General features: G+C 42.4%; 2 protein-coding genes and 1 long non-coding RNA gene across 4 annotated transcripts; all 3 read left to right on the forward strand.

Annotated features, from left to right (window-relative positions):
- Nucleotides 1-3,482: 3,482 nt before the first annotated feature.
- On the forward strand, nucleotides 3,483-85,813 carry CACUL1 (CDK2 associated cullin domain 1). 2 transcript variants are annotated; one of them, XM_028121740.2, is made up of 9 exons: nucleotides 3,486-4,314; nucleotides 33,926-34,052; nucleotides 35,227-35,329; nucleotides 56,814-56,909; nucleotides 58,934-59,036; nucleotides 70,984-71,073; nucleotides 74,037-74,175; nucleotides 80,397-80,440; nucleotides 80,872-80,996. In XM_028121740.2, exons 1-9 carry the CDS (start codon nucleotides 3,948-3,950, stop codon nucleotides 80,910-80,912), a joined length of 1,110 nt encoding a protein of 369 aa, XP_027977541.1. In that variant the 5' UTR covers nucleotides 3,486-3,947; the 3' UTR covers nucleotides 80,913-80,996. The 2 variants fall into 2 exon arrangements, with proteins under 2 accessions (XP_087875916.1, XP_027977541.1); XM_088019790.1 differs by lacking the exon at nucleotides 74,037-74,175 and having other exon boundaries at nucleotides 3,483-4,314; nucleotides 80,872-85,813.
- A 19,341-nt stretch (nucleotides 85,814-105,154) lies between these two features.
- Nucleotides 105,155-113,559, forward strand: LOC114223102 (uncharacterized). The gene is made up of 3 exons (XR_003612068.2): nucleotides 105,155-105,387; nucleotides 110,284-110,446; nucleotides 113,463-113,559. It is a non-coding gene; the product is annotated as an uncharacterized LOC114223102 (long non-coding RNA).
- A 25,066-nt stretch (nucleotides 113,560-138,625) lies between these two features.
- PRLHR (prolactin releasing hormone receptor) lies at nucleotides 138,626-139,879 on the forward strand. The gene has a single exon (XM_028121716.1). It carries the CDS (start codon nucleotides 138,626-138,628, stop codon nucleotides 139,736-139,738), a length of 1,113 nt encoding a protein of 370 aa, XP_027977517.1. The 3' UTR covers nucleotides 139,739-139,879.
- Nucleotides 139,880-144,179: the final 4,300 nt, after the last annotated feature.

Consider the following 144,179-nt stretch of genomic DNA (forward strand, 5'->3'; position numbering starts at 1 on the left):
CATTGGTTTTTTGGCCCACTTGGCTAATCCAGGAAGCTCTCATCTCAGCTTTAATTACATCTGCAAAGACCCTGTTTCTTTTTTTTTTTTTTTGAATTAAGAATTACTTTATTAAGTACTTAGAATGCACTTAACTATATATACAGCAGTAAAACTACCACTCACATCAAGATATTGAACATTTTACAGATGAATGCCATGTTATTTACCACATAAAGCTTCTTAAATGCTACATCTTACAGTTTTATACTTTGTTATAGCTTAAATTCTGATAAAAATGTTGCTCCTTATTTCAATTTCTATGCTTTAGCAGTTTTCATTATCTTTAAACTCCTTTATCCTTTGTTTTACACAAATGTAAACCTCCAGGTTCAGAGACTGATTTTTGACCGAATTTGAATCTTTTTAACAGGGATATTTAGCCCGTTTATGAGCGTGATAATTCACCTGTTATCTCTGTTAGTCTATTTTATGCTAATTTTAATGTTTCCTTACTGTTTTTGTTTTTTCACCATTTCCTCTCCTCTTTTATCTGTAACACTTATCTCAACGTCAAATTTACTTAGAATGAACTACTACATGAAGTGGTTACTACTGATTTTCCCTAGGCAAGATGTACATAAAACAAGGTTTTCATCTACCACCTCCCCAGTCAGGGATTTGGAAATTTTCTTCACATTGTCAGCATTAACATTATAAACAAACTTGTTACTTTTCCCCCCTCTATAATTAAAAATAAAGGACACAAAACTGTACCAATTTCCCATTTTATCAGATTAACACTTGGAATGCCTTTACTCTAGGTGTCCTGTCCACCACAGTAACAAAGCCCTTTTTATTTATTTAGCTGAAGAGCATGCATATCTTTATCTACATTACATACTAAAAACAGTACTTACTTGCTGTCTGCATTGAACATTTAGCACACCTTTTCGGTTTAAAACAAGACAAACTGAAATTTTAGACCCAACTCAAGAATTTATCTTTGCATTTAGTTTTATAACCCTACATATAACAATTTAATCTTTAATGATATTTAACTAGCTTTAAGGCTTACCCGCCATTTTTTTTCATACAATTGCCTCACTACTTGAGTTGTTTTTGTGCTCTGCAGTAACATCATTTAGCAAATTTTTCAAGAATGGTATTTGGCTGATAAACTTTCTTAACCCCTGCATATCTAGGAATGTCTTCCAGTTGCTTTCATTTAGAAACGATAACTTGGCAGGATATATAACTCTTAGTTCAAAATCATTTTCCCTTAAAGCTGTACTTTCGGCATTTAGAGTTGCAAGAGAAAAATCGCGTCAGTCTGACTTTTACCCCTTTACAGGTAACCTTCTTTCTCTGAATACTTGTAGAATTTTTTTCTTTATTCTTCCAGTTTAAAAACGTCACTGGGCTAGGTCTAGGTGTTGCTTTCTTTTCGTTGTTTTACTGATACTCTATGAACTTTTTCTATTTGCAGATTTAGTTCATTTTTCGAATCTGGAGTATTTTCTTCAATTAGGTCCTTATTGTTTCAGCTTCATTTGCTTTCCCGTTTCAGGTATTCCTATTATGTGTAGATTGTACCTCCTGGATCGATCCTGTAGATTTCTCTTCTTCTCTTTTATTTTTCCTTTTTTTCTGCATGTTTCTCTTGTTTTGCATTTACTTCGGTAATTCGATTTTGTGACCGATCAGGCTTGCACATTTCTGTTATCTCTCTCTCTCTCTCTCCTTTCCAAGCGCTCGGACACTAGCCTCTTTATCAACGAGCATAGATCTTTAAGCTCCTGTGTTATATGATGCTCAAACCTTACTCTCTCTTTGGTTTCCACTGCTATATCCGTTTCAAGAGGCAGCATTTTCTCGACTGTAAGCTGTTTCTTCTGAACTCAGGTATTACGACCTTTTGAACAACTCTTCTTGGCAATGGGACCAAAAGTAAAGATTAAAGGAAGCCTTCTGAAGCCCCTTACAAAAAAGAAAACCAACGTCCAAAATGGTTCTCGTCACATCAGCATTGCACACCTCACGTCCCGCAAAGATCCTGTTTCTAAAATAAAGTAAGATTCACAGGTTCCAGGGATTAGGACACAGATATATCTTTTTGGGGGCTACTATTCAACCCACTGCAATCTATGAGAGAGAGATGTGAAAATCACCTGCCATGACGGTAGATTTCTCTTCCTTCTTGTACTTTCATGAACTTTTGCTTCATATATTTTGTGACCATGTTATTAGAGATATAGCTATGATTTGTATCCTCCTTGTGTATCGAATATTTTATTATGTAGAAACCTCTTTATCTCCAGTCACAGCCACCCACCCACCTATATAAAAGTCTATTGATGATAAACTCTGAGTTGTTGTTTGTCTATAAAAGATTGTAATTTGTTTTGCTTTTCCATCCTCTTTTTTTTCTGGGCACAGAATTCTCAGGTTACATTTTTTCCACCCGTAGCATTTTACTCAATTATCTTTCACTGAAAAAAATATTCCAAAAATTTCCCAGGGCCAGAGAATTAGTATAGTAGGCCCATGTAATTAAAAACATGCACTGCTTCAAAAAATATGTGCCACTAATATGTGGGAGCACTGTCTAGAACTAATCATTGTTAAGTGACGAGTGAACAGTCGCATTAAGTATAGCACAGAATACACTGGGAAAACATATGTAGAAAAGCCCAAATAAACGTGGACATTGAAATACATCCGAGATGATTTTTCAGCAGCTGAAGTGATTCTTCACATTAATTACACATCTGTGGAAATAAAGATTCATTATCTGCTAGAGTAAATAATAACAGGTTTTTCTAGTCAACTTTATCACCAGTGGGTAGAATGAGCTATAAACACAATAAACAATAACATTTGTTCTCCTGTAATATACTATTGCTATAATGTGAGAATGCAGGGAAATTAAAGAAATTATAGTTACATAACCTCTCCCCTTTCCCTTCAGGACTCTCACACATAATCCCAAATTTGTAGTCAGGTTTGTTGAACACTGTGTGAAGCTTGGCATTTAAAAATTTAAAATTCCTGGCCTCAGTGTATAGAGGTTAAGGAACTTGGAAAAAAAAAGTCCATGAATAGCTCAAGCGCATTTTTTTTTAAAGCCGCCTTGCTATGTTTCGGTTTTTATTCTTGGTTTCGAAAGTTTCGGTAGTATGGGCTGAGACGCCCACTAGCAGACCCGTCAAGGGCCACCCAGGGCAGTCCCACCCTTTTATAATGTGCGAACCCAGGCCTCTTGCGGCCTCTTAGCTCCGTGTCAGCCAAAGGCCCGGGCCGCGAGCCCCTGTGCGGTACGAAGACCCAGTAAATCCGGCGGGCGTACGAAAACCACCACAGAAACGGGAGCCTGTACCACAGCGAACGCCAGAGGATCTGGGGCGCATCTTCAGGAGCGGGCCAGATTCCGGTCGCCCTGGTAACCAGACACAGAACGCGCGTGCGCAAACCCCCTTGTCACGTGGGGCCGGACCGGGGGCGGGATCGACGTCTGCTCCTCCGAACCCGGAGCCCCTCCTGTCTCAGCTCGGGGCCAGCTGAGGCGAGCCAAACCTTTGCCCTTTTGCGTGAGGTGACTCACCGCTCCTGCCCCTTTTTGCTTTGCTTTCTCTTGGCTCGTTCCTCGCACCACGTGCCCTCCTGGCCGCTCCCCCAGCTACCCTTTCCAACCGCCTGTTGGAAGTTGCTGTAAAATGTCGTGAGGGGCGCTGCCGCTTTACGGCTGCCTCTCCCAGGCTAGAGCCCGGGAGCGCCCACCGCCGTCAGCCCTGTTTCCCAGAGTCGGCCCGGCGGAGACGGAGAGACCCGGCGCGCTGCTCCCCTCCCCGCCGCGCCCGTGCCGGCCCCCGGCGATGTGAGCTCGAGGAGGCTGCGGTGCCCCCTGGCCCGGGGTTGAGACGGGCGGCAGGTGCCTGTGAGGCGGGCGGGTGCTGGGGGCCTGCAGGATGGAGGAAAGCATGGAAGAGGAGGAGTGGGGCAGCTACGTGGCGATGATGGACGACCAGAACCACAACAACTGGGAGGCCGCGGTGGACGGCTTCCGGCAGCCCCAGCCACCGCCGCCGCCCCCCTCGTCGATCCAAGCCCCTGCGCGAGAGCCGCCGGGGGGGCAGCTGCTGGCGGTGCCCGCCGCCTCGGTGGACAGGAAAGGCCCCAAGGAGGGGCTCTCGATGGGGCCGCCACCACCGCCAGAGGCCAATGGGGTGATCATGATGTTGAAGAGCTGCGACACGGCCGCCGCTGTGGCCAAGGCGGCCCCCGCCCCCACCCCCAGCTCCACCATCAACATCAACACCTCCACCTCCAAGTTCTGTGAGTCCAGCCTCTCCCCAGCAGCCTTGGCTTTTCTCCTCCCCACCCGGACGCCGAATCCACCCTTCTCGGCCAGCCCCGCTTCCTTTGTTTCAGGCCTGGGTCTCTCCTCCCCTCCCCTCCTCCCTTCCCCCCCTCTTTTGGTGTCTGCGGCCAGCGCCGGAGCGGCCCTGGCTTCTTGTGTTACCTGGCCTAGAGAAGCAGCCTGGTGTGCACACAGCCCCAAGTTCTCCTGCAAATGCGATCTTTATCACAGCTGGCTATCTCGCAACATTAAGAAGCTCTTCTCCGTTCCCCCTTCAAAGTTTCGCCCTCAAACGTGAGGGGAAAATAAGGCCTTCTGAGTTTCGTTAGGGAGAACCTTTTTTTTTTTTTTTTTTTTTTTTTGTAACCCGATTGAACTGTGGCAGTTGTGTTCTTGTGCTTTTAGCTAGTCTGCGTGAAACAACTCGGGAATTAGAAAGTTGACCAATATCTACATCTCGTTCTTTCCCTTCCTCAGTGTACACCTTCTGCGTCCTGATAGGGAAATGTAGGAGTTGTTTCTTGGGTCACACCAGTGCGGTGGGAGCGACGTCTGTTTTGAAGCTAGTAACATATACAATTACTTTTCAAAGCCTACACTCATGAGAATAAGCCATTTGGCATGTGTCCAAGTCCAAGGTTATGTTGAATGTTGAACTTTATGTTAGTGATCTGCCTTGCCTTAATGTTCAATTGCGAGCAGAAAGATTGAAGACCAAGATCTGTTTTGTAATCCCAAACTGCCCCTAACCAGGAGGTATGCTTCTATAGCTACGGGAAAAAAGTGCTTTTGCTTTGAGTGGGTTTTTTTGGAGGTGGTGGTAGTGGTGAAAAGTGACCATGGCAGCCAGATTTTACTCTCCTATTAATAACTGCAGGATTTGAATAGCATCTGGTAAAGCAACTGGAGATTTCATTTCTGGTTACTAATTTTATCAAGCGGTACCAGTAATTGTCCAATTAGCTGTGCAGAGAAAATATCTGCCTTGATTCAGATATACAATTACAGCTTTACACTTTCATTTTTTTGGTGGGTACAAGCACATAATCTAATTTATTTGCCTTCAAGGTAAAGCTTTGGTCAAGGACTTTCATGTGTAGGTATGGTTGGTAAGAATTGGATATGGTTGTTTTTTTATCATGCATATGTGAGAATAATATAGTTTGTCTATTGAAGTCTATATATAGTGAAACCAAGCCTTGGACAGAGTGGCCAGGTGACTTATCTAAATGCTGACAGAAGCTTGTTTAGTGCTTACATGGTTCATTTGAAGAGTTCAGAAAACACCATCAAATTAAGAGCAGAAACCAATGAAATTAGGAACAAAAGATTTGCTGAACCAAAAGATTGTTCTTTGAAGATTAATAAGCTAGACCTCTGATAAGATTGATCAAGAAAAAAAGATGCAAATATAATTAAGGGAAAAATGGAAAATAACTACAAGCATGAGAATTTTTTTGTTTTTTATTTTTTTTAAGATCTTATTTATTTATTTGACAGAGAGACACAGCGAGAGAGGGAACACAAGCAGGGGGAGTGGGAGAGGGAGAAGCAGGCTTCCCACGGAGCAGGGAGCCTGATGTGGGGCTCGGTCCCAGGACCCTGGGATCATGACCTGAGCCGAAGGCAGATGCTTAATGACTGAACCACTCAGGCGCCCCAAGCGTGAGAATTTTAAAAAAGAATTTTATGAACTATAGGTTAATAAATATGAGAGCCTAGATGAAAAGTATAAATTCTTAGAAAAATACAAGCTGAAAGTTGGTGTCAGAAGAAATGGATGGCTTGAATTAATATTTAACAAACTGACATGGTAAAGACCTCCACTTCCAAAAACTGGGCTGAGATCAGTGAGCTGCATTGAACTTTAACAATTCCTTTTTACAAGTTGTTCTGGGAAATAGGGAAATAAAAAGATGCCTAGCTCAATTTATAAAGTTAGTGTTAGTGAAATCTTGATTTTAAACCTAGATAAGGACGATATGAGAAAATTATAGATGTTTCAGTTATTAGCATAGATAGGAAAATCCTACTTCATGTCTGTGTAAAAGAAATCATGATCCGTGGAGTTTAAGAATGTAGATATGATTCAACATCTATTTACTATTAAGGTAATTTATCACATTAGTAGACTAAAGGAGAAAAATCATGATTATCTTGATACCATAAAAACATTCGATAAGATTCAACAACTATATATGATAAAAACTCTTAGCAAGCTTGGAATATGAGGTAACTAGATTGAGGTCATTACCAAAAACCTCTAGCAAATAATAATACTTAATGGAGAAATTTTAGATACATTCATTTAAAGATCAGTTACAAGGATGCCCTCTATCACTATTGTTGTTTAACACGGTAAGAAAAGTCCTGGCTAACACTACAAAGGGGAAGAATAAATATAAGGATATGAAGGGAAGCATAAAAACTCATTATTTGCCGATATTATCACTTACCTAGAAGAACCATTAGAATCCAGAGAAACTATTAGAACTAGTAAGAGTTTAGCAGGGTTACTGGATTGAAGATCAAACTACAAAAATTAGTGGCATTTACTACACTAGCAATAACCAACTAGGAAAGGTAATCAAAAGTAAATATTGTAATAAATAAAAACATCAAAACTGTAAAGTCTCTAGGAATTAACACAAGAGTACATAAGAACTTTAAGAAGAAAACTTTAAAACTTTAATAAGGAACTAGAAGAGGATCTAAATAAGGAAAAACTTTCCATGTTCTTGGGATATGTTTTATTATGAGGGTCATTTTTCTCCATTTTGATCTATAAATTCGATTAAATTGCCATCAAGATTCCAGTTGGTTTGTCTGACAAACTGAGTAACCTAAATCTAAAATTCATATGGCAGATGGGATAAAGTTTGTGAATAGCTAAAGCAATCTTTAATATTTGTTTTGGTGGAGCTTGCCTCATCAGAAATTAAGATAACTGTTTCAAGGCTGTAGTAATAAGAACTGTAGTGTCAGTGCATGAACAGAAAAATAGACTTGGGGAACAAATTGCCCATATGTGTTCAGGAACTTAAGGGTGGCATCATAAGTCACTGGAGAAAGGAGTCACATTAGGAAGAGTGGCTCACTATATGGAGAAAAAGCAAACCTTACGCTTTAGAAAGGATGGGTTATGGATAAATTAAAAAAACCTAAATGTGAGAGAAATTATAAAATTAATGGAAGACATTGTTGAAAAAGCTCTTTCCTTAAGGGACAAGGAAGCTTCAAAAATTTATAAAGGTAAAAGATAATGACTTCGATTATATAAAAACTAAAGATTTTCATTCAGTGAAAGACAAAGAATGAGAGAAGGTATTTGCAGTGCCCAGATTGATAAGGGATTAATATGTAGACTAGACAAGGAACTACATATCAATAAAAAGAGGGCAGCAACCTCTGTGGAAAAATAGTCAAAGGATATTAATAAGTAGGTTAAAGAATAGTAAATCTTAACATGCATAGGAAAAGGTATTTAGAATTATTAAATAATCAGAGACAGGCAAATTAAAATTAAAAGAGTAATAGTGTCTTTTCCCACCTGTTAGGTTGGCAAAAAGTAGAAAGCTGGATGGCACCAAGTGTGGGTGGGGATACACTTGCGGGTTGAACTAACAATGTAGTGGACCTGTGAGGTGTTGAGATGCCCACAGTCTGTGGACCAAATAATGAAAGATAGCTGGAGTATTGATGAAGCCCTGAGCTATGACAGTCAAAGTGTATTTCTGGACTGTAAGATGAAAACAGCTTCCAGTGGTCTCTTTTTGGAATAGGTAAAAAGAAAGCATTTGTCAGCTTGATGGATGCATACGAGGTGCCAGGGATTGTGTTGATTTGTCCCAGTAGAGACTGTATCTGGAACAGCTACAATTGGCGTCACCACTTCATTTGGTTTACTGTAATCCACAGTCATTCTCGAAGATCCAAGTCCTCTGCACTGGCTGGTGAAACAGAATGTCGTAACAATCCCTGTCCCACCATCTTTTAAGTCTTTTAAGTTGGTATTGTCCTCCAGTTTCCACAGAGATGTGCTGTTGCTTTGGATTTATTATTTTGTTAGGAAGGAGCACATCTAGGGGATTTTACTTGGCCTTTTTTTTTTTAAACACTTGGCCCTTCTTATGCTGATAACCCGTACTCCATAGTTTAGGGAGCCTTTAACTGTGTTCAGGAACACAGGGTGGGTTCATGGATTCATTGGGTCCACTGTGAGATGGATTGGAGAACACTTCTTTCTTCATATGACATCACAGCTCTTGATCTGACTGGTTTACCACAGTGATCTTCTGGTCTTTAAAGTTAGCATGGGCTTAGAGCCAGTGTTGAGTAACCCCTAAAAAGCCCGAGTGATTCTGTTTCCCACATGCACTGTCTCCTTGATGAAAAGCTGCATGTTCTCTTGGAAAGGCTAGGAGGAAGACTTCAAGTATGCTCCTGATGCAATGTTGTAGGGTCCTGCTTCAGTGGAACCCATTGTCTCCTTTTTTTGCAGGGGCTCTGTGTCTTTGAACAAGCTCAGCCTGTGTATAGGTGACATGCCGTAATTCTTACATTGTGGCCACTTAAGTCAGGCCTCAGTTTGATAAACCTAGAGGTTTTTGTTTGTTTGTTTTCTTTTTTTTCTTCTCATCAAGTGTACTGCCCATCTGTTTTTCCTTAGGACACCATGGTTATCCACCACCAGAGATCCAAACCATTCTGATGACAGGTCTGGCCCTCTTGCCTATTAAAACCATACCTACTTTTTATCTGAGGATTAAGTGCTTCCACTTATCCTTTGTCACTCTGGGCATCCCACTATCCCACTGAAATCAGGGAGCCCCCTTTAAAGGCAATATTGGCCATCTTTAACCCAGAACTGCAAGGGACAGCCACCGCAGCAGTTTTCAAGGAAATCAGTACATCCTTCACCAATATATTTAATTCCTTGAGGAAGGGTCTTTCTTCTTGGAGAACATTTACGTGTGGGTGTGGGTGTGGGTGTGTGTGTGTTGGATGTGATAAAAACACTCAAACATTCCTCATAAGTCTGGATTGATTCATTCTACATACTAAGGAATATCTGGTGTTCCAACCACTTCTTCCCTCCCTCTTCCTCTTCATTCTCCTTCTCTTCTTCCTCTTTTCCCTTTTTGTCCATTTACTTCTTTCTCATACACCTTTTTCCCTTTCTCTTCCATTTATATTCAATAAATTGTACCCATTTGAGGCATAACATTTTATCTAGGATTTGAGCAAGCTAAAAGCTAGCCTGTTACTGTTACTACTGGATGCTGGCAGAAGCAGGAGACTCCTGGATCAGAGAAAGAAGTATGTTATTCATGGCACAGTAAATAGTGTGAAAGTCAGCATATTTGCATAGGTTTCCCTTTCCCCAAGTCTCCCAGAGGCAATACAGTATGGCCAAGATGGATGCTCCCTCCCTGGGTTTGTGTTGCAGCTGAAGAATGTTGAACTTGGGGAATCCACTGCTTTTCTAGAAAGCAGTAAGCGAGCTTGCTCTTTGTTCAGGGGAAAACATTACCTCGTCATTCAAGGTTACCAGCTATAGAATGGCTCAAGTTCAAGAGCAATCGGTCTGGGCCTTGCAATCTTAGCGCACTCAGCAAGACATGTAGGAGTGCAAGAAGCCCAAGGAAGACTGTCTCTCCACCAGTAACCACTAAAACAATCAATAGAACATTTTCACCACTAAAATACTTTTTATGCTTCTTTGCTTTCAGTACTCCTGCCCCTAGGCCCTCTGCTTTCTGTTACTAGGTTTTCTTATAAATGGTATCATATAATCTGTATTATTTTATGCTTGTCTTCTTCACCTTGTTTTTGAGATTCCTACATGTTCTTGCATGTTACTACTTTTTAGGGCTGAGTTCTGTTTTTGGGGGGGATACCACAAATTATTTGTTTGTATGTTGGTGATCAGTTGGGTTGTCTCCAATTTGGGTTATTATGAATAAAGCTGTTATGAACCATCATGTAGGTTTTGTGTAGACATAGGTTTTCATACAAATACCTGTAAGTGGAATTGCTTGGTCATATATTAGCTGTATGTTTAACTTTATGAGAAACTGTAACCTGTTTTTCAGAACGGTTGTATCATTGTACATTCCTGTTAGGAATGTGTAAAAGTTCCAGTGCTCCACATACTTACTGATATTTATACTGGGTACATTTTACATTCTTGGTATTGTAAGGTTTCTTTCTTTGTTTTAATTTTAGCCACTTTAGAGGGAGAGTAGTAATATCTCATTGTGGTTTTATTTTGCATTTCCCTTTTACACATGCCATTGGCTTTTTTCATGTGCTTATTTCCCTTTAATGTAATTTTGTGAGAATCTCTTTAAGTTTTTCTTGGGTTTTGTCTTATTGCAAGAATTCATCATTAATTTTAGATACATATTCTGTGAGATACTATGTATTGTGAATGTTATCTCTGTGACAGTGTCCTATGAAGAGCCGAAGTTTTAAGTTTTGATGAAGTCTGACATCAATTTTTCTTCTATGGTTTGTACTTTTTTTATCCTAAGAAATATCCTAAGAAATCCCTCGGTCAGGGAGATTTTTTTTTTTCCTGTATTTTATTTTAGAAATCTTAAGGTTTTAGCTTTTACGTTTTAGATCTAAGTTACAAGTTGATACCTGTGTGTAGTATAAGGATTGAAGTTCTTTTTTTTTCTTTTATATGGATATCCAGTTGTTTCAGCACCATTTACTGAAAAGATTATCCTTTCCTCACTGAGTTACTTTGGCAACTTTGTTGAAAAATAACTGACCATATAGGTAGTGGGTCTAAATTCCATTAATCTGTTCTTTGGTGTATCATATTTAGGATTGTTGAATCTTCTTAGTGAATTGGTTGGTTGATCATTATAGAATGTCTGTCTTTATCTTTGGTAATATTCCTTACTCTGAAGGATGCTTTTTTTTTTTTTGATAAGCCATTCCCATTGTTTTATTTTTTTTCAAGATTATTTGAACAATATATCTTTTCCTATTTTATTTTAACCTATCTGTGTATTTAAAGTGTATTTCTTGTATACAACATATGGTTTTATTTTGCTTTTTTAAGTCTAGTCTGACAACCTCTGCCTTTTTTTTTAAAAGATTTTATTTATTTTGAGAGAGAGTGCAAGCACATGCACAAGTTCGGGGAGGGGCAGAGGGAGAGAGCGGGAGACTCTCAAGCAGGCTCCATACTCAGTGTGGAGCCTGATGGGGAGTTTGATCCCATGACCCTGAGATCATGACCTGAGCTGAAATCAAGAGTTGGATGCTTACCCAACTGAGCTACCCAGGTGTCCCAACCTCTGCCTTTTAATTGGAACATTTAGACCATTTACATTTAATGTAATTAACAATGTGGTAGGGTTTAAATCTACCGTCTTCCGATTTGTTTTCTCTCTGTCCCCTCTGTTCTTTTGTTTTTCTTAAATTTCCTCTTTTCCTGTCTTCTTTTTCATTATTTTTTATGATCCACGTATGTCTTCGTTTTGGCTTATTACCATGCTTTTTTTTTTTTTGCCTTTTTTTAGTGCATATTTTAGTATTTACAATATGAAAATTAAGCATGTCACAACGTGCCTTCAAGTATTAGACCACTTCACATATAATTTAACAATCTTATTAGTATACTTCATTTCTCCCTCCTGTCCTTTATGCTGTGTTGCCATTGTCATAATTGTACTTCTACTTATAACACGCATCAAATATACAGTTATTAAGTTTGCCTAAAACATCCATTTATCTTTAAAAAAAATTTAGGTGAAATTCATGTAACATAAAATTCACCATTTTAAAGTGAACCATTCAGTGGCATCTAGTACATTCACAGTGTTCTGCAACCATCCTTTATCTGATTCCAAAGCATTTTCATCACCATAAAATAACATCTGGTACCTGTTAAGCAGTTATTCTCCATTCCTCCCTTCCCCAGCCTTTGGTATCCAGCAACTTGTTTTTTGTCTCTATGGATACACCTATTCTGGACATTTCATATGAATGGAATCATGTAATATATGAAATTTGTCTTAAATAATCAAAAACTGGAAAATAATTCTTTTTTGTTTACTCAGTTACTGTTTCTGTTATTCTTTATTCCTTTGTTTGGACCCAAGTTTCCACCTCTTATTTTTCTTCTGCCTTGAGAACTTACATTAATATTTCTTACAGGGCAGTCCTTTTGTCCTTGAATTCAGCTTTTGTTAGTCTGCAAAAGTATTTTACCTTCATTTTCTAAGGATATTTTTGCTGGATATAGAATTATAGATGGACAATCTTTGTTTTGTTTTTGTTTTTCAACACTTTAAAGATACCTTTCCATTGCCTTCTGGCCTGCCTGTTTCTTACAAAACATGTCCCTATGGTCTTATCTTTGTTCCTCTCTCTAACTTGTCCTTTTTTTCTGGCTGCTCTTAGGATTTTCATTTATGGCTTAAGTTTTCAGCAGTTTGATTGTTATGTTCCTTGGGGTAGGGTTTTCTTTTTGTTTATTCTTTTTATTGTACATTGAGCATCTTGGATTTGTAAGGTTTTAGAATTTATCAAATTTGGAACATCATCATTCATTATATAGTTAATTATAGTTAACATATTATATATTAATTATATATATAATTATATATATAATATAATTAATGCAATTATAATTAATTAATTATAATTACATTAATACATATTTACAATTATGTAATTATAACAATATTATAACTATATATAATTTTAAAAAATTTACCACTCACCTTAGTTACACATGTGTTAGACGACTTGTTATTGTACCCTAAATCACTAAGGTTCTGTTCATTATCTTTCTCAATTTTTTCCCCTCTCCCTGTGCCTTAGTTCAGATAGTTCCCATTGCTATGTCTTCCTTGGTATCTAATCTGCTCTCTTAATCTTGCTTTTATTTAACAGGAGTTCCAACTGTTTTTAATGTAGGCTGTCATTGAGTCCAGATTTCTGTCAGTTGACTGAGCAAACTGTTATAACCATATCTAGTTGCTTGAGGTGGTCCAGTAAATAATCTTTAGTAAGTGTATTCCTTTTGATAACTTAAGTCCTATCTAAAGTTGTTTCGTTCTTATTCAGTAACCCTAGAATCTGATCCCATGTGCCTTCTCTAGGTTTCTGTCAACATAAGGTGTTAAAGTCTTCGGAAGTCTTAAAGTCTTCCAAAGTCTATAGTGTTTTTTGGAATGTAAGCTGACTCCTGTTGGTTTAGATTTGGTACTTGTTCCCCTGGAGAATCTGATTTGGTTGGAGGTTTAGGGGCAGTGAGGGCTGCTTGCAAGTAAGGCATGAGGAGATCTGCATTCCCTTATAGGTTTCAGGAAATGTCATGACAGAGTCTTCACTTAGGTAAAGACTAGCCTCATGTTGTGGAGGAGGGGTACTTCTTAGGCAGGGAAGGCACAGTGACTTTTGTGAGGTCAGGGTTCCCAGATGATCAGACTCCACCAAGCTGGTCCCCATTTCAGGTCTCAAGGTCCTACTGTTCCACAGCCAGTATCCTTTCACTTAAAAGATTAGTCTAAGCTTTGAATTATTTTTGTATGGCAATTGCGTAGCTTGCAGGATCATTCTGTTTCTGACTTTTGGGCTATAACAACCCTGTGCCTGTAAGAACTAAGAGATTCTTTTATGACAGTCACAGACGCTCTTTGGTCTTTGTTCGTTGAGCTAATCTTTTTTTTTTTTTTTTAAAGATTTTTATTTATTTGTTTGACAGAGACAGTGAGAGAAGGAATACAAGCAGTGGGAGTGGTGGGAGAGGGAGAAGCAGGCTTCCCGCGGAGCAGGGAGCCTGAAATGGGGCTCGATCCCAGGACCCTGGGATCATGACCCGAGCTGAAGGCAGACGCTTAACGACTGAGCCACCCAGGCACCCCGAGCTAATCATTTTCTTAAAGTTTTCACCTGTTATCAGAATCAGACCTACGACTCCACAGTCTTTGTTTCTCATTTCCATCGTAACTGCCAGAACAGTCTGCCATGTTGTTTCCTTAAGAAGAACTTTATTCCGGGTATGTAGAACTCTCTGCTGCTGCCTACCATGTACTATTGCATTATGTTATCTGATGTTGGCACTGTCATCATCGCCTCTAAATCCAGCTAGATTGGAAAACCAAAGCCAGCTTCCTGGCTTTTGAGAATGTGTCCTGTCACTACTTCAGTACTTCATTGATTACAGTTCAGTGCAAGAAATCACTCCAGATAGCCAAAGCAAGAAGATAATTTAATACCGGAAATTAGGTCCTTTAAACATTGTTGAAAAGGTTGGAGGTGTAGAAGTCAGTGAGGCTGCTCCATTAAAGCTGAGGGAGGGCAGGCTCCCTCTGCTGCTGCGCCACCACCATCCTTACGTCATCAAAGCTGCCTCCCTCATCCCTGAAGTGGATCACCAGACACTGGAACTTGGAGTTTGGATGTCACAAACTCTCCTGTCTCTGGCTTTACTTGCCAGAATCACCAGCAGCAATAATACGTCCTCACTTTGACCTTGCAAATTTCACTCAAATGTGTCTTATTGGTGGAATCTAATTTGGGAAGTGTAATTATTTAGTTGAGCTTTCCATTCTACATTGGTTAGCTTTCTATGATAATAACTCCCAAATCTCAGGAGCTTATGGAACAACACAGGTTTATTCTTGTTCATGTTATATTCGTGGCTGACAATTGCCTGTGGCTTTTCACATGTCATCTCATTCTCAACAGCAGCTCTTTTCTGGGTCCTGTCACTCTTGGCAGAGACAAACAGAAGAGTGGACAGAAGCACTAAATGGCTTTTAAAGCTTTTGCTCAGATGTAACACATGTTACATCTGCTCATATTGTAAATATATTAAACAATAGAATGGTTCCCTGTCACAATGTGTTGGGGATGTAGGCAGGTGGGACTGGGGTATGATAATAAAAAGCAATGAGTGGATAGAGACAGGGAGGGTAAGGAGGGATCTTGCATTAACTGATACTGTGCCATGATCTCAGGAAAATTACTAACGCAGTACACCAAAAGTTTCTCTTCTTCAGAGGGACAAAAGCTTCACGGGATTTTAAATTGAATTCAGTGAAATTATTCTCTTTTTTTAATTAATGATTAAAAAATGTGTTAAAGTTGACTTTTGAATTAAATGAAAGTGTTTACTGATTTTGGTAAATCCTGCCCTTTACATCTGCCAGTTTCCAGATTGGCCGATCCTTTTACAAGTGTATCAGTTAATGCATTCAGGTCTTAAAATATGCACTGTTTGTAGCATCTGTGGTTGTTATTCGGTATCTTCTTGCCTTCCAGCTTAGTGGAGTTGTGCTGCAGTAAGTGGCACTATGATATTGATTGATAGGCTGAATTTCAGGGTCTCATTGGGAATCTTGTCTTGCCACTTTTTCATGTATTGTACAAGGTGACATTGGTGAAGCTATAAGAGAAAGCCATTGTAATGTTTCTGTAAGGCCCAGTCCCAAATCCCTAAAGGAAATGAATGCTTTTACTTCCTCTTTAAACTGTAACTCTGTGAGTTGTAGACCATATGTAATCACATGATAAACTGTTAAATCCATATAAAAATTGTGGATAGCCTTTTGTAACATGTTAGCAGGACAAACTGGCCTTCTGTTTTTCTTTCTACTTCTGTAGTCATTTGGCTATTAACCTCTATAGATAGAGTCATAGATCCGTAATTTGCAGTTGTGCTGACCAGACATCTGAATGGCATTTTATCCAACAAATAATTTATTTAGGGTCTTCTGTATGCCAGGGTAATATTTTAGCCTTTGGTGATGAGACAGAGTTTAGTGTGGGAGATGACAGATAATTGTGATGTTATGATTAAATGCTGTAGTAAAGCTATGTAAGTACATGGTAGAGGAAAAAGAGAATCTTTATGAAAATGAATAAAAGTTTGTCAGAAGAGGGGCCCCTGGGTGGCACAGTGGGTCGGCCTTAGGCTCTTGGTTTCAGCTCTGGTCGCAATTTCAGGGTAGTGGGATTGGGCCCCACGTCCAGCTCCCTGTGGAGTCTGCTGGGGTTTCTCTCTCCCTCTGCCCAACCCTGCACTCTCTCTTTCAAATAAATAAATCTTAAAAAAAATTTTTTTTTGGGGTGCCTGGGTGGCTCAGTCGTTAAGCGTCTGCCTTCAGCTCAGGTCATGGTCCCAGGGTCCTGGGATCGAGCCCCCCCACATCAGGTTCCCTGCTCAGCGGGGAGCCTGCTTCTTTCTCTGCCCTCCCGCTGCTTGTGTTCCCTCTCCCACTGTGTCTCTCTCTGTCAAATAAATAAAATCTGAAAAAAAAAAAAGTTTGTCAGGATTGAGGAAGTGGGATTGGGTTCAAAGAGACTTCCTTTGCAGAGGGGGCATTCTGTGCCTAAAACCCAGAGTTGACATTGTTGGAACACAGGGTGTGAGGACGGAGTGGTGCAAAGTAAACACAAATGGATAGAAAGGTGTCTGGTGAGGGACATGCCATGTTAGAGGTAGGATTTTCTTTTGTAGGAATAGGAGCTACTGAAGGGTATTAAGAGAGTCAACTTGGTAAAATTTGTCTTACTATGTTAATTTAGATTGGAAAGGAGAGTGAATGGAGGCCTAGAGACGAGTTTAGGGGGTTGTAATTGTAGTCCAGACAAGAGATGATGACCTGAACTAATAAATCATTGGAAGAGATCATGTTTCAGATTTTGGAAATATTTGGGGACTAGAGTCTACAAAATTTGGGGGTGAAGGAGGGAGGATACAGATCTGGGATGGTATAGGTAGGGCTGTGTGTGTGTGTGTGTGTGTGTGTGTTTATCTTTTTTAAGGTCTATGGAATAGTAACGTAGAGAGGTCTAGTGGGCAATTGGTGAACTCTGAGCTTTCTTATTCCCTGTGCCTTAGAATACTTATTGGAAATACTGAAACAAAAATTTCTTTTTGCTAGCTTTTTTTTTCTCTTTCTGAGGATTTGAAATTCACCAAACTCTTTGGCCTTAAAACAACACAAAACTTTGTTTTTGTTAAAATACAGGTTTATAATTCAAACTGTATGAAAAGATACATAATGAGAATCAGTGGTTCCCTCCTCTGCCCCTTCCCATTCCTGGACCTATAACCCAGAGTCAGTCACTTAGCATTCATTTAGCTGTTTCTTCTAGTATTTATCCACACACTTCAGTGTGTTAATGTTGTTATTGCTTGATTTATCACTTTTATATGATCTGCTGGCTTCAGGTTATTAATATGAGGTTTTAGTTCTCTTATACGTCTACCTACCTTTACCCCTTCAATTCTTTTAATACCACAATTTTTGGTTCAATTAATAAACCATCTTTACATTATGACTATGTAAATATTCACCTAAAGGCCAGGAGTGCACTCAGATTCCGTTTTCTTTCACATAGGTCTTTGTTATTAGTTGCTTTGTTTATACTTACATCATTTTTGTTGAGCGTATTTTTAAAACTTTCCAGTGGCTTCATCAGATCCACCATCTGTCACTGGTGTTTTAAAAATGCCCAATTAATCTGTATTTTCTTTTTGTCTGCTTGTTTATTCCTTAGGGCTACTGCACAGTTGCCTTGCAGGGGCTTCCCAAATAGTTGGAATGATTGTTACTCGATGTCTTCCTTTTTATTGTTTTTCCGTGTGTGTGTGTGTGTGTGTGTGTGTGTGTGTGTGTGTGTAGAAGGTATCTTCTAGTAGCTTCCTGAGAAAATATGTGTATATAATAAAGTTTCAGGTTTTCTCTGTCTAAAAATTCTGCCTTCACCCTTAATTGACAGTTTAGGTATAGAATTATTATTTTTAAAGATTTTATTTATTTATTTGAGAGAGAGAATGAGAGAGAAAGAGCATGAGAGGGGGGAGGGTCAGAGGGAGAAGCAGACTTCCTGCTGAGCAGGGAGCCCGATGCGCGGGACTCCAGGATTATGACTCAAGCCGAAGGCAGTCGCTTAACCAACTGAGCCACCCAGGTGCCCCTGGGTATAGAATTATTAACTGAAAACAACTTTTCCTTGGAATTTTTCAAGTGTTGCTTCATTGACTTTAAGCTTGCAGTATTATATTGGAGAATTCAGGTGCCATTTTAATTTTTGGTCTTTTATATGTGACCTTTTTTCCCTTGAAAAAATTTCTGGGATATTTTCTTATATTAATGTGTCAATATTTTTCTCCCTTTACATTTTTTTCTATTCCTTTTTTCTGGAATTATGGGTTGTCAGGTGTTGAATTTCCTGTTTGTTTTCTTTTTGCTATATCCTCTTAATGTTTGGGGAGAATTTCTTGATACTCTGTTGTGTTTTTTAACAGCTGCTATATTTTTGTTTTAAGAGCAGTTGGATTGCTTTTTCATGGCAGTGTCTTTAATTTTTATCTTAACCTCTTCAAGGGTAATAATTACAGGGTTTTTTTTCAAGTTTTTAAAATTCTCTTATCTTTTTATCTTTTCAGTTTTTTTTTTTTTTTAAAGATTTTATTTATTTACTTGACAGAGAGATAGCTAGAGCAGGAACACAAGCAGGGGGAGTGGGAGAGGGAGAAGCAGGCTTCCCGCCAAGCAGGGAGCCCGATGTGGGGCTCGATCCCAGGACCCTGAGATCATGACCTGAGCCAAAGGCAGACGCTTAACGACTGAGACACCCAGGCGCCCCTATTTTTCTGTTTTTGTTTTGATTTCTCATGTCCGAAACTTTCTACAAATCTTGGTGATCCATAGCTGTCTATATATAAAACTGAAACAGGCTAATTGTGGTACTTCTGTGTTTACAAGGGACCTTACCAAGTGTAAGTGTTGGCCTTCACTTTAGGCTAGTTAGATGCAGAGCTGCTGTTTTGTTGGGGAACTGTGAGATATTAGTATGGGAATGTCCTTTCTCTGGCTCTGTTCATTTTCTCTAGGGGAAGATCTTCCATCCCGGGAGAATGGTGGGGGTAGTAGCTAAATGGAACAGGAAGTAAAGTACATTTTTCCTGGTCCATGGCATTCTAGAATTTATGAGGAGCAGGATTAGATGTTTGAGTGTTCCTTATGTTGACTTTTGGCTTTTACTTAATCCATCAGCTCTGTGTTTCATACAGACATGCTTGTGCATGTGCCCCCTCTGCCCTTTTCATATATCTGTGTCTCAGAGTCCCAGGCTTGTATCTTTCAGTTTCTGCACAGATTAAAATCCCTTTTCTTTTTACTGTTTTGTCTACAGATTTGCAGCCAATCTTCACCTCTCCCCTCCCTGCCCCCCATTCTCTGCCTCTAACCCACACTCATGTATCCTGTCTTCAAGCCCTGAACTTCTGGATCCTGCAGGGCAAGATTAGCTCACTTATTGGTGCTTCCACCTCAGCACACACTGCCTTGTACTACTATTTCGAAGTTAAACTTTCCTGGTCTTAATGCCACGGAGAGATTGACTTGTAGGAAATCAACAACAGACTTTTAAAACTATGGCACACCTACACTTAGCATGATTTACACCTTTGTATTCAGTTGAGCAGATACTTTCTGTATGAATATTAGGAGATTTTGGATTAGCTGGAGTTAGAACTAGAATAGATGATAGCCCTTGCCCTTTTCATATGTACTATCATAACGTGTTCATTTTAGGAAGTGTGTTGCAATCTCAAGTGTGATGTTTTAGTTGTAGAATAATGTTGTGTGGTAGCTTTCCTAAACGTATATAGATTTCAATCTTGCTGTGGGCCACTGTAGCTGGTTTTCGGAGATACTAGTGATGAAGGATGTTTGTACCATTACGTTTGGTGAAATTGAGAAATGTGTGGATTTTTAAGCAGTAAAACAGTACTTAAATGTATTTCCTATACAACTTTTATAGTGTTTTGAGGAAAGAAACATGTTATTTGAAGTAAGACAAAGCAGGTTATATAGTTCCACACAGTATGTTACAAGCCTTTTGTGGACTAAAATGTTTTCCTTTTGGGGATGATAGGATAGATTGGGGTGGGAAGCACAGAATCCTTAAACAATGAGTTAATGAGGGCTTACGTGAAATAAAAATAAGATATTAGTGTTATCTAATTGTTTATGTGAATGTAACTTCATTTTTACATGGAATGATTTCTTAATGATCACAGTAGACATTTTATATTGGCCATACTATTTAATTGATTTTAATTGAATTAAACCACAAACTCTAAACTTCCTGAACAAGCAAATACCTGAAGCATGCAACTTTGAAAAGGTTTTTGCCTACTTCAGAAACAGTTGCTTCATTAGGACTTAACATTAGCCGCCCTCCTTTATTGGCAAATGGAAATACACCTGAGTAGTAGGGTTTTTTTTTCCCTCCTAATAAGGAAAAGGATATTTAAAGTATTTGGTAACCCTTTTATGTTATTTTTTTATTAACATATAATGTATTATTTGTTTCAGGGGTACAGGTCTGTGATTCTTCAGTCATACACAATTCACAGCACTTACCATAGCACATACCCTCTCCAGTGTCCATCACCTATCCACCCCATCCCTCCCACCCCCCTCCACTCCAGCAGCCCTCAGTTTGTTTCCTGAGATTAAGAGTCTCTTATGATTTGTCTCCCTCTCTGGCTTTGTCTTGTTTCATTTTTCCCTCCCTTCCCCTATGATCCTCTGTCTTGTGTCTAATTCCTCATATCAGTGAGACCATATGATTGTCTTTCTCTGATTGACTTATTTTGCTTAGCATAGTACCTTCTAGTTCCACCCACATAATGGCAAATGGCAAGATTTTGGTTTTTTTTTTTTTGATGGCTGCATAATATTCCATTGTATATATATACCACATCTTCTTTATCCATTCATCTGCTGATGGACATCTAGGCTCCTTCCATAGTTTGGCTATTGTGGACATTGCTGCTATAAACATTGGGGTGCACGTGCCCCTTCGGATCCCTACATTTGTATCTTTGGGGTAAAATACCCAGTAGTGCAATTGCTGGGTCATAGGGTAGCTCTATTTTCAACTTTTTGAGGAACCTCCATACTGTTTTCCAGAGTGGCTGCACCAGCTTGCATTCCCACCAACAGTGTAGGAGGGGTCCCCTTTCTCTGCATCCTCGCCAACATCCATTGTTTCCTGACTTGTTAATTTTAGCCATTCTGACTGGTGTGTGTTGGTATCTTATTGAAGTTTTGATTCGTATTTCCCTGATGCCAAGTGATGTCGAGCACTTTTTCATGTGTCTGTTGGCCATTTGGCTGTCTTTGCAGAAACGTCTGTTCATGTCTTCTGCCCATTTCTTTCTTTCTTTTTTTTTTTTAAAGATTTTATTTATTTATTTGACACAGAGAGAGAGGAAACACAAGCAGGAGGAGTGGAAGAGGGAGAAGCAGGCTCCCCGCCGAGCAGGGAGTCCGATGCAGGACTCGATCTCAGGACCCTGGGATCACAACCTGAGCCAAAGGCAGATGCTTAATGACTGAGCCACCCAGGTGCCCCTTCTGCCCGTTTCTTGATAGGATTATTTGTTCTTTGGGTGTTGAGTTTAATAAGTTATTTATAGATTTTGGATACTAGCCCTTTATCTGATAATGTCATTTGTAGGTATCTTCTCCCATTCTCTCAGTTGTCTTTTGGTTTTGTTGACTGTTTCCTTTGCTGTACAAAAGCTTTTTATTGTGATGAAGTCCCAATAGTTCATTTTTGCCCTTGCTTCCCTTGCCTTCGGCAATGTTGCTAGGAAGAAGGTGCTGCAGCTGAGGTGAAAGAGGTTGCTGCCTGTGTTCTCCTCAAGGATATTGATGGCTTCCTGTCTCACATTAGGTCTTTCATCCATTTTGAGTGTATTTTTTTGTGTGGTGTAAGGAAACGGTCGAGTTTCATTCTTCTGCATGTGGCTGTCCAATTTTCCCAACACCATTTGTTGAAGGGACTGTCTTTTTGCCATTGGACATTCTTTCCTGCTTTATCGAAGATTAGTTGACTGTAGAGTTGAGGGTCCATTTCTGGGCTCTCTATTCTGTTCCGCTGGTCTGTGTGTCTGTTTTTGTGCCAGTGCCATACTGTCTTGATTACAGCTTTGTTAAAGAGCATGAAGTCCGGAATTGTGCTGCCACCAGCTTTGCTTTTTCTTTTTCATCATTCCTCTGGCTATTCGGGGTCTTTTTGGTTCCATACAAATTTTAGGATTATTTGTTCCATTTCTTCAAAAAAAGTTGATGGTATTTTGATAGGGATTGCGTTAAATGTGTAGATTGCTCTAGGTAGCATTGACATCTTCACAATATTTGTTCTTCCAGTCCATGAGCATGGAAGATTTTTCCATTTCTTTGTGTCTTCCTCAGTTTCTTTCATGAGTATTCTATAGTTTTCTGAGTACAGATTCTTTGCCTCTTTGGTTACATTTAGTCCTAGGTATCTTATAGTTTTGGGTGCAATTGTAAATGGGAATGACTTCTTAATTTCTCTTTCTTCTGTCTTGGTGGTGGTGTATAGAAATGCAACTGATTTCTGTGCATTGATTTGATATCTTGCCACTTAACTGAATTCCTGTATGAGTTCTGGCAGTTTCGGGGTGGAGTCTTTTGGGTTTTCCACATAAAGTATCATATCATCTGCAAAGAATGAGAGTTTGACTTCTTTTCCGATTCGGATGCCTTTTATTTCTTTTTGTCGTCTGATTGCTGAGGCTAGGACTTCTAGCACTGTGTTGAATAGCAGTGGTGATAGTGGACATCCCTGCTTTGTTCTTGACTCCAGGGGAAAAGCTCTCAGTTTTTCCCCATTGAGAATGATATTTGCTGTGAGTTTTTCATACATGGCTTTATTATGATATTGAGGTATGTACCTTCTATCCTTACACTCTGAAGAGTTTGAATCAAGAAAGGTTGCTGTACTTTGTCAAATGCTTTTTCTGCATCTATTGAGAGTATCATATAGTTCTTGTTCTTTCTTTTATTAATGTATTGCATCACATTGATTTGCAGATGTTGAACCAACCTTGCAGCCCAGGAATAAATCCCACTTGGTCGTGGTGAATAATCCTTTGAATGTACTGTTGGATCCTCTTGGCTAGTATTTTGGTGAGAATTTTTGTGCCATGTTCGTCAGGAATATTGGTCTGTAATTCTCCTTTTTGATGGGGTCTTTGTTTGGTTTTGGGATCAAGGTAATGCTTGCCTCGTAAAACGAGTTTGGAAGTTTTCCTTCCATTTCTATTTTTTGGAACAGTTTCAGAAGAATATTCTTCTTTAAATGTTTGGTAGAATCCCCTGGGAAGCCATCTGGCCCTGGGCTCTTGTTTGTTGGGAGATTTTTGATTACTACTTCAATTTCCTTAGTGGTTATAGGTCTGTTCAGGTTTCCTGTTTCTTCCTGGTTCCGTTTTGGTAGTTTATACATCTCTAGGAATGTATCCATTTCCTCCAGATTGTCTAATTTGCTGGCATATAGTTGCTCATAATATGTTCTTATAATTGTTTGTGCTTCTTTGGTGTTGGTTGTGATGTCTCCTTTTTTTTTTTAAGATTTTATTTATTCATTTCAGACACAGAGATAGAGAGATAGAGAGAGAGCATGAGCAGGGGGAGAGGCAGAGGGAGAGGGAGAGAGAGAACCAGGCTCCCCGCTGAGCCAGGAGCCCAATGTGGGGCTCGATCCCAGGACCCTGGGATCAGGACCTGAGCCGAAGGCAGATGCCGAACCATCTGAGCCACCCAGGCACCCCAGTGATGTCTCCTCTTTCATTCATGATTTTATTTCTTTGGGTCCTTTCTCTTTTCTTTTTGATAAGTCTGGCCAGGGGTTTATTAATCTTAATTCCTTCAAAGAACCAGCTCCTGGTTTCGTTGATCTGTTCTGCTGTTCTTTTGGTTTCTATTTCATTGATTTCTGCTCTGATCTTTATTATTTCTCTTCTCCTGCTGGGTTTAGGCTTTATTTGGTGGTCTTTCTCCAGCTCCTTTAGGTGTAGGGTTAGGTTGTGTATTTGAGGCCTTTCTTGTTTCTTGAGAAAGGCTTGTATTGCTATATACTTCCCTCTTAGGACCACCTTTCCTGCATCCCAAAGATTTTGAACAGTTGTGTTTTCGTTTTCATTTGTTTCCATCAATTTTTAAAATTCTTCTTTAATTTCCTGGTTGACCCATTCATTCTTTAGTAGGATGCTCTTTAGCCTCCATGTATTTGAGTTCTTTCCGACTTTCCTCTCGTGATTGAGTTCTAATTTCAAAGCATTGTGGTCTGAAAATATGCAGGGAATGATCCGAATCTTTTGGTACCGGTTGAGACCTGATTTGTGACCCAGGATGTGATCTATTCTGGAGAATGTTCCATGGGCACTAGAGAAGAATGTGTATTCTGTTGCTTTGGGATGGAATGTTCTGAATGTATCTGTGAGGCCCATCTGGTCCATTGTGTCATTTAAAGGCTTTATTTCCTTGTTGATCTTTTGCTTAGATGATCTGTCCATTTCGGTCAGGGGGGGTGTTAAAGTCCCCTACTATTATTGTATTATTGTCGATGTGTTTCTTTGCTTTTGTTATTAATTGGCTTATATAATTGGCTGCTCCCATGTTAGGGCCATAGATATTTAAAATTATTAGATCTTCTTCTTGGATAGACCCTTTAAGTATACAGTGTCCTTCCTTGTCTCTTATTACAGTCTTTGGTTTAAAATCTAATTTGTCTGATACAAGGATTGCCACCCCAGCTTTCTTTTGATGTCCATTAGCATGGTAAATGGTTTTCCACCCCCTCACTTTCAATCTGGAGGTGTCTTTGGGTCTAAAATGAGTTTCTTGCAGACAGCATATCGATGGGTCTTGCTTTTTTATCCAATCTGATACCCTTTGTCTTTTGATTGGGGGCATTTAGCCCATTTACACTCAGGGTAACTATTGGAAGATACGAATTCAGTGCCATTGTATTGCCTGTAAGGTGACTGTTACTGTATATTGTCTCTGTTCCTTCTGGTCTATGTTACTTTTAGGCTCTCTCTTTACTTAGAGGATCCCTTCCAGTATTTCTTGTAGGGTTGGTTTGGTGTTCGCAAATTCTTTTAGTTTTTGTTTGTCCTGGAAGTTTTTTTTTCTCTCCTTCTATTTTCAGTGACAGCCTAGCTGGATATAGTCTTCTTGGCTGCATATCTTTCTCATTTAGTGCTCTGAATATATCATGCCAGTCCTTTCTGGCCTGCCAGGTCTCTGTGGATAGGTCTGCTGCCAGTTTCATGTTTCTACCATTGTAGGTTACAAACCTCTTGTCCTGAGCTGCTTTCAGGATTTTCTCTTTGTCTCTGAGACTTGTAAGTTTTACTATTAGATGTTGGGGTGTTGACCTATTTTTATTGATTTTGGGAGGGCTTCTCTGTGCCTCCTGGATTTTGATGCCTGTTTCCTTCCTCAAATTAGGGAAGTTATCCAGTATAATTTGCTTCAGTATACCTTCTGCCCCTTTCTCTTTTTCTTCTTCTTCTGGGATCCCAATTATTCTAATATTGTTTTGTCTTATGGTATCACTTACCTCTTGAATTCTCCTCCTGTAGTTTATCTCTGTTTCTCAGCTTCCTTATTCTCCATCATTTGGTCTTCTGTATCACTAATTCTCTCTTCTGCCTCATTTATCTTGCAGTTAAAGCCTCCATTTTTGATTGCACCTCATTAATAGCCTTTTTGATTTCGACTTGGTTAGATTTTAGTTCTTTTATTTCTCCAGAAAGGGATTCTCTAGTATCTTCTATGCTTTTTTCAAGCCCAGCTAGTATCTTTATCATCGTCATTCTGAACTCTGGTTCTGACATCTTACTAATGTCTGCATTGATTAGGTCCCTGGCAGTTGGTAGTGCCGTTTGTTCTTGTTTTTGAGGTGACTTTTTCCATTTTGTCATTTTGTCCAGAGAACAGATGAATGAGAGAACAAATGCTAGAAGGGTAACAACGACCCCAGAAAAATATACACTAAACAAATCAGAAGAGACCTGAAACTGGGTGGAAAAGGGGTGGGGGGGGAAAAGGAAGAGAATATGATCAGGCTGGTGAGTAGAACGGAGCCACACACAAGATTTTGGGTGTATTTTGGTCTGTTAGAAGAAACTGCCTCCCAAAATTTTAAAGAAAGAAAAACATATATATACAAAAATAAGGATAAATACAATGAAGGGATGGAGTATGATTGTAAAGTTAAAAATTAGAAAAGATTTAAAAAAAGGAATTGACAAGTAAGAAGTTGGTTGAAAAAGGAAAGAAGAAAAATTCAAAAAAAAGATAAAGAAAATTAAAAAAAATTAACTTTGAAAGACTAAAGAATCATGGGAGAAAAGCCATGAATTCTATGTCTTGTAAAGCCATGAATTCTATGTCTTGTATTCCCCTAGCGCTGGAGTTTTGCCGTTCTCATTGGTTGGTAAACTTGGTCTTGGCTGGCTGTTCGTGCTGATCTTCTTCTGGGGCAGGGGCCTGTTGCCGTGGTTCTCCAATGTCTTTGCCTGAGGCGGAATTGCCCCGCCCTTGCCAGGGGCAGGGCTAAGTAATCTGCTCGGGTTTGCTCTCCGTAGCTTTTGTTCCCTGAAAGCTTTCCCTACAGCTTTGGAGGATGAGAATGAAAATGGCGGCCTCCCGATCTCTGGCCCTGGGAGCTGAGAACTCGGGGCCCCGCTCCTCAGTGTGCCCCCAGAGAAAAGCTGTCAGTCACTCCTGTCTCCCCGGTCTCCGGCTGCACTCTGGGCTCACCTGGCCTGTGACCGAGCGTTTCTGTCTCTGGCACACGACCCCTTTGGAGCCTTTAAACCCAGCAGGTTCCTGCTGTGCGCTCCCGCACCCCTCCTCCCAAGGGAAGAAGGGGAGTCTCCCCGGATCTGTTGCTTGTTGGGTCCGTGCTGGAAGAGCAGTGGCCCGACTGTGCCACAGATCACGGTTTATGGCAACCCCTAGCAGAGAGCCCACTCCTCGGCTCCGTCCCTGCAGCCGGCTTCCCCAATCCGATACCCGGGAGCTCTGCTGCACTCAGGCACCCGCGGTCTTTGTGACCCCGAGGGTCCTGCCGACCACACTGTCCCAACAAGGGTTCCACGCCCCGCTTAGCCATTGGAGCGACGTCCCTCAGCGGAGCCGACTTCTAAAAGTTCTGATTTTGTGCTCCGCGGCTCTATCACTTGACGGTATTGGCTGATGGAGGCTCCCTCCCCCGCTGTCTATCTTCCCGAATATCGACTGGGGTTCACTTCTCCACACGTCCTATCTTCCAGAAAGTGGTCGCTTTTCTGTTCATAGAATTGCTGCTATTCTTTTCTTCGATCTCCAGTTCAGTTTGTAGGTGTTTGGAGTGGTTTGATAACTATCTAGCTGAATTTCTGGGACCAGATGAAATTTAGGTCTCCTACTCCTCGCCATCTTGCTCTTCCTCCTTACTATTTTTTTTTTAATTGCAAGTTTTCTTAGGAACAACTAAGTATTACTATCATTTGTCAGTATCAAGTTATTTTCCTTTTGAGAGAAATAAGTAATTGGTCTTTTTTAGTTAATACCCCATTTATTTATCAGAATATACTACCTTGTTCTGATTTTGATTCTCCTGTTTTACTCTATTCCTTTTTTTCATTCCCAGAGGCTTCCCCTCATTCCCCAGACTCTGTTCTTGGCCTTCAGCTTCTTTCCGTTATTTGAAAGGGTTGTCATCCCCTTGTGCTGTAGAGAATAGAGCATTCTGCCAGGTCGTAATGTTTTGGAAAACACAAGTTTACTAGATTGTTACTGATGGATGGACACAGGGTGGCAACAAGAAGTCGTAATTTTTTTTCTGAGATCCCATATACTAGCCAGGGTTAAATAGAAAACCCAGAGCTTTTTGTCCTAGGCCATTCTTTCACCTTATCTAGTTGTAATTAATTATAGTTAATCTAAAAAGTCATTGTGTTTGAAACATAATTTGGCGCCTCTTAAATTTGGCTTAATCATTTAATTCATAATTGATTTTGCTGTATTCTTAAGGAGTCAATTCTGAATGAAGGCGGTATTGGTGGGGAGAAAGGGATGTGAAAGAGTAGAACTTTAAGGAGTCTTTGATACGAAAACAGTTCCTCATTTTTCCTTTAAAGTTTTTCTTTGATACATTTACACCTTTAATCGACTCTCCAAGTTGTTCAGAACAGACAAACCATGTGCTAGCAATCGAGAACAGAAACACACCTGTGATCCTGGCTGTCCTGTGCCTTTCAGACTAGAGCAGGTTTAAGAATCACCTGGAGGGCTTGGTAAACAGATTCCTGTATTGTGAATCACTCCCTGCTCCTCCCCAAGTTTCTGTTTTCAGTAGTTTTAGATTAGGGCCTGGGGTTTGGCATTTACAACAAGTTTCCAGGTGATGCCGATGCTGTTCTGGGTATCCTCATATTTGAGAACCACTGATAAAGGTAATGAGAGGTCTTTGCAGTAGACTAAGTATAAATTAGTAATACCTGATACGATTTCTGAATATATCTTCCTCTTATAAACAAAGAAATAACAAAGAAATTCAAAAGAAATAGTAGAGCTTTGCTGGTTTGCTTCAGCCTGTGTGAAATAAAATATGCTTTAAACTTTAATTCCAGAACGACTGATAAGTGGTATGCTGTCAGCTGTTTTTATAGTAAGCATTTATTTTGACTTTCATTAAATTAATTTACTTCACATATGTTATTGAGTACTTATCATGTGCTAGGCACTCTTTGGAGTTGGGGCTCTAGTAGTAAATTTCTCCTCCAGGGGGCTTATGTGTAGTTTGAGGGAGATCAGTAATAAATGTCAAGTTTTGATAAATTACTTGAATAAAAAAGTATGAGAGTTGAACATATTTACTCCTACCTGGTATAAATTATATGTTTCTAATAGTTTCTTATTTATTAGTAACCTGCTAATATTTCTTGAACCTTAGATTTCAACTATTCCATGTGTTTCAGACTTTTTGTTTCACTTTATTTTAGTAAAGGTCAATTAAACAGCTTTCTCAGTAAGACTTAGACTGCATGAACTTGTTATCTTATGTGTTCCTAGCTTTAAGTCTTATGGCATGATGTTTTGAGGCCAACACTAGGGTTTTAACATTTTTTTGAACTTGACTGTCTCCAGAGAGCACTGCATCCTTCAGTTCTTTGTAGTGTTCATTGTTCTTTTTTATTTTTACACTAGGCCTGCTTTACTCGTCTGTGTTCCTGGCCTGGGCTTTGTTGGCTTTAGTTTGAAAAGAAGTGCATTATTTTCAAGCTGGAAAATCTAATCTAGATAAAATTTAGTATTTTTTTTTAAGATTTTATTTATTTCTTTGAGAGAGAGAGAACGAGCAGGCGGGGAGGGGCAGAGGGAGAGAGAGAGAGAAGCAGGCTCCCTGCTGAGCAGGGGAGCCCAAGCGGGACTTGATCACAGGACCCTGGGATCATGACCTGAGCCTAAAGGCAGACACCTAATGGACTGAGCCACCCAGGTACCCCCCAAATTTAGTAATTTAATAGTAATTTCATTTTTGTTTAGTTTCCATGCTTTGTGTTTCTTTTTGTCAGTCTGAACTTTTTTATGGACAAAGTTGAAAGTGATTGACTACATTTCTCTAACAAGAAGATCTAGTTTTAAAATTCAGGACTACACACCACACACATTCACACACATGCTTTGTATACATGTGTATATTTTTCAATCGGGTGGGTTGACATTAGCAAGGAAACACGAATACCTTGAAGTTTTTTGGATTGTTATTTTAAGTGTTGACTGCAGATTATGACTGCAGGTATGAAAAACCTTCCTAATCTTTGGCTAAGAGTATATACCGGTGTGTGTTCATTCTTCAGACTATCTGTGGTTCTTCTGATACTTGTCTGTATTCTCCTATTCTTTTGCTACTATGGTGAAGATTGGCTGGTTTCCTAGAAGGAAGTTATATTAGCTAGTATCTTAGTCCATTCAAGCCGTTATCACAATACCCGAGATTGAGTGGCTTATAAACAGCAGAAACTTATTTTTCACAGTTCTGGAGGCTGGGAAGTCCAAGATGAAGGTGCTGGCAAATTCAGAGTCTGGCAAGGACCTGCTTTCTGGTTCATAGTAGACTGTCTTCTTGCTGTGTCTTTACATGGCATAAGGGGCGAGGAAGCTCTCAGGGGGCATTAATTCCATTTGTGAGGATCTCACTCCCGTGACCTAATCACGTCCCAAAGGCCCCACCCAGTACCATCACATTGGAGGTTTAAGATTTCACCATATGAATTTTGGGGGAAGGGACACAAATATTCAGTCTACAACAGGTAGCATTTAAGGTCAACTGAATTGGCTACATGTTATTTCTCAAGCAAAATATATGTATAAATAGATTTTTATTTATATTTGGAAATGTAGAGTGGAAATAGATATGACTTTTTTTCATGTGGAAATAGGCTTTAAGATTTTCCGTGATCATGCCTTTTTCATTTTTGTTTTAAAGTCTCTTTTCAAAGATATTTAAAAGCAGAACATTAAAAACAAAACAAAAAATCCTGCCACATGAATTACCATCTCTGTAGTGGGAAGTCTCCGTTCTGTAGTTACAGCTGCAGGACTTTACATTTTAGATTCTTTTTCCTCCTTTGAATCTTTGTCTTGGTAATTTGCTGAGGTGTAAAGCCTGTGCTGGAGAAGTAGGAGCGCTCTCCAACTGCAGCAGAGGCAGAGTTCATTGAACGCAGCAGCAGTTGGGTGCCCATGGGATTATGTTAATTCTGGGCTTCTGTACTTGAAGGTTTCTTTCTGAGCATATCACTTACCTTCTTTAAACTTCAACTTTTGGTGTAGAGCAGGTATGTGATATGGTTTAGGTGATAGATTGATCGGAGATTCAGTAACCTAGAATCCCGTAGTGAGAAAGCGATGTTCTTTTTAGTTATTTCCAGTTTTCTTCTTCAGTTTTCTTTGAGTCCTTCAAAAAGCAGAAAGATGGTATTTTGGAGCTAGTGTGTAACACTTATCAACATTGGCCAATCTCCATTTTTCACAGGGAGAGCAAGCTCCAGCTTCAGGCAGTAGGACACGGCTAGAATTTAATAATAACACTGTATTTATTTCTGTATCACCTTTTGTTTAATGGAAAATGATACTGCTTTTCTATTTTGGATAGATTCCTTTCCCCCTCCCCTCCCTTTTTTAAAGCACAGATAGTTGTAAGCACAAGGGGGTGATTCTAGGATGCCCCTGCAGGGGAGTGGCGACGTGAGACAGAAAAGGTAAAGAAGCCAGTAAAGAAGTCACCACTGTGGACAACAGGAGTGTAAGCCCAGTGGGGAGCTCTGGTAGTCCGTGTAGCACATGCACCTCAGCCTTGTCTTACTCCAGAGTAAAAGGGAGATACTGGGATATTTATACTGAATTCTCGTTTACTTGAAGGCTCCTGGGGTTGTTAATTCTTCAGAACTTCCAAGCTGCCCCTCCTTCAGTCAGAGCAACTCTAACAGCCAGAGAGAACACTGAGGCAGATAATGGTTGGTGTTGACAGTGGCCTTTGTGGACAGAGTAAATGGATGGGGCACCAACAATTTCCACTGGACTTTGAAATATTCTGAGCTTCTCTTACATCCTCCTCAGCCTAGTAAACAGCAGCCCCATCCTCTGGTGCTCAGGCCCCAAACTTTGGAGTCATCCTTGACTCCATCCAAACCAAGTCATCCATGTCTCCCATCCAAACCATCAGCAAATCTGGTTGGCTCAACCTCTAAAATTTATTCTAAATCTGACCTCTTTCACCCCCACTACTGCCACCTTGTTCAACCCCCATCACCTCACAGCCTCCTGACTGCTCACTCCTAACGTAGCAGCTGGATGAGCCATAGAAAACCTAAGTCAGATCACATCACTTCACCCAAAACCCTCCAAATGTCCCCATCTTACTCAGAGTAAAGGAATGGCCCCTAAGGCCCTCTGTGATCTGGCCTCCTCCATCCTTTTGTGTGTGTGTGTCTTTGTACATGCGTATATAGTTCTGTGTTTTTAGCCTTATGTGTAAGTCAAAACATTTGTTTCTTCTCCATTCCTTTCAGTGCAGGAATTCATTTGTCAAGATTTTCATTCTATCTTTACTACTACATCCTGGTTTATTTTTTGGTTTTGTTTTGTTTTTTTAAATTTTCGTACAGTAAATGTACTTTTTTATGGTATATACTTATGTTGGTTTTGGACAAATGCCTGGGGTGCTGTATCCACTAGGACTGGTTCTACACAAGAGTTCATTTTCCCAAGCTACCCTTTGTAGACAGTCCTCCCCACTTTCCAGCCTCTGGTCTGTTTTCCTCTTTATAGTTTTGACTTTACTAGCATCATATAAGTGAGAATCTTCTAATATGTAGCCATTTTGGTCTGATTCTTTCAGTTGGCAAAATGCATTTAAGATTATTCCATGCTCTATGAATCAATAGTTCATTCCTCAGGTGCCCTTTAGAATAAATTTACGCAAGAAAGAGTGAATTGATTTAAAGAAAATACTGAACAACAATGACAGGGGTGGTCCATACATATGAGAAACATTCTGAACCTGAATTTAGAAATCAGTAATGTGATAGAAAGTTGTTAGATAAAGGCTTTTTTTATCTGGTACTTCTGGCAGTAATTAGCCATGTACTCTTGGGGAAGTCAGCTCTTTGTTCCCCAGTTTCTGGTAAAATACCTGATCTAGTAATTGTTGGCTCCGATCTCCTGAGATAGTGGTGGTTCATAAGACACAGAGTGTTGGGCACCTGGGTGGCTCAAGTAGATGAAGCCTCTGACTCTTGATTTTGGCTTGGATCATGATATTGGGGTTGTGGGATCAAGCCCCACTTCCGGCTCTGCTTGTCCCTCCCCTGCCTCTCAAATAAAAATAAAATCTTAAAAAAAAAAAAAGTATTTTAGGCTCTTTGGATAGCTCTTTTCTCCAGGACAGGCGGGTAGTCACTCTTTTCCCCATTAGCATTTCATTGTTGTAAAGCAGCTGTTGGCCTGGATTTCAGAGTTGTTAGGACCAGCTGTTATAAAAACTTTATGAACCTTTAGTGAAGGACTAAGAGCCAGACAGGAGCAATAAGGTAAGCCTCATTGTAAGTCTCCAGGTTGTTGACTTTTTCTGTTGGGCTTATCAAGTGTGAGCTAGGTAGAATCTGAGTCAGAGCTGTAGTCATGTCCAGGAAGTGCTAGTGGTGCCAAAGATTCCTGCAAGTTTCTAGCAACCTCTTTTGTTAAGGTAGCATTTGGACTTTAATCCCTGTAGTCCTACTGTTAGGTAGATTTTCTCAGGGGTGTCTCTAAAGGTTGATTGTTGGGGTTCTAATTCCCTAGAACTTTATTGTGGTTCATGGATAGGCCATCTTGTCACCTCATTGACAATGTATATCAGAGGGTGTGTGTTTGAGAATGTGCCACTGTTAATAGATAACTGGAAAAGGAAACCACTGATGCTTGTTTTGTTTTTATTTTTAAGGACAGACTCATCGTCATTCCTTTTTACATCATAATTAATGGCTGTTTTAAAATCCCTGACAAGATTGCTGTTTTGTTTTTTTGAAATGGGATAGTAATTGAGTTGTATTTAGGTGATAAGAGTGTCAAAAGAAATTAAAGTAAGTGAAAGGAATTTGAGAGCACAAAATTGCTATGATTTGTGTTTACTTTACATGTGATACGTAGTAATATTTATTTTACTTTCTACTTTTAGTAATGAATGTTATAACTATTGAAGATTATAAGAGCACATACTGGCCAAAATTGGATGGTGCCATAGATCAGCTTTTAACCCAGAGTCCTGGTGACTATATCCCCATATCCTATGAACAGATATACAGGTAAGTCAAGATATCATTTGCCTGGGTTTGAGAGGGTATATTAAGGTTCATGACACTTGAAATATGGCAGTATGTGTACACATGTAATATTATGTCAGGTGAGGATCTGTAGGTTATTTGTATATTCCACAGTTGGAGGTTGGAGGTCTGATTTATACTTTGTCCTTCAGAATCGGCTCTCAAGTCAAGGTAGAGTTAAGACCACCTCACTTAGACGTCTTCCCATCTTAGCCTGCCACCCCCCCCCCCATACATAATGAAGAAACTTTGGAGGTCAGTGAAAAAGACAAGAATGACAAGTATCTGGCACGGAAGTACATATTTTTTATCTCACACGGAGACCCTAGTTTAATCTGTTGATTTTTATTAACACACAATCCTAACTATCTGTGGTTATTTTGTTTCCCAGGTCCTGGTATATGGAAGCAGCAAATTAGTGAGGATCTGGGGTGGGACATGAGATCAGCCTAGTCACAAAGGAGGAGGTGACAATTGTGTTGTTCTACACAAGTGATGCACAAAGAGGTTACATTACAAACCTTTTTGTGAGTTAGAGTTATTGCTAATTATCACTCTCTCCCTTATTTTGACATTCGTTGAAGTGAAAGAATGAGAGAGAAGCTGGTTTGTAAGTAGTTATCGTAGTCAGATTTTCAGATTATCACCCAATAGTAGATTATCTAGTACTGACAAAATGTGTAATGGAGTACTCAGAAAGATTTACAGCTGGTAGTAGTATCTCTTTCATCTGAGCACTGATTGGGGCAACGTAAATTTCTATTTAAAAGTTATGATTGGTTGGGGTGCCTGGGCGGCTCAGTCAGTTGTGTCTGACTCTGAATTTCTGCTCAGATCATGATCTCAGGGTTGTGAGATCGAGCCCTGTGGTTGGGCTCCTTGCTCAGTGCAGAGTCTGCTTGAGATCCTCTCCCTCTGCTCCTCCCCTGTTCGAGTGTATGCATTCTCTCTCTCTCTCTGTCTCTCTCTCTCTCTCTCTCTCTCTCTGTCTCTCTCTCTCTCTCTCTCTCTCTCTGTCTCAGATAATAAAAAAAGGTGTGATTGGTCACTTTATTTAGGCCTGAATTAATCATTTGATGACTAGTGGCGTTCATCTTAGGTTGAATGAAGTGCTTCATTGTTAACTTGGTTTTTCTGTTTTGGTTTTTTTCCACAGTTGTGTGTATAAATGTGTCTGCCAGCAGCACTCAGAACAGATGTACAGTGATCTGATTAAGAAGATAACTAATCACCTAGAGCGAGTCTCAAAGGAGCTGCAGGTAAAGAACTGATCATATTGATCTTTGCTTCCTTGGGATTTTTGGAATTAGTATATGTAATATATATTTGGAGGCTTATTAATTTGATAATGGTATAAATTTACAAATATTTCCTAGATGAATATTGACCAAATTATCTAACCTTTAGAATAAATTGTTAGAAAATTAGATATAAATTGTGGAACTTTATAGATTAAATATATTTCAGACTTTAACTGATGCCATTTATTACTATGTTAGTGTTTCTTTTATTTAAAACTGTGTTATTTCTGCTAACTTCAGTATTTGATGACTTTTTTAATATAAATGTATGTATAAATTTTTTACTGTAACTTTTTTTGGTATTCTCTTTGAAGAGTGGTATTTGCCTGCTAGTTTCTGATATTTGCTAATATAAGAACAACTGAAGTCAGCATTTTGTTGATAAGCCCTCTAGAGATGAACATCATCCCAGCTGTAAAATCTGGGTGGGAGCAAGTTGTGGAAATAACTCTCTTGAAGGAAGCGCTTGGCCTCAGATCCCTGCCCCTCCCTGCCTTGGTGAAGTTTCCAGTGCTTGGAGGTCAGGGACTGTCTTTATGCCAGGGCCAGATGATATTTTGGTTCTGGTGTAGAAGTCACATGATGTGGAGAAAAGTCACCCAGCAGTAGATGAGCAGGTCCATACCACACTTAGGAAGTGCTCCAGCAATTCTGTAACATCCACAGTTTCTAGCAACTGCTGAGGCGTGCTTTGGCCTTGAATGTTGTTCCGCACTTACTCTGTGGTCTGGGGGATCTTGGTCTTGTTTATCCCACACAGATGTTGCACTAAAGTAGCTTTTTTTTTTAATTATAATGAGAGCTATGTTTATCATAGCCAAATATATACTTTTCCTGTTGTTAGAGTGTAAACTGTTTTCTTAATCTTTTTGCCACTAAATGTGAAATCTTTACTCATTTAACAAATATATTTAGTACCTAGAGATTGTATCTAGGCTGTAGATGAAACCCAAGATCCATGTATTCTAGCTTTGAGTTACTTGCTTACTAATTCTTGACTCTACCCTTGCTCTTATTTCTCACATCCAGTTTATTACCAAATCTTGTTTACTCCCTGTTTCTCTCTTAGCCCTTGTCTGCTTCTGTTCACTTGCCACTACCAGTCCAGCTACCATCCAGCCTTTCAGTGTTTTACTGAAATGCTCATCTTAGCTGGCTCTGCCTCTAGTCTTTGCACCTCTTGCTTATTCTTCATTTCTGTCAGAGTGGCTGTTTCTAAAGCACAAATCTGATTATCATTTTTCTGTTAGATTGAAGTTTAAACTTTTTAGTATGATTTAGGAAGCCTTTGTCTGATTAGGAATCATTGTCTGATTCCTTCTTATTTCTGTGGCCTGATACATTACGTCTCTTTCCTGCATACCGAACTTTTTCACTTCCTTGAACAGTTTATGTACTCTCTCACTTCTTGGCTTTTGCCATGTTAACTTGACTGCCTGGAGCATTCTTTGTTTTTCTCTGTCCTCTTATTTTTTGGTCAGTGTGAACATACCATTTTGGCTGCAGGTTGGACATCATTTGTTTTGGAAAACATTCACTGATACCTTGTTCTCCCAAGCCTGGGTTTGGGGCACGCCTCATCTGTGCTTCTAACACCCAGTATATTATTGTCGTTTATCTGCGTATTTCTTTTGTAGCTGTGTCTGTCCCTCCCTCTGTCCCCAGTATTATTTTCTGAAAGGACAGAGGAACATGTCTGCCTTCTTTGTTATTGTATTGTTAGTCTACTGAATGAAATGTATATCAAATGTTTACCAATAAATAATTTACTGCTTGTTTGAATAAAGTTTTTCTAGTGATCATGCTTTTTAACGTCAAGTGTTAGGTGTTTTGGGGAGTTCAGGGAGTACCAGGGCTTTCATTAGATCAGCAAAGAACTCAGTATCCTCAAAAAGAATTGTTTTATTAACACTAGTTTGCTATTACTGAAATAATACTAAATAATTTTCTGAAACAGAAAGCAAACCATTTCAGTTCAAATTATCAGGACAAAGTATATGACTTGCTTATTTATATCTATGAAATGTGAGTTGGAGATTTTATAATGTGTTACACTTGGGCTCTGACTTCACATGTAGATCATGAATTTGACCAATAGAACTGTGATTTGCTGAATTCGTTTGTCATATTGGAACTTTTGCTTAAGTGGATTTTTCTTTTTCTTTTTCTTTTTTTAAATATTTTTAAAAAATATTTTATTTATTTATTAGAGAGAGAGAATATAAGCAGGGGTAGGGGCAGAGGGAGAGGGAGAAGCAGATTCCCTCCTGAGTAGGGAGTCCAACCTGGGTCTCAATCCCAGGACCCTGAGATCATGACCTGAGCCAAAGGCAGATGCTTAACCAACTGAGCCACCCAGGTGCCCCTGGATTTTTCTTGTATTAGTTTTATTAAGCGCTGTAAGACCTCTTTTCATTCTTACAGTTAGACTGTTGTTATAAAATATTTTGCAAGTTGGAGGGCACTGTAATATGGTATTATCAAGCTCAATGTAATTGGTAGTTTTGGAAGGCCACTTGGCCACATTTTTGCCATGAGTTTGCTTGATCAACTGTCAGTAATATGAAGATAACTTGTTACTTGCCTAGCTGGGCTGTCCTGGGGTACCAGTACTTTGAAGTCACTGAGGTTCAGAGAGTAAGTTTCTGAGGTTTTGGAGAATGGTCCCTGTCAGTACTGTCTAGAGTTTCCTCATTCTTTATCATGAATGTCTGATTGTTCATTACACCTTACTTTATTAATACACCTTCATTTATTTAACTGTTTTTTGAGGAATTTTTACATTGCTTCCAGTCTTTGGCTGTTACTAACAGTGTTACAGCGTTGACTACATCCAACCATACTTCACAAAAGTTGTACCAAAGTTGCACTCCAACCAGTTACATATATATCAGTGAAATGTCTGTTTTCCCCCACCTTTGCTAATACAGCATAAGAGTAAATAATTTTTGCATTATATAGTAGGAATTTTTATTAAAAACTAAAATGTAAGAGTGCTATCTCTTTTGATGTTAGCAGTTTGGAAACCATCCTGATAAATGTAAAGGTAATATATGATGTAAAACCAGGGAATTTAGTTGATTTTTAGAATCAATACATGTTCTACTTGGAGTTCAGCAGTATGGCCTGAAAAAAAAAATCTTACTTTAGAATGATACCTTTTGTAAGATTATAAAGTCTAACCATTATTAAATGTCCTGGTGAAGTGGATAAAAACATGGGGACCTTGGTTTTGGTCTCAATTCTGCCACGCAGCTGCTGTGTGCCTTTTGATTAAACATGCTAATATAATCTTATAAATTTTCTCAACATTGAAATGAAGTGGCTTTACTGAAATATCTGGTTGCTTTAAGCAGAGTTCTAAGGTAACTTGTCTCCTACTTCCTGCTTGGCCAGTGCTTCTTCATTGTTTTCCCAGGCTTAAACTCATTAGTGTTCACCTGTGTGAAGTGTTCTGGAGTCTTCGTGCTCCCCTCAAAACAAAACGGACCATTGGAATTTCTTCTTCTGTGGACTCATAGCATCTTGGCAATAACAACCCTGTTAGCAGTGATTGTGTTGTATTATTTCTGCATCCATGTCTAGCCACCTGACAGGTCCTCCTTTGAGGGCAGGGACTCTGTCATGTGTGTCTTTTTATCCTTCATGTCTGGCCGAGTCACAACTCAGCAAATGATTGTTGAGTGAATGCTCAGCAACCAAAATTGACCTATACCATGGAAAGAGTAGCATAATTAGTTTCACATGATCACTAATCTTTATGTTCTCTAGACGTTTAGGCATTTTATTAATTTTTTTAGTGTTCAGTTAATTTGGTTTATTTATTTATTCAGTGTCACAAATATGTGGCATAATGTACTTTATAGAGACCTTAAGGGTGCTTTTCCTGTGGAACAGAACAGGATCCATGAGCCAGAAAAGTTGTATTTGGTTGGAATGTTTTGTTTGCTGCTTTGATTTTAGAAAGGAAATACTGTTAGCACGAGCTAAAACGAGAGTGGGATGAGTTGCATTTGGCAGATAATCAGAAATGTAGTGCTAGTGTTGATAAATCAATAAGCTGGACCTTTGGGGTGTGGGCCTTTGTCTTTCAAGGGCATCTTAAAATAGCTGCTGGTTTGTATGGTTTACATGTCGGAGTGATTTATTCATCTCCATCAAAAGGTATATCCTGATGGTGAGACTGAAGAGTATATGGAATAATGTTCCATATTCTCCAGTTATTGACTTAAAAACTAGAGAATACTATTTTCAGAGATTTAAAAAGATTTTAATTTGTTAAACCTAAATGTTCTTATGTAAGAGTATAATCTAACGTGCTACCTCTTAAAAAAATCATTTCTTTCTTTCATTTTAAAAGAAACAATGACTTCTCCATCACTTCAGTAACTTTACTTATTTTAAAAGGCTTTATTTATTTATTTGAGAGAGAGAGAGAGAGAGCACGAGCAGGGGGAGGGGCAGAGGGAGAAGCAGACTTCCCGCTGAGGAGGGAGCCTGATGACTCGAGCCGATCCTGATGGTGGGGCCCATCCCAGGACCCCGGGATCATGACCCGAGCCGAAAGTATACGTTTAACTGAGCCACCCAGGCGCCCCTCATTTTAGTAACTTTAAAAAGCTTTTTGTTATTAAGTTTATTAAGTCACTAAAATCACTTAACTAGCTAACCCCACTTAGTATTTTGCTTACTATTATATTACATTGCATGTAAATTTCTACTTTTCTGTATACTACTAGGTTGTGTGAACTGTAACAGTGTATTTTGCCTTAGTTTTTTTTAAACCATTCTCCCCTGCCCTTTGCGCTTAACTCCTCTCTTCTTTAAATGTGATAAATTCTCTATTAATATATTTTCCTTTTTCCATGTCTCCAGAGCCTCAGACATGAGTTTCCAGTCCTGATTTTTTTTAATATACCAATGACTGGAAATAGATGAGTGGTCTCCTAGTTTAGTGAATAATAATTCTTTTAGTTTTGGAAAATTCTGTTGAAACTTCTAGCAATCATCATACTTTGGTGAGGGCTCAGACCAGAGTCTCCAAATGTCTGTTGAACATTTCAACTTGGATTTCTTCTTGTGGATACCTCATATTTGTGTCTAACTCTGAATTCCTCTTCATCCAAATCATTTTCACTCTCAGACTTGAGATTTCATGTTCATCTTTGACTCTTTTCTCCCTTACCTCTTGTTCCCCGGTGATTGTCAAGGTTGATAGAACACTGTCGTTTCACTTGCCTCTCCCCTTTCCTTCTTCACGTCATTATTGGCACATGTCTGCAGTATTCTCCTAATTGGTTTGTTTTTCTCTATTATTTGTTTTTGGCTGAATAAACTTTTAAAAACACTAATTTGATGGGCATATTTTCTTGTTCAAAAACCTTAAAGACTCCCTACTGCCTTTCTCAGTCACAGTTGATTTTTTGGTTAGTATAAAAAACTGAGCTGGTTGATTTGTTGCAGGGGTTCCTAGGGGGCAACCTGATGTAGCCAGTGCTTTTCATCCAGGTGTGCAAGGGACTCTATTAGGTATAGCAGCAGATATGTGATTGATAAGACTAGGTAATGTGGACCAACCCTCCTACTGATAACGATTTAAAAAATAAACAAGGTTGCTAATAAAAAAGTAAAGAATTATAGGACCAAGATCTGAGAGAGGAAGGAAACCCAGAGAGGGGAGTCTAGCATTTGAGCCATTTTTCTGCTAGGGGCACCTGTTTATTCTGGAAGGGGAGGCTAATAGGCTGAGATATTTAATAGAGTTTTGATGGTCTTCTGGGGATAGGATGATAAAAATTGGGAATTTAGGGTCCATCACACCTGAGGGATCACATCCCAGGAGTAATAAGAATAATAACTTAAAGACTATTGTAGCCAGAGCCTGATTCCTGATGCACTAAGATGGTCTGGACTTACTGGTACCTCTAGTTGCTTACCAGAAGCAAAAGTAAATTCTCTCTGGAGAAAGATAACATTATCCTAGGCATCAAATTAGTTGTAGTTTTTCATAAACGGTATCTGAGGTGAGCATAAAAGTAAGAGAAATGGTAAAATACATTTTTAGACAAGAATTGAGAGAATCCATCACCAGTAGTCTCTCACCTTAGAGAAATAATGAAGAGTATTTTTCAGTGAAAAAGGAAATGTTCCTAGATGAAAACTGGAGAATCAGGTAGGAATGAAGAACAACAGAGAAGATAAGTATGCAAGTGTAGAATAATAATGATAATGTTTTATAGGGCATAAAATATATATAATCAAAACACATGACAATTGCATGTAAGGTGGATAGGAATCAATGGATTTAAAAATGTTCTAAGGCCCTTGCATTGTGTCAGAAGAGGTAAAAGTACTAATTTAGTTTATTAGATTGATATAACAAGGATGCAGTCTGTAATTCTAGGATAACCACTAAAAGAATGGTAAAAGAAAGTATAATAAACAGGATAATGGAGAATATGGAATAATTTTGAAAGTAAAGAAGTCAAAGGATTTTTAAAAAGGTACAGAGAACAGATGGGACACATAGAAAACTAATAGTAAGATAATAAATTTAAACTTCCGGGGCGCCTGGGTAGCTTAGTTGTTAAGCATCTGCCTTCGGCTCAGGTCATGATCCCAGGGTGCTGGGATCGAGCCCCGCATCGGGCTCCCTGCTCCATGGGAAGCCTGTTTCTCCCTTTTCCATGCACCCTGCTTGTGTTCCCTCTCTTGCTGTGTCTCTCTTTGTCAAACAAATAAGTAAAATCTTAAAAAAAAATAAAAAAAATAAATTTAAACTTCCATCTATCGTTATCTGAAATGTTGAAGACTAAGGGAAGTAAGCAGATTATTAAACTAAATGAAATTCTGCAACTTTACTAAATGCTGCTAATATGAGGCAGCATATTTAGCATACTTTTAGACAGAAGGATTGTAAATAAATGATGGAAAAAGATACACAAACATTAACCAGAAAGAAAGATGATCTATAACTACATTGATTTTGTAAAAAGTGGTAGAATCAGAGCAAGAGGTATTATTGGATATAAAGAAGACTTTTTATAATGAAAAGTTCCAGTTCCAGGAAGGTAACATTTCTAAATGTGTATGCACCCAATAATATAGCCACAAAAATTAACAGACCCAAAAAAACAAACAGACCAATCCACAATCATAATGAGAAGTTAACGCATCAATGACATTAGTAGCATTTATTTCAAGAAATTAGAAAAAGAATACAAAGGAAACCCAAAGAAAGAATTAGGTCACAGTCTTTGCTAGTGGACCTTTGGAACAATAGTATTCAGGGAACTGTGGTTCAAAGCAGAATAAGAAAGTGACCTGTTTGACTAAAGGTGAAATAGCCAAAGCCAGATGGAGGAATTAAGAGGAAGTGGCATTAAAAACAAATCGCCATGGGGGCTCTTGGGTGGCTCAGTCAGTTAAGCGTCTGCCTTTGGCTCAGGTCATGATCCCAGGGTCCTGGGATGGAGCCCTGCATCATGCCTCCTGCTCAGCTGGGAGTCTGCTTCTCCCTCTCCCTCTGCCCCCTGCTCATGCTGTCTCTCTTTGCTTTTTCTTTACCAAAGAAATAAATAAAATCTTTAAAAAAATTTAAAAAATGAATGCCATGAAGAATGGGTAGATGTTGGGACGCCTGGGTGGCTCAGTCGGTTAAGCGGCTGCCTTCAGCCCAGGTCATGATCCCAGGGTCCTGGGATCGAGTCCCGCATCGGGCTCCTTGCTCAGTAGGGAGCCTGCAGCTCCCCCTGCTTGTACTCTCACTCACTCTCTCTCGCCTATGCTCTCTCTCTCTCTAGCAAATAAATAAATAAAATCTTTAAAAAAAAAAAAAAGAATGGGTAGATGTTTGGGGAGAGGGCTATTTAGGCTCAGAGAACTTCATAAGCAAAGGCAGTTTTTGGAGAGGTTTGGGTAGCAAGGAGTGGTCTTATGAGGATAGAGTGTGGTATTTGAGGGAGATTGGGAGGAGATAAGGCTGAAAAAGGCAGATTGGAGCCAAATTGTAGAAGCCCTTAAATACCAGGAGTGGCATCTTAGAAAGATTGATGTGGAATACAAGAGAATACAAGATGGGTTAAAGTAAGAAAGAATGGGAGGTAGGGAAATAATGGTTGCGGTAGACCAGGTGAATTACAGGCCCATGGTTCTTTATCTGCAATTCCAAAATCCAAAAAAGGCTTTGCAAATGGATTTTTCTTTGTGTAAGTTTGGTGTCAAAACTCATGTGGTAGTAAAACTTGGTCTAAACTTGTGAGGAATTTGGGGGGGACATTCATACATTTCTTTTCCCAAAATATCAATGTGTTATGTATTTTCACCTAGAAATATCAATGTGTTGACATTCCCAATCTCTACTGGCTATTTTATATAATACATTGTGTAGCTATCAAGATACCTTCTAAATCTGAAAAGTTCTGAATTATGGCACACATTCGGCCCCAGGAATCTTGGACAGGAAATTGTGGAGGTGTGGGTAATGGGAAGAAAGAAGTATCTAGGACGCATTGCAGGGATCAGAGAAACAGTATAGCTAAAACCATGACCAGTTGGAAGAGAGGCAGGGTGAGAGGATTGAGAGATCGATTTGGTTTCCATAGAAATATTGGCAGTTGCTAGAGGGGACTTGAGGAATGGGGAAGGAGGCTGCTAGTGGTTTGAGAATGTTAAGGTCAGCAAACATTGAATGTCCGTGTGAGCACGTGTGCTAGATGCTTAGGCTGCAGAGATAATTAAAATGTAGGTTTATTCTTTAGTACTGCTTAGGGGAAAGGTGTAATGATCATTTTAATATACTGAATGTGATGAATAATAGGATAGAGATAAAAAATGAATCACAATTCTTGCTAATTTTCCCCCTTGTAAAGTGTCTCAAATTTATCCCATGCCATGTGCCTAGTTTAGATTCTCATTGGTACTTGGCTGAAAAATAGAGAAAGATTCTAGTTTGTGCCTTGACTGTACATCTTGCATCAGTCCATTGTGTTTTTTTCAGACTTAAGTCATCCATTTTCTTTTTTTTTTTTTCTAAGATTTGTTTATTTGATGGGGGAGGGGCAAAGGGAGAGGGAGAGAGAATCTCAAGCAGAGTTGCTGAGTGGGGGAGCCGCTCGATCCACAGAATGTGGGGCTCGATCCCATGACCCTGAGATCATGACCTGGGCTGAGCCACCCAGGTACCCCTCATAGCATTTGTTTTTGTAAACTTTGGCTCTCTATGTACCTAAAGAGCAAAGACCATACATACTCCTTAGCAAGGATTTCAGGGCTCTCCACACTGTGAACTCAGCAAGATAGTGTAACATTATTTTGCTATTAAAATTTAAATGGGCTGTGTGTTTTCATCTTTGTGTATTTTCTCATTTGGTTTCTTTTGCCACTGTAGTTGACCCATGAACAATGTGGGGGGTTGGGGCACCAACCTCCCAAGCAGTTGAAAATCTGAGTATAACTTTTCACTCCCCCAGAACTTAACTACTAATAGCCTGCTGTTGACTGGAAGCCTTACTGACAACATAAAGAGTCGATTAACACAGATTTGTATGTTATATGTGTTATATACTGTATTCTTATAATAAAGGATATGTTAAGAAAAATCATAAAGAAGAGAAAATATGTTTACAGTGCTGTACTGTATGAAAAAAATCCACGAATAAGTGGACCCATGTAGTTCAAACCCATGTTGTTTGAGGGCCTAGCTCCCCCTTTCTGCAGAGGGGGCATTCTCCTTGTCTGTTAGGGTTTGCTGAGCTTTTTTAACTTCAGTGTTCCAGGCAGGCTTCATGAATCACTTTCTCTACTTTGATTCTGGAGCACTGTATTTGTGTTGCTACTATCGTCCTTAGTTTAGCACTTTGGCATAGGTTTAGTTACCAAGGAGGATGCCATCTTTGTGGCATTGTGAGCTTCTAGAGGGCCAGAATCCTGATGTACTAGTGTTGGTTTCTTTTGGCCTATTGTAATTTTGAACTAGTTAAGTACTCATTAGATAAAGGTGCTGATCATAATGCTATTGACCAAATGTTTGCATTTCTCTTACTTTTCAATACATGGTAAGACTATACGTCTCTATCACATTGAAATTAGACTTAGGCTTTGGCCTGTGAATTGTGAATTCAAGTGAGGTATGTATGGTTACATGTGTACCGAAAGATCTGAAGCCCTTAAGATCAGTTGTCCAAATTTCCGTGTTTCCCTTTGCCTGCCAAGGGAATGGTGGTGGATGGTAGAGACTCTCTTATCCTGGGTCCCTGGGTAAGTATGTTTTTTTTTTTTTCTCAATTTTTAACCCATTAAAAAAATTTTTTTTGAGATACAATCACATACTCTAACATTCACCTTAAAGTGTACGAACTCATTGGTTTTTAGTGTAGTCACAAAGTTGTGCAGCCATCACTGCTAATTTCAGGACATTTTAGTTACCCCAGAAAAGAAAGCTAGTCATCATTGGCACTAGTGCCCTATCCTTCCCTTCTCTTAGCCACTGGCAACCACCAGTCTACTTTCTGTCTCTGGATTTGGGGCTATTCTTGACATTTCTTAGAAATGAAGTTAGACAATATGTGACCTTTGGTGTCTGGCTTAATTAATTTACAGTGTTTTCAAGGTCCATTCATGTTTGTATCATGATTAATACTTCATTTCTTTTTATGGCTGAATAACATTCCATTGTACTACATTTTATTTATCCAAACTTTGTTTAAGTCACTGAGATTTTAAGGGTTGTTTTTTGACTGATACAAAAAGTATTTGAATTGACAATATTTAGAATATCCTGTTTGGATCACCATTTGGATAATTGAGTTTAATGTATATAACATTCTTTACTCTTAAAATTTTCCTTAAGGGACACTTCCATATTTTGATTATTTTGTGTACAACTGAATCCAGAATCCATTAGAGCAGTCGTGAGGCACTTTTCCCCCATGTAATGTTGATAAATTATGTATAAACGCACTTTATCCTGTTGAGAGTATATTTTCACTTTTACTACATAAAAACTGTTTTGATGTTTTGATCTGCTAGCTTTATAGCCAGTAACCCATTAACAAGTGGGTTCCTTCCAGCAGTTTGTCAGTGATTTGGAACTTACACTGTACATTACATACACATACAGAGAGTGTTTAAACAGACTTGGTTCCCAGGCCAGGCCAGTAACATTAAATAAAGCATTAGGAAAACCACCAATAATATTAACCTGAGTTCAGGTCCTCAGGAGAGACCACAAACACAGAGGTGGAGAAGAAAAGTGTCGCAGTTTTTGTTCTCCCAATAGTGCTGAATTTGGGACAGTTTTAATGACTTATTTGTCAACTAACTAATTACATTTTAACCATTTATTTTAATAAGATTACAGTTTTGATATCTTTTGGGCTAAATACATCTTGGTTGAGGTAAATATAATTTGACTCTCAAACCTATTAGTAATAATGGAAATTAATAGAAATTAAACCATAATTAGTCAACATTACTTAACTTTGTTTCGCTCTTCACAGACACCAGATTACATATAAAAGCTTTACTACCAAATTGCTGACAAACTGAGCCAGAATCTCTTGGTTTTTAAAATCAGAGCAAGGTTTGCTTTGCTGTTTATGTTCTGTCCAGTGGGTGGCAGCATAACTCAACTGATTGTCTTGCATGTGATCTTTGGATATTTACATATTTTTTTTAAAGACTGTAATTTCTATATCTTTTGAACTACAGAGTGTGTTTTTAGAAAAACTTTCATTCCCCCAAATATGCTGTTCACCCCTTGCTGAATGAGGATGATTTTAGATTATAAGAAAATTGCCTGTTGTCCCCACGTGGATTTCAAGTAAAATAAATGTCATTGCCTACTGGTAGGTAGCTCTTCATGTGTGTATTCTACTGAATTTTTTTCTGAATAAGTTATTTGGAGATCTGTTTTTTAATCTAAACTAAAACTTAAAGCAGTTGTTATAGCAATGTTGTACTTGTCTCACAGAATTTGCCAATGAGACACTGGAACCCTCAGCAGACCATAATTTTAATAAGTTCACTATCATTTTTTCAAGATAGGGACTGTGTTTTCTTTGTGTGTGTGTGTGTGTGTGTGTGTTTTCTTTTTATATGTCCTCATAGGGCTTAACATAATGCCAGACCTAAAGAGAGATCCAATAAAACACTCACTAGTTGATAAAAAGCATATGCTTGAGATTACTAGAACCATCTACTTGTTGAGTTAAAACAGCATCTTGGAAATGGAATTTGTGATGAGCAAGAGAGTCAAATTACTTAAATAATGAGTAGTTACTTGCAATTGTTTGTCATCACAGTGTACAGAGTGCACTATGAGTTGTATTCTTTTTAAAATAAACTTTTTGTTTTGAGACAGTTTTGACTTAAATTGGAAAAGATAAGGAAAAAGGTTTCCTTTAAAAAATAAGCACATAGGAGTAAGTAATTTTTGCTAAGTGTTAAAAGAGGTGAGGTGTGTAGGAAAGTGAGAAGTCATCCTAGTCCATCTGACTTCTTTAGGTATTTTCTTTAGGTATTTTCCTCTATTAAGTAATCTGTGAACCTTTTGTAGCTGCTGTGTCACTTAGCTTAGTCATTGTTATATGGATAAGCTAAAGGAATCCAGGATCACAGAGGCTGGACTTTTATTTTTTTTTCAAGATTATTTATTTATTTATTTGACAGAGAGAGAGACACAGCGAGAGAGGGAACAGAAGCAGGGGGAGTGGGAGAGGGAGAAGCAGGCTTCCCGCCGAGCAGGGAGCCCGATGTGGGGCTCGATCCCAGGACCCTGGGATCGTGACCTGAGCCGAAGGCAGACGCTTAATGACTGAGCCAACCAGTGCCCCGAGGCTGGACTTTTAATTTAGTTTACTCTCAAAGAGCCAGTGCAAACTTCTATAAAGGAACTGGAGAGAAAGTGTGGACTGTCCTTGTGTTGAGACTCACAGGGATTCTGTACTATTAGTTTACACTTGGCCTTGAATGATTGGCCAAAGCCTCTATCGTTTTCTTACCAGCTTTTATGGCTGCCATCACCGATGGAGAAACTGTTTATGTGTCCCATCTTTCCTTAGAAGAACTGGTCACTTTTTATTTTTATTTTTTTTTAAAGATTTTATTTTTTTAAGTAATCTCTACCCCCGAATATGGATGGGGCTTGAACGCATGACCCCAAGACCAAGAATCACATGCTCTACCAGCTGAGCCAGACAGGAGCCCCAGAGCTGCTCACGCTTTAGAATTCATTTCACCTGGTTGGACAGGGCAGCTGTAAAACACAGACACCTGAGGTCTCTGATGAGCTTGGAAAATTAATGTAGTTTAGCTAGTTTTTTTTGTTATCAGGGTGGGACTGATGTTCTCTAGCAGCTTTCTCCATTTCAAGAAAGTGGATGTGGAACTTCACTCTTACATTTTAGTAACTTTATAAGCACTGAATTTGACAGCAGTCAAGAAACTTAAATTTAAAAGAAAAATTCATGTGGGGTCGTACCACTAATGTTAAAATGTTAGCTTATCACATTTTTAATACTATCAGTATAGTTTGCAGCTAAATTGTTGATGTTGTCCTGCAGTAAATCACGTTTTGGGTTGCATGGGTGATTACTGCTCAGCCCTCTCTTGAATCCTCTAGACTTCCTTCCCATAAAACTTTTCCTTTGAAGTGGTCTACGCTTGAGTTTTCTAAATGTTTAACAGCTCCTGGACTGGCTGTTACAAAAATTCCCCTGAAGTTCTCATTAAAAATAGACATTTCTCGAAAGTTTCTGAGTCAGGACTTTGGAGTGTGGCCAAGGAATCTGCATCATTAACAAGCCTTTCAGATGATTTGGAGAACAACATTCTTTGAGATTCACTGGCCTGTGGAAATGCACCATTGTTCCTGAACCTGGTCTCTCTTAAGCAAGGAGTGGTGTCATCTTATGTTTAAATATAAGATTGTTTTGTTGCTGGTGGCACTCAACGCATTTGCACCACTGAAGTCCTAATGTGGATTAGAGGGATCCATGCGGACCTGGATAATATACATAGTTAAGCATAGTTCAAGTATCTCATGAAGAAGGGCAGATGAAATAGACAATGGTGTGTCCAGATGGTCATTATGTTATAGAAATATATTTGACCTGGAAGATGATGATGATATATATCTGGGTGATAAAGCAGATTATAAAATAATATAATTCCATATTTGTTAAAACACACACACACACACACACACACAAGAACAGAAGGAAATGTTAATGGTAGTTATCTACCAATGTTGGTATTGGTTATTTTTCTATAATAGCATTTTTAATCTTAAAATTTCAATGAACATGTATTACTTCTATAAAGATACAGGTTGGTGGCCTTGTTATATTTTTTACTCTTCCTTCCCATCCTTTCTTCTTCCCTATTTCATTTTAACATGCAGAAGTCATTTCTTTATTTGAAGAAAATGTTTTTGTGAACATAAAAGCAAATATTCTTTATTTTTTTTAAGATTTTATTTATGGGGCGTCTGGGTGGCTCAGTCAGTTAAGTGCCTGCCTTTGGTTCAGGTCATGATCCTAGGATCCTGGGATGGAGCCCCGCGTTGGGCTCCCTGCTCAACGGGAAGCCTTCTCCCTCTCCCGCTCCCCCTGCTTGTGTTCCCTCTCTTGCTCTCTCTCTCTCTGTCAAATAAATAAAATCTCTAAAAAAATAAAAAAATACAAGATTTTATTAATTTATTTGACAGAGAGAGCACAAGCAGGGGGAGGGGCAGGGAGAGGGAGAAGCAGGCTCCCCGCTGAGCAGAGAGCCTGACTCCGGGAGCTGGATCATGACCTGAACCGAAGGCAGGCACTTAATTGACTGAGCCACCCAGCCGCCCCAAAAGCACATACTCTTAAAATTTGTTTGTGTTTCATTTTGGTGGGGTGGGGGGGGCAGAGGTGGAAGAGGAGGGATATTAAGTATGAAATTGTGAACTTGTTTGTGTTTTACATCTGTGGTGTCCATTTTGGTAGCCACTAACCACATGTAACTCTTCAAACGAAAATGAAATACATTTTAAGTGCTAAGAAGACCTACATGGCTAGTGGGTACCATACTGGATAGTGCAGATATAGGACTTTTCTGCCATCACAGAAAGTTCTGTTGGGCAGTACTGACCTAGATCATAGTATTTTCAAGTCTATTGGCTAGAAAATTATTTAAATAAATCATGTTGTTATAAAATTAAATATACATCTAATCAGAATAACTGACCAAACTTCCTTATCTAGCTTTCAAAAGTAAGGATAACAAACTTGTTTTCCTTCCCTTCTGTGAAGGCATGGTATGGTATATCAAATCTGACCCTTATGTCCTTGCTCTAAGGAATATATATAGGAACTAAATATATACATGTATAATGCTAGTGATATTAAGCAGGTTAGGTCTTCAAAATTAGGTGCCGAAATTACTTTGTTTCTATACAGCTATCCATGAGGTTATCATCTAGTTCTTTATTTCACTTAAAAAATTAAAAAAGCACTGTCTACAAAATACTATCTATAGGAAGTTATTAATTGCAACATTGTGGTAACAGAAGATTAGCAACAAGCTGTCAGTGTGGAGATTGGTTAAATAGTATGTTTAAACATTGTACTTAGGAACAGATTTCTTAAAATGTGGTTTGGCGGGGGTGGGGTGGGGGGGGTGTTCCTGAAATCCTTTCAGAGGGTCTGCAAAATAGAAACTTTCTAGTAATACTAAGATGTTATTTGCCCTTTTCTGTATGTTGATATTTGTTCTGATGGTTCACAAACAGTGGTGGGCAGACTGTTGATGCCTTTGCACAAATCTTCACTTCCACACATTTGCAGTAGAAAACAAAAACATTTCACTTAAGAATATCCTAGATGAAGCAGCAAAAATTTTTCTTTTGTTTCACAATTTTATTGTGACTTTGAATATACTTTAAAAAATATTCTGTGTGAAGAAATGGGAAGCTACATACATACCCCAAAGTACAGTGATTAAGAAAAAGCACTTGTATGGTTGTATGAGTTTTGAGCTAAACTAGCTGGGGTGTTTTTTTCCCTATAGAACACTGTTTTTATTTGAAAGAATGACTGACTGACAAACTATGGTTATTTAACTTGACTTTGGTATATGACATTTTCTCAAAAATGAAATGTGTCACTTCAAGGAAAGCAACTGACAGTATTGGTTGCCAATGATAAAATTCGAGCTTTGAAGTGAAAATTAGAATTTGGAAAGCCTGTAGCTACTACCGTGACCTCGATGGCTTCCCAGTACTTAAAAAGACTCTTCTGATGAAATAGGTGGTGATAGTACCAAATGTAATTTTTTCTTTTTGATGTATAGTGAAATGTGTCGACATGTGGAAGATGTATGTAACTCAGTATTTTACAAATGACCAATTTCTGATGTTATAAAATGTATTAAAAGATCCATTCAAAGTAGAAGATAGACCAATGGGTTTTAATGTAACAGAGTACAGAGAGTTCATTGGTAGTTTCAGATTTCCTGGTGCAACTAACCTTTAAGAAACTCATCAAGTTTCAAAGAAAAATATCCACAATTATCTGAAAAGGATATTAAAATATGCCTTCCTTTTCTGCCTATATATCTGTGTGAAGCTAGATTTTCTTCATTTACTTCAACTAAAACAACATACCACAACTGATTCCATACAGCAGCAGAATGAGAATCTAGCAGTCTTCTATTAAAGGCAGAAGCTAAGGAGACTTGCATAAATGTGGATACAATGCCATTTTTCTTAACCTCTTTTGGGAAAATAGTTATTTACATGTAACTAGTTTAGAATATTAAATATATAATTATTTTATCATTAAATGTTAAAATACAAACTTTATTATTGTCATTTTAGAATAAATTAATACATATTTTTAAAACCCAGTTTTGATTTCTAATATGGTAAATATTGATAAATATAACCCATATAATAAAAGCTTTTTGGAATCTTCAGTTATTTTTAAGAATGTAAAGAGGTCCTGAGACCAAAATGTTTGAGAACCACTAGAATAAAAGTTCCCAAGATATGTTGTTAGGAAAAGTACAGATTGGTGTTGGTTTTATGTTAGCATTTGTGGGGAAAAGGATATAAATGGGATACTTACTTTCATGTATGTATGTATGTATGTAAAATTCTTCTGGAAGGATATAAAGGAATTAAGTGTTGGTTCAGCGAGGAGGAAATAAAGGTAAACTGTTTACTTCCTTTTATTTATTTATTTTTTCTTTTCTTTTTTTTTTTAAGATTTTGTTTATTTATTTGACACAGAGAGAGACACAGCGAGAGAGAGAACACAAGCAGGGCGAGTGGGAGAGGGAGAAGCAGGCTTCCCACGGAGCAGGGAGCCGGATGCGGGGCTCGATCCCAGGACCCTGGGACCATGACCTGAGCTGAAGGCAGACGCTTAACGACTGAGCCCCCCAGGCGCCCCCCAGATGAATGCATTACTCATTAAAAAAAAAAAGAAGAAATTGAAGCATTCCTACCAGATATGTTACAAATTTCAGGGAATCTGGCTCTGTTACGAAAAGTTGGAGGAAGTTTGGAGCAATAGTTATTTTTCTGGCAGCTTGCTTTTTCTTTTTTCCCTTTTTTTCTTTTCTTTTCTTTCTAACTTGCTTGTTTTAGGGTAAAAAATTTCATTTAATGTCCAAGCCAAATACATTCATATTGTGAAATAATGTAAATCAAACAGGTAGCAGTTCCCCCAGTGGGGCCCAAAGTATACTGAACTTAAGTTTTAAGGAGGAACAATTTGTTATTTTTTTTTTTAATGGCAGTTATTTCTGGTTCCTTGTAAAGAGATTGGATTTATTTTAGAAGACTTATAATTTATAGTCCTGTCATTTAAAAGGTTTAATAAGTGCAGCATGAAATGTGGAACTAATGTTCTGACATTTGATTTAGTACAAAAAGTGCTTTTTAATACTCATAACTTTTGAGGCTTTGGAAATTCTTGAAGAGAATAAGGAATTCAATTTTATTTATTCTCTCTGCTATTAAGTGTGTCTTTTGATAAATGTTCATACTTTTAACTTTTGAATAGATAAAGTGTCTTTTTATGAAAAGGGAAAATTATTTTAATGCAAAAACTCTTCGGATTTTTTTTCTCATATAATACTTCTAAAATTTATTTCTTTGAATGCTGAAATATCATTTCCAGAGTTCTTTGCAGCAGTTTAGAAAGAGGTATTACATGTGATTCTGCCCATTATAGTTAAAAGTTTGCCCATAATGTAGAACCATTTTCCCCAATTTCTTTAGTTAACAGAGAATGCCTTTAATAATGTTAATAGGTTTTTCTGAAGTATTAGACAAATAGTTAATTCATAAGAGTTTATTTACCATCAGTACTCAGTAGTTGCATGTGCATTTATAACGTCTGACATTTTTCAAAGCACACACATATTATTTTCTTTGATTGTTGGCACATCTTGGAAGTAGCGCAATTAGTATTTTTCCTATTTTATAGTTATGGAAATTGAAATTCAGAGGGCTAAATGAATTGCCTAAATACAACCTTGTTAGATAATAAGAAAGCAGTTTAGATGGAAACAAGGCTAGGTTAGATTTAGATTTAAGCAAATTTAGTTTTAGGCAACACTGTCCTTGTTTATCTCTGCATGCTGTCTTCCAGGTTTTGTGGTGAGCTATGGAGGTATGAAGACAAGACACAGGTCTTTCCCTCCAGGGGCTTGAAGTTTAGCGGCAGAGGCCACCTAGTGGGAAAAGTGAAGAAGTGGAATGGTGCTCTATATGAGGGCAGAACGTCTCCGACAGGTTTCTTTTTTTTTTTTTTTAAGATTTTATTTATTAACACAGAGAGAGAGAGAGAGAGAGAGCACAAGCAGGGGGAGCAGCAGAGGGAGAGGGAGAAGCAGACTCCCTGCTGAGCAAGGAGCCCAAAGTGGGCTGAGCAAGGAGCCCAAAGTGGGGCTTGATCCCAGGACCCTGGGATCATGACCTGAGCCGAAGGCAATCGCTTAACCAACTGAGCCACCCAGGCGCCCCTGTTTCCACCAGTTTTGAGGAAGTGACACAAATCTTGAAGAGTGAATAGAAGTTAGCCAGGGTAGTGATAAAGGCATTCAGGAAGAAAAGATTCGAGGAGGTCTGAAGCAGCACACTGAAGAGTTAGTCGTGCTGTGGGAGTACTGTGCTGGGCTGCGTGTGAGAAGAATAGGATGTGAAAGCAGAGAGACTGCGTGCCCTAAAGTTTTCTAAGGTACAGCATGCTAAAAGAGGGATGCAGTGTAAATCGATGGAAGGACTCAGATTGACTAAGGTTTGATTCTTCGTTCTTGGGCTTAGTGTGGGACTGTAGATAAAGTGACTCCGAACCCTAGTGACCTCATATGTAAATGGCAGTAACATTCAGATTGCAGGTAATTAGGAAGACTAAGAGAAATAAATGTAAGGACCCAGTGTGTGCCAAATCTCTAAATATGCAATCATGGAAGATGAACTAGAAGTAAGGACAAGTTCACTACACATGTTCTAATATCTAAGTAGACCTGAAAAAAATAGAAATGAAATCTTATTTTAAAAATAGTATTGGAGGGGTGCCTGGGTGGCTCAGTTGTTAAGCGTCTGCCTTCGGCTCAGGTCATGATCCCAGGGTCCTGGGTTCGAGCCCTGCATCGGGCTCCCTGCTCAGCAGGAAGCCTGCTTCTCCCTCTCCCACTCTCCAAGCTTGTGTTCCCTCTCTCACTGTGTCTCTCTCTGTCAAATAAATAAAATCTTAAAAAAAAAAAAAAGAAAAAATATTGGAACATTTGGACATTTCTAAAACATCTTACCTGAAGTGGTTTTTTAATTTCATTGTTTAATATTTTGGAATCTTTCAGTGTGGCATTTCGCTATTTTCCTCGTTTGAAAGCAAGACTTTCTGTACCAGGGTATGGTTGTCCAGTAGTGAGACTGCCAGTGGTTCGACTCACTTTTGTTTGCATGACGATTTGTGCCATCCCCTCTCCCCAACTCTCTGGCCCTGGAATGAATTCTTACCTGGGAGACCTGGATGTATCCTCTTTTAACACTTAATTTTAGACAAGTGACTTGCCCATTTGTGCGTTTCTTCAGTATTAAAATGGTACCTAATTAATTTAGCTTTAGAGAATAAAACAGTGGATGGATATACTTTCATAAAGCATAGTGCCTTAGTCCGCTGGGGCTGCCATAACAAAATGCTACAGACTTTGGGTGGATTAAACAACAGAAATGTACTTCTCCCTGTTCTTGAGGCTGGGGAGTCTAAGATTAAGGCTGATTTGGTTTCTGATGAGAATTCTCTTCCTGGCTTGTAGATAGCTACGGGCTTGCTGTGTGCTCACGTGGCCTTTCCTCCAAGTGTGCTGGGGGGTGAGATAGGATAGAGGGAAAGAGACAGGAAGAGAGGGGAAGGGAGAGCGAGCTGCCTGGTGTCTTTTCTTATGGCACTAATCCTAAAGGATCAGGGCTCCACTCTTATTGACCTTATTTAGCCTAATTGCTTCCTTACCCCACATACGGCCACACTCGTTTGGGCTTCAGCATATGAATTTGGGAAGGGGGACACATAATTTAGCCCATAACATGCAGTAAAATTGAAAGTATTTCTTTTGCTGGCTTTATGACTTGGTATTTTGGTAACAATGAGTTAAAAGCCAGGCATGTATTACTCTCCAGAGCTGTAGATGTATATGGACCATTTAAGTCTCTGCTTTGTAGCTAATTGGTTAGCTATAGAAGTGGTTTACAGCCAAGTTGGTAGAGAAGTCAGAATATTACTGTGCCTAAGGTAATTATAAAAATTCAGCAACCATTCTAATAGTATGTTAAACCTGTACCATTTCCCTGAATTTTTTCTCTCTTTCTTCTTCTTCTAGGCTCAAATATAGTTTGGTTCCTATAGGAAATGTCCACATAGTTGAGTGACAGTTTTTAAACTCATTTATCTTAAGAAACACAACTTGTGAATGCAACTTTTTACTCATTAACTGAGCAAGCCTTTTTAGCTAACATGGTAAAATTACACAGTTTTTAAAGACAGCTAAACCAAACCTCCGTTTTGCATAGCAGATTTTGGAACAAAGATAGAAGTCTTAACTAACCTTCAGGATATGTCTTCTCCTTTTCTTTATTGTAAATTTCAATATGAATTTTGACTTGGGCGGTGCTTGGGTGGCTCAGTCGGTTAAGTTCTGCCTTCAGCTCAGGTCATGATCTCCGGGTCCTGGGATCAGACCCTGCATTGGGCTTCCTGCTCAGCGGGCAGTCTGCTTCTCCACCCCCCCCCCCGCCCCCGCCGTCGCGTGTTCTCTCTCTCTTTCTCTCAAATAAAAAAAGTCTTTGAAAGAATGAATTTTGACTTGGACTTCTAAGTCTGTTTGCATTTTAGATTGTGGTGGATGAAAAGTCTTTAACTTGGTTTCCAAGAACGATCACATTTAATGTTCTTTCTCACAGGCCAGCCCTCCAGATCTCTATATTGAAAGATTTAATATAGCTCTTGGACAGTATATGGGAGCATTGCAGAGCATTGTGCCTCTTTTCATATATATGGTAAGTAAGAGCTGTTTTCCCTTTCCAAATATCTCTGTTTATTGGTCTCAGTACAGATAGATGCAGTTAAGCATGTTCTGTTTATCTTTTGCTATGTATTATGTTAGAAATGGAAGTTAATCTATTTTAGTAATGTTTGATTGTGTTGACGTAGAATTGTTTACCCTTTTACTGTTTAAAAATTCCATAAATAACACTGCTGAATAGACAATTAGGCATTAATAATCAGTACTCAGCATTTATTTTATTTTTGCCATACAGAAGATACTGTGCTTGGAAAATAAAGATATATAAGAAAGATTTCTTGTCTTCAGAAAGTAGAGAGTTAAGCCATCTATCTAAAAACATGACATATGATAAATGCCAAGTAAGTCATGCCATAGAGAAAGTAGAATAATAAAATTTTCTTCCATTATGGTGATGTGATCTCTTTCATTTTGGAGAATTACACCATGAGTATAATTTGTAGTCTCTGGATTTTGTTGATTAGCCCCTTCTCTCTCCTAAATATATAAAATCATGGAATCTTAATGTTAGTATTCCTATTGAAGGCAGGGGCCGTTAGCAACCATTATCCCAATTCTTCTTTGTTTATTAGATTAGACAATGGGATGTTTGGGTTGATCATCCTACATTCTGTAGCATAAAGATTGCTATATGTGGAGTACTGATCTTCAAAATGATTTATTCTTTATAAAATATACTTCACTGAAAAAAAATACAAAACAGAACATTGAGAGGAATCTGTATTATCAGCAGAGGACTGTTAATTTGTGGGGAGATATTTACAGTAGAAAAACAAGTAGTCAAAGGTAATGACATGTCTGTACGTTTAGAGAGAAATCTCCAGATACATTAGGTGAAAAAGCAAAATGCAACACAGTATATGATATTTCTTCATAGCAAGTGTTTTTTTTTTTATTGGGGATAAAAAAGCATATCCAGATATATATATCCATATATATGCAAGGAGCATTTTAGAAAGAACATACAAATGTTTTCCCATTCGAATGGGGCCTTTGAGAATGCAACGGAGGGTCTGCTTTGGGAGACTGGTTTTTATTGCATGGTTTTGTTACCATGTGCATGTTTATAATTTTCATAATCTTCTGTTTAAGAATTAGAATCAGTGAGCAACTTGTTAACATTCCTGTTTTTATTTTCCACACCTATACATTGAGTTAACATTTAAACATGAACAAATTCAGTCTTGTTTGACTTGCCAGTCATTCTAATCATGATGCTTTTGGCTACAGAAAAACAGAACACCTGATTCAAAGTGACTTCAGTAAATAAGGAAAAGTATTAATCTCTTGTAATAAAACTAATAAGCAAATATGGCAGTCTCTAGGGTTGGTTGAATCCCATGATTCAATAGTGTTACAGGGACTCAGGTTCGTTCTTATCTCCTTGATGTACCACAGCATCTGTTTCATCTTGTTCTCATGGTCATAAGATGAGTTATAAGATACTTTGCACTGAAGCCTAGGCTTCTCTCAATCTGATTGCTCTATGTGGGGTCACATGTCAGCCTTTGAACCAAAGACCACTCCTAAGAATGCCATAAGCTGAGTAACTTAGAGTAATCAGTGAAGTGGATTGTATGTTGGGGAGTCAACCAGTGCATGTCCACTGCCTGCTTTCAGCCTAGATCATTGATAAACGGGGTACCTTTTATTAGTGTTTCCTGTTGTTGCCTTTTGATGGTGATATAGTATTTTTAAAAGGAATATTATGTGCCTGTCACACAGTGTGGTCCATTTGTCTCTACCTCTCTGTTTAGTTAATGTCTTCCTGTGTTCTTTGGGAGGTGTATGGTTCATAACATTTTGTCTTTATGTGCTTTAACCCCATGCCAGAAAGACAACTAATAGTAGCAGGGCTTTTGTTTTTTGATGTTGGGTTTTTATGTTTTAATCGATACCTTTATTAATTGTTCCCTAAAATTATTTTTTGGTGCTTCAGCTCATTAGACAAATCATTTCCCCCTAATTGAGGCACTAAAAAACTATTTTCTTTTTCAGAATAAGTTTTACATCGAAACCAAGCTTAACAGAGACCTAAAAGATGACCTTATAAAGCTGTTTACGGAACATGTTGCAGAAAAGCACATTTACAGCCTAATGCGTAAGTAATTCAACCTTCAGGGATGAGATAACACTAGCAATGATCTTTTTGATTTTTGATCAGAGAGTTTTGGCATATACAGCCAGTGTTGACATCTGATTCATATAGCAAGAGGTATTGCAAGTCCAGTTCTATAGAGAGAGACCTGGAGGAATTGAAAATGTGACTTAAAGTCCCCTAGAGAGCTGAGAGCAGCTTAGCCAGGTCATTGGACAATGCCTTTATATCTGGCCTGATACTTACCTTTTTTCTCCCCGACAATGGGGGAAATACTATTAAGCGGTTCACCCTAGCTTTGTTACTGGTAATTCTAGAAGGAGCACTATGTTGTATCTTTGAAATGGTAGCACAGAATTGTCTCTGATTTTTACTCTTTGGTGTGAAATCCCTTCTCTAGCCTAGTCTAGTCTAGTTATTTATTAACTATATCTTAGGCAAGCTTCTCAGCCTCTGGTCCTGGTTTTTTCTTCTATGAATTGGGATTTATAAAAGATTTAACTTGGTAATGTAGATTGGTAAGTAAGCAGATCAAAGCACCAAGTTCAGTTAGTTTTTCTCTCCCCCCTGTTCTGGGGCCCCCTGCCCCCTCACAGTAGGTGGTGTCTTAGCCTACCTTTCCTAAAAGAGTATACCTCTCTAAGTGGAGTTTAGGAAAGTCCCTGCAAGCTAATGTCTCAGCATCTTTTAAAAGTTCATGTTTTATGCGGTATATCATTGAAGTCATTTTTTAGAATTTGGCACATACTTGGATTTATAGTATGTATTTTTTGCTTTTCTCATAGTCATGATTAGTTTCTACCACAGTGAACTCTTACCAGTATTTACGGAAGAATTGTTCTAAGCTTGACCATAAACTCTTTTTCATTTTTGAGTTTAAATTAAGAAAATGAAGAGAATGAATTGTTAAACATTGGGCCAGTTTATTTTAAAAAGGCCAAGTTTTCAAATAATATGATAGATTAAGGTAATATTTGTTTCATTATTATGTTCCCAACAGATTCTAGAATCAGAATAGAGACCAGAATCTTGGGAGCAGCACTTAAGTATTATCTCTGAAGTTGACATTGTCTTTGCTTTCATTGTAAAATAGAACACAGCATTTTGAAGTCTTTCCTGTTAAAATTTTTTAGAGAAATGCTACCATTTGGTAGAAAAGCTTATTTACTCTTTGAATATGTTTTTATATTTGTCATTAATTTGGAAATCAATTTTATTGGGCATATGCAAAGAGAATATTCAAAGAGAAAATAGTCATCCAGATCTGGTGAGAGAAATCTCTCTTCTGATCCGTGTGAGCTTTCCATAGATTCATGATATTTTACAAGGTCACACCCTGTGAAGAGTCTCCACATAAAGGCCTCTCCACGTAAATACATAAAGTCAGGAAAAAGATGAATTTTTTTTCTCTTAAACCTTCAATTAATTTGTACTTTATTTTTCAAAAAAGTAATCTTTCTCTTGTCATTATATAGTTTGATTTTCATTCAAAAGCAGATACGCCTTTCTTTTCCAAGTAAACTGTAAAGCTATTAAGCTTTTTTTTTTTTTTTTAAAGTAGGCTCTACTCCCAGCATGGAGCCCAATGCAGGGCTTGAACTCATGACCCCAAGATCAATACCTGAGCTGAGATCAAGAGTTGGACACTTAACTGACTGAGCCACCTGAGCACCCCAGAGCTTTTGTAAATTGTGTAAAACTGAGCTGATCACGTATTTATTGAGCAGTTATCAGGCATTGTGCTTAGAGTAAGGCATTCAGACAGTGACCACTGGCCTCATTGGTTTGGGCTCTGTAACAACAAGGGACACTCTAGTTTATTACTGCTATGTGGATGGTCATCAAAAAGATTTAAAAAATACACTCACTGCTTACTATGTACTGGGACCTGTTTTAGATACTTTACAAATACTAACATTTATTTCTCATAACTCTAAAGTGTAGTAGTCATTACTTCCATGTTACAGGTGGAGAAATTCAGGCATAGAAAGGTTAATATTAATTAAATTGGAAGAACAGAGCTATGAAGAATTGATTTCTCATCTCTAGTTATACATTTTCCTGTACGTCCCCCTCACTCCAACAAAACAAATTCTCATCAGTTAATTTCCTTCTGTGGCTTTAGATACATTTGAAAATGCTAGTGTTTCATTTATTATTATTATGCCACCCCAAAACATAGTCTTTTTTATAAAGTCTTTTATTTTGTTCACAAAGCTGCAGTTGGGGCAGGGCTTGGTGAGGCATTTTATCTCAGCTGCACTCAGCATGGGCTGATGTGATTCACCCAAGGGTTGGGGACTTTCAAGACGGCTCACTCATATGACTGGCAAGTTGTGGTGACTGTAGTTTCCTCTAAGAGTGAGTGTCCCAACATATAGGAAATGGAAACTGCTGGTTTCTTAAGTCCTGGGCCTGGAAATTGGCACAGTGTCACTTTTGCTGTGTTGTGTTGGGCAGGCAGTTACAGAGCCCAGATTCCAGGCGAGTGGGCATGGACACACCTCTCCATGGGAGGCATGCTGGAAGAATTGAGGGGCCGTGTTTTACAGCAGAGGCAAATGAACACCCCTCTGCTAATGAATAATTGGTACTCCAATGCCCTGTTTCAATGATTGTTTCATGAATGAATACAGTTACTTCTCACTGTAAATAAAGGCCATTTTCTACCATCTCTTGGTACATACATGCTTATAGAATAAAAAAGCTTTAGCTTCTGGCTGGTAGTAAATTTGTTTTCCTTTGAATTTAATTTTTACTTCGCATTAATCTTTGAAAACAGAAATACTGGGATCTACTTTAGCCAGGGTATCTGTAGTATTTTTATATTGATGATTCTGAGCAAATGTGACAAAATGGGCTGGTTAATGGTAGAAGTTTCTTGAGAAAATACATGTTGAGTTACAGTAGAAGATTTATAGTTCACTTTGACAGAGGGCTTTAAAAATTTACATGATTATCAGTTATTCTTAGGTTCTGCCTTTTAGTTCAGACCCTTATAGTTTGAACTTGTTAAAGGTCAAGAATATTTTTAATTTTAGTTTTGATATTAAGAATTACTTTTCAAATTAGAAAAGGAGAGAAGCCCTTAGGTAAGGCTGTAGCTCTGAGGGATAATTGAAAGCTCTGAGGGGCTTGGTTCTGGCTCCAGTTCAGCTATTAAGAAGCTGTGTGACTTTTAGGATGGCACTTAATCTCTCTAGACTTCAGTGTCATAAACTGTAATGAAAGAGGTTAGTCCTGGAAGTTCAGGAAGGTCCTAGTCTAGTTTTAAAACTGTTAACTTAAAATCAACAATCAGTGGAATTGTTGGAGTATTTTTTTTTAATTCTATAATTTAGGGGAGAAAACTGTTTACTAAGTTTTACTAAGGGTAAAACTTCATTAGTACCTGTTACATATAAGATCTGTATTTCAGTGGTGGCATGGTGAACTAGAAAGAATACAGAATTTAGAGTGAAACAAAAGTTCTCAGACCTCTCTGCCACTTGCTAGCTCTGTGACTTCAGATGAATTATGCAGTGTTTTTTTATTGTTTTGTTTTTAGCCTCAGCTTCCTTATCTGTTTAAAAAAAAGATAATCTTGTGAGAAAGTAAATCCTAAAGTTTAAAAGAATTAAACCTGTAAAGTACCTAGCACTTGTTAAATCCTCAGGAAATATTTTCTTCTCAGTTTCATGCTGCTGCCCCCGCCCCCATTCCCTTCTTTTTCCTTAAAAGAGGAGACCAACGAGTAAATCTCTTAAGCACTGTTCTCCTAAAAAGAATTTAGGTGGAGAGGATTTTAGTGAACTGTTACGCCATCTCAACTTTGTTATCGTTATGTTATTGAATGTAAATCTTTTTTATTTTTATTGAGTTCATTTATTGAGTCCTTACCATGTCTCGGAAACTGTATTTTATAACCTGTCTGTCTATCTATCTGTTTATTTGATGTAGTGTTCATGATTCATTGTTTGCGTATAACACCCAGTGCTCCATTCAGTACGTGCCCGTTTTAATACCCATCACCAGGCTAACCCATCCCCCCACCCCTCTAGAACCCTCAGTTTGTTTCTCAGAGTCCACAGTCTCTCATGGTTCGTCTCCCCCTCCGATTTCCCCCCCTTCATTTTTCCCTTCCTACTATCTTCTTTTTTTTTTAAACATATAATGTATTATTCGTTTCAGAGGTACAGGTCTGTGATTTGTCAGTCTTACACAATTCACAGCACTCACCATAGCACATACCCTCCCCAATGTCTTATCATCCAGCCACCCCATCCCTCCCACCCCGCACCACTCCAGCAGCCCTCAGTTTGTTTCCTGAGATTAAGAATTCCTCATATCAGTGAGATCATGATACATATCTTTCTCTGATTGACTTATTTCACTTAGCATAATACCCTCTAGTTCCATGCACGTCATTGCAAATGGCAAGATTTCATTTTTTGATGGCTGCATAATATTCCATTGTATATATATATACACCACATCGTCTTTATCCATTCATTTGTTGATGCACATCTTGGCTCTTTCCATAGTTTGGCTACTGTGGATATTGCTGCTATAAACATCGGGGTGCACGTACCCCTTCAGATCACTACTTTTGTATCTTTGGGGTAAATACCCAGTAGTGCAATTGCTGGGTTGTATGGTGGCTCTATTTTCAACTTTTTGAGGAACCTCCATACTGTTTTCCAGAGTGGCCGCAACAGCTTGCATTCCCACCAACTGTAAGAGGGTTCCCCTTTCTCCGTATCCTTGCCAACATCTGTCATTTCCTGACTTGTTAATTTTAGCCATTCTGACTGGTGTGAGGTGGTATCTCATTGAGGTTTTGATTTGGATTTCCTGATGCTGAGCCATGTTGAGCACTTTTTCATGTGTCTGTTGGCCATTTGGATGTCTTCTTTGGAAAAATGTCTGTTCATGTCTTCTGCCCATTTCTTGATTGGATTATTTGTTCTTTGGGTGTTGAGTATGATAATTTCTTTATAGATTTTGGATACTAGCCCTTTATCTGATACGTCATTTGCAAATATCTTCTCCCATTCTGTCGGTTGCCTTTTGGTTTTGTTGACTGTTTCCTTTGCTGTGCAAAAGCTTTTTATTTAGTCCCAATAGTTCATTTTTGCCCTTGCTTCCCTTGCCTTTGGTGATGTTTCTAGGAAGAAGTTGCTGCGGCTGAGATCAAAGAAGTTGCTGCCTGTGTTCTCTAGGATTTTGATGGACTCCTGTCTCACATTTAGGTCTTTCGTCCATTTTGAGTTTATTTTTGTGTGTGGTGTAAGGAAATGGTCCAGTTTCATTCTTCTGCATGTGGCTGTCCAATTTTCCCAACACCATTTGTTGAAGGGACTGTCTTTTTGCCATTGGACATTCTTTCCCGCTTTGTCGAAGATTAGTTGACCATAGAGCTGAGGGTCCATTTCTGAGCTCTCTATTCTGTTCTTTTGATCTATGTGTCTGTTTTTGTGCCAGTACCATACTGTCTTGATGATTACAGCTTTGTAATAGAGCATGAAGTCTGGAATTCTGATTCCACCAGCTTTGCTTTTCTTTTTGAACATTCCCTCTGGCTATTCGGGGTTTTTTCTTGTTCCATACAAATTTTAGGATTATTTGTTCCATTTCTTCGAAAAAGTTGATGGTATTTTGATAGAGATTGCATTAAATTGTGTGGATTGCTCTAGGTGGCATTGACATCTTCACAATATTTGTTCTTCCAATCCATGAGCATGGAACGTTTTTCCATTTCTTTGTGTCTTCCTCAATTTCTTTCATGAGTATTCTATAGTTTTCTGAGTACAGATTCTTTGCCTCTTTGGTTAGATTTAGTCCTAGGTATCTTATGGTTTTGGGTGCAATTGTAAATGGGATTGAGTCCTTAATTTCTCTTTCTTCTGTCTTGTTGGTGTATAGAAACACAACTGATTTCTGTGCATTGATTTTATATCCTGCCACTTTACTGAATTCCTGTATGAATTCTGGCAGTTTGGGGGTGGAGTCTTTTGGGTTTTCCACATAAAGTATCATATCATCTGCAAAGAGTGAGAGTTTAACTTCTTTTCCGATTTGGATGCCTTTTATTTCTTTTTGTTGTCTGATTGCTGTGGCTAGGACTTCTAGTACTATGTTGAATAGCAGTGGTGATAGTGGACATCCCTGCCATGTTCCTGACCTTAGGGGGAAAGCTCTCAGTGTTTCCCCTTGTTTGTTGGGAGATTTTTGATTACTGCTTCAGTTTCCTTAGTGGTTATGAGTCTGTTCAGGTTTTCTTTTTCTTCCTGGTTCAGTTTTGGTAGTTGATACATCTCTAGGAATGCATCCATTTCTTCCAGGTTATCTAATTTGCTGGCATAGAGTTGCTCATAATATGTTCTTATAATTGTTTGTATTTCTTTGGTGTTGGTTGTGACCTCTCCTCTTTCATTCATGATTTTGTTGATTTGGTTCATTTCTCTTTTCTTTTTAATAAGTCTGGCCAGGGGTTTATCAGTCTTGTTAATTCTTTCAAAGAACCAGCTCCTAGTTTCGTTGATCTGTTCTACTGTTCTTTTGGTTTCTATTTCATTGATTTCTGCTCTGATCTTTATTATTTCTCTTCTCCTGCTGGGTTTAGGCTTTATTTGGTGGTCTTTCTCCAGCTCCTTTAGGTGTAGGGTTAGGTTGTGTATTTGAGACCTTTCTTGTTTCTTGAGAAAGGCTTGTATTGCCATATACTTTCCTTTTAGGATCGCCTTTGCTGCATCCCAACGAGTTTGAACAGTTGTGTTTTCATTTTCATTGGTTTCCATGAATTTTTTTAATTCTTCTTTAATTTCCTGGTTGACCCATTCATTCTTTAGTAGGATGCTCTTTAGCCTCCATGTATTTGAGTTCTTTCCGACTTTCCTCTCGTGATTGAGTTCTAGTTTCAAAGCATTGTGGTCTGAAAATATGCAGGGAATGATCCGAATCTTTTGGTACCGGTTGAGACCTGATTTGTGACCCAGGATGTGATCAATTCTGGAGAATGTTCCATGGGCACTAGAGAAGAATGTGTATTCTGTTGCTTTGGGATGGAATGTTCTGAATATATCTGTGAAGTCCATCTGGTCCAGTGTGTCATTTAAAGCCTTTATTTCCTTGTTGATCTTTTGCTTAGATGATCTGTCCGTTTCAGTGAGGGGGGATGTTAAAGTCCCCTATTATTACTGTATTGTTGTCGATGTGTTTCTTTGCTTTTGTTATTAATTGTTTTTAATTTTGTTATTAACATGGGCTGCTCCCATGTTAGGGCCATAGATATTTAAAATTATTAGATCTTCTTCTTGGATAGACCCTTTAAGTATGATACAGTGTCCTTGTCTCTTATTACAGTCTTTGGTTTAAAATCTAATTTGTCTGATACAAGGATTGCCACCCCAGCTTTCTTTTGATGTCCATTAGCATGGTAAATGGTTTTCCACCCCCTCACTTTCAATCTGGAGGTGTCTTTGGGTCTAAAATGAGTCTCTTGCAGACAGCATATCGATGGGTCTTGCTTTTTTTCCAAGCTGATACACTTTGTCTTTTGGTTCGGGGCATTTATTTAGCCCATTTACACTCAGGGTAACTATTGAAAGATACGAATTCAGTGCCATTGTATTGCCTGTAAGGTGACTGTTACTGTATATTGTCTCTGTTCCTTCTGGTCTATGTTACTTTTAGGCTCTCTCTTTACTTAGAGGATCCCTTTCAGTATTTCTTGTAGGGTTGGTTTGGTGTTCGCAAATTCTTTTAGTTTTTGTTTGTCCTGGAAGTTTTTTTATCTCTCCTTCTATTTTCGGTGATAGTCTAGCTGGATATTGTCTTCTTGGCTGCATATCTTTCTCATTTAGTGCTCTGAATATATCATGCCAGTCCCTCCTGGCCTGCCAGGTCTCTGTGGATAGGTCTGTTGCCATTCTAATGTTTCTACCATTGTAGGTTACGGACCTCTTGTCCTGAGCTGCTTTCAGGATTTTCTCTTTGTCTCTGAGACTTGTAAGTTTTACTATTAGATGTCAGGGTGTTGACCTATTTTTATTGCTTTTGAGGGGGGTTTTCTGTGCCTCCTGGATTTTGATGCCTATTTCCTTCCCCAAATTAGGGAAGTTCTCTGCTATAATTTGCTCCAGTATATGTTCTGCCCCCCTCTCTCTTTCTTCTTCTGGGATCCCAATTATTCTAATATTGTTTCATCTTATGGTATCACTTATCTCTCGAATTCTGCCCTCGTGATCCAGTAGTTGTTTATCTCTCTTTTTCTCAGTTTCTTTATTCTCCATCATTTGGTCTTCTGTATCACTAATTCTCTTTTCTGCCTCATTTATCGTAGCAGTTAGAGCCTCCATTTTTGATTGCACCTCATTAATAGCCTGTTTGATTTCGACTTGGTTAGATTTTAGTTCTTTTATTTCTCCAGAAGGGGTTCCACTAGTATCTTCCATGCTTTTTTTCAAGCCCAGCTAGTATCTTTATAATCGTCATTCTGAACTCTAGTTCCGACATCTTACTAATGTCTGTATTGATTAGGTCCCTGGCCGTCTGTACTGCCTCTTGTTCTTTTTTTTGAGTTTTTTTTTTCCGTCTTGTCATTTTGTCCAGAGGAGAATAGATGAATGAGAGAACAAAATGCTAATAGGGTAGCAGTGTCCCCAGAAAAATACACACTAAACAAATCAGAAGAGACCTAAAACCGGGGTAAAAGAAACGGAAGGAAAGAAAAAAGAAAAAAAAAGGATATGATCAGATATGATCAGACTGGTGAATAGATCAGTGCCACATACTAGATTTTGGGTGTATTTTGGTCTTTTAGAAGAAACTGCCTCCCAAAATTTTAAAGAAAGAAAAACTTATGTATGTACGAAAATAAGAGTAAATACGATGAAGGGATGGCATCTGACTGTAAAGATGAAAATTATAAAAGATTTTATAAAAGGAATTGATAAGAAATTGGTTGAAAAAAGAAAGAAGAGAAATTAAAAAAAAAAGGGGGGAGAGAATGTGATCAGGCAGGAGACTAGAGTAAAGCCATACAGTAGAGATTTAAGGTATATTTTGGTCTTCTAGAAGAAACTGTATCCCAAAATTTTAAAGAGAGAACAACTTACATATACATACCAAAAATAAGGTTCACTAATGAAGGGATAGAATATGACTCTAAAAATGAAAAATAAAGATTTTAAAGAAAGGGATTGATAAGATGTTGGTTGAAAAAGGGAAAAAGAAAAATTAAAAAAAATGTAGAAAAAGGAAAATAAAAAAAATTAACTTTGAAAGACTAAAGAATCATGGGAAAAAAAGCCATGAATTCTGTGTGCTGTATTCCCCTAGTGCTGGAGTTCTGCCATTCTCAGTGATGGGTCTTGGCTGGCTGTTCTTGCTGATCTTCTGGGGGAGGGGCCTGTTGGCAGTGGTTCTGAAATGTCTTTACCCCACGAAGAACTGCACCGCCCTTGCTGGGGGATGGGCTAAGTAATCTGCTCGGGTTTGCTCTCAGGAGCTTTTTGTTCCCTGCAAATTTTCCCTACAGCTTTGGAGGATGAGAGTGAAAATGGTGGCCTCCCAATCTCCACCCGGAGGAGCCGAGAGCTTGGGTCCCCACTCTTCAGTGAGCTCCCAGAGAAAAGCAGTCAGTCATTTCTGTCTCCCCTCTCTCTGGCCACGCTCCGTGCTCACCTGGCCTGTGACCCAGCGTTTCTCTCTCCAGCACACGACCCTGTTTGGAGTCTCCAAACCCAGCAGGTTCCTGTGGTGCGCTCCTGTGCCGCTCATCCCGGGGGATGAAGGGGAGTCTTCCCGGATCTGCCACTTGTTGGGTCCCTGCTTGAAGAGCAGTGGCCCGACTGTACCGCGGATCACGGTTTATGGCAACCCCAAGCTGAGAGCCTGCTCCTCGGCTCTGTGTCTGCAGCCAGCTTCCCTGCTCCGATACCTGGAAGCTCTGCCACACTCAGGCACCCCCGGTCTTTCTGTGACCCTGAGGGTCCTGCGACCACACTGTCCCAGCGAGGGTTCCACACACACATACCCCGGCTTAGCCCTGGAGCGACGTCCCTCAGCGGAGCCGCCTTCTAAAAGTTCCAATTTTGTGCTCTGCTGCTCTATCACTTGACGGTATTGTCTGATGGAGGCTCCCTCCCTCGCCGTCTGTCCTCCCGAGTATCGCCTCGGATTCCCTTCTCTGCACACCCTACCTTCCAGAAAGTGGTCGCTTTTCTGTTCAGAGAGTTGCTGCTATTCTTTTCTTCTATCTCCTGTTGCATTGGTAGGTGTTCAGAATGGTTTGATCTCCTATCTAGCTGAGTTCCTGGGACTAGACGAAATTTAGGTCTCCTACTCCTCCGCCATCTTGCTCCTCCTCCCGAATGTAATTCTTTTCATTAATCCATCCCAAATTAATTTTTTAATTTTTTTAAAGTTTTTATTTATTCATTTGAGAGAGAGAGATAGCAAGAAAGAGAGAGAGCACGAATGGGGGCTGGGGGAGAAGGGGAGAGGCAGACTACCCGATGAGCAGGGAGCCCGATGTGGGACTCGATCCCAGGACGCTGGGATCATGACCTGAGCCGAAGGCAGGCGCTTAACTGACTGAGCCACCTAGGCGCTCCCCAAATTAATTTTTATTTATTTTATGTATAATTTAATCTGTGAATGTATCATTTTTTTCATTTCCAAATGTATATATTTGATGACATAATTAAGGTGTGATTGAATGTGAAGAGTTAGTGGGAACAAGACTTACGAAGGCCAAAACGATTGTCAAAAAGTAGGAAAATGAATGAATAGAAATAGAGCCTGTGTGTGGGGCACATGTTGTAATTAGAGATAACCTTGAGTGGAAGAGACTCCCAGAACCTAAAATTTAGAATTGCAGTTATTAAACATTACATCCTAAAATTTGATTTTCTGCAGTGTTTAACATTTGTCATCCTTAAAATTTATCTGTGCCTTTCCGAGTTATCACTGTCTATTGCTGATAGAATCAGAAGGATACACTTAAATGCACCTCTGGCCTTCATCATATAAATTGAAATGTAACTCGCATTGTATGTTTGAAAACTATAAAATCATTGCTGGTCAAGTGAGGAGGCGCTTTCCTTTTTGCAAAGGCATAGCTTATACAGCTTTACAAGCCTTGATTAGCATAAAGTTATGCTAAGTCTTGTGGGTTTTGGGGGTAGTAAATTGCAGGTGGTCTTTGAGAGAAATTAAAAGTTAACGGGAATCATTGTTATTTGTTGTATCTACTAAAATGATGGAATACATTCATATCTGTTAATGATGTTATTTAGAAGAATTATTCCTATTTATTTATAAATGTTCTAATAAAATTTTCGTTGGAGAAGGTAACCTAAAAGAAAGCTGACTTGGCATGGTCAGTCGGGGTCAAGTGGTTGTGAGAGTCAAGAAAGTGAGGATGAGCCAGGCAATTCCTTGCCTGTATGTTTAGTAAGGAAAAAGTACACGCACCTGTGGGGTTCGGGAATGTGAGTTTCTGACTCAGATCGTAGTTACTAAAATTACCAATAATGTGTCTTCAGAAATATCCCAAGGGCCTCAGATATGGTGATTTGGGGAAAGAGCAATGGTTGGGGGAGTTAGAGAATATTTTATTTTCCAAATGTAAATCTTCTGACTCATGAACTTAATGGGAAGCACTTTCAGCTCACTCGCTAAGTACCATGAATACTACTGCTTTTGGAAAGCTTATTTTCAGAATTCCCATGAATTGAATCATCTCCATTAGTGTTTTACCAGACCTGCACATATTTACTTGTTAGATTGAACTCTGCTGCATTGGATTTTTTAGAAAAAATCTTTAGCATGTAGACTTGGTTTGTCCCCTGGGGCTGTTCTTTTCTTACACTTGTTTGCCCTTTCGTCTTTGGGAGAAATAATTATAGAGAAACCTTGACAATCATTGTGTTCTATCATATTTTTAACCCATTTTCTCTTTCAGCTTTACTTTTAGAAGCCCAGTCGACACCATTTCAAGTCACACCTTCAACTATGGCAAATATTGTGAAAGGCCTGTATACTCTCAGACCAGGTAAACAGTCACCATTTCTTTTGAGGTTGGACTTGTTGATTTGTTTGTTAATGAGAGCTCCAGCCTTATCCAAGAGGGCAGTGTTTGTGTGTTTTTTTGAGGCCTAATGGTATTTGGATTTGTTATAGCCAAAAAAAATTGAGTAGATAGTACAGTTATCATTGTGAAATGTAAAATCAGGACTCACTTGGAAAACCGACTAGTTTAGGAAACACAAGAAATAATTTGTAGCAGATGTTTTGGATAAAATTGAATCTCATGTCCAGTATTCATTTCTGTCTTTTTTGTTGTGGAGTTTCTCCTTCACCTGTATCCCACACTGCAGATATGCATAGACATACACATCCACAACTCCCATCTTCTTAGGCCAGTTTTGTAACTTGTAGGGAATCTAGACGTGTTGGTAAAATTACAGTCATTTTATAAGTGTATTGTGAGGAGAGAGATACTCAGTAAAGCAGAACCAAAAATCAAAGACCACTATATTCAAAGGCATGGTTTGTAAATTATCTTAATGTATCTATCTTAGAATAAAAAAGCCATTGTGAATTTAAAGGAATTCCAAGATGTTTTTGTATATATCTTCCCGTTTGTAAGCCAGAACCTCAAACTTGTCATACAGTTGTCTAGCAAATGTTTTAAAAGCCCATAGTAAAGAGACTGCAAAAATTCTCAGGGTGGAACATTGTGCTACCCCATCTAGAAACATAAGGGACGTTTTTTTGACAGTACTTTTTCTGTGGAATTCTTTTGTCTATAAGGGTTAAATGAAATAAAACATTATCTAAAGAGCTTAACATAGTACCTGATAATAAGCGTGGCTAACATTAGCTGTTTTTATTACTATCCAGTTAGGTCCAGTAGTTATTTTAATTAACTGATGGCTTGATTGTTTGCTTAAATAATTTGAAAGATACGTCAGAATTTAGTTCGCTAAATGGAAACAAATTAAAAACTGTGGCATTGTGGGTAGACTGTGATGTCAGAAATACCTTCTTTCCCAGGCTGCTTTAAGCAGTTAGGGTCTTCTAGAATATCCTGATGTCATGTTAACTTAAATTTGCATCGGGTCTTACTCTACTTCATAAACAAGTTTTTCTTAGCAATTACTTCTATAAGGTAGCAAAAATATTACATATGTCCAATAAACTGATGTTTCTAGTTTCTCAGTTTTGTATTCATTTTACTAAATGTGATAAAAATGGCTCATGAATTTTTCTTTTAGTGCTAGGTTATGAATGATTTTTTTTCTTTTATTTTGGAATCATCCAAATGTGGTATTAAACACATTTCTAAATTCTGTCTCTAAAGAGTAGGCAGCTTTATCAGCTCTGGATTTTATCATAAATAACAAAATGGCAAAATAAAACTAATCACTAAGGGTAGAAAAACTCACAGATACATGTTTATCCAAATGCTGTTTTATCCAGGTTTGAGCTCTTGTAATAGGATTCATACTACTTGTGAGGAGAATTCTGTCTTTGAGAGTTGTCCTTTTGAAAAGGAGAATTTTATCAGAGACTAACCTTTTGCTGCACTAGGCATTTTCTGAGATACTATTAAAAATATTTTGACATTTACACGTCTTGCCAGTACCCATTCTCTTCCTGGTTTGTTGAAGTAGTTTTATTCACCTGACAGATTAAGGTTAAAATATTTTAAAAGTTGAATTTTAAGTGTAAAAAGTTGAGTCCACTGTACTGGTTCTCAAGTGCCGATCTTCATATAATGAATGCATCTGAATCACCCAAGGAAGTTTTTTAAACTAAATTCCTGGGTCCTAATCCTTGGAGATTCTTATGACTCTTAGAATTTTTGGTATGTTTCCATCTGATCTTTAGGAAGCTTAGTTTAGGCACAGTGCCAACTCTCCTATCCTGCCCTTCTTCGTTTAATACACACACTTTTCTTTGATTTCTTCATCTTCATTTTAATGATTTCCTGGAGTTCCATAAAATGGCAGATCAGTTTGACTCCTGCCACCCCTCCCTGGTGGGTCAGTGGTTCTCCAGGTCTCCGTATTGAGACTCTAAAGGTATATTTGAGTTGAGCTGGAAGGAGGGACACTGTTGAGAACATTTTGCCATGAGTTTATACAAGGGATGAGTGGATTGGCTCTGGTCTTGTTTTTTGTGGTACTTGTTTTTTTTGTTGTTGTTTTGTTTTGGTCATGTCTAACTTAACTATTCTCCTGTTGGACACTTTTTACTTACCATTGACCTAGCATCCAGCACTGCACAGGATCAAACATGGCTTGTTTTTAAGATTTTATTTATTTGACGGAGAGAGACACAGTGAGAGAGGGAACACAAGCAGGGGGAGTGGGAGAGGGAGCTCAGCTCCCACTGAGCAGGGAGCCCGACACGGGGCTCAATCCCAGGACCCTGGGATCATGACCTGAGCCGAAGGCAGATGCTTAATGACTGAGCCACCCAAGTGCCCCTTGTTTTTTTTTTTTTTTTTTAAGATTTAGAATTATTTACTCAGATTACAATTTTTAAAGCGTTGCGCTCACTGGATTAAATACAGATTGACATTTTGTGGTTTTCGATCTATACAGCCAAGATGTTTTCCAAAGGGAAAATTTGAAAGGGCAGGATTAAAAGAATCTAACAGGGGTTTAACAGTGCTAAATTAGGACCAGCAACAAGGATGGGGGAGTGCTAGTTTTAGCATGCCCTTGATACAGGTGGATGTTATTTATATTTAGTATTCACAGAATAAGGGTAAGAGAGTGTTTATCAGCAAAATGTAAAAATATCTGCTTGCTTTGTACTATAAATTCTTTTTAGAAAGGACATTTAATCTGTTCGTATATTCCTTATCAGAATGGGCTTGCACTAATTTTTTCCCCACTTTAAGTTCGGTTTAATACATATATTCTTTGAACAAAAGAAAAGTTTCCCTTTTTCATTTAATTTGTCTTTATGATTTCCTTAATGAATCTTTTCCTTCCCTCACAGAGTGGGTTCAGATGGCTCCAACTCTGTTTTCTAAATTTATTCCAAACATTCTCCCTCCGGCTGTGGAATCTGAACTTTCTGAATATGCTGCTGAAGATCAGAAACTTCAAAGAGAACTTATACAGAATGGTTTTACGAGGCAAGTTTTTTTTCTTTCCTTTTTGAGAAAATATGTCCATTTCCTTCGGCTGGTTTGGCTTGGCAAGGGAGGGAGGCCAGGGTTCTTAGAATGGGAAACAGCCATTGAGCAATCACGGTGATGTTGCTGGGGGAGGGGGTTAGCTGCCTGTGGAAATGGTGAAGTTGGGATTTGATTTGATGGAAGCTGCCCTTCACTAAACATGGATTTAGAAGAAAGGTGCTCTCACTGGAGGGACAGTGAGGCTGGGAGGCCTATAAGCGCTCTTCCAGTTGTGACCCTCTACATTGTTCTCAGCACTGGTGGGATGTTATGATTAGTTATAATGTAGTTTTATGAATGAACTAGCAAATGACTAGTTTATGACTAAACCAGTAAAATGGCTTTTCAGTTCTGGTTTTCGTATTTTTACTTCTGCCCTAAATTCTACTTGTTTCTTCTTAAAAAGTAGGATATCTCTGTATGTATCCAGAAAATTTGCCTTCCTTGGTTTTGATATATACATGTGGCTGATTTTTCTAAAATTTGCGATTCAGGATCTTAGCTATATCCCAGAAAATCTTGCAAAGTGCGAATTTTCAACCAAAATAGATTATATTATGGGAAAACACCCAGTTGCCTCACCAAATCATTGAAGGGTGCAGTAAGGTAGCACTTTTACATATCTTCTCTTATTTGAATTCCTGACATTAAAGGAAGAAAGTTATGGAAAGTTAGACGCCTAGGTTTCTCCCTGAGGTATAGTTGTGATCATAAATAGTAGGTTGAATATTGACTCGCTTACCTGACTAGGGCTGGGGATGGACATTCTCTTTCATAGGTTCTGAGGCCAAGCTACATCTCAGAATACCAGTCTTGACCAAGATCGTTTTTACTGTCTCTAGTCTCAGCACAGATTAGGAAAGAAAGCCGAAAAACCTGTTCTTTGCAGCCTCATGCATTGGTATTTATTCCCCTTTTGTCCTGGTGCCATCTGTATTCCTGTGGACGTGGGGTCACTGAGTAATCCCTACTCAGTGACCCCACTCACTGGCAGCTCATACGGGAAAGGCTCATGGAAGCTGTGTAGGTAGGTCTGGCAGACCTGACTTTCTTGGGTCAAGTTAAGGGAAGGCAAGGCCATAGAAAATGCTGGAATGTAAGCAGCTGATTTTCCTCCCTCAAGTCCAGTGGTCAGGTGTTTTCTGACATTAATTACAATATTTCTAATAGCAGTATTATTTTCATATACAGAATGAGCCCGTTTAATGCTATAGTAATTTTACTTATTTTTGAAGAGCTATTATATTCATGTGGTTCAAAAGTAAAGATGATACAGAAAGTACACATTGAGAAGTTTTGCTCCTAGTTGTTTCCCCATCTATTCCTACCCCTTTAGGTGGCCATTTTATTAGTTCCTTATGATTCCTTTCAGTACTTCTTTTAATATACAGATACAAGCAAACACAAACACAATATACAAACCTGGTAATATTCTCAGCCTCACTCTTAGTTTTTTTACTTTTACTCCTTTCTTACCCCTTCTGTTGTGTAGATAGAACTTGTTTAACCAGTCCCCTGCAGATGGCAATTGGAATGATTTCCAGTCTTGCTGTGATAGAGAATGCTGTGATGAATACCCTTGTACATGCATAATTGTGTACCTGTTGCAGGTATATATGGAGAGTAAATTCCGATAAGTGGGATTGCTGGATCAAGAAGTCAGTCAGTTGTAACTTTGATTAATATCGCCAAATTGCCCTTCATGGGGGATTGTGCCATTTTGCATATCCACCAGCACAGTTTGAAAAGTTCCTCTTCTTCATGGCCTTGCTCGTAGAGTATATTGTTAGGCTTTTGGATTTTCACTGGTCTGGCAGGTGAAAAATAATTACTCCGAAAAATTGTTTTAATTTGCATTTCTCTTACTAAGAGTGAAGCTGAGAATATTACCAGGTTTGTATTTCTTTTCCTGTAAATGGCCTGTTTATGCCCTTTGCTCACTTTTCTATTCGTTAGCCTTTCTTCCTTGAATTCTAGGAGCTCTATGTTGAAGAGATTGATTCTCTGCCCAAGATAAGTCAGTTGATTTTTGCAGTTTGTGACTTTGCTTATGGTGGTTTTTTGTTTTATTTTAAGTCATGCAGAAGTTTTTTATTTTTGTGTAACTTTATCAGGTTTTTTCTTTATGGCTTATGGGTTTTGAATTACAGTTAAAAGTTTTTTCTTAAATTAAGTAAATGCAAAATAATCTGAGTCTACCTTTTATGGTTTTCTCTAGACTTACCATAATATTGAAGTCTTTTATGCTTTGATTCATGTTTTTATTTGAATGTTTTCTTTTAATTTTAGAGGTGAGTTTATTGATACCTTTAAAAAATAAACAAGCTTCTGAAAACTTCTATTTCTATGAAGCAATGTATTATAAGATAGCTCTTGTGGATTGCTCTGAACACCTTGAACTCACCTTCCACAACAGTGTGTAGAACTGTGTAAACATATCCAGAGATATTTTCCTAATCCTAATTTTGGAACTGAAAGAAGAGACCAGGGTGCAGGGCTGCATTTAAACGTTAGTATTCCAAGAGGTGATACGATTAAACTGTTGTACAAACCAAATTGGGCCATTTCTAGAATTAACAACATATTATACATTAATATGAGAACTGAAGTCTGCCTTACAAATTATTCTGGTGGGTACTTTGCACATTGTAGGTCCTGCCTAACCTGCATTCTCGGACTTCCTGCAGTCCACTGCTGAGCTGGCCCAGACCCATCGGAAAGGATGTGCACCCGTCCTATACTTAGCAGCTGAGAGAGAATCTGCCTATGCTTCCAGCTCTTGTGTATGGGCCTTCCACATTCTGCCCTGGCAGACCTGATGCTGCCTTTGATCATTATTTGACTAGGATTGTTTTGGAAGAAATGGTGTCCACTGGTGCAGAAAACCTTGAGAATATAGTATAGGCTATCCAACAAGAATTCTGTTACTGGCTGTTCCGATTGAGCAGTCATTTTATGGTTTATGCCTAACAAGTCACATGATTCCTGTTCAGCTTTGCAAACTATTTTTTCATTTAGGACTGTGTTTTGTTTACGTGGTATGGTCCTGAAAGGCAGCACCCAGCTTTGATGTAGATGGCACAGGATGTCTTCAAAGTGTTTTGGAAATGTTGTGAATGTTGTCAAATATATCCTCAATTATAGTTAATGGGTATTTCTCATTTGAGCTGGAATTTATATGCAGCATCTTTAGATACATGGAAATATACTTATTTGTAAGCTAGAATTAACATATAAGCTAAGAGCAACATTTTGTTTTTATCAGTTATCTGGGTAATTGAATTGATTATTGGAGGGTGGGGGAGGGCAGGTTGGTGTCTGAGATTACATTATGGAGGGAACCTTGTTTGGGAACTTCTAACGTGCATGCCCTCAGATGGAACATTCTCTTTCAAACCAGCCTGTTGGGCCTCTTCAAAGCTCGTACCAAATAGCTTTTAAAGGCAAGTATTTTGCAGAGTAATTGTTACTTTGATTTCTGGAACAAAATGGTACCTTGTAGGGGTATTGTTGATTTTTTAACTGAGAGGGTCACTCTAAAATTGGCACTTTTTCATTTAGTAACAGGGGTCTGGTTTTGAGGGCAGCCATAGCTTTCCAGATGTGGGGCATTAGGAGGTATCTTTGGCAGCCTCTTGTGTAGATCACATCTACATTCTCTCTCTGCCTTCTGTTGTTTTCACATCTACATTTTTCTCCTATTATTTTTGCACGTTCAGTTTTTATTTAACCTTTCAGGTGTGGGAATGAAGGTTATCTATAGAAGTTGAGGTTCTAGATATAAAATCCTCTGTCTTCCTTTTTGATCAGCATTAACTTACTTGTTTCAGAATATTTGATGAATATTACTGTGATGGTACTCATGTAAGGTAATACATAAGCGTAAATAATAATACGAGATGCCAACTGGCTTTGTAGGCATAGTGTTAACAGGAGGTATTTAAAAAGGGCATTAGGACACAGGTGTTAAGAGCTCTGTAGGCCGTCTAAGGCTGGTTCATGCCAAATGTGGTGCATGTTTTTCTCTAAATGCCCAACCTAGAGAAGATCTCTTTGGAGGCCCTTTGACATCTTCTCTTCCTGCCTGGTCATTGAGACTCCTCACCTCGGCCAGCAAGAGGTTTCTGTCCTGGTCTTAAGCACAGCCAGAGAAAGGGAGAGGGAAACTGCTAATCTAGAAGATCACTCTGAAGCATGAAATAATTACTTGGGCTAGCATCTTCATAGTCTGTCTGTAGAGGCCATTTATCAATTATTCACTGATTTGTTAATTCAGTAAATATTTATTTTCTGCTAGACACTGTTCTAGGTACTGGGTAAACAAGTTCCTGTGTTTTTGGAGCTTATGCTGTAATGTTAGGAGATAAACAACAAACGTGTAAGCAAATTACTTCAAATAATAAAAAGTGCTGTGAAGAAATTGAGACAGAGTGTGGGATAAAGAGGGAGTGAGTGACAGGGCATGAGTGAAGGGCTGGTCCAGCTAACTGGAGATGACATGCCTTCCGAGGGGGAGACATTCCAGTGAGGACGTACGTAGGTGATAAGGAGACAGCCACATGGCTAACTGGCGGCAGGCATGCTACAGGCAGAGAAAATGGGAAGTATGAAAGTGCTAGCATGTGCCAGGGAAGAAGGAGAGCCAGCGTGGCTGACGTACAGTGAGCGGAGGTAGAAGTTGAGGGTGGGGAGGTAGGCAAGAGCCGTGTCTCATAGGACTGGGAAATGAATTTGAATTGATTCTTAACTGTGATGGAAAGCCACTGAAGGGCTTTAATCAGAGGCATGAAATAATTTAATTTATGCTTTTACATAAGATTGCTCTGGCTCTGGTCTGGACTAATAATAAGACTCTTGCAGATTGTGTGGGGGAGAGATGATAGTGGCGAAGGTTGGGAGTGTAGCCAGGGAGTTGTTGGGAAGTGTTTGATTTTGGATTATGTTTTGCTACAGAGTGCTCTGGAATGAGAGGAAGAAAGAAATCAAGAATGAGCTAGGATTTTGGTCTGAGTAATTGGGTGGCTAGTAGTACCATTTATTGAGGAAGACTGGAGAAGGAGTGGGGATCGAGTGGAGTCACTGACCATGGTACACTGGCAGTATTTATCAATCTTCCAAGTGACAGTGGTGATGAGACAGTTGGACCTACAAGTCTGAAGTGTAGGGAAGAAATGAGAGCTGGAGACAGAAATCTGGGAGTCATTGGCATATGGATAGTATTTCAAGTCACAGGCTGGTATGATTGCTGTCTTAGACTAAGCCAAATATATACACGGAGAAGAAACAGTGGCCAAGGACAGTGTTGGGTGGAGCCAAAACTGTTTTGGGAAAGAGGAGATGAACTGTGTAGATGCCACTGAGGGACTGAGCAAGAAAAAGCTAGCAAATCCATTGTTATTACTCATTACTCGAGCATTTTAGTTATTTGTCTGGATTATTGTCTGAGAAACCAGAGAGATAAAACTAGGATTTATCAGGCAGCACAGGACCTAATCAGGACCTCTATTTCCTTATCTGTAAAATGGAACTAGAACTTCTATAGGTGTTGAAGATGAACTGCTTAATACATGTGAAGGTTCGTGTTCTCCCACCTGCGGGAAGGGCATTCGTATACATTAAGATTCTGAGATTTTTCAAAGCCTTAAGCAGTGTTTGGTCTTATAATAAGGCTTTTTGGGGGAGGGGTGCCTGGGTGGCTCAGTCAGTTGAGCATCTGACTCTTGATCTCAGGGTCATGAATTCAAGCCCCATGTTGGGCTCCACACTGGGGTGGAGCCTCCTTAAAAAGGGGGGAACGTTTGGGGGGAACATTTTGGATTCATATCTGAAATTTGTCCTAGTATATGCCAGGTCACTAGGGATGTTGGTAGCAGAATTCAGGTTTATCTTCAAAGACATTTTTAGTCTGAACCTGTTTTCTAGAACCCAGTGTAAGCCACTTTTATAGATAACCCTTCCTTCATTTAATAGCTTTCTATATTTAAAAGGCAGCACCTTTTAGCTAAGAATATTCATGTTATATATGACTGTACTACTGTTTAAGTTTAGTGTCTGTTTTAAGATAGGTTGTTAGAATTGAAATATGTGCTTTACTTCTGTTATCAGTTCTTTCATTTCTCCTGTTTTGGTGTTTGAAGATGTCTGAGTGTTCTGTTGATTCCTTCTTTTCTTATCCCCAGAGGTGACCAGTCCCGGAAAAGAGCTGGGGATGAGTTGGCTTATAGTAAGTAATGATGTTCCTTACCATTTCTGATGGTTTTGTTATGTCAGGCAGCTCCTGGTGGGGACCGTGCGGTGAGTATAATGAAATCCGCAGTGTTCTTGATGGTGGCCTCACGAGGCACTCTGTGATTGACGCCAGACTGTTCTGCGGGTTGTGGCAGCGCTGGAGTCTGGTTTGTGGCAGTGGTTTTCAGCAGCTGTCAAGAGCCTCCCAGATTCTGGAGTCTCTACTAGAATGGAATGATGATACAGTTCCTGATGACACAGCCCCTTACACTTCAGCCAGCTTTTTTTTTTTTTTTTTTTAAATCTCCTTTTGGGGATTGAGAGAAGGGTGAGAGAGAAATATGTATTAAATAAAGAGATTCTTACCATTATCAAATGCTGTCTGCTATTCATACTTTTTCCCGTTGCAATGTTTTTTTTTTCCAGACAGCTCATCAGCATGTGCAAGTTCCAGAGGGTACAGATAGTGAATGTATTGAATGTACTTTCCTTCCCGAAAAGAGGACACACTGGAGCTGCAGAGACTGTATTCGGAGCACAGCGGGGGGGGCCTGCAGACACTCAGGAGCTCTGTCACAAAGTTGTTCTTGGAAGAGGATGTTGGACTTCTTACTTTGGTTTGTAATTTTAAAAAACAAAAAAACTAACAAAAAAAACAGTCAGTTGCTGCTAGACTTGGGGATGATTTTGAAATGGGACAATCTTTTAATGAGTTTATCTACAGATTCCATGAGGAACAAGCGTCTTGAAAAGTGACCATTGCTAAGGGAAATCCAGCAGCCGACATCAGCAGCTTCCTCCAAAAATATAAGAGCCGAAGAATCTTTTTTTTTTTAAAGCACTTGTTTTGTTCATTTGTGGACTTGGCACTTCAGCATATTGGCTTTACACATCAGGATCTCTTTTGCTTTAAAATCAAGCAGATCATTACAATACAGTGTTTTTCACCCATTACCAAAACAAACCCCTTTTAAAAGAGTTGGTCATTAAAAGAGTTTAGCATTAGAAAGTCTTGTTAAAGGAAAATGCTAACTTGGCTTCTGCTATAACTTTTCCCCTCACCAGTTCACAACTTTTTTCTACTGTGTGCCTTGAGCTTTGTGCACTTTGCAACTCTGTGACCATGATGTTCAACTCACAAATGCTTCCTGAAAAAGTTTATGGTATCACAGACTAACCCACTAAGATGTCAGGTGTGACTTTGTAGCAGGATGCTAAGTAAGTGGGAAAATAGAAGTGTGTTGCTCATTGGTCAGATCTCCCCCTGCCTCACCGTGGCATGTTCATATTCATGTTGGGGACCAACTCTTGTAGAACATATCCATTCCCTCTGTCACTTCACATGATTTCACCAGCTGCTGGAGTATTGGCATGATGCTAGTGTAGGGGTGGGCTGTACTTTAGCACTAAGCTCCCTTTTTAGTATTGTGGAGAAATTTCCAGTGGTAACAGCTAGTTACTGTGGTGCTCTAGGAAGCAGATATGGTTATTAAATCCAAATATAATAATTGGTGTGGGCTTCCGGATCCATTTCATTTTAAATGGGTGAGTAGGTACTTTTTAAAAAAAAAGTCTGCAGTTTGCATCTTTTTTAGCATTATATTCAAGTATAATAGAGAAGTAGCACTGCTGTTTCAAGCTTCCTTCCACCTGTGACACAGCTATATTTTGTTTTTTTTCTGTACCCACAGTGCTGTTTAGTTTCTTACAAAAGACTCCAAAGCTTATTCTAGTTGTTTTTGGAAGGCAAAGAAAAATAGATGTGGCAGGTGAAAATATTTTCTCAATTTTGCTTGACTCTAAATTGAGCATATGCTTGATTCTGTTTGGCTATGTCACACTAATATTTACCTCTTCAGAGAACTTGGGGCAAAACAAGATGTATCAGGGATAGTGTCACACTTCTGATTGTCAGGTTTCTCATATAGGTGCCTCTGCCGATTCAGTTTGTCTTTTTTCACGAGCAGGCTGGATGGGAGAGTTTGAAGTGTGATGATAGGAGCAAGGAAGTCATCTAATAGAAGTCCTCTATTTGTAAAATTATTGTTCTGAGAAGTAAACGTAAAGGGTGTCAGATTTATTTTTTAAGTACTTAAACAAACCAGAGTTGGTGGATTTTGCAGAGGACTTTGGATTGGACTTGTTTAACTCTGTGAGCATCTTAGATTGTATTGATAAACACTGAATTACTGTAAGAATATATACAGGCTCTCACTGTGCCCTGTATAGGTTGATTTGCTACCCCAGTAACATTGTGGTGTCAAGGAAGAATTGCATTCCATCGTGAAGTCCAAATTTTACTCCTTGCCATGGAGTGCTCGCTGCGGGCTTATAAATAACACCTGCGACTAACATCTCTCCTGAGTGGTTTTAATAATACTTCTGAAAGGAATAAAATTGGGATGATTCTTTAAATGTGGATGAGTTCTTCATTATCCTAATAATGTGCCCAAATGCTTTTTCTGGGAGAGTATTCTTTGGCCAACAATGGAACTTTCTCTATAAAAGCATTATATTATGATGTGAACTGGCATTAAAATCTTCTGATGCTTTTGCATTATTAAGTTAATGGAGAAAGATTTTATATTGTCTTTTATTATTATTATGTATGTGTTAGCAAAAAGTGGGCCAAGTTTGCAAAATTTAGTCTCTCTAAATATTTGCGCAGCGACTGCAGCTCACAGTGGGCCAGGGCTTAGTACTGCAAAGCCGTGAGTGGAAGGCACTATAGAAATACATGCATCCTCCTAGTGTATGTGACTTGTTACTCATCTTGGCCCCTTGAGGTGCATTGCAGGATGAAAAACCTATTTCTTTATTTTAAGTAGAAATTGACCTTGCTTATTTAATTGGGTTTAACAAAATTCTTGGTTTGCAACAGGAGAGGAAATTAAGATTTGCCCTCCATTTTGTATTGACTAAGCTCGGTTGGCCAGAAAGTATTTTCTTCTCATGTTTACTTGTATTTTTCTTGCCAGTACAGTGTCTAGTTTTTCCACCCCAGTTAAATCCTAGCTTTTGTGGGGCCCAAATCACCGAGGACAGAAAATTATACACTGATTGTCTCATTAGGCTACATGTAGTTGATCCGGCGAGCCCGACTGGTGTGTATGTGCAGCCTGAAGCTAGACTCCCCGAAAGAAAGGCAGCTCGGTCACCTGAACAATGACCCGTCAAAGTAAATGACTATGGTTTTGAGAGACGGTACTTACTTTAAAAGTTGGCCTTATTCTTCAGTAACAGTGTCCTCTCCTGGTCTCTGTTGTCACAGCTGCACCCTAACCTGACAGGAGCTACTGCTTTTTTTTCTGTGGGGCGGAAGGCAAAACTTCGTAGAGTGTGACTCTTAATCTAGTAGTTCTTAGGTAGATTTAGAAGAAACACAAACCTGGATGCATGAGTTGTGCATTATTAAATTTTGTGGGAAAGTTTTTTTTTTTTCCTGTCCCTTTCACAAGTTTGAGGCAGTTCCTCTCCCCTTCTTTGGGGTATAGGACGGAAACTGAGCGGTAAGTGAGATGTCAGGAGAATGGGCGCCCATGGCATTACTGCTGTGTGTGTCTCCAGTGCCCCAGCCATGTAAGCCGCACTCCCCTGGAGTGCAGACTCCGTGCTTTCTGTCGGGTTGCAAATTTGCACACGTGAAGAATTCCTCAGGAAGAGTTTGCACATGCATCACCTTGCAATATTCATTACTGACCAAACAAGGGACTTGAACGTTTTTCAGCACAAAAGGAGAGCTTCAGAATGGTGGTCTGTGCACTCGTACTAGCAAAGGTCATGGTGATCTAGCAAACACGATTGGTTTCTGCAGTATAAAGTGAGCAGGAGCACTTGTATCATAGTATTTAAATAAGCCTGTTTAATCTCCAGAGTAGCACTTCCAGATTTTGTCTTCTTTTCTTATTGAGACTGGCTATATTTTCTTCTGTGTTTTTTCTGTTTTATAGCAGTTAATTATTTCCATGATTATTATAGGGGCATTGCCCTTGAGCTAAAATTCAGTTGTTTAAGAAGAAGCTATTATTAAAAATAACTGAACATTGTTTTATGAATATACACTAATCTGAGGTATTAAAAAATTCTAAAACTAAAAAGCAAAACAAAAAACCTACATTAGGTATCCAGTCAGTTGGGATGTTTTGAGCTGATTTTTTTTTTTTTTATGGTGTCTCATTGCGCTTCAGAGTATTATGTTTACTTTACTCCAGGTCTAGGCCTCTTAAGGGGACTTCAAAATGTAAGATCAGAATGTGAATCCCTTGACTGACACCTAGAATAGGTTTATAGGGCCTTTTCGGTTGTGGTTGCAGTTTTCAGTAAGATTGCATAAGATGAAGTTCACGTTTATCAGAAGTTAAAATAGGAGTTCTTGGAGAAATGGCTTTCTTGTTACTTTCATTGCCTAGTGGAAATTTGTCCTAGTTTCTGGCCACCAGAATCGATGAAAGGACCCCTGTTCTTTTTCAAGGGTAATGATACCTGTTTTGTCCCCTTAGTTTTGATGAACTCGGTCACTGACACTTTTCCTCCTTGCCTGGCCAAGATCCTATTTTGAACTTCTTTACAGAGCCGAGTGGCACAAGTACATAGACTATTTCTGCTGATGTTGATAGTGTGGCTGTGGGAGCATTAGAGAAAATCCTCATCAGAGGTACATTCTTACAGGACCTCAGTATACATTGTACCCCTGCTGGTCGAAAATTATCTTCATTTCTGGTTGGACTGCATTGTTTAGAAAAATGTTAATGGTTTATAATTCTAGGAAATTTATAGTGTGGCTCTGGGGTAAATTTTGTGGTTTGGAAAAAAAATAAATATTTTGTATTGATTCTAACATGTCATTTCAATGTGGTGACGATGTACTAAATGCAATAAGACTGTGGATATTCTTTGAAGGGTATGTTTTGTTAAACAGATGGCAATTTAATCGCTCTCATTAGCCCTGGTTGTCAATATTAAGACCATGCGATTCAGGAGAAATTATTCAAATGTGAAGTTGTGGGGAGTTATGGCTGGAAACAGGAATGCTTATGAATAAATAGGAGGTCAAATGCAGACAAGAGGCTCTTGCCACCCACCAGCACAGCCAGAGCAAGGATGAAGCAATGAAGTCTAGTCCCTGGTGGTGCTTATTTGTTGGAAAGCATGGTGGAGCTTAGAACAGGGTGTTCTGTGCACCATCTCTTTTATCAATCCAAGAAAAACAAAATGGTGGATGAAACTCTTACTGATTGGGGATTAAAGCCACTGACTTTGGCTCTGACCTTTAACTCTTGATGGATTTGGATTCACTCCTTCTGTATTAAGGGTGTATACCATCACTCGAAAACATTGTGGTTAATGAAATAAATCTTGTACAGATGTCCTTGGCTTGTTATGTTGATACTTGGTTCACAGTAACTTGTTATACAGAACATATGATTTGCTTTCAGTATATTCATAATGCCTCCTAAATAATAACCACCCTCAGCACATTGTCTGTTCTGTCAGCTGGTTAATCAGCTGGCAGGGTCAGTGTCCATCTTGACCTTGTACCAGTGATTAAAAAAAAAAAACGGTGTGGTGTGTGTATTTAATTATATACATTTAGTTGCTCTGCATATGTATGTAGTATGTATACATATGTACATATGTATATGTTGTTTTTCTTTAAACACTGGCACATTGTGGACCTTTATCAAAAGTTTCTGACTTGGTGGTTTTTTGCATTGATGATACCACACTTTTAAAAAATAACCCTTTGTGGTTTCTTGCTATGAAATTAATAATTATTCACTAGGTTTTTTGAAATCTCACTTTACAGTTTTAGTCTCTCTTGCTTTCTCTCTTCAAGTGTCCTTCCTGCTGTGTTCTCAGAATGCCAGTTGTCATCCTGTTCTTTCTTAAAACCTGACCTGTGTTGTACTGGTACCTTCTTTTTGATTACCGCACACAGCAGGATTCCATGACTGTCTTTTACTCTCTGCATTGAAATCACCTGACAGTTTCCTCCGTCAGCTTTTTGTTTCAGCCACATAGGGAGTTATTTAAATCCTCTCCCTTCTTTTAGCAGATTTTTTTTTTTTTTTTTACTGAGCATAAAACTTTTCTACTAGAGTCAGTTCTTTGTGTGTGTTGATGTGTGTTTATTTCCTCTATTGGCTTATGTCTTCATAATCTAAAATTCCAAAACATTTTGGATTTCAAAGAACATAGTTTGGTAGAAGGAATATCATATACAGATAATCTGAGAGCAAAAGTCTGTTTTAGCTTAACTGAGTTGTGTGTTCTTGGGTAAGGTTATTTTTCTCAACCTTAGTCTCTCCGTATTAAGCCCTTTTTCCTCCCCAGATTACTCATGATAGAGCCTCTGCCTTGGGCAGTGGGTTTCATTGGCCAGGACAGAACAATTCTGAACTTCTTAACTATGCACCTTAAGTGACTCATCGTATACCCCAAAACATGTATTAAAAAAATGGCTACAACTACAAAGAGAAATAGGTTAATCTACTAATATAATGGGCATTTTAAACATACCTCCCTGATTAATAGATCATGAAGAAGACACGATCATGATGATGAAGGGCATGGAAGATTTAAATAGCACAACTAATAAATTAGACCTGATGGAGATATATAAAATCTCCCTGCACCTTCCAATAAGAAAACAGGCATTTTTTTTTTTTTTAAGATTTATTTATTTGACAGATAGCCAGAGCAGGAACACAAGCAGGGGGAGTGGGAGAGGGAGAAGCAGGCTTCCTGTGGAGCAGGGAGCCCGATGCGGGGCTCGATCCTAGGACCCTGGGACCATGACCTGAGCTGAAGGCAGACAATTAATGACCAAGCCACCCAGGCGCCCTGAAAATAGGCATTTTTTGCAAACCAAATCTAACATTGTATTTAAAGTATAAGGAAAGGAATGATGACCGCATTGGATTTATCCCAGGAAGCAAATTGGTTAATATTAGAAAATCATTCTGTGACTTATCTGTTAATGGACTAAAATATGATCAGATTGTGAAAATCCAGAGTCTACAAGGCAAATTAAAAGACTTAAGAGTTTATCGGGGCGCCTGAGTGGCTCAGTTATTAAGCATCTGCCTTCGGCTCAGGTCATGATCCTGGGGTCCTGGGATCAAGCCCCGCGTCGGGCTCCCTGCTCCGCGGGGAGTCAGCTTCTCCCTCTCCCACTCCCCCTGCTTGTGTTCCCTCTCTCACTGTGTCTCTCTCTGTCAAATAAATAAAATCTTTAAAAGAAAGAAAAAGACTTAAGAGTTATCAAGATCCCTGGAACAATATGCAAATGTCAGTTATATTTCCATGCATCCAGCTACAAGCTGTAACGTCTTAAAAATTTAAATGTAATTAAGAAATAAAATTTACGGTAGGAACAAAACAATATAAAGTATGTAAGAATACATCTTAAGAGCTGTGTAAGCCTTTTAATGAGAAAATGATGATTTAAAAAAACCCAACACCTTTATTGACCTAAATAAATGAAGAGCGTGTAATGGAGAAGATGATCTCGGTCTCAACTCTTTGTCCAAACTGGTTAATAGATTAATGCAATGCCAACCAAAAGTCCCAGTGGTTTTCACTGTGGTACTTGACAAGCTGATCCCAAAATGTAAATGGAAGAGCAAAGGGCAAGGGTATTCAGAACACTATTTAAAAAGAATGAAGTGTGAAGGGAACTGGCATGACCAGATTTTAAAACTTCCTCTAAAATGCAAAAAAAACAGAAACCATTACTCAGACATCTCAAGAAGCAACAACAAAAAGCTTACCGTAAAATGTAGTGATTAAGACAATGTCGAATTGATACAGAGAGTACGAGTAGATGAACAGACAAGGATGAATTGCTCAGAAACTGACCCAATTAGTACGAGAACTTAATTTTTAAAAGGGCAGTCGTGGCAGACCTTGGGGAAGAGGATGGATTATTATTTTTTTTTAAAGATTTTATTTATTAGAGAGAGAGAGAGAGAGCACGAGAGGGGGGGAGGGTCAGAGGGAGAAGCAGATCCCCCGCTGAGCAGGGAGCCCGATGTGGGACTCGATCCCGGGACTCCAGGATCATGACCTGAGCTGAAGGCAGTCGCTTAACCAACTAAGCCACCCAGGCGCCCCGAGGATGGATTATTTATAAACGGGGATTCAGTAATTTTTCACAAAAAAAGTGACTTGGCCCTTGCCTTGCATCAGGCACAAAAAGCAATCCCAGGTGGATTAAAGGTTCACATAGGAAAGTTAAAACTATAAAACTTCTAAAAGACAATATAGAAGAATGTTTTTATGACTTTTGGGAAGGGAAGGATTTTGTAAACAAAGGAGGAGGTGCAAAACATTGAAAGATGAATGATTTGACTGCGATGATAGAGCACTTTTGTTTACTGAACATTCCACAGAGTGAAAAAAATAAGCCCAAAGTGGAATACAATACAGATACTCACAACATACCTAACTTGTTAAGCTATCTGCATGCAAATCAGTAACAAAAAGGGGAGAAATGGGCAAAGATGCAAGCATTTCACAGAAGGGACAGAAATGACCCATAAACCTGAAAAGATGTCTAACTTGATTAGTCATCAGGAAATGAACCCATTATTATCATTTCGTGGCCACCAAATTGGCAGCCACTAAACAATCAGAAAATACCAACAATTGGACAGATTATGATTGCAGGGTCTCTTTCATCTGCTGCTGTTGGCATGTAAGTCTGTACTAGCACTTTTGGAAAACAGTATTATCTAGTTGACCACAGATCTATCTTACAGGCAATGATTTACGCTCAGAGAAACTCCTGTATGGGTGTATACACCCAGGAAACCCACAGGAATGGTCGCAACAGCGTTGTTTATAATAAAAAGAAGGAAGAAGAAAGCCAAATGCCCATCCCCAGTGCAGTGGAATTCTAGAGAGCAGTGAGGGTAGTGTGGAGCTTTGCACATTGTGAATTTCAGAAATCACGAGTTAAAGAAGTCAGAATGATTCATGAGTAGTAAAACTAAAGGAAGACTAACAACATGTAAGATCATGGTGTCCTTAGGGATGGGGTGGAAGGAAAGCAGAGAGCAACACGGGCTTATAAGCGCTTGATAATAGGAACATTTTGACCGTTGTACATATGTCAGTTCTTGAGTTGGTGTGTATATTCGGTGCAAAGTCAATCCAAATGCCATAGAGTATTTATTTTTAATACAAATTAAAAATTCATATGGAAGTATAACAGATGAAAATAAGAGGATCTTCATTGTAAGGGGAGAAAAAGGGGAACTTGCTGTACCAAAAAAAATCTTTAAAGTGCAATTAAATTTTTACACTCATAAAAATGGACCGTTCAGGGGAAAGTAGTTTTAAAAATAGACCCAAATGCTTTTAAGAATTTAGAGTACATTAAAGGTGGCTTTTTGAAATAATTCTGACCATGATGGATTACTCAATAAAAGGTGCTGGTGTAAGTAGAGAAAATTAAATTTATTCCCGTAAGACCATTCACCAAAAGAAATTCCAGTTGGACTAAAAATTTAAGAATAAGTTATAAAAGTTAGAAGACAGTATAGTTAATATTTGGGGGATTGGAGAAGTTTGTTCTAAGGATGTAAGGAATGGCATGAAACATCGCTGTCCAAACCAGTCACCCGAGTGCGTGTAGAGTACCACCCACCTCAGCATGTGTATATAGACATGTATATTTTTTAAATTAATGTTTACGTACTATACCAATACACATAAGGCAAAAAAAAATCAGGAAAAAGTGAAAATGTTTAAAATATCTTTTATGTGTATTGTTAAAAAAATACCTTTTGCTCTAAAAATTTTTTTTCTTTTAGTGAGAGCTATACAATTAAAAATGCTTCATTATTTTTGAAACTTCTAGTTTTAACATTTTGTGATAAAAATTAATTTCTGGTTCTAAGGTAAGTTTATTTTAATGCTGGGTTTTAGTGGCTATTGTAGCTAAAAAAGCCACTTCGTTAAGATCTGTGGGTCCCAATGACTTTCAACTCCATCTAGTCTTCAAAAGTGTTTGTTGAAATCTTTATAATAAATTTCCATCTTTCTCACTGCCAGTACCTTGTTCTTGCTCAGTTGCAAGTGTGGCATTTTTATTGGTTAAAAAAGAAATGGGTTCAAAACTTGCTGAAAGTCATTTTTGGATTTCATTTCCCAAGGTTTAAGTGTTAAGAGAGTTTTTATAGGTGACAGTTTTTGGTAATACATTTTCATAAAGCTGGAAACATGTCTAACCATTTTCAAAATGCTTTTAACATGAATTTCTTTTGGAAAAGGTAGCTGCTTTCTTACTCATTGTTAGAATATCTTCTTTACTTTGAAGGGTCAGATAGTCTTTTTTTTTTTCTTTTTTTAATACCTTTTACATTGCATATTACTGACAGGCCCTTGTCACCACAGGAAAGGTTGGCAAAATTGCAAACATTTTCTTTTTCTCAATAAATACATGCCATCTTTAAGTTTGACAATACTTTTAAGAAAACCAGCAGCCTCATTTGGGATTTAAATTTCCCCATCGTATAAAATATTGTAAGCGTGCCCTTACGTAAGATCAAATCCGTGAGTTCACTTGCCACACAGACTCCTCTGTTCTGCAAGAGGATGGCGCGTGGGTCGCCGCCTCTGCTCGCGGAGCTCTCGCCGCTTCTTGTGGCATACCTCGTGTCTTCGCGCTGCCTGACCCCTACGTGTGCATTGTGTTTGGGTAAAGTTTCTTTACTCTTAAAAACCTCTACAGTTCATGTTTTCTTCCTGCATCTCTGTGGATCATCTTGTTTTACTTCAGAGACCCACTAGCTTCAACATTAAGGGAGTCGAGTTATCTCACAAAAGTCCCAAGATTGGGCAGTGCCAGGGTCAATAAATATAGCAGCTCATTGACATCATTAAGGAGCCAGGTTTCTTCCAGTTCTTTGCTCTGCCAGCCTCGGTATGTTAGCTTTATTCTGGAATTGCTTCCTTCAGGGTCATCTCGGCTGCTATGGTTGTCAGACCATGAGGCCAGCCACTTGAGAAGACGACCTTGTTCCCCAGCTCCCCCCCCCCACTTTGGGGAAGTTGGGATACATAGATATGCCCAAACTAATAAGTGGGAAAGAGATTGGGACCACCATGGGAGACTTAGGTACGTCTCCCTGCTGGGGCTGAGACTGGGCTCAACTTCCCAGTGGCCATGGGAGGAGGATGGACCTGAACTGAGCCAGGCCTCTGTTAGGAAGGGGGAAGGGAAGAATGGCTGTTGGTGACTGTTGGGTACTGGGATCCACTGCACGGGGCAATGACTTCTACTAAGGAGCCTCTGGGAGGTGCCAGAAACAACCTTCCCCCCGCCAGCCCCCAATTCTACATCAATTTTGTTTTCCACACAACTACACAAATACACCACCTCTTGTCCAGAATGAACTGATGTACTCTTGTTTGAAAGTCACGGTGGCCCAAATCTAGAATCTGTAAACAAGGATATAGGCACACCCCTGACTGTAATAGCCAGGGAACTATAAATAGCACAAAGCCGAACAGAGCTGGAACTAGCTGAACAGAGGCCCAAGAAAACCACGTCCCTGGCTGGGAAAAGTTCTCTCTTGGGTGTGACTGGGTTCACCCATAAGGAAGCTAGGTAGGGTGGTGGTATGTAACAATGTAACGGTGACAGGGCATCGGGCAACAAAGGAAGGGCCATGTTAGTTGAGCTAGTGCTTGGTGAACACATCTATCAATGAAAGGAGATGGCTCAAACAGTATAAAAGAGGGAAAGGAAATAGATGTGAACCAAGCGCCTACTTTATGGGTAATGGTTGCCATTTACTGGCTGTCCGCCTGTATGGCAGGTGCTTTGTGCACATTTTAAGAGCATTCAATTATTTAAGGCAGTTATTAGCCTCACTCTCCAGAAGTGTGGTAGGCAGCTTCTGACATGGCCCTCTGTGATCCCCACCTCCTGGTATTCATTCACCCTCAAGTGGGAGCTGGACCTAATGACTCACTTCTAATCCAGCAAAAGTGATGAACATCACTTCTGTGATTAGGTTACAAAAGACTCCAGGAGACATGGCGACTAAACACAATGTGGGATCCTGGGATTGAAAAAAAGGATGTTTGTGGAAAAGCTGGGGAAGTCTGAATAAAATCTGTGGCTTAGTTAATAGTGTGGTACCAATGATGATTTCCTAATTTTGATAAATGAACCAAACATCAGGTTTTAACACTCAGGGAAGCTGAGGGAAGGATTTATAGAAACGCTCTGTACTGTCTTTCCAATTCTTCCATAAATCAAAAACTTTCCCAAAAAGTTTTTTTTTTTTTTTTAATCCCATGGGTTTCTCAGGGTTATAAAGGGGTATGAAATAACAGTCCTCGAACCTGAGCTGCCAGTCCTCTTTTAGAAGCTCACAGGGAAGCTGCAATAATCCCAACATGCACGTGGTGTTGGGTCTGATGGCAGGCTGCCAAGCTCTGCCAGTAAAAAATCTGTTTTGAGATGACTTAAATGTTTATCTTCAAATCAAAGGGTCTGTGTTAACACCTGTGTGTTGCTTCTACTGCCCTCTTGCTGGTGTTGACAGTACATTTTTGGCTTCCAATCAGGGACTGGAGAATTGGGTTGGTATTGGTATTACCAGCCTAGCTTTAGCTAAAATGACATGGCAACTCAACCCATCAGAGGAAGCTTTGAAAGATGGGTGGTTGAAGTCCCTGGCATGTGGATCTCCTGTAGCTGGGAGATCTTCCCTGGGGCACTGGGGCGGGGGGGAATCCCTCTCTTCTGGGTTCCTTGCACCCTCTACTCTCAGGCTTTCCAAGGATAACCTGGGTTTAGTCAGCTACTCCCTAGTTCCCACAGACCCGGAGTTCTCACATTGACTGAAAATCATGCTAAGTCAAACTGATCCAAGCTGTGAGGTGGGGAGGTGCTGTGCAAGCACAGCAAGAAGGTTAAGGCACCAGCCCCATGTGCTGATACAGGAGAGATCAAATCAAGGCAAGCAGGCTTTCTGCTGGGCTGGGAGTGCTATCTTAGGGTACAGGGGAGCCTTGGAAAGAAAAATGGGAAAATTCAAGTGAGAGGTAGGTGCTCCAGTGAAGTTTGGATGTAAAGGCATTTTTTAAAAAAGATTTATTTTAGAGAGAGAGCGTTCACAGGGGGAGAGGCAGAGGGAGAGGGAAAGTGAAAATCTCAAGCAAACTCCCCCGCTGAGCATGGAGCCCAACACGGGGCTCGATCTCATGACCCTGAGGTTATGACCTGAGCCAAAATCAAGAGTCAGGTGCTTAACCAACTGAGCCACCCAGGCACCCTGGCCATGAAGGCATTTTTAAGAACTGAGACTGCCAGTCACATCAGGCCATCCAAGGCCAGGGCCCATGGGGAGCCACCGTGGCCTGGAGACATGGGGTGGGGGGGTGTGGGGCTTGAGACTCAGGCTAGGGGTGCAAGTGGCTGGGACACTGACCAAGACCTCTCAGAGGCAGCGTGGTGCAGTTGAAAGAATATACATAGATGCGTTGGGGTCGGTTAGCTCCTGGTCTATGAGCGGTATGTCCCCGTGCAGGTCACTTCAGCTCTCCGAGCCTCAGTTTCTCCTGATGTAAAGCCAGAGGGCTCAGGCTTTCACTTGTTCCATGGCTCAGATGCTTCTCATCCTTCAGTTCTCAGGATAACAACTACCACCGCAGTGATTCTTCCACCGCTCTATCACCCAGTGTCAGCTGTGTGCCCGGCACTGTGCGAAGCACTCTGTCCATCGTCTGAATGATGCTCACAGCAGCTCCATTTTCCGGTGACAAAGGTGGAGCTCACAGATGTGAAGTGACCTGTCCAAGGTCACCCACCGGGAACACAGCAGCCGGTCCTCAACAATTGCACACTGTTGGGTTGATGTAAGGGCTGCAAGATGTAACCAGAACACAGCCTGGCAAGCCCAGTAAGGGCTCACTTGCTTCCTTATGGTGGCCATGCTGCTCCAGGGCGCAGCTGTCTGGATGGCAGAGGGGTCCCAGGGGCGTGAACTCAGCCTCCCGTGTGGTGCTGAGTCCTCAGCCTGTGGGCCGTCTCTTGGCAACAGCATTCTCTGCTGGGCAGTGCCTTGTAATCTCCGGGTGGCCGCTCGGCCTGCAGATGGAGCCCCATCTGAGTGCCCCAGCCTCAGGGAAGACCAGACTTTGCGGGCACACGGAAGAACAGGTGCACAACAGGTGGTCAAGAGTCAGCTCTCTCAGCAGAGCCAGAGACTCCCGAGGCTAAAAAATGACTGCCCTGCCAACACAGCCAGAAATCGCAGTTGAGTGGCTATTGCTTGCTGTTTGGAGGGACAGAGATCTAAGCCAAGGGCAAACAGACTCAGGAGACTGAACCCTGTTGCAGGGAGAGCTCAGCTTAGAATCTGGAGCAGACTGGGGATTTTGGCTCCACCATTAATTCACTGGGCAAGTCACTGAACCACTCTGACCTCCAGTCTCCTCATCTATAAAACCAAAAATTGGCCCATGGTGGTGAACATCATTGTTTGGGTCTTCTGACCTTCCATTTCCCTTCTTCATGTAGTCTACTTTGGGGGATTGTTCCTCCTGTTTGCCATAGTCTTAGGGGCACTGCTGGTGAAGCCCTGGGTGGGCAGGCCACCCGAGCCATCCAGGCTTTCTCCCCCGGAGTTGGGATGGTGTGTGGAGAAATCTGCAGTCTGAAATGGACAGGAGCCAGCCCTTTGCAAGAACAGAGACAGCAGGGACTGGGTGGGGGTCCTGCCACGGAGATAGCCCTCATTCCAGGTGTGGGGGCTCCAAAGTGTGGCTCACAGCACTCCTTCCACCTGGTGACCACCATCCCTTCGCCCACTGTGGCCTTACCTCCGTCTTCAGGGGTGGCAGTCAGTGACTGGTGCTTGCAGCCCAAGTGCTCTGGCTAGACCCCCAGAAGATCTCTTGTGCAGGATCCCTTCCCCAGAGTGAGGACTGTTATCCACTTTGGAGCATTTCTGAAATGAGGTGGTGGACACATAGATGAACACATTGAACATAGAGATGAGGACTTCTTCCTCCTCTGCATTTTCTCTCTGGGAAGTAAAGGGAGACATCACAGTGGATCTAGGATGGAGTAACCAGGTATGGGGTCCCTAGCAGCCCCCGTCCTTGATTTGGCCCCGTCCGTAACCCACCCTGTTGGGCGCAGCCAGGCCTCTGGTCTGCATGAGCAGGTGCTCCCGCATGGCTGCCAGTGTCTCTCTCGAAGCCCCGGTTACCACAGCTTAACGAACTGCAAAACACTTCCCGCCGCCGCTCTCCTCAGCTATTTGTAAATTGCTTTTGCCCTGGTGCCCGACAAAGTGGAAAACCAGTCAGAATGGCAAAAATTGACAAGGCAAGAAACAAATGTTGGAGAGGTTGTGGAGGAAGGGGAACCCTCTTACACTGTTGGTGGGAATGCACGTTGGTACAGCCACTTTGGAAAACAGTGTGGAGGTTCTTCAAAAAATTAAAAATAAAGCTACCCTATGACCCAGCAATTGCACTACTGGGTATTTACCCCAAAGACACAGATGTAGTGAAAAGAAGGGCCATATGCACCCCAATGTTCATAGCAGCAATGTCTGCCAATAGCCAAGCTGTGGAAAGAGCCGAGATGCCCTTCAACAGATGAATGGATAAAGAAGATGTGGTCCCTAGATACAATGGCATATTACTCAGCCATCGGAAAGGATGAAAACCAACTTTTACATCAGCATGGATGGGACTGGAGGAGATTATGCTAAGTGAAATAAGTCAAGCAGAGATAGTCAATTATCACATGGTTTCACTTACTTGTGGAACATAAGGAAGAGCATGGAGGACATTAGGGGAAAGAAGGGAAACCTGAAGGGGGGGAAATCGGAGGGGGAGACGAACCATGAGAGACTATGGACTTTGAGAAACAAACTGAGGGTGTTAGAGGGGAGGGGGGTGGGGGGATGGGTTAGCCCGGTGATGGGTATTAAGGAGGGCACGTACTGCATGGAGCACTGGGTGTTACACGAAAACAATGAACCTGTTTTGATCATGCATCAAAAACTAATGATGTACTATATGGTGACTAACATAACATAATAAAATTAAATTAAATTAAAAAAAAAAAAAAAGACAACACATTTCCCATCCCAGGAAGCAGTGCGAGCTAGCAGGGAGGACCGGGGCTCAGGGGCTTTGAGAGCACAGGGGACCTTCCAGGAGAGCGGGAGCCAGGGCATCCTGGAGGGAGGGGACGGGCCACGGGCACCTTCTGGGAACCTAGTGGGCTTTAACAGTTGGGGGTGGGCGGGGGCCACCACCTGACGTCTGGAAGGAGCCCCCTGAGCAGGACAGCAAACCGCAGGCCTCAGTTTCTGTCTGTAAATGAGGTCGTGTAGGAGAACAGCCCCAGTGAGCAAGTCCTCGTTCCAAGCTCTGTGTCACATCCCCTCGCTCAGCCCTGGGAGGCAGGCACTGCTGTTACCACCCCATTTTCCACATGGGGTTCAGTCCTGGGTCCCAAGCAGGGCGTTTGAGTCAACGGGGCTTCTGCTACACCGGGGTCCTGGGGAGCCAGCTGGTGATCACTCCAGGTCTCCCCGCACCAGCCACAGGGCCATCGCCTCTCCAACACTGCTCCATCCATGCACCTGCGCCTGGCCCGCGGCACCAGGGTGTGCCTACTTGGAGGGGAGAGGTTGCAGTGCTGTGTGGGGGCCTTGTCATGGGTCCCCTGCCACCTGGAGAGACAGAAGTGGGCGAGCTCGTGCTGTGTTAGCTGCTGTGGGGTTTTCTTCCTGACGTTGCGTACCGGGTGCTTGGTTAGCCGCTCGGTTCTTTGGAACCAGGCCACTTAGGAAAGTACTTAGGGCAGTGTAGTTGTGGCCTGCCTTTCCCCGACCTGATCAGGAGGCTGGCACTGGAGGTGGGGCTAGTCGTAGTCCCAGGAAAACCAGGGCAGCTCTGATCGCAGTGAGTGCGAATGGCTTCTTTCCTTTAAAAGTCATTATCACATGACGGAGAATGACAGCAGTTTTGATCATACTGTCTAGCCAAAGTCCACTATTCAGGTTGCTTTTTAACTTTCTCTTCTTTGGGCTAAAATTAGATGCCTGTTTTCCTTTAACTCAATAAACAGCCACTGAGCAGCCCCCATGGATTAGATTAGGCGGTCTCCATGGTAATCGATGTGTCTACACATCTTATTAGATCCATACCTAGGCTGCGGTCCCGGAATGGAAGTCCTTGGGTAAAAACAGTAGCTTTCAATTATTGAGTGTGTCTCTTGTCAGGCTGTGAGCTAAGCACCTTGTATACACGATGGCATTTAAGCCCTAGAGGAGTCCCAGGAGGGGGCTACTAGCATTTTCAATCCCATTTTCCAGAGGGGTAAGTGGGCTTCAGATAAATTTCAGTAACCCGTCTGAAGTCCCTCAGCTACCAGGGGATAGAGATGTGGTCCAACTTGGGTCTGTCCCCAGAGGCTGTGCCCCCAGACCTGGGCCACACTGAGGACCCCGGAGTGGGAATGGAGCTCTGAGCCACCTCAGCTTTTCAAGCCACACTTGATAGGAACCAATCATTTACCCCTAAAAGACTGCTTGGGCTGGCTCACTCTGCAGCTGAAACACTATTAACTCTTCATGGCCACCCTGGGAGTCCAACTGGAGTCTACTTGGCCCTGATGGGCAGTTAAGGATGTGCTTAATGAAACAGAAGGTGAATTAGCACTTAACTGCACTGTGGGCAGGCAGCCTGGAGGCTGGTGGGGCTGGGAGCCGGGGAAGCAGGCGATGGAAGGGCTTGGGACCTTCAGTCTGGGAGCTCCTGTTTTGCCCTCCTCCCCTCTGTCTGCGTAGAAACAGGGAGGGATGAGCATGGGTGGAAGGGAGCCCAAAAGGACCTGAGCAGCCTACACCATCTCAGCCCCACCCCCAGCTACCCCAGGAAGGTGGAGCTCTCCCTATTCCTGGTTTCCAGATGAGGAGCGGAGGCTCAGGGAGTAGGTACCCAGGGTCGCACAGCTGGTAGGTGGCAGAGCCAAGATGGCCAGACCCGAATCAGAACTCCCCTGAACGATTCCCTGCACTCTTGTTTCTGCTGGCTGTCTGCCACCACGTAGCAGTGGACCCCAGACCAGTAGCTGTGCTTCTTCCTGAAGACCCCACTGGGCTGAGCCTCCCTGCCTGGCTTGCATCTACTCCACTGGCTAAAAGGCTGCCAGATCCCCGTCCGCTCATGTGCAGCTGAGACCCATCTTGCTGCAAATGCCCAGCGCCTTATGTCAGCCTGTCCCCCCAACAAATTGAGGTCTGGCACCATGTCTCTGCCTCCCCATCTCAGCAAGTGTGGCATTGATCAGAGCTGGGTGGCAGACCTTCTCCCGACATTACCTTGCAAGGGGCCCTTGGCCAACTGGCTGCCCCTCTGTCTTCTCGCTGGCAAGAAGAGGGGGTTCCTGAGCTTTGGTGTGCACAGCTAGCTCCCAGGAGGCTTGTGACTCCCCTCACTGCCACCCCCCTATGATTCTGAGTCTCTAGGTCTGGAGCAGAGCCCAGATACCTGCATTTCAGCCTGGCACTCCAGGTGGCTTGAATGCACGTGGGGCCCGCCACAGGTGGGAAGGGGACTCAGGCTTGATCCCGTCTAAGGTTTGAATTTCCATGTGGTCTAATTGAAGGCTAATTCTTAATCACCCTTCAACTTTTCTCATCCAGGGCTAAAATTAGAATCCCCAATGTAGTTGACCTTTTCACTCACTTGTCACCATGCGCTGAACACCCACTCTGGTGCCAGGACCTGGGATGGGGGGCTGACAGGGACACACAGTGGTCCCAGTCCCCCTGCTGTAGGGCCCTCATAACAGAGCCCTTGGCAACAACTAGGAGGAGCTGAACACTCCACTGGGGGCCCAGCATGTAGGGTAGATGAGTCCTGTTTTCTGGACTAGACGATGCTTTTCTCCCTGAGCGTTCTCAGCCTCCCCAGACAGGGGCTTGGCCCGGGCTCCCCCCTCTCCCGTCCGTGAGCCCTGCTGCGGCTCGGTGCGCACAGACCACATTCCAGGGGCTGCTCAGCCCCAGGGAGCCTGTTGTCTGCTGGCCCACTCAGGGTGGTGTGACAACCCAGTTGGCTGGGGATAGGATGGGATGGGGGTGGGGGGTGCTTTGGAATGGAGTCCCCCAGAGCCCTCTGCAGTCAAGGGCTTTATTAATATAGATTAATGAGCATAAACAGGATTCTTGATTTCCTCACATAAATGGATTTTGAATGGTTACTCTGGCAACGAGGCCTGCTTCCATTCATTATCCAGGGGAAGGAGAGTGAGCTTGGTAGGATCTCTGGTCTTGTCCTTGTATTTCACAGTCTCTGAGTTTGGGGTGGGGAGACCAGGGGGTGGCATGAGGAGGGATGTCATTCAAGGGGTGCTGCCGGCCTCTTGGTATGAGGCCAGGCACTGGGGGGGAAATAAGGCAGGTCTGGTGTGGACTCTTAGGGCCCGGAGTCCCGGGCCAGTGGGCCCATCCCCAGGGGCCATGAGCTGGCAGCCATGGTTCGGACATCCGAGGACACGCGGAACTTGTCTGTGGAGCACCGATCCAGGACGCGTCGTGCCAAGAGGTTTTTCGGCTGCCTGGCACTGGGGGAGGGCTCTAGCTGGGAGTCAGGGTGCTTTGTGGAGAGTCTCCCTGTGCTGCTCTCTACCCTCCCTGCTCTTGGGGCCCCCTATTGTGAGGCTCCCCCTCAGGCAAGAAGCGCAAGAGCTGGGGAGCGCAGCCTGCGCTACGCAGAGATGCCAGGCAGGACCCCAGGAGCACTGGGAAGGGGTACCCCTGACGAGCGGAGCTGGGTGGCACTGGGCCACAAGACCAGCCGCTCAGAAGTCTGTCTGCAGACACAGTGCTGACCCAGCATGAGCGGTGAGACCAGACTGATGCCAACGGCCCGTCAGGTGGAAAGCAGTCTTCTGGGCTCAGGTGGATTTCTCATCCTCACTGTAGCAGCCCCCCTTTCTTGAGCACTACGTGATCTGTTCCTGCCTCCCAGGAGCCATGGGAGGCTCAGAGAGGGTAGGCGTTGGTGCGAGGCGGCACAGCCAGCAAACGCAGTGTGGACCCATGTGGTCTGGCTCCAGAACCCACACCCATTACGTTAGTTGTTCCTTCAATTCTTTGTTGAGTGTCTATTTTGTGCAGGTACTGTCCTTGCAATCAGGGAGAGCCCTAAGGCTTCTGAGCATGTGTCTGGGACGCCAGTGTCAGTCCCATTCCACCCCTCTGACCCCGGTCCCCAGGGAGGCTGACGGCGTCCCTTTGTCAGTATCACGCACCCACTACGCAGAGGCAAATGCCCCCACTTCAGCTCATGGAACATGGCAGAGGAATGGTCTTCAAAACCTCCTGCCAGGCTCAGATGGGGAGATGGCAAGGGCAGAGCTAACCTCCCTCCTCCTCCTCCACTCTGGCCGGCTGCCCTCTGAGCCAGGCCTTCAGAAAGGAAACCCGGCAGAGGCAGGTCTGACTCCTGCAGAGGAGCGTGGCTGGGCTTCTCATCTGTCCTGGTGGAGATTCTGTCTTTCCAGGCAGTAGTTGGCCTCTCTCTCGTTGTCTTTGAATGGCTCTTGCTCAGCCCTCCCCAGGACAGCCTCCCCACTTGCGCAGGAACAAGGACCTACAGGAGGGCCCCATCTGCAAGGCTGTGCAGGGAGGCCAGCTTCCCCAGCGCCGGCTGTCATGGGGACTCAGGCCCCTTCTTCCCTCCCACCCTCCCTCTCTCCTTCCCACCCTCTCTTCCTCCCTTCCTTCCTCCCTCTCTCCCTCTCTCATTCCTCCTTCTTTAACTTGACCATCTTTTCAGGAATTCTGTCTGAATGCCTTGCACACTTCTACAACTCACTGCACAGTGCACCAGCTCGTATTGAGCACGGTTTAGATCTGGCTTCACGATTCTTAGCTGCCTTTCCGAACAGAGATGATGGCAGACCCAAGAACCAGATGCGTTGAGAGCAGTCCTGTCCAGTACCGTAGCCACTAGGCGCGTGTGGCTATTTCATTACGATTAAGTGAAGCATTCCATTGCTCAGTTGCACCAGCCACCTTTCAAGCAGTCAGTAGCCCCGTGAGGCTGGGTAGCTTCCATCTTGCTGAAAGATCTCTCGAACAGTGCCGTCTGGAGACAGCCTGGGTGGAGAAACAATGGGAGGGCTTGGGGGCGCAAGGGAAGCCAGTGTGCCAACTTTTGGTGGCTGTGAGGGCAGTGGTTTGGGCTCGGCTGCTGAGGCTCGGCGTGACCAGCACTGGGCACCTGCAAGGGCTGTCTTCACTCTGCCTTCTCTCTCACTCTAAAAATGTTGTGCCCCAAATCTCCTCACCTTTCCTTTTTTCACTGATTGCCAACCACATTAATTAGCTTTGTGTATTCTTTTACATTGAAAACAGGTGAACATAAGCAAATACACATGTATATTCTAACTCATCCCCCTTCACACTCTATCCTTCCCCTTCCCTATGGTCAGAGACCACGCCCTCTCCTTTTCACGGCTGCATCGTATTCCACTGCTCTGATGTACTTGGCTGGCCCCTTATCCGTGAACATTTGGGTGCTTCCTTTGTCTGATATATAGGCTGCAGTGAAAGTCCTGCATCTCTGCTGTTTACACCACGAACACGTTTATCTCTAGGATTAATGAAAATGCCCAGAGGTGGAATCGCTGAATAAAAGGGCATGTGCATTTAAATTGCCAACCTACCCTGCTTAGAAGTGGTAACAATCAGCTTAGACTCCTGCTGATGTATCTGAGACAGCCTGTCTACCCACAGCCCCACCTGCAGTGTGTGCTACGAACTTTCTGGCTTATTCCCGATCAGACAGGCTGTTTATCTCAATCTAGTGTAATTTGTATTTCTCTGATACGGACTGATCTGAGCATCTCGTCATGTGTTCAGGGGCCCTTTGTGTTTATGTTTGCTTCATTGAGTCAGCGTCACTTTGTTCCTGATAATGGACCGAAGCTCTCTCTTTTTCTTCTTCTTATTTGGAAAAACTTTTAAAAATGCAGGGTAGTACAGAGAACAGTTTGAGCAAAGCTCTAGAGCAGTGCTGTCCAACAGAACTTTATGGGAAGATGGGAATGTTCTAGAGCTGTGCCATCCTATATGGCAGCCCCCGGCCAGGTGTGTCTCTTGAGCTCTTGAAATGTGGTTAGTGCAACTGAAGAACTGAATTTTAAATTTTGTTTAATTTTAGTGCATTTAAATTTAAAGATCAATAGCCACGGCTGGCTAGTGGCTATTGCACTGGACCTAGCAGGTCTGGAAGCATTAATTGAGGTAGCTGGTGGGCCCAGTGCTGCAGGAGACTCTTACCATTCTTAGTATTTCAGGACCCTCCTGGATGCAAGTTGTTTGTAGCCACTAAGGCTGCACAGGCTGAGGTCAGGTCAATGCAGTGACTTTGAACAGAATGTTAGGAGGGCTATGGACTTGGTCGCCAGGGTTCAAATCTAGGCCCCGCCGCTTCCCAGCTGTGTAGCCTTGACCATGTTACTTGCCCTCTCTGAGCAGGCTTCCTAATCTGTGAAATGGGGTGGGGGGGTATCACTAGCATCTGCTTTTAAGTATTTGAAGATTAAAAGAGATAATTTGGTAAAGTACACTTGAACCCCGGCAGGGGCCAGGCCCACAGGAGGTACGGACACACTTTCCCAGGTTCGTCCTGACCACAGCTCAGTTAATGAGAGTCAAGAGGAGTCCCAGTGCTCTAGGCACCTGGTATTTTCTTACTTATTCTTCCCTAAGACCCTAAGGCATAGCTACTGTCCTTGGCTCCACTTGGCAGACAGGCACAAAGGGAAAAAAAATCGACACAGAGAGGTTAAGTAACTTGCCTCAGGTCACACAGCTAGGATGTGGCAGTCTGGGCTTCAGACTCAGGTTTGGTTGACTCCTGAGTCTGCTCCACTAACCACTGTGCTAAGTAGTCTGTGGTTGAAGGGCTGCTTCAAAGTATATTCTCAAAGGCAGTGGCTCTCAAAGTGTGGTCCCTGGACCAGCAGAATCAGCATCACCTCAAAAGGTGTTAGAAATGTCAATTCTTGGGCCTCACCCTAGAACAACAGAAACTCTGGGGAAGGGCCAGCCACCTGTGTTTTAAGAAGCATGCCAGGTTGATTCTTGGGCCCTAGAGTTTGAGAAGTGTAGCTCGTGGGGCCTTCAGAATATTGGCTTTGCATTCCATTGGGGTTCACAGCTTCTGCTGTCTCTACCGGCCCCACAAAACACCCTCCCCAACCCAGCATCTCCCTCTTGCCCTGGCTGCCCCCCAATCCATGTTCATACAGCGCCTCCTCTCCAGAGCTGCCCGTGGACGTGAGAGGTGGGTGGTCAGTGAGGGCTAGCCCCGCTTCTGTCCCCCTGCTGCTGGCCCAGCTCCGGGCTGGGTACTGCGAACCTGCTGTCTGCAGCGGGGCTTGCTTTTCAGGCTGTTATCTGCCCAGTAAGTAGCACCATGGAAAGCAGTGTGAACAGAGAGGCTACCACTCAGTTGTTTGCAAAGGGATGCATCTTCCTGGCTGATGGCTCAGTGTGACCGACTGTCAGCCTCAAATGACAGCAATCAGGGGCCCTGATGAGAACCCCTGCCATAGTGTGGAGCTCCCAGGCCCTCAGGGGAACAGAGGGAGGACGACACGGAGAAATGTGGGCCCCAGACAGCCTGGGGAGGCTCTGGTGCAGTCACTGGGGGGCCTTGGTTGCTCATCAGCACTGTCTGCAGAGCTCAGAAACCAGGAGCCGGGCCTAACCCCAGGCCATGAATTCAGACTCTGGGGCCGGCGCCTCGGTGCTGATTGTTTTGAAAACCGCCTCAGATGATTCTTTTCCTGTCCCAGCTTTGCTGAGACACAACTGACGTATAACACTGTGTCAGTTAAGGTGTGTAGTGCGGTGATCGGATGCACGTATAAACTGTAAAGTGACGACCACTACAAGGTTAGTTAACGCATCCATCACCCCAGTTACTAGTTTTTGTTGGAGTGGTGAGAACATTTAAGATCTACTCTCATAGCAACTCACAAGTGCACACTCCAGTATTGTTAAGCACCGTCACCATGCCGTGTGCTAGATCCCCAGAACCTACTCATCTTCTGGCTGGAAGCTCGGAGCCTTCAACCACCATCTCCTTCGTGCCCCCACCTCCCAGCTCCTGGCACCCCCCAATCTACACTCTCAGTTTCTATGAGCTCGGCTTTTCTCGATCCCACATCTAAGTATCATACAGCATTTGTATGTCTCTGTCCGACTTATTTTACATAGCATAATGCCCGCAAGGTCCATCCATGTCCTAGCAAACAGCAGGATTCCCTCCTTTTTTAATAGATACCTATATCTACCACATTTTCTTTATCTGTGGATCCACTGGTGGATACTTAGCTTGTTCTCATGTCCGTGGCTGCTGGGATGAACATGGGGGTGCAGTATCTTTGCGAGAGAGTGACTCCACGATTCTAATGTGTAGCCATGGCTGGAAACCATTGCTGTAAATGAGCACATCTCACCCTTAAAGAGAGGCTGGAATATCCTGGAGATCCCGTTTCAAATTCAGGTCCTGACTCAGTGAGTGTGGAGTCGGGCCCCAGAATCTGCATTCAAAGAAAAGCCACCCTTCAGTTTGCCAAAATGACCAATGCGTCTGCATCATCAGTTTTCCTGTTTGATTCAGTAAGTGTGGCGATATTGGGTAGCTTATTAAAGGGAAGTTCATTTTAGCTTAGGAGATTTCATCAGCAGAAAGCCAATCACCAGCACTTCATTAGAGAATTTTAACATTTATGCTAATTTTCCATGTAAGGTATTTTCAATTCATCTGCATGACTTGATATTTGGCAAGATGATTCTCGGTGAATGGGCTGCTTAAGGTGTCCACAAAGAAGTCTTTTGGCCAGCCCTGGGGAGAGAAACCACACAGGTAGGTCTTTGGGTGAGCCCCTGACTGTCCCAGAGCAACTCCCACCCCCAAAGTTATCAGGCTCTGCCTTCACTTCTTTTACATTTGGGGAATCTGCTGCTAAATGTGTTTGAAAACCAGATCTTTTTATTCAAATGCTCTAGTTGACAGCTGAGAAACATGAGGCTCAGAGAAGTTAAGCGACTTGCCTAAAGTAGCACAGCCAGGCCATTAGACCAGAGAGATGCTGCAGACCCTACATTGCCGACTCACCAGCAGAGTCCAGCCCATGGCTAAGCAGCTCCTGGCGGCAGGGTCACTGGGCCACAGACAGACTGCCCAGAAGAAGTACAGACTGGGGGTGGGAGCTGGGAGGAGTTTGGACCCAGCACCCTCACTCTCCCACTCCCCTCGCAGCATGACTGTCTCCCTCTGAGGGTCCCCCTGCCCTGTCTCCTCCATGGCAGTACCAAGGAAGGGTCAAAGGCCATTTCTTAGGACCCACTGAGGCATTTAGAGGCCAGAGGACAGAGATGCCTGTGCCTGCCCTTCCTTTGCTGCCTTGTTCCCTAAAGGAGAAGACCCTCCTGCAGCTCTGAACCACCCAAACCGGCATTGGGGAGCAGGCCACACCTTTAAGAATTCATGGGCTCCAGGCCTCTGCCTCTGGCTGGTCAGTAACTTTCATGCCCATTGCAGAGATGAGGCAACTGAGCCCCAGAGGTCAGTCTGGACTGGAGGGAGGCATGTCTGAACCTTGTTTGGGGTGGAGGGTTGGGGCTGGACTAGTGTTTCCAGCTATCCTTCACATCTTGCCTTGCCTTCCCCTCCCCTGGTCTCCGGTGGACAGCAGAGTGAGGGGCAGGCTGGACAGAGCAGGTGTCAAAGGCTAAAACTGGAATGGAAATGACCGGGAACCTTCTGTTGGGGTTTTGGGGATGGAGCCGCTGCTGGGGCGTGGCGCTGGACCTGTACCCCAATGGCCGAGTTCTGACCCACAGGGTTAGAAGTTTCCTGAAGATTGGGACCCCGGCCTCCCGCTGGGGAGGGGGCAGGGCCAGGCATGGTGTCAGAACAGCTAAAGGAGGCTGGAACTTCTCTGGCCTGTGGTCCATCTGGGCACAAGGCCTCAAACGGGTGTGTAAAGAGCCACACCAGGCAAGGCTGCCGCATGCCCTGTGCCCTCTGAGAGCTGACGAGGATGGGGACTCCCCCCTCCCGCGGCCGCTAAGCGGTGAAAGCATCTGATGTGGGTGACATTGGAGCAGCATCCGATGGAGGGGCTGCTCATTCCCACCCCAGTGAGATGCCCATGCCCCTAACTTGGGGCCTTCTGCACCTTACCCACCCGTCCAGGCTCTTACTGCATCATGCTTGAGAGCAGGTGCAGGGTTCAAAGCCCAGCACCGCGGCCGCCGCCACCACTCCTTAACAAGGCAATGTCCTCAAGCTGTCTGTATCTCCTCTCCTGATTTGTAGGGGGACAGTGTTAGGACTTATCACACAGAGACAGATGCAGCATTACTTAAGATGGTCTGTGTAAAAGGTTCAGGATGCTGCCTGGCACGTAGTAGCTGTTCAGTGAGTGGTTCTTTGTCATGGTGCCGTCTTTGGGAATGGGGAGGGAGGGGGCACCTAGAGGCAGCCCTGGGGAGGGGAGGGGTCGGGGGCCCGCAGAAAGGTTTTCTAGGCTGGCATGCCCTGCTGTCTTGGGGCCCCCACTCTGGAGGCTTCAGGGTCTTCATCCCCAGCCCAAGCCAGGGGCAGGCACCCAGGCTTTAAAAGCACGTGGCTGGTGGTGGGGGTGGGGGTTCAGTTGTCCTGCCTCAGCATCCTGCCGATCTCTGTCCACAGTCCTGGTGACGGCAGCTGGGCCTCTCATGCCCTCTCATCGGAAGTAGGATTTTTCTATTTCTGAGAGGCCTGTGCTGGGAAAGGGCAGCTGTGGTGGCTGGCGGTGGTGGTGGCGGGGGAGCTGGCGCTTCAAGCAGCCGGCCCGGGTGATGGTGGGGGGCACACTTTCCCAACCCTAATTCGAAAAATTGAGCTGAAAAACAGACCTTCTGTGTGACTCAGCGCCATTATCCCAAATCACGCGGAGAACGCACCAACCTCTGCCTGGCAAGTTCCTGCCGCAGAGCCTCCAGAATGATCCAGTGTTGAAGGAGGGGAGACGGGGGCTCGCAGCGCCACCACTTGCTCCTGAGCCACCGGCGAAGGAAGCTCCCGCCCGCAGGAAGAAGGCCCTGGAGAGGGGTTCTGGTCCTGGGGCTGGGGGAGGGGGGAGGGGATGGGCCAGTGTGGCAGGTGCCGGCAGGGCTGTGGGCTCTGCAGCGTGGGCCGGGGGTTTCCACCTGTCCTCCGGGCTGGAGCCATTCCTGGTCTCACCTCAGCAGGCTCAGGATATGGCTCTCAGGGAGTCCCTGCCCCGAGACAGGAGGCATTGCTTTGACACACAGGAAGCCTCCATTTCAGAAATAGTTAGTATACGCTGAATAGAGGCATTAAAAATGAGGAGGTAGCTCTTACAGGGAAGGACCCTAAAAGATGTCTACCCTATTACATTAAAAAAGCAGCTTATAAAATGGTGTGTAGACTATTGTCTTAGGCTGCTCGGGCTGCCATAACAGCATATCGTGGGCTGGGTGGCTTAAACATTTGTTTTCCCACAGTTCTGGAGGCCCGAAGTCCAAGATCAAGGTGCCAGCCAGGATGGTTCCTTGGAAGCCTCTCTTCCTGGCTTGCAGAGGGCTGTCTTCTGCTTTGTCCTCTCATGGCCTTGGCTTCTTCTTATTAAGGACGCCAATCCTATCAAAGCAGCACCATCCATGGCCTCATTCAACCTTAGTTAACTTCTTTAGAGACCCGGTCTCCAAAGAGCCACACCGAGGGCTAAGGCTTTAACATAAGGTGACTTCTGGGGGGCGGGGACAGACGTCCAGTGCATAACAAGGAGCAAACTCTGGAGCAGGACCCTGGGCTCCAAGCAGCTCCTCTGCTTACATGTTAGGTCACTTGGGTGGAGTGACATGACTTCTTTGAGGTCCTCAGTTTCCCCTCCTGTACTCTGGGGGAGATTGTACCTCTGCCTCCCACCTTCCGGAACGGTCATGAAGATGATGATGACTGTAAAGCTGGGAGAGAGCCTTGTAAATAGTCAGGGACCCCAAAATGAGAGGTCATCTTATGAGAAAGGAGAGCTGGGAACCCTGGGGCACCCCCACTTGTCAGGCTCACCTCTGCTTGGGAGGGGTGTTGACAGAGTCCGTCCCCCCACCCCTTCAGGAGCATCACAAACACAAGTGCCTGAGGCTGGGCTGGTGCCCTTGGTGGGGGTGGAGGTGAGCTGGGGAGGGGGGTTGCCATGGGCGAAAGGGCAGCTGGGGGGTCTGTAGGCCCCCACCCTGCTCCAGCCAGGGCAATCAACTGTTTTCTGGACTTTTCGAATTATCAGGATGAGATGGAAATTTGACTTGTCTGCTGGTAGGTAGCTGATTAGAGCCTTTAAAACACTAGCAAACCAAACCAAAACAGCCCCAGTTGGCCTGCCACCCGGCAGTTCCGGACCTCAGCTGTCAGAGCTGCTGCTGAGGTGGGTGGGGGAGGGGGCAGTCAGGCTTGGAAAGGACAGAGGCGCGGAGAAGAGGAGGCTGAGGGTGCTCCCCGTGTCCAGAGGGCAGAGGCCTGAGGTGTGCTGTTGAAAGTCCTCCCATGCATGGGACGGCCCCCAAACCAAGAATTAACTGGCCCCAAATGTCAGTGGTGCTGAGGCTGAGAACCCCCTCCCCCTTGTATGTTGGGTTGAGTGAATCTTTCTTGTTCAGGGCTGTTCTGTGCATGGTAGGATACACACACATGCGTGCATGCCCACACGCACACACGTGAGCACCCTTAACTCAGAGCCAGGCAGCAGGGGATCCCCCCTCAGTGCCCTCCTGAGGCCACCTCTCTGTCTGGAATACAATCAGGCCGGCAGCAAGCTGCCCGCTCCGTGTTCAGAAAGCAGCTCTAGGAGGTAAGATGTTTCTACACGTTGAGTCCCCTCCCTGTCTGTCCCTAGCCTCTCCAGGAGAAAAGTAGAGCCCAAATGTTGGTCATTATCATGGTGACAAGCTTCCTGGGAGATTGTATCTAAAATGTGTTATCCCAAGTATGATCAACCGGGTTCCTCAAGAGAGAAATGAACTCTTTTCATTCATTCTGAAAGCTTCCCATTTGGAACCCAATTCCCTCCCCACTGTGATGACATTGCCTTCTCATGTAGAGAGGGGGGGCCGCAACAGCAGGTGCACAGGCCCGGCTGGGCTGTCTTGGGCTTCGAGTCCTTAACAGCTTCCGAGGCTACTTCTCCGTGAACCAGCAATCTCAGAGTGTCTGCCAATTATTATTTGATTAGTCTCACCAAGGGCATCTTAATTTGTCCTTCCCAGGCACGTACTCTAGACAGACGGTTTGAGGAATTATGTCTCTGAGTCTGCTATAATAAGACAATTATGCTGGCCGCATCCCACACCACGGCAATAAGTCCTGAGCTTGGTCATGGCCTTAATTTCCATCTGGGGTGAGAATGCACGGACATTTTGAGAAGCCATAGCTTTCAGACGACCAGTGTCCAGAGGGAAAACTCAGGCAGGGCCTTGCGTCTGGGGCGATGTCTGTTCCCTTGGCCAGTGTGTGTTCTTTGGAGACCTGGGAGTAGTGTGTGGGAAGCACATGGACCTTGGAACACAAAGAATAGAGCTGGAATCCCAGTTCTGCCTTAAGTGTGTGGCTTTGGGAAAATGATTTAACTCCTCTGAGCCTCAGTTTTCTCATCCGTAAAATGGGTGCATGTCCTAGGGACACTGGTTGTTTATCTGCTGTTCAATGTCTCCTTTCCGTCCTTTGGTAACAGCTCCTTGATTTTCTTTTGGGCAGTTACCATCTCCACCATGTGCAGTATCAGAGGGACATAGATCCAGGTGTCCTGCCCTCCCCTGGCCGGAGGGATCGTGTGACCAAGGTGGGCCAATCAAAGCACCTTCAGCTGGGGACACCCTCAGAATGACCTCTGGCAGCCGAGCCCTGACAAGACTGCAGAGTGAGTCCTGCTTCTCCTAAGACCCCTGGGTGTGCCCAGGTTCCAGGTCCTCTTCTTGTCACTTCCATGAGCTAACCAATCTCCTTCCAGTAGGTTCCTTTTTGCTTAAATTCTCTGGGGTTAGTTTCTCTTGCTTGTAACTAAAGAGCCCTAAGTCACCGCAGGTTTGTTGGGAGATGGGAGAGTGGGTCTCCCAGTGTAATTACGTGCCTGCCTCGGAGCTTGGTACTCATGGACACTCAGCCAGCAGGGCTCTCTCCCAGTCTCCGCTCATAGCAGCAGAATTCATTGACATGGAGTTTATAAGCTGAGCCAAGCACCCAACATGAAGTGGTGAGCCGGGGCACCGTCTGCTCCGAGGACTCTCCACTTCGCTGCCTTGGTGTGCCCGTTCTCCTCAGATCCTTTTCGCACTCCCTTCTGACTCCTCAAGGTGAGGGGAAAGGAAGCTCAGGGAGGGGACCATGGATCCTGAGGTGTCTGTCCCTCCCTCTGGCTCTGGAGGGGGCAGCAGCCTGGGGCGGCGCCTGTCCACCTGCCCCCAGGATGTTGAGCCCGCCCCCGTGCCCCAGCTCCACGCTGGGGAGAGACTCAAGGCCAGGAGAAGCAGCTGTGATGATTTAAAATTGCATCTCCACATGCAGAGATGAGCTGCCTGGAGCCCCACCCATTTGCCTAAACCTCAGGAGAGGCAGGATATGCGGAGCGCCTCTGGATTGCAATCATTGGATCCAAGTGTATCAGCGAGCAACAAATGTTTGAGTTGCATTAAATGTGCAGAACCACTTCCGAATCACTCACCTCCGTTTCTTAAAAACACGAATCTATTTTGTGAGACATTAAATTCCACAGAAAAGTAAGCACAAAAAGAATATAACCAACACCCATATTGTTACCACTTAATAGTTGTTAACATATTATCCCATTTTCTTACCTTTTTTAAAAAAATATTTATTTTTAAAAGAGAAAGAAGAAGATAGCAGGAGGGGAAGAATGAAGGGGAGTAAGTCGGAGGGGGAGACGAACCATGAGAGACGATGGACGCTGAGAAACACACTGAGGGTTCTAGAGGGGAGGGGGGCGGGGGGATGGGTCAGCCTGGTGATGGGTATTAAAGAGGGCACGTTCTGCGTGGAGCACTGGGTGTTATGCACAAACAATGAATCATGGAACACTACATCACAAACTAATGATGTAATGTGTGGTGATTAACATAATAAAAAATTTAAAAAATAAAAAAATATTTATTTTTAGAGAGAGAGGGACGGAGGGAGAGGGAGAGAGAGAACAGGGGTGGGATGGAGCAGAGGGAGAGGGAGAGAAGCAGACTCCCTACTCAGCGCAGCGCCCGACGTGGGGCTCAATCTCAGGACCCTGAGATCATGACCTGGGCTGAGATCAAGAGTCAGACGCTTAACCGACTGCGCCAACCCAGGCGCCCCTTTACCTGCGTTTTTAAAAATAGTAAACATTAGCAGTGGAGCTAAAGGTTTCTTCAACTACCTTCCTCATTCCATTTCTCTCCTCCATGCCCTTGAGGCGACCTCAGCGGGGCTGCTGTAGACCCTTCTGCACACAGATAACACACATACTTCATTTTAACCTCGGTAGTCACCGTCTGAATAGACCACTTTCGGCTGCTCCTCTCCCTGGACATTCAGGTGTAATTTCCCCCAATTCTGTGAGCCTGTGCGTGCACCTGTCTCCCTGCCACCACGGTGTTCTTCCCTCCTTACCCCCGCCCCCTCCCGCCTCCAATCTTGCTGGGGCCTCCTCTGGTCAAACCCAGGGGCTGCTGACCAGCTTCATCTTCTCTAAGGATGACCGGCCACGCCTACCTTCCTGCTTTCTCCCCGCTTTGTTCTTTCCGCTTCCCTTCCAGGCTTCTCCTCTCGCCACCTCCCTACCCAGGCTCTGCCATTCTTCGTTCATGCCAGGACGCTCGGCTCACAGAGAGAAGCAGACATGGCTGAGACTTGTCTTACCTGGCCAGCACGATGTTCTGGAAACATTTAGAATGTGAACCCTCAGCCCCCAGGCACCCCCAATTTCTTACACCTGCCATACCGAGGTTACCACTGGCGCCTGTGGTGGAGACGGAGTTTGGCTCACTTGGCGTCTGTGTCAATCTCCTGGGATACTTCCTCCACAGCAGAGGCTGGGAGGCTAAGATCAGGGTTTTCCAAACTCCCTGCAGGTGTGGCTCCAGAAGGGCTTCAGAGTCACTTAACCAGGTGCATCTGCTTGGGATTTGAATTCAGACCTCAGTTAAGGGGGAGAGTTGCACCAGTTTTGCTGCAGTGTTTCCATCAGGCACAGGGCAGCCCCGGAGTGGGCGATTCTAGGGGCAGCTTCCTGACCTCCAACCACCTGTAGTGTAGACCTGGAGCCAGCAGTCACTTCCTGGTTAGGGCAGAAGTAACCATTCCTTTTTCCTGGTGAACCAGTTCTGTGAAGTTTTTTTGGAATCTCTTCTTAGCCTAGAGGTTATTTATTCATCCATCCCTTCCAAATGACTCTGTAAGCACTTGGTCCCTGGAATTAAAGCCACTTTTGCTTAAACTAGCTAGAGTGGTTATTGGTTTTTTTAAAAAAGATTTTATTTATTTATTTGACAGACACAGCGAGAGAGGGAACACAAGCAGGGGGAGCGGGAGAGGGAGAAGCAGGCTTCCCGCCAAGCAGGGAGCCTGACACGGGGCTCGATCCTAGGACCCTGGGACCATGACCGGAGCCAAAGACAGACGCTTAACGACTGAGCCACCCAGGTGCCCTTATAGTGGTTATCGTTGTATGCAACTGAACCCCGACTGATAGGGATCCTGAAGGAACAAGGTTTTTGACCCCTGATTTATTCCTTTACTTTCTCTGAGGGTACATTCTGACTTCAGTTTTACTCATTTATTTATTGAACCATCCAAAAATATGAATTAAGCATCTTCTAAGATGTGACAGTGCTGAACATGGGGGATACAATACCAAAATAAGATGGTACCAACCAACACCCTTCTTCCAGGCTTGGGGAATGCCGTTCTCCCGTCTTCTGAACTAGGAACCACACAGGCCTTTGACGCTTCTTTATTTTTACAACATTCACCGCCAGCATCCCAACATCATGGCCCCTTGGTAAGTTCTGGCTTCATAGTGAGCTTCAATAAATTGTTGATTTGGTGACATAGGACCCTGAGGCCCTGCCCTATCCCAGTGTATCCCTGTGCAGATGAAATGACACAGAAGCCACAAGGAAGGAGGCCACTACCCGAGAATGTTGCCTGTGTTTCTGAGGTTTCCAAAGGGCAACATTAGCATCTGTCCCCCAACCCCAGCGAACTGGGTCTAAGAGAGCTGATAAATTGCTGCTTTTTCCCAAGACAAAAGGCATTATCAGCCCAGCTGACAGAAATAGCTGCTTCTCTTGCAGCCAAGTTGGAATCACATCTGGGAAGGTTTAAACCAATCAAAACATTTCTTTTCGTATAAATGGATGTTCTAAGTGTTGAGATATGTCATGTTCCAAGAAAGGAAGTGAAAAGAACCCCACAGAATATCTCTGACTTTAAATGAGTCAGGGCTGCTGCAGGGACATACATATTTTCTTAACGTTTTCTTTTTTAGAGTGAGAGGGAGATTGTGAATTATTTAATCTCAACGTCAAGATAAATATTGCAAAGGATAAAGAGGGACCTTTCATAATAATGAAAAAGGCCAATTCATCAGAAGATGTAACAAGCCTAAAAGTAAACGCACCCAATAACAGAGCTTCAAAACACAAGAAGTAAAAGTGACAGAACTAAAGGGAGACATAGACAAATCTATCGTAGCAGGAAATTTTATTACCCCCCCATAACTGATGGAGCAAGTAGAAAACCATACAGAAGATCTGAACAAAACTATCAACATATTTAAACTGGTTGACATTTATAGAACCTCTGCTCAACAACAGGAAAACACATATTCTTTTCCCCTGCAAATGGAAGATTCTCCAAGATAGATCATATACTGGACCACAAAACAAGTCTCAGTAAATTTCAAAAAGTTAAAATCATAAATAATGCTCTTTTTTTAAAAAGATTTTATTTATTTATTTGACACACAGAGAGAGACAGCTTGAGAGGGAACACAAGCAGGGTGAGCAGGAGAGGGAGAAGCAGGCTTCCCGCTGAGCAGGGAGCCCGATGTGGGGCTCGATCCCAGGACCCTGGGACCATGACCTGAGCTGAAGGCAGATGCCTAACGACTGAGCCACCCAGGCGCTCCATAAATAATGTTCTGTAACCAAAATGGAATTACATTTGAAATAAAAAAAATATCTAGAAAATCTCCGAGTATTTTGGAAATTAAGCAACACGCTTTTATTTATTTATTTATTTATTTATTTATTTTTTTAAAGATTTTTTTTTAAATTTATTTATTGAGAGAGAGAGAATGGTAGAGAGAGAGCATGAGAGGGAAGAAGGTCAGAGGGAGAAGCAGACTCCCCGCTGAGCAGGGAGCCCGATGCGGGACTCAATCCTGGGACTCCAGGATCATGACCTGAGCCAAAGGCAGTCGCTTAACCAACTGAGCCACTCAGGCGCCCCAAGCAACACGTTTTTAAACAATCCATTGGTCAAAGAAGAAATCATAAGGAGAATAAGAAAGTAGCACAAATTGAATGAATAATCGAGTTCCCTTTCACTCTCAAAAGTAAAGTGACCAAATGTTTTGGTCTGCCCAAGGCTATCCCAGTTTTATTACTGAAAGTTTCATGTCCCAAGTAACTCCCCAGTTCTGGATAAACTAAAACAGTTGGTCACCCAATGAAATGTTTGCACTCACTATAAATTAGGTGGCCACCTTAGGCATAGGGCTTCTTTCTCTTTCTCTTCCCCAGCTTTATTGAGTATAATTGACAAATAATTGAATATATTTAAGGTATATGAATTGATGCTTTGACAAATGTATCCATTGTGAAATAATCACCTCAGTCAAGCTAATTAACATACCCATCACCTCACATAGTTACCTTTTCTTTGTTTGTAGTGAGAACACTTGAGATTAATTTCATTTTCTCTATTCATCTGTTGATGGACAGATTTAGGTTGTTTCCATACTTTGGCTATTGTAAATCATGCTACAATGAACACGGGAGTGCAGATATCTCTTTGAGATCCAGTTCCTTTGGATATATACCTAGAAGTGGGATACTGGATCATAAAGTAGTTCTATTTTTTAATTTTTGGGGGAACTGTATATTGTTTTTCATAATGGCTATACACATTAAATTCTCATTGGCAGCGTACAAAGTTCCCTTTTCTCCATATGCTTGACAACACTTGTTATCTTGTCTTTTTGCTAATTCCTGTTCTAACACATATGAGGTGATATCTCATTGTGGTTTTGATTTGCATTCCCCTGATGATGAATGATGTAGAGCATCTTTTCATGTACCTATTGACCATTTGTATGTCTTCTTTTGAGATATGTCTATTCAGGCCATTTGCCCATTTTTTAATTGTTTTTTTTTAATATGGAATTGTATGAGTATTTTTGGATATTAACCCGTTATCAGATATATGCTTTGCAAATATATTCTCCCATTCCATAGATTGCCTTTTTGCTTTTTTAATTGTTTGCTATGTAGTAGCTTTTTAGGTTGCTACAATCTTGTTTATCTATTTTTGCTTTTGTTGCCTGTTCTTTTGGTGTCGTATCCAAAAAATGCATGCCCACACCAATATCAAGAAGCTATCCCCTTGTTTTCTTCTAGTAGTTTTATAATTTCAAATCTTATGTTTAAGTCTTTAAGGGTGCCTGGGTGGCTTAGTTTTGGGGCTCAGGTCAGTGGGGAGTATGCTTGTCCCTCTACCCCTACCCCTGCTTGTGCTGTCTCTCCTTCAAATAAATAAATAAAATCTTTAAAAAAAAGTCTTAAATCGATTTTGAATTGATTTTGGTATATGGTGTGAGATAAGGATCTGTTTTCATTCCTTTGCATATGGATAGCCAGTTTTCCCAACACCATTTATTGAAGAGACTGCCCTTTCCCCATTGTATGCTTTTGGCAACTTTGTTGAAGATCAGTTGGCTGTTGATGCTTGAATTTATTTCTGGACTCTCTATTCTATTCTATTCTATGGATCTATATGTTTATTTCTTGTGAGCAGCGTGCTGTTTTGATAGGGCTTCTCCATTTTTTACAGAGGTGGCTTCAGTGAGATAATGGAAAGACCTGGTTTCCAATTCAAGCTCTTCCATTTGTTAGCTGGGGACCTTGGGCAAGTTATTTCACCTTTCTGGGCTTCCATTTTGTCATCTTCCAGACAGGGGCTGAGATCACCTGCCTTGCAAGGTGTGTCTAAGAAGTAAAGGAAGTGATGTGGCTGTAGTACCTGGCACATAGGTGCTTAGTAAACAGTTTCTGTGATTATTATTGTATCAGCTTCTTACAAACAGATGTCTTGCTTGTCCCACTACAAGTTCGGGAGGGTCATTAGTCCAAATGCCCCATCAACATTTTCATTCTCATTGTCATAAAAATAGCTGATATTCATGGAGCGTTTGCCACGAGCCTCTACGGTGCTAACTGCCTCTTAACGCATCTTACGAGGAAAGTAGTCACAGAGAAGAGTTGTAATTTTCCATAATCACACAGCAAGTCACAAGTAGACATGGCATCCGCTTTCAGACCTTGTTAGCTCAGGGAATCTTTCCACAATATCTTGGGGGGGTCCCCTAGCTTGTGGGGGGCATCAGAAAGCTGAGGGCTGAGGGGTTGGGGAAAGTCCCAGCAGCCCTTGCACAGGCCCCACCCTTTTCTGAACGTCCGCTGCATGCTCAGAAATGAGTATAGGAACGGACTGTCAGAAGAATCATCCCCTCTGCTCCCTGCGAAAGCCTGGGGAGATCCAGCGGGGAGAGGGGCTGCATTGGTCACAGAGTTGCTGTCCCCAACTCTTTTCTGCTCCCTGATTCAGTGCAGCTGATCTGCAAGGCAGCGCTGAGATCTGGCCCTCAGGGCCCTCTGAGCCGTGGCCCTATTCGCCGCGCTGCCCTTCTCCCTGTGGGGCAAGGGTGGGGGGCAGAAGGCGCAGACCCCACCGACCTCCAACTGACTGTCTTGTGACCTTCCTCTTCCTTTCCATCTGAGGCTTTTCACAGAGTTTCCATGCTGGCCGTGTCAAGGCAGTTATGTGTCCGGAGAGTCCTTAGTGTGGCGAGAAAAAAGAACCTGTGTGAAGCCGCTCTGACCTGCAAGGGGACATGGCTCCCGGGGCGCTGGGCCTCAGCTTTTCTGTTTGCATTTTCTCACTGAAAGAGTAGCACTGCTAGATTCAGAGCTTGTTTCTCCAGTCAAAATGTACTGACCACCCTGATGCTTTGCTGGATGGCAAAACTTCTTCGATTCCTTTTTCCCCCCAGAATTGGCTGATCCCCATGGCTCAGATGCTCCAGTTGCTCTCAGGCATCAGAAGCCCCCATGACAGCATGCTTGGCAGATGGTCCATGCCCATGGCTTTACCTCCCATCTGCACGGGAAAGCACCCATCAAAGCTACTCATACGTCCACATGGCATCTCCACCTGGTTGGACACCAACACCTCAAACACAGCATGCCCCAAAGCGAAACAATCATCTTCCCCCAATCATGCTTCTCTTCCCAGCCCACAAGCCAGAGCCCCTGGAATCTGCCGTCTGTCCTTCCCTCCCCTCAGCCAGAATCTATTTTCTCAACATGATTGATACGACTATTGATCAGACTTGCAGAATTGCTTGGAGGGGGAAAAAAAGGCCTGCACATCTGGTCACAGGAATGTGAACATGATAGAAGCCCAATACGAGAGTGACGGAAAGAGACTTTTTTTTGTTGTTGTTCAAAAACATTCAAATATGGAGCTCCAGTGGAGAAAATTAGAGGAGGATTTTGAACAAAACTGTAGGAGCTGATATTTTGTTATTCTTTCTTTCAGTTGTATTTTTTGTTTAAGTACCTGCAAATGTTCTTTTTAAAAATTACATTGGACGCTCTGTACCTTAGGGCTCCTGGGTGGTTCTCTGGGGAGAGGTTTGGGTTTCTCTTTTCAGATGGTTGGTCTGCAAGGGATGATGCTCTAGGACAGGCGATGCCTCCACCTACCCACCTTGAAGTCAGTTCCAGAAAGCCAAGAGTCAAAACGAGCCAAGGAAATGGAAATTTGTAGACCTCGAGGGAAAGAGTTATTTAAACACAAGTTCTGTTGACCTAGGAGATTCATGGGCAGTACTTATGGGAAAGGTGGAAAGACACGCGTAAAAGGAGGTGGGTTGTCGAGTACCGTGCCCTCGCTGTGAGCTCACTGGGTGGACGGTGCTGGTGGCTGACCCCAAGGCTGACAGTGCTGCCTGATGCCATCAGGGCGCAAGGATCCCCACCAAGAGTCTGGGACTGTTATGGGAGAGCTGGGCCAGAAGTGGATGGGGGGCTGCGTCCCGCCCAGCTCTGAGCATGGCCGAAAGGAAAGGAAGGCTGTGTCCCACGTCCTGGCCAGGGAAACGGATGCCCATCTTGCCTCTTGACCAGAAGCTACAGCAGTGGGCCCTGGAGACAGATTGCTGATCCCTTCCGGAGGAGAGGGCAAAATGGGCCTGTCTGCACCTTGCGGGAGGTCTGTTTGCCCCAGGCTCTATTGCCCCCCCACCCCTGTCCCCGCCCCCTGCACTCCCACCTGGGGGTTACTGGAGATACCCCAGTGGAAGGACAGGGAAGAGCTCTGTTTGGAGGAGCCCACAAGCCAGAGTGCTCCCGCAGTGGGTTGTATCTTTTCCTGCCCTGAGGAACAGTGCTTTTAAAAGGACATCACTGTTGATATCTCAGAAGGCCCTGAAATGCAGTGGCAAAAAATGAAGGTGCCTTTTCTCATCGTGAAAGAAACTTACCTTGACTATGGGCAGCACTGCACTTAAAAAAACCATTCCAACAAATGGTGGGGGTTATGAGGTGCACAGGACAAAGGGACAAAGAAGCAAAGCTCTCCATCTGCAGTGGTAAAACAACAGCTCCTTGGTATAGCATTTGGGCTGGGTAAGAGGGTGACCCTCTGCCCAAGAACGGGTTTAAGAATTGATTATATGGCCTCATAAGGGAAATCATGTCAACGGGGATAGCATTATTATTTTATTGGCAGTACGTTTTAGTGTAGAACAAGATGAGGGGAAAAAATGAAGCAGAAAGGGCAGATGGAAGAAATTATGATATCTGAGCTCCTTTTTTGTAGAGAGATAAGAAGTTGGGTAGAACATATGGGTCAGAGGGGACCTCTGGTTTAGAACGAGGAACCAAGTTCTGCCAGTAGATATAAGAGCTAAATTGGCAAGCGCGGGAGAAATGCACGGGTCGGGCAGACCTAGAGGGGAGATGCGCCGGGCCGGCATTTGAGGAACCCAGGACAGGCAGGTGTGCCCACGCGAGGTGCTCTGGGTAGCATGTGAAACAGTCAGAAGGCTGCTGCCTGTGCCAGTTTCCCTTCCCTTTGAGGCCCCCCCTCTCCCCACCCCCAGCCCCACACAGAAGTTTGGCACACCCAGTGGTGGGAAGGGCTGAAGGGTGGTTCCGTCACTCTCCCTGCTTCGGTGGGCTCCCCTCACTGCTCCTCTGGAACTTTCAATGGGCGCTCCATCTCCTGCCTTTCCCCATTTAGTCCCCTTCATCCTCCCTACCCCCCAATGAGCTTCATTCCCCTATTGAAGGCCCCCATCAGGGGGCCCCAGTTCCTAGAGAGTAAAGCTCCAGCTTCTTAGCCTGGCCTGGAGGGCTCTTCCAGGTGTGGCCTGTCTCCCCAGCTGGACTTTTCTGTGCACCTAACTCTCCTCATCCAGACTGCCCAGCCACCTGCGCCACTGGCACCTCGGGGCTGGGCCACTCTGACGTCCCAGGTCTTTGGATTTGTTTTTTTTTTCCTCTTTCAATCTCTCTCATCTTCTAAGATTCATTCTAGGCGTGGCCTGACCCATCCAGTGAAACTGGAACTAGCCACCTTCCCCTCCCGGACTTTAGGAAGAGTGGGATCCGGGTGCTTGGACACTGTTAATATGCTCTCTTGTTCCATGTCCTTTGCCACTCTGTGCTGGTCAGCTCTATTCTTTCCCTGCAGGTGGGGGCTTATTTTACCTGGTGGGTGAAACAAGGATCTATCTTAGGGAGGGCTCGTTCCCTTCCCACTTTCAATTTAAGAAGCCTTAGGGAAGAATTCTGATGGCCTTGCTTGGGTCAGGGTCAGCTGACCACCTCTGACTCAATCACCCCTGGTCAAGGAGAAGGGTCATTATCATTAATAATGTTATCTAAATATGTATCGCTTTCTTATTAGCCAATGTATCAATTTATTTTAATGACTTTGATACCAACTAACACAGTGATGTCATACTGGACTTGGGGCTAGCTAAAAAGCACACCTTTCTACCTCTTCCAGATAACCTGCCACCAGGTTAATTCACAAAAGATCAATTTGCTGGATACCCATGGTCAGTTCACCACATTGATGAAAAAAAGATCAAATAAAACTAGGTCGTTTTAACTTACTGATTCTCCCTTTGTCTTCATAGAAGTGTTTTAAAGAAGTTGTTTGTCTTTGCCCTCACTCCCTGTTGCTGACGTCAGGCTGTAGAACAGAGACTAATGATGAGGACCACAGAGGTGGGAGTCCCAGAGGAAACGACGGGAAGTGGAGGCGACATGAATATATTTATAAGAACATGTTCATAAGACTATAGCCTTAAGATGATATAGTCATTGAATATAGTTAACTCATTTAAAAATATATTCAAGAAAAATATATGCACAAATAATATGTTTGCATTTAAACGAGTCTGCTTACTATATTCTTATGAGTAAAAATACATTAATGAAGAATATATTTGTAGGACACTTCCTATTGAAGACAATCTCACATGTAAATTTTCTGGAGCCCTCAGTGTCTCCTGCTGTACCCCCAGGTCTTGTTAACTGCTCTTCTTTTGTTTCTTTAACCTAAACAGTTCCAGGGCCTTCCTCTTTCCTCCTGGATGTGGCTTGTAGGTTTCTTATCAGTTTGCACTTCTTCTTGTCATATACACACTTAGTTTGCCCACGTCTTTCTTCCAGACTGGCTCCAGGGAAGGCTGAGCCTTAAGTAAATAAGTGAAATATGGGGACAGGCATTTCCTTATACTCAGACCCTATGCTCCTATTAATCATCATTGTAATTATTATTATTAATGCTATCTAAATATGTGTTCATTTTCTTCATGACTGCCCATCAGAGTGAGCTCGGGCTGGGCGTACAGCCTGGTAACCCCCTCACACCTTGTCCACATGACTTGCCTCTGTCCCGGGGAAGAGATTCTCTACTCTAGCCCTGTGACCCTTGAAAAGTAACAGGTACTCCATCTTTGTTTTCCAAGCCCTTATGTTCGAGTGGGAAGAAAAGATTTGAGATCAGACATCATTTGTAAATGTGAGTTTATACTACCGATGTTTTAAAATAGTTTTGGAAGCATCGGGTACTCATACACAGTTTGGCAATAGTTCTCAAATTTGTAGACTATGCTTACTATCAGTTTTATATAAATCCTGGCAACACCACCTCTTGATGGCTTGAATCTGTTCGTGCCCTTGAGCATTTTCCTGTTTATTAAATCACATCATGCTTTTGTTGGAGTTGTCCGTGGCAAACTCTGGGACTCAATTAGATTTTTATTAGGCATGGGAAAAAAAAAAGCACATCACATTTCCAGTGTTTTCACCTGAACTTGAAGGCATTTCTCTTCCTAGTCTAGAATCCGAGTGTGCCTTCAACCTGCTTATTTCATTCTGACTTTCCTTGCTCAAGGCACACGTCAAAATTAGCCTTTCAATGCTGATTTAATCATTGTCACAATTACATGACTCTTTACTCTTGAGACTTAAATTCTTGATTTGGGCTAAAAAGCGACGAAGCTGCTGGAAATAAAAACACATCTATTTAATATTTTCGAAAGAATCCCATGATAGCAGGAGGCATTATGCACGGATTCAGTTAGATAGAGGTGGTTGCTCATTTGGGCGGGCGGCTGACGCAGGCACTGACATGCTCCAGCTGGCGAATCTATTCTGGAGCAGATGGGCCAGGCCCTTAAGGGAAAATTGGAAGACTCCTACAAACCGAGCTTTAAGCCTCTGCTCCTCTAGGATTCAGGTTCCCGTCTGTAAAATGGGGATCATCACAGCTACGGTTCACTGAGCACTAACTCTGTGCCAGGTGCTGGTCATTTGATCTTGTGAGATAGGGACACAAATTACTGTGTCCATTCTAGAGATAGGAAAACTGAGGCCACTTAGAGTTTAAGTAATGGCCTACAGCCATATACCTAATGTGTGGTGGAGTCTGGAGATGAACCCAGCAATCTGGCTCATAATCCCCAAGCTGTGGAGCGTGAGAACGGTTGCCCTCTCTATTTTATGAAGGAATTAAATGAGTGACTCTGTGTGTGCTGCATGAACTGCTTTGCAAGGTCAGAAGCTCCTTGGTGTTCTTAGCAGCACCCACCGCTCTGATGTCCTGCCCTCACGTGGAGTGGTGGGGTGAGGAGGCTGATGGACCCAGGGTCCAGGGTCTTCAGGAAATCATTCAATCTCTCTGAGCCTCAGCTTCCAAGTCTTGGGAATGAGCCCAACAATCTTACCTACTCCTCAAGGCGACTGTGGGATAGAAACAAACATTTGCTGAGCACTAACCACGTGCAAGGGCCTGCCCGGAGCCCATTATGCAGTGTCTCGTCTCTAGACTCACAGGAGCGCTAGGAGGTCAGGGCTGTTACGAAACTGATTTTACAGAAGAGGAAACAGGCTCAGAGAGGTAGGGTGACTCAGCCAGCATCACAGCCAGCCAGAGCCCATGTCCTCACCACAGCCACCCCCCTCACCAGAAAGTGGTCAGGAAAGCTCTCTACTCCTTCCTCCACGAAGCCTTCTGGATGACCACCTCTGGGCATCCACTCACTTACCCCGATGCCTCCTCCCTCATGCATGTGTTCCAACCACGATGAGCTTATTCCCAAGTGTAATGCATCTCTTTAGCCATCATTCTCCCCGGCCTACCTCGTGTCTCCCATGAGACTCTAACTTTCAGAGCAGTTGTTTTTTGGGGGGGGCGGGGGGTGTGCAGTGAGACTATTTTCCCATTTCCCCTGTTCCTGTCTCTGGGTTCTGGCCCAGAACTCTGCCCAGACTTGGATGTTAGGAGTTTGTAGCCTTGAACCACCGAGCTTAGGGATGGCTGCTCTGGACACCAGACCTCGCTGGAATAATGAAGCAGGGCAGGCAAAGGCTAATGCCGCAGGAGATACGAGTTACACTCTTGGAATTAATTCAGAGGATGTGCTGCCTGAATGCTGCCAGTCTCAGGACTCCTGGGAGGGTGGGGAGGGGGCCGGGCTGAGGCGGGCGGAGACACCTGTCAGCACAAGTCCTCTTACTGCTCCTCACGGGAACTGTGCCCCACTCCTCACATCTCAGACACACCAAAGCCCACCTGCTCTCTGCTCCAAGTTGAACTCTTCCCCAGTGGTGTCTGCTTCGGCTCCAGGGCCATTTCAGTGAAAAGGAGGAAGGTGAACGGACATTGTATAAATCAATCCTTTCTCTTGTAAAATCACGGCTTTGCCTTCAAGGAAAGGAAGGAAAAAGGCAAAGGCTGAATTTACAAAGCAGATACAATACTGTCTCCCTCTGTCTCCAACAGTGTGTCTTCTGGGTGCCCTCCTGCTCATGGCGGCTTCAGCTAAATCTGGAAGTTGTCGAGTCGGCTTCATCTGGGTTTAATTTAACCAGAACTTACAGAATACCGTGGGGAACAGGGGCAGGAAAAATCACTGTCGCTGGCTGGGCTCACGGGGACCCTCAGCCAAACAAACAAAACCGCGAGGAGGAAGTCCAGGCAGGAGAGAGCTGACGTCCGGGACCAGGGTGGGCAGCCGGCGTTGGAGGGGCTGCGAAGGGGACAGAGGTCAGTGTGGACTCAAAATGGGGAGAAGCAGTCCAGTTTTCTCTTGGTTTTATCAAATAAGCAGGATTTTCCAAGATAAACATGACTGAGGATGTTCTTACCCCGGGGGGCGGGCACAGTCTCACCAAAGGTGTTGAGCTGGGAAGGAACCAAGCTGACCTTGGCATCCAGCTCTTTTCTCTACTTTTCCTACTGTGGGAGCACAACCAGCCTGGATTTCTATTTTGAATGAATAGAAGAGACATGTCCTAAAGATGGGGGAAACCAGACGGAAGCTGTGACTCTTCCACACGGTTGTTGGCTTCAAGAAAGCACCCTGCACCCCAAGGAGAAAGCACAGGGTGGGACTTCCAGAGACCCGGAGGCAGGACTTTGCAGCACTACTGAATAGCTGGGTAACCTTGACCTGCCCCTCACCCTGGCCTCAGTCTCCTCACCTGGAAAAAATCCTTTTCCCTTGAGTTCTGGGCTGCGTGCCTATCTCCCTGGGCTCCTTTGGGAAGGACCTGGGGCAGGGGCTGAGCACCGTTGGGTGGAGCCAGTGGCCCAGCAGCAACGCATTGTCAGCAGTTGAGACACCCTCTTCCCCAAACCAGAAGGATCGAGGCTGGTTCTGATGTGTGGAATTTCAACCTGAACCGACCAGGACCCCACGGACAGCCACTACTTTCACCTCGCGCCCAGCTGCATGCCAGACCCAGCACTTTCTGGATCCAGTCCTTACTTCCCCCTCCATCAAATGCCAAATTCACTGGTGAAAGGTTTAGGGTTTCCCGAAGGGTTGTGAGACGTTACTTCTTACAACAGTAAAGCTGTGTCCAACTTCCCTCAAGATATTTGTGGGCCTCCCCCCCCACCCCATGACTACATTGTCCATCTCCCATACCTCCATCCTGTTCGCTAGGCTGGGCAATCTCAATCTCTCTCCCCCTTCCCTCCCTGCTTAGCAAGCAGAGGATTCTTTGTGGGAGCCCCTCTTCTTAGAATGCAGATGGATTACAAATAACAAATTGTTTTCCCATTGTGCAGAAATTAGGGAAGTGAGGAAATCAGATAGAAAGTAGAGCGAGGCTAGAGAAGCAACAAAGACAAGAGTGCCTCTTGCATGCAAATATGGACCTCGCAGCCCTGTGCATTCCCACGAGACAGCCCCAGAGTGGGGGGCCCTGGGCGGCTCAGAGCAGGAAAGCACGATCAGGGCCACGAAGCACAGCCTGCCCACCAGCTTAGGAGCAGTGCCGCGTGACAGACGGCTAGCTGTCACAGGAACCGCTCCTTTGACAAGGAACAGACCTTTAGCTGGGTATGTGTGACATCCCCAGCCTCCCTTGCAGCAAGCGATGGCCATGAGGGCTGTGAGCAGAAGAGGTATCTTACTTCTGGGTCTTGCCAGGGAAAGGGCTGCGCGTGTCTTTCCCGGGATTTCTGATGCTTTCCTTCTGGCCGGGGAGCCAGGAGAACTGTGCCCAGAGATGGGAACGCCATGTTGGGTGGCAGAGCCCCTGGAAGGAAGAGAAGCTTCTTCGTTGAAGTCGCTGTATATTCGAGGCCTCTTAGAAAATCAGCACAGCCTGCATTCCGACGTGGCAGCTACTTCTGTACTGAGGCAGAGAGAGGCTGTCCACACAGTTCACCTCTTCCACACCGATTTGAAGCGTCCCCTTTGACGCAGGCTACGCCATCTCCCCGGGAAGGCAAGGCGGCAGGTACAAGCGGTGAAGTAGAAGACACATGGCGAAAGGGATAGACCTTAAAAGCTAGTATTGAATGAACAAAATGCGTCCCCAGAACAAGATTTATGGCACAGTAACATTTATGTAAATTAAGCCTCCCATCAAGCCCACAGCACTTATTTCAAGGATTTATGTGTATATCCAAGGATATATATATGAAATCATTAGAGTAAGTGCCTATAAAGGGAGACAAGGGGAAAAAATAAAACATTTACAGGCAAGGGGCCTTACTCAGACAGATGATGGTAATTTCTGGGATCTGAGGAGTGTGGCTAAGTCCCCACCTGACATTCACACACACACACACACACACGAACACATGCGTGCGTGCACCCGTGACACAGAGAGCAGGAACATGGCGGAGGGGGGAGGTTGGGGTGAACAAAATGGGGCCTGGGGTCTGCACGTGCGGTAAGATATTTCCACTAGAAAGACCAGTACCAGGTCTGGGTAAGCTACAGGATTTCAGGACTTTTCAGAACATGATTTTTGGCCCGAGTGTGTCTGCATGTGAAATGAAAACATGAAGGTCTTAAGTCTTATCGAATGTTTCCCAGGATTGTCAGTTGCTTAAACATTCGATTCATGACTGGACAAGTCCTAAAAACAGACAAAACAAAACAAAAAACCCCAAGATCCCCACCTTATTGCCTTATGTCCTGTGTGTTTTCTTTTTTTGTTAATGAAGATACTTGCATATGAAAAATCTCAGGTTGCTCTCTAGCTGTGTTTAATTTTGCGGGTTTAATGTAAGGGGAAAAACCCCTCTGCCTCCTTTAATTACATTTTTTTCTTTAAATTTTTATTGTTATGTTAATCACCATACATGACATCATTAGTTTGTGATGTAGTGTTCCATGATTCATTGTTTGTGCATAACACCCAGTGCTCCATGAAGAACGTCCCCTCTTTGATACCCATCACCAGAGTAACCCATCCCCCCACCCCCACCTTTAATTACATTTTTGAACTTTGTGATATGAAAGGAAAGTAGCTGGGGAACAGTAGACAGACTATTACAACTTTTTAAATCTTGCATGCACACGCATCATTGGTAACCAGCGGAGCCGTCACCTGTCCCGAAAATGCCTGCAGAGGGAGGGTGAGGAACGGAGTTGGTTGCATCTGGTGAATCATAGGAAACAAACGAAACACAACTTAACTAAACTCTGAAGCCTGCCAACAATGACACAGGCTGATTTTCCTCACAATGCTTGGGGCTTGAGAGCTGAAACGTGGCGAGGTGAACGCAGGGACCAAACTATTTCCCGCAAGGATTCTTCCTCAGTGAAGTGCGAATCCGAGCGCCCAAGGTGATTTCCTAGATATGTAGGAAGGCCAGACCTGCAGTGAGCAAAGCCACAGTGAGGCTGTCAAGGATGTCCAAGTACTTTGGACAGAAGGGGGACCACCTTTTATTAAGGTGGAACTGGAGACAAATGCCAGGCAGGTGTATGGACAGCTGATGTCATCCAGGTGTGTGCAGACAGCTGATGTCATCCAGGTGTGTAGATAGTTGACTATCTCAGGGCCACAATCTTGGACTCCTGAACTATGAGAGCTTATGGAGACCTTCAGGATTACAGATGAGGACATGGAGATCCTGAGTTGGAGAGGGCTTGCCCTGGGTGACTGAGAAAGTTATTATAAGTGTGGGAGTTTGCACCCAGGTGTCCTGATTCATAGGATGGAAACATTCATGTGCCCCTTACACTTCTTCCAGCAGTTTGCCCCCGTCCAGCTCACTCCTACAAGAGCCTGGATGGTGATTCAGGTTCTAGCCTATCCTATGGACTCCACCTGATCCAGGGGTCCAGTAGCTTAGATTTTGCCTTAGACATTTTATTAGCTATTAGTTGGGAGGATGTGGTGGTTGTTCCCAACACCCATGAAGAATGATGCATTTCTTTTCCATACTCATCTGACCACGATGAGAACTCATGTCATATATAACGAGCTCTTAAAATTCATTAAGCAAAAAAGAGTTCCCTGCAGCGCTGGTGGTCAATGTGAATTGGGCCATATCTTGTGACTTATAAATTTCCTTTTGCTGAATGGTCCCAGGAGAATTCTCCCCAAGGAGAAATACGGGAACATGTTGATTTGATTTGATTTTGATTTCTCTGAATTCAAATCCTGAGTTTTTACAAAATAAATAATGAATACAGAGCTGTATAAGAATATTTTGGGCAGCTAGAAACCATCATCACTGATCATATGCTTTACTTTCAATTCAAATATTAATATATGGAATATTCTTTTCAGCTTTATGGAGACAGCACTGACATATAACATTGCGTAAATTTAAGGTGTACAATGAGTTGATTTGATACCCTTACATATTGCAAAATGATTACCACTGTAGCATTAGCTAACCCCTTCATCATGTCACATAATCACCATTCCTTTTTTGGGCTTGAACATTTTAGATCTACCCTCTTGCCAACTTTAAAATATATTGTACTTTAATATTATATACTATTACTTTAGTCTTTTTAATAGTCCCCATACTGTACACTAGCTCTCTTAGAACTGGAAGTTTGTACTCCTTGACCAACATCTGGAGCATCTTTATCATGGTGAGTTTTGTAAAAAACAAAAAGTTGCAAACAACCTAAATGTCCATCAGTACTTCTTTTCTAGGGTTTTAGACATATGTAGTTAAATGTGCAGGGAGGGGCCTGTGTAACCTCTGAGGGAGGGACTGGGATTAAGGTCAAGGGGACTTTAGACTTATCTGTTTCATTTTTATTAAACAGGGGAATGTGTTCATGTGCTATTTATGTCATTAAAAATAACTTGAAGAAGATAAACTGTAGAGAAAGCACCCAACGGTATAACAGACTTGTTGTCCAATACCTATCATGTAAGGAGAGAGGGAGGGCTGGAATCCCCTGCTGGTCCCCCTGCCTTGTGCCCCCTTGGCTGGCATCCCAGCCACGCTGGGGAAGTAGGGAGCCAGGATTATATAGATTCACCACTTGATGGCAGACTGTAGGACACGCACACTTGAGCGTACATCAGAATAATCTGCAGTGCTTGTGAAAAATTCATTTTCCCAGGTGTCACTATCAGTAATTCTGACTTAATGGGTCTGTCTTGTGATCTAGCAATCTGCATTTTAAATAAGCACCAGAGTTGATTCTGATGAAGGTGGTCTTTGGGCCACAGTGGGAGAAGAATAATGCCTTCCTGCTATTCACCTTTTCAGGGACACTGCTCATGATCTCCTCGCATGAAAGCCAGGGCTGTCTCCCTGGTGACAAAGATAAGACACAGGGAAGACGCACCATCCCAGACATTCCAGCTGCCAAACTACCAACTCTGAATGCCATGTGCGTGTGCACACATGTATAATGCACTTGAAAAACACCATGAAGACCATTCCAGTTCTGCATTTTGTCTAAAAAAATGTTGGAAAGGGCCTCTCACCCTAGATAGTGACACTAGAATGAATTTAGATGTGTCTACATAATAATTCAGAGATGGACATAATGAGATACGGTTTGGGTTCATCACTGAGTTTTGTCAGGAGACATATATTAATGGAAACCTAAATGAGGGGCTCCTGCAAGGTCAAGGTTCCCATCTAAATGTGACAACAAATAGCCCTTCACTGCTAAATGGCACAATGCAGATGCAAGATGATTTTTGCCATCCACAAAAGCCATTTCTAGCTGATAATGAAGCAGGGCTGGAATCAAAATGGGAAAGCAAATTGCCTTGTCTCTGTCTTTCAAAAAGAATGTAATAAAATGGCTTTCAAGTGTTTTGTTTTTGTCTCTGTGTTTATTTATCTATTTTTGTATTTGTATATATTTTCTACTAGTAGAACTGAGATACACCATCCGTGCTGCTAATGTCTGAAGTATTGGTGAAAATCTAATCAAAAGTGAAAAAATAAAGTGTGCTGAGATCTTGAAGATCTTGACAAGTTGGTCAAGCCTTGTGTCTTTTAGAGGTTCTTTGTACAGAGTGTCACCAGAGAAGATGACCTGGCTGGTTCATGGATCTTTAGGAACGCAATGAGGTCCAGGGATGGTTGCAGTGAGGCCGTCTTTGATGAGAAATCCCCCAGATATGCCATGGGCAGGCAGGGGCTAGAACTGCTCTAGAATGTTGCCAGGGCCCTAGCAACTCAGCCAAACTGGATCACCCCAGCCCTGCATAACCGCACCAAATACAGGCTGCACCGTCAGCATCCTTCGTGGACCACTTGGGATATTGTTAAAGACTACATTTCAAAATGAAACAATCAGCAGAGAGGAAGAAGGAAGCAATTTCACCCAGTTATTCCACCCCAGGCCCTGACAAGGAAGCCAGGACTGCTGGTAGTCCTCCTCGGGGAAGAAATGACGCCAAGCAGTGGCTGGGGAAAGAAGGGGATGGATTCCTGACACAAAGCTTCAGCCTGCAGAACACTTTGATGATTAGAAAGACATAATGAGCACTCATTTCATGTTCATTTCCTGCCACCTGAGCACCTAACTCATACACATTCATGAGGGTCTGAAGTTGTGCATGGCTCACATAAACACAGGAAGGGGAACATATTTAAATAACAGGGGCAATGCTGATATGGCTGAGTTGAAAAATGCTGTGAACACTTTAAAGACTCTTGTGCTTGAAAATAAATATGATCTATAAGGATAAACACAATTCAAATTTACTAAAGCAATTAGCAAATTTCCCAGGGATCATTAATGTCTTTCTTTCATAGCAGATGGTAGTGGCATTGACCATGGTCATACATCTCAGTGATTTTTGTAGATTTCTCTCTTACTACACTGCAGATTTTTAAACAGTAATGTTCTTCTCCTTCTCCCTCCCCCCTCCCCCTCCCTGTCCCTCCTGTCTTTGATTCTTCTTACAATATCTTGCTCTGGACTTTGTGTGCCTGGTAAACAATGATGAAATGAGGAAAAGCATTTGGGCTGAGAAAGAGAAAATTCTTCTTAAAAAGACTGTCTTCTGGAGTAATGTTCAAGTGGAAGAGTTTGGGAATGTCCCCTAGAATGACCCCCTCTTGACAAGAGGAAGTGACATAAGGCAGTACAAAGAATTATCCAAGAGTAGCCACCATTATTGTGTGCCAGCTATGTACTCGTTCTTTCACTCACGTTGGATCTTCTCCACATCCTCCAGAAGTGGGCATCATTATGGATTTCTTATATTTTTCAGGGTTGGGGTTCTTCCAGGATAAAGAATGGAACACTACATCAAAAACTAATGATGTAATGTATGGTGACTAACAAAACATAATAAAATAAAATTTAAAAAAGTAAAATATTCAGGAAAAATATTAGAAATAAGTACACTCAGTTAGAATTAATGAATATTCTAGATAATGGGATTCTGGATGATCTTTTCCCTTTATTATTCTGATTCATATTTCTCCACTTTTCTGTAACGTACAATTATTTGTTCATTTATCTCTTACTTTGCTCCCCAGAGGATTGGACATAGCTTAAAAAGTGAAAATGATTGAGTTAACAGGTGTTTTGTGTGTATAAATAAACATAGGGAAATAGGAAAAAAAAAAAGAATTTGCCCAGCAACTCACATTTAGTAGAGGTACGGCTGTTACACAAGCCCAAGAGCCCTGTGTATTCCTTCTTTGGGCTTTGGAACCAGTTCTCTCCTCCATTTGACAAACTTGGGCTTACCTTACCTTAGAGATGGATTTTTTTTTCCTCTTAAATATCATCTTTGTCTGTTTGCCCTGTTGCTATTTCAGGAAGTGGTGAGAAATGGGAAATGAAATGTTTTCCAAATGCAATGCTGGGGTCAAGATGTCTGAAGAAAGTTGGCCATGAAGGCTGATAGCATTTCTAAGGAGAGTACTTTGTGTACTTTGAATGTGCTGTATTGGTGTGAAGCATTGATTCTCAACCAGGGAGGATCTTGTCCCTTATTCCTACCCCCAGTGGATATTGGCAGTGTCTAGAGACATTTTTGGTTGTCATAATTGGGTATGTGTGCCTACCTTCTAGAGGGTAGAGGCCAGGAATGCTGCTAAACATCCTACAATGCCCAGGACAGCCCCACTTGACACAGAATTATCCAGCCCAAAATGTCAATAGTACTGAAGATGAGCAACCCCGGTATAATGTGGTGCTATGTTCCTTGTATCTTTGGAAACTAGTTTTGTTTGGCATTTTTTATTTTTCATAAAGAGGAGCACAGTTAGTTACATATATTAGGGTAGGTTAAATTAATATATTATAAAGTATTCAAAAGACAACCTTAATTCTCTCATGTTTCTCTTGACATTTTCATTCAAAATGATAGAGAAGCAGGGTAGGAAATTAAGAGAGCATAGGGGTCTCCTCATAACTTTTGCTCTTTACAGTGTCACTGCTGTAAAACACTGATAACAGGGGTTAGTGAATATTTGTCATGACTCACAGCTGCTCATCATCTGCTTGTATTTGGAAAAATTCCTCATTAAATTTCCAAAGTGGAGGTCAGACTCCAAATTCCCAGAATACTTTGCAGTTAAAACTCAGGTTTGGCATCCTGGCTCTGATGCACCCAGATGAGACTTGCATTCAGACATGAATGACCCGAGGGAAGGGGGCCTCATTTTGTTGGACAAAGTTCAGCAGAGGCGCCTGAATTTTAGGGACAGTGATGGCCACAAGATTGCGTTCCTAACGCGGAAGTGGCATTGGTGCAGGTGACAGAAACAGTGGCAGCAAAACTGTACGTGGGGCTTTCTTCACCAGCAGTGGTTTGGGAAGCTTAGCCTTGAGGCTGGTTGACCAGTTCTCCCAACAATTATGTGGGCTAGCTGCCATTCTTCTCTATGTACACCAGCCAGAGTGGGCTCCAGTGTTTGCAAGGAGGAACTCAGGCTGATGCACAAAGTTTATCAGTGGCAGCGTTATTTGAAACCTAGGGTCCTTTACAAAGACTCTTTTCTTCCAATAACGTTGTGAGTTTTCAGTTTAAAACAAAAGGCAGAAGGTTCTCCTGTCTTGATAGCCTCTAGATGTGGGGCTTTAGGACTTTGGTAGCAGGTAGAAGAGGCGGCAGCTGGAGATGCAGGGAACTACTTCCTGAGGGAGCCCTGCTTGAGGAACCGGACAGCGTCACACTCCAGACCTAGAGGAGGTGAAAGAAACTGGAGGGATTGAGACATCACCTCCTCCCCCAGCCAAGGGGGGAGCTCTTGTTTGCTGTGGCACAAGCTTTGCTTAGAGAAGCCTTTTCTATTGTATTTCAATTTTATGTGTTGATCACCTTTTCAGTGTGTGTTGTGGGGAAAGTTTTATGTCTGTCTGAAAAGGTCCTTTGCACTAATTTCTTTAAGTATTTGCATAGTAAAGAGACTTATCCCGAGGTGGGTGTAGGGACAGATGCAAGAGTGCCCGTCAATACGGAGTACTTCAGTGCTTCTCTCTATTCTTATTTCCCTGATTGCTAACTCAAGGGTCTTATTTTTATTTTTTAAAGATTTTATTTATTTATTTGAGAGAGAAAGAGAGAATGCAAGTGAGAGAGAGAGAGAGAGAGCGCAAGCAGGGAGGAGAGGCAGAGGGAGAGGGACAAGCAGACTCCCTGTTGAGCAGGGAGCACAATGTGGGGCTTGATCCCAGGACCCTGGGATCATGACCTGAGCCGAAGGCAGACGCTTCACTGACTAAGCCACCCAGGCGCCCCTCAAGGTCTTATTTTTAGTTGAGTGCATAATTCATGCGCAAACCATTATTTAAAAAAAAATATATAAAGAAACAGCTTTATAATGAGATATATAAGTCTGGAAAGAACTGGAAATCAGGTCTCAGGGATAGCTAATTTACTAAAGCCACAGGGTTTTTCAGTTTTAAGACTGAGTTTCCTGGAGTAGCACCTAGGATTGTTTTCATAGTTTCCTCACCTAGCTAACTGTGTCTAGCCAATTCTGCCCTTGACTGTGAGTTCTTTGAGGGCAGGAATATATCTTACACTTCTTTCTCTCACTTGTCTACCTCTTCTCACATGGATGTATCACAAATATTGGTTGACTTAGCAGGTTTCATTGTTCCCTTTTCTCTTGTGGCAAGGAAGAGTTTCCTACTCCTCCCCAACTTCGTAGGTAAATAGGTTACTCTGGGGGCTCATCCACTCCTTTCCCTGGCAGCCCAGATTAAAATGGGCAGAAGCAAGATGTGTGCCCCACAGGCCACCGCAGAGGGCACAAGGCTATTGGGGGCTCACTTTTGATTTTGAATAGGCTGAGAAGAAAAGCTCAGCCAAGGACTGTTTCTGGTCAGCATAATAGCTTTTAAGCCTCCATTCTGTTTGGGCAAAGTTGTGTTGGAGAATTTAAAAATGACTAGGGTGTGCACTGACAAAGCTGGAAGTGATAATTGATATGTCTGGAGTCTGTGATGAAAAGCACTTTCTCAAAGTGATCTAAGGGAAACACATTTTTTTTTTTTCACTTTAGTTTGTGATGTCACGTCAGTTCTTACACTGCTGGGCTCAGGTTGTTGTCTTCTGTATGCAGCCTGCGCTGCCATGTTGAGTTGGCCTCTAGATCTTCTGCACGGCTCAGCCCGGGGAGCCCGGGTGGGGGAGGGGAGCCTGGCTCTTGGAATACACACAAGACAGGCTTAAAAGAGAAAACTCTCTTCTAGGGGGCATCTATTTTGTTATTGCCTGGACCTAGACAAGTCTCAAAAAATTGCTGTCTCCCATCTAGTAATTAAAAAAAAAAAAAGATCCCTAGTGTTTTCTCATATGGTTGGGCTAACTGCAGTATTTCAGCATGAATTTAGCTGGCATGAAATTTTCAGATCCCTTAATCCAGTTTCCCAGAATTCTAGCTGCGGTCCTTATCTCTTGTCTCTGTCTTCTGTTTTCTATATCCTGTTGCCTCCTGCCACCATAAAGCATAATACCATCTGAAGTTCATACAGCCTATGGTTTTATCTCCTACATGGGATCTAAGCAAGGGACATTTGGGGTGAGCCATAAAGATCTGTTTAGCTTAGGGATGCCTGGATGGCTCAGTGGGTTAAGTGTCTGTCTTTGGCTCAGGTCATGATCCTGGGGTCCTAGGGGCTCCCTGCTCAGTGGGGGGCCTGCTTCTCCCTCTCTTTCTGCTGCTCCCTCTGCTTGTGCTCTCTTCCTCCCTCTCTCAAGTAAATAAATAAAATCTTTAAAAAAAAAAGATCTGTTTAACTTAAACATAATAATGCTAAGGTTGCCCTTAGATTTGTTAGAGCTTCCTTTGATAAACCACAACAGCAGAGGGATTCCTATATTTATTTAATCCCATTTGAATCTACTTGTATTTTCAGTGTGTGCAGGTGCATCTCTCATTCATTCAGAGGCAGTAAAGTAGTGAAGTACTTTGGCTCCAGAATCAGGTGAATCTAAGTGGAAGTTCCAGCCTTGCTACTTATTAGTTGTGCCATTATTCAGCGAGCCTTGAAGAGCCAGTTTCCTCATCTATAAAATGGGTATAATAAGAGTTCTGAGGCGATCAAGTGAGATAACTATGTGGTGTGTGATCTACTTAGCCTAGTGCCTGGTATGTAAAAAGCCCTCAACAAAGAGTGGCTATTTTTATCCATTCAATCAAAAGAAACATGTATCGGGTATCTGTAGGGTTCAGGCATGTTGTAGGCATCCAGGAAGAGTTTACAGTCATGGTTGGTGGAGACAGGGGGCTAAAACACTTTCAAAAGTAGAAAATAATAAAGGACAGAAAGATCATGAAAGGGAAAAGAATCTTTGAGTTGGGTTGTGGGATGTGAAGAATGTGGAGTTGAGTGGGGACCAAGCAACCGGCATGCTGGAGAAAGGGAACAACCCCTGAGAGAGTTATTGGACAGGAATGGTGAGAACATGTTAGCAGCCAGTTTGGCTTAAACATCTATCTATCATCTATCTATCTATCTATCTATCTATCTATCTATCTATCTATCATCTATCTGTATCAGGAACTTGGCAAATGACCAACCCTCTTGTCTGGAAGGTGCCCTGATGGTGAACTTCCAAATACTGACCTTTGCATGCAAATATTGAGAAGGTTGTCTTTTTATTATTTTTAGTATTATGTATTAGTGATATCGACCAGAATGATGGCTCTAGTTATGGGGGCATAACTACATCCCAAATCCTTTTTCACCTTCATTAGCACAATTTCCTCTGCTTAAGATATTTGGAAGCAAAAGAGTGCCTCTGCTCTTGGGTGCATATAACCCTGTGGGTGAACATGATGGGAAACATTACAGGTAAAGGATTAGACAGGCCCAGATTGTATTTCATTCTGATGTTTTTTCTCCATATCATATTGGCTTTAGCGGTATTGATTATAACTCAGGGAGTGTGTGGGTTTAGAATAGACACAGTTGCATCAAATTGATTGCTTTTCTTCCGATGTTGACTTTTCCTCCTGTATGAGTGAATCACTTGAATTTGCAGGGTGGACTAATTTTACTTCTTTCCAGCCTAAGTGGGCTATCTGCAGCTAGAGGACAAAGGACAAGAGCTTACCAGAGAGGGGACAATGAGGGGATGAGATAGTTTCAAAGGAGGGAGGTTACAAAACCTCCTTCCTTGATCCCCTCCCCCACGGTGGTCCAGGTTAATATGCATTTCAGTGACAACTTAATGCTACTGGGGGTTTTATGTAATTTTTAAGCTTCTCAAATGTTTGTTACTTTTGTTATCCTTATGGAAATCCTACAATCACTAGTATTATTTTTAATCCTAAAATGAGGTAAGGAGGCCTGGGTGTGTTTATGTAGGAGGAAGATGGTAGGGTCCCAGTCCTGGAACTTGCCTACTGTCCTGGAAGAGTCAGGCAGATAAACGATAGGTCATGGTGGCTGAGAAAGAAAGATCAGGGGCTCCTGGGTGGCTCAGTCAGTTAAGTGTCTGCCTTCAGCTCAGATCATGATCCCAGAGTCCTGGGATGAGCCCCCAGTTGGGCTCCCTGCTCAGCGGGGAGCCTGCTTCTCTCTCTGTCCCTTTCTCCCACTTGCACGTGGGCGCGCGCTCTCTCTCTCTCCAATAAATAAGTAAAATCTTAAAAAAAAAAAAAAAGAGCGACAAGGGTGAGTAGGGGAGTACTGGGGGCCAGGTATTGAAGTGTGCCTGTGTAGGGTAACTGGCATGAGGGCAGTATTTTCTGACTTAGGAAGGTAAGACAGCGTCGTCACTGGCACTAAGTGCGGTGACCCACAGCAGGAGCACCCTCCTCTGACCCCATAGGGACCCCTGCTTATTTTCCTTCACTCCACCCTACTGCTCTCGAGTCGGCAGCCCCCAGCCCAGAAAACAGGCGGTGAGGCAGCTGTTTGAACCAGGCCAGGTCCCTTCTCTGAAAGCTTCGGACCCAGAGAGGGGCGGGAACTCCTTAATTGTCCTCCCCTGGGACCCACGCGCCGCACCGGGTGTGTGTGTGTGTGTGTGTGTGTGTGTGTGTGTGTGTGTGTGTGCGCGCGCGCGCGCCGCGGGAGCTGTCCGCTCTTCTGAACTCTGTTACTGGCTGGATTCGTGGCTCTCCAGGCACGCGGCAGCCTGGGTGAAGGGCTCAGGGGGTCCCGAGAAGGGCGAGGGCCTGAAGGTCTGCGGCGAGCTCCAGACTTTCAATTTTAAATCCCTGCCAGAACCTCCTATCCACTCCAGCCCAGACCCTAAGCAGGGTCCAGCTCTTAAGGACGGGTCGCTCAGCTCTCCCTCACACCCCGTGGTGTAGCTCCAATCCCTCACTCCACTGCTTACCCTGCTCCGGGTCATCCTGAGAGCCTAGCGCTTGACGACGCTCCTCGCTCCTCATCCGCCGCTCCCTCCTCCGGAGCAGGACTTTCCCAAGGCGCAACGAGCTCCCGCATCGAGATTTTCCCTCGTCCCTCTGACCCAGGTTTGTCTGACCCTCCTCCCTTTTCTGTTTCCATCGTCTTCACACTGTCCTTCTACCTAGTTGTCTAAGCACCGACTCTGGTGGTGCGCGCTCCGCCCCCATCTTTCCATACAAGGGAGCGCTGGAGTGGGGGCGGGGCGGAGGGGAGGCGCTCCCAGTCCCTCTCAAAAACTGCGAGCCCACTGGGAACTCCTGAATCTGTTGAGCTCCCGCGGGGAAGCGAGAAGCCTGCGCCGCCGTCGTGGGCTGAGGACCGCTAGAGGACAGCCGGGATTCGGCCCCTCATTGCCCGGAGCGTTTTCCCGCCCGCCAAGCCCTACTCACCAGGTAGGACCATGCTTCTGGGTCTGACCTGCGTGGACTGCCAAGGCTCTACATTGAATAGGAGACGTTTAAATAACCTGTGCACACGTAATCTCCCATAGATTTATTTTTACATAGGGGGGGATGACAGCACTTCTGATTGTTGTTGTTATTTATTTTGGCCAGTTATTCTAAAGGGAGTATTTGGGTAATTGAGGTGGGGGGGGAGGCAAGATTGGTGTAGGAGGGTTGAATGGACAGTGGGAAGTGACAGGCTTTGATTCTCTTTGGACAGGTGGCCATGGCCTCACTGGCGACTCAGGGCCCCCCAGTCCCTGACTTATTTTCTGGGTTGCCACCGGCGGCCTCAACTCCTGCCAACCAGAGCACGGAGGCCTCGGCGGTCAATGGGTCGGCGGCTGACCCAGGCGCTCAGGCCGTCACGCCTTTCCAAAGCCTGCAGCTGGTGCATCGGCTGAAGGGGCTGATCGTGCTGCTCTACAGCATCGTGGTGGTTGTCGGGCTGGTGGGCAACTGCCTGCTGGTGCTGGTGATTGCGCGGGTGCGTCGGCTGCACAACGTGACCAACTTCCTCATCGGCAACCTGGCCTTGTCCGACGTGCTCATGTGCACCGCCTGCGTGCCGCTTACGCTGGCCTACGCTTTCGAGCCACGCGGCTGGGTGTTCGGCGGCGGCCTGTGCCACCTGGTCTTCTTCCTGCAGCCTGTCACCGTCTACGTGTCGGTGTTCACTCTCACCACCATCGCGGTGGACCGCTACGTCGTGCTAGTGCATCCGCTGCGCCGGCGCATCTCCCTGCGCCTCAGCGCCTACGCAGTGCTGGCCATCTGGGCGCTGTCCGCGGTGCTGGCGCTGCCGGCCGCCGTGCACACGTACCACGTCGAGCTCAAGCCGCACGGTGTGCGCCTCTGCGAGGAATTCTGGGGGTCTCAGGAGCGCCAGCGTCAGCTCTATGCTTGGGGGCTGCTGCTCGTCACCTACCTGCTCCCCCTGCTGGTCATCCTCCTGTCTTACGTCCGGGTGTCGGTGAAGCTGCGGAACCGCGTGGTGCCGGGCTGCTTGACCCAGAGCCAGGCCGACTGGGACCGTGCGCGGCGCCGCCGCACCTTCTGCCTGCTGGTGGTGGTCGTAGTGGTGTTTGCCGTCTGCTGGCTGCCGCTGCACGTCTTCAACCTGCTGCGGGACCTCGACCCGCACGCCATAGACCCCTACGCCTTCGGGTTAGTGCAGCTGCTCTGCCACTGGCTCGCCATGAGCTCGGCATGCTACAACCCTTTCATTTACGCCTGGCTGCACGACAACTTTCGTGAGGAGCTGCGCAAGCTCTTGCTTGCCTGGCCCCGCAAGATCGCGCCGCACGGCCAGACCGTGACAGTCAGCGTGGTCATCTGATGCCACCGCGCCAGGGCTTGGCTGGGGAGCTCCACGTCCACTCGTCTCGAGGGTGCCCACCTGGGGCCGGACTGGAGCGCTTATTCCCAGCACCAGGGCTAATCCAATACGTGGCAAAACTTCCAGCTTAGCCCTCTTGTCCAGCTGCCTTGCCTTGTCCTTGTGTCTATGTAAAATGTGAAGTGGGTTTTGGTGGGAGTCTTGTGCTTTGCTTGGAAGAGGCCAGGGAGAGGGGAGAGGATTTATTATTTCCTCTTTACGCCCGTGAATGCCAAACAAAGCTCTTTCTCCTGGTTCACGACAGTAATTCAGAGCCGTGGCTGTCTTCCTTGCTTTCCCTTCTGCTTGCTCAATGGTGAGTTGAAGGAACAATGGGGGTGAGATTTAAAATGGCTGCGCTGGGGCTGGTGAAGCTTTTCGGGTTGCCTTTTAAAAAGGACTCAACTGAGCTGTCATACCTGATACTGATGAGTCGATCTGAATCCATTAATTCCTAGGATTCCAGGGAAATATGTATTACAAATCTGTATCTGGGATTTCAGCATTTCCTGAATAAGACCTTTCCACACCAAAAGGGTTTTACTTTGAAATTCACTTGAATTTATAGCACAAAACCACTCAGGAGCCACCTTGCAAAAGGTCTTGCTATTGTTTCCCCCCTCCTTATTCCCTAACTTCTATTTGAAAATGATAAGATGAATTAGTCAATGAAGGGGTAGATATATAGGGATAAAGAAGGAAAGGTCCAAATCACTTAAGGGGGCATGTAACTGTGCACGGGACAGACATCTCTGTGTGTTGTGTGTTTGTGTATACACACCCAGTGTTTGCCACAGGGCAGGTACACAGATATTTGGCTTTCTGAATATTCAATGTGAACCATGTTCCAAAGCATTCTCTTGCATTCTCTAATTGCTCAGTAGCGACAGTTCAACAGCTGTCATCTGACTGCTCAGCACCTGCTCGGTGGTGACACGCTTGGAACACAACCCAGAATGCAAGGACTGGGAGAAGTTTACTTAAGGCTGGAACCAAAAAATAAACTCCCACCCAACTGCAATCAAACATTTCATTCCTTCCAGGCTTAAGGGGTCAGATGAAGACTGTTGGGCCATGATACCAGGCTGATAATCCTCACCTTCACCTCCTGAGAATTTTGTATATGAGGACAAGTGCCCTGGGACAAGGGTTTTCACACTGATGTGGGAGTAGTGACTGGACAATGAGGGTGAGAGTCTTGGGAAGTGATGCACGATATGCACCTGTCAGATCAGCCCCTGAGCATATAGGGCATGAGCTAGTGCAGCAACTGCAAGTCTGTTATCATCTGTAAGACTCCAGTACCACCCTAGCTCACTATACAGTAGAATTAACTTCTCTCCTTATCTTACTCTCTAAAATGAGCTCATTCACTCATGAAAGTGTGCCCGGAAAGGAAGGGAAAGAGGGGAAAGACTTGGGGATGACAAGAATTAAGTCCTATTACTCCAATGCCAGCAGCCACTGATGGGAGAGTAAGTATTCCTGGTTGGGCTAGTTAGCAATATGTATCTTTAGTAGTTATATAGCCAGACTGTTTGCAGCATGGGGGAGGGCAGGAAAAGCCTGGCTTGGGAGAAAGAAAAAAGCAGGTTAACTTGGGAGATGCAAGTTACCTTTGGCAATGGCACAAATCACTAACTTTCAGCTTCATCTGTGGATGTGGAGAACAAAGCTTATGCTCTAATAAATGTAGCCCACCAACAGCATTATGTGACTCCCCCGTTCCAAACGAGCGCATCCCCCAGGCATCCCAGAGGCTGACTCCTGTGCTTCCAGCAGCTCTATTACTTGGGAGGCTCAAGGCCAGACAGACATTTCATGTTTCCTCAGAGCATTCTTTTGATGGGAATGTGTGGAGAATGGAGGCGATTGGGGAAAGGCTGGGATTAGTTGGGGGGAAGGATCTGATTAATTGTGGTTTCAGTTTTGGAAGGCTTAAGTCACTGGTTCTCAGCTCTGGCTGCTCCTAGAATCAGTTGGAGAGCTTTCAAGAAACATCAGTGCCTAGGTCCTATCCCCAGAGGGTCCAACTGATTTGAGATGGGACCCGGGCCTCAGCATTTTTCATAGCACTTTGGGTGACTTTAATATGCATCCAAGGTTAAGCCCCTTAAGAATTATCCTCTAATGAATCTCAGCAACATCTGAATGAAGCTTTGTTTATACCTGCCAAAGGTATTATGAATTTGGAGTTGAATTCTGTCAGGGTGTTACATGCTACACTTGGGGAATAATATTCTTTTAGTCTTCAGACGAGTATTCATGAATCACACAGAGGCAAATCCGTATAATCAAAATATATAGGTATTCATTCAACAGTTTTCTTACAAATCTCCTATGTGTAAGGCAGTGCATGAGTCCAATCAGTTTTTTTTTCAACTTTAGATTCATTTGCAGTATAAAGTTATACACCATGAATTATTCCAAATCCTGGTTTCCAGGGTGTTAAAAAAATTGAAGTGTTCTCTGATGAGCTTGATTGAAATCTACATCAACTGTGAGAAGAAAGTGTCCTCATTAATTACTAGAAAAGCCACCCGCTGTTTCTAGCCTACAACTTAAGTTAAAAATTTTAACATTTACATGGACTTTATGGAGAGCCTAAAGAGGCTGGAGAATTATGCTGTGTTTATAAACATCTTTATGAATGATCCAAATTGCCCCCTGAACAGCAACTAATTAATTCTTATCCTATCTCAAATCTATCTGGGACTAGTTTGACTGTAAAACAAATGAACTTTAAAAAAAATCTCTCAGAAGTGAGTCCTATAGAAATCCACATAGCGCTGAGGTAGAAAATTTATTTAATGTAATTTATTTTAGTTAATACCAAGCATCCAGTCCTCCTCCTGCAAAGGAGTCATACAAACCTTAAAGCTGGGAACGGAGCCAGCCGGGTACTTGGCAACAGCCCATTCCGAGGCTGACAGGAGGTTCTGTAATCCTCTTTGCAAGCATTGTCACTGGGTCTCACTTTTGGCAGCCAATCAATAGATTTATCTCAGTAAATCAGCCAGGGAGTGTTTCAATATGTGTTGGCAACAGTTACCTGGAAATAGCAACTGTGAGAGATGCTAAGGTAACAATATTCCAATTGATGTAACCTTCCTGCATTTTTGTTCTTGTGGATTTTCTGCCTGCTCTTTTATTGGGGGTGCTCAGTTCCAGGTTTATTTTCTCAGGTGGGCTACTTAACCGTCTCGGTCCTGTGGCTTGCATTTATGAACATTTAGTAGTCTTGCAAGTGCGAGGCATGGAGCTGACATCAAGGGGACCCAGGAAAGAGCGTAGCTAGATCTGAGAGTGAACCCAGGGTCCATCCCCCACAGGCGAGAGGTCAGGAGCACTTTTGTTTTACCAGGTAGATCTTCAATGGAGTTCCCTCCATGCCTTGATGTCTTTGTTATATGTGTAAGATGCGTGTGTTACTGACTCACGGTATGAAGCTCTTCAGGCTGGGGCTTGCACTGTTTGCTGCCTTTTGGGTGCTCAATAAATATTAAATCAGTAGTACCAGCTCAAGTTACATACCTAGTGTAAACTACATAACCTTGGGATGGCCAGGGTCAAAGCAAAAATAAATCGTATCAAGGATAACATGCTACTCAATCTGGATTTGTCATTTCTAGCTAATTCCAGATATGAACTGCTCATTTGGGGTCTTCTATGACCCCCTGGCTCCAACCTCAGTAATGACAGCATTTCAGTACATGGTACCAAGCTCTGTGCTTTCCAAAATTGCATGTGCCTAAATTGACAGGTCCATCAAAAGGAGAGTAGAGAATTTCATCCTTAGTTTCTATATTCATCCTTAATCTGGATCATTATTTAAAGGCTAGCATTTTATTACTTGTTTCCACCTATCACTTGGGAAATTTAAAAACATCCAACACATGGGTCTATAAACCAAATTTGATCATCTAGATTCCAAAATGTTCATGACAGTGTCACAAAGAGGATTTTCTGACACTTACAAAATAAGATTTAAAAATACATTTATGGACACCTTCCCAGGGATCCACCTATTTTGCAAAGTGAGATAAGCTACATACAGATGTTGGGCATGTAAAGTATTCCTTTGGATGAACGAGAGTTGTAACCTTGATATGTTAAAAGACTGTGCATTCTCCATCACTCTTTGGAAATAGAAAGCTTTATTTTGAAAATTGAGTGTGCATACTCATTCTTTTCTGCTTTCCAACTCAATTCCTCTTCGTTTCCCACTGATTTCTCTATTTCTGGCCCTTTTCTGCTATTTTCTCATATTATCTATAATATACGTCCGATCTAAAGCTCCCTCCTCCCCAGTGGGAAGTGGTGGGATTCAAGCATCCACCTTCTTGTGGGTTCGTATAAGGTGAATCATGTTGGAGAGATACTCTGGCTAGTTCTGTTGCAG

Source organism: Eumetopias jubatus, unplaced genomic scaffold (genome assembly GCF_037043125.1).
Source record: "Eumetopias jubatus isolate StellerSeaLion01/CBP00866 unplaced genomic scaffold, mEumJub1_p1.0 scaffold_17, whole genome shotgun sequence".
Lineage (NCBI taxonomy): Eukaryota > Metazoa > Chordata > Mammalia > Carnivora > Otariidae > Eumetopias > Eumetopias jubatus.

Excerpts from the sequence above, each read along its gene's own strand:
- CACUL1 (XM_088019790.1), top strand. The coding sequence starts at position 3,948 with ATGGAGGAAAGCATGGAAGAGGAGGAGTGGGGCAGCTACGTGGCGATG. Across the intron at positions 4,315-33,925 it reads CACCTCCACCTCCAAGTTCT|TAATGAATGTTATAACTATT; the intron begins GTGAGTCCAGCC and ends TTCTACTTTTAG. Across the intron at positions 71,074-80,396 it reads CCTGTATACTCTCAGACCAG|AGGTGACCAGTCCCGGAAAA; the intron begins GTAAACAGTCAC and ends TCTTATCCCCAG.
- PRLHR (XM_028121716.1), top strand. The coding sequence starts at position 138,626 with ATGGCCTCACTGGCGACTCAGGGCCCCCCAGTCCCTGACTTATTTTCT.